Source organism: Clarias gariepinus, chromosome 4 (genome assembly GCF_024256425.1).
Source record: "Clarias gariepinus isolate MV-2021 ecotype Netherlands chromosome 4, CGAR_prim_01v2, whole genome shotgun sequence".
Taxonomy (NCBI): domain Eukaryota; kingdom Metazoa; phylum Chordata; class Actinopteri; order Siluriformes; family Clariidae; genus Clarias; species Clarias gariepinus.
The window spans coordinates 9,247,287-9,357,128 of NC_071103.1; the positions used below are offsets into that span (position 1 = coordinate 9,247,287).

General features: G+C 38.0%; 6 protein-coding genes across 6 annotated transcripts; 2 read left to right on the plus strand and 4 right to left on the minus strand.

Moving 5' to 3' along the window:
- Positions 1-2,062: 2,062 nt before the first annotated feature.
- Positions 2,063-10,750, minus strand: gtpbp10 (GTP-binding protein 10 (putative)). The gene is made up of 10 exons (XM_053494765.1): positions 10,581-10,750; positions 9,388-9,581; positions 8,993-9,084; positions 8,566-8,710; positions 7,262-7,335; positions 6,503-6,555; positions 3,928-4,035; positions 3,739-3,816; positions 3,459-3,582; positions 2,063-2,606 (listed from the first exon to the last, which is right to left on the minus strand). The coding sequence occupies exons 1-10, from the start codon at positions 10,611-10,613 to the stop codon at positions 2,350-2,352; spliced, it is 1,158 nt and encodes a 385-aa protein (XP_053350740.1). The 5' UTR covers positions 10,614-10,750; the 3' UTR covers positions 2,063-2,349.
- A 7,409-nt stretch (positions 10,751-18,159) lies between these two features.
- On the plus strand, positions 18,160-30,647 carry osgin2 (oxidative stress induced growth inhibitor family member 2). The gene is made up of 7 exons (XM_053495032.1): positions 18,160-18,263; positions 22,707-22,781; positions 23,730-23,816; positions 23,912-24,048; positions 24,315-24,506; positions 27,972-28,066; positions 28,272-30,647. The coding sequence occupies exons 3-7, from the start codon at positions 23,750-23,752 to the stop codon at positions 29,539-29,541; spliced, it is 1,761 nt and encodes a 586-aa protein (XP_053351007.1). The 5' UTR covers positions 18,160-18,263; positions 22,707-22,781; positions 23,730-23,749; the 3' UTR covers positions 29,542-30,647.
- Positions 30,648-33,088: 2,441 nt separating this feature from the next.
- nbn (nibrin) lies at positions 33,089-53,624 on the minus strand. Its single transcript, XM_053493544.1, has 16 exons — positions 53,478-53,624; positions 52,703-52,821; positions 51,340-51,467; positions 50,610-50,769; positions 50,181-50,284; positions 48,838-48,955; positions 46,273-46,463; positions 43,435-43,532; positions 42,536-42,674; positions 39,888-40,184; positions 38,470-39,163; positions 37,470-37,535; positions 37,182-37,343; positions 36,980-37,093; positions 36,354-36,403; positions 33,089-33,741 (listed from the first exon to the last, which is right to left on the minus strand). The coding sequence occupies exons 1-16, from the start codon at positions 53,509-53,511 to the stop codon at positions 33,711-33,713; spliced, it is 2,505 nt and encodes an 834-aa protein (XP_053349519.1). The 5' UTR covers positions 53,512-53,624; the 3' UTR covers positions 33,089-33,710.
- Positions 53,625-58,391: 4,767 nt separating this feature from the next.
- fam189b (family with sequence similarity 189 member B) lies at positions 58,392-78,429 on the minus strand. Its single transcript, XM_053494811.1, has 15 exons — positions 78,375-78,429; positions 77,636-78,278; positions 74,277-74,333; positions 74,082-74,189; positions 73,880-73,996; positions 72,441-72,548; positions 72,161-72,321; positions 69,123-69,222; positions 68,949-69,009; positions 68,203-68,443; positions 66,993-67,291; positions 65,134-65,202; positions 64,134-64,303; positions 61,144-61,278; positions 58,392-60,242 (listed from the first exon to the last, which is right to left on the minus strand). The coding sequence occupies exons 2-15, from the start codon at positions 77,867-77,869 to the stop codon at positions 59,985-59,987; spliced, it is 2,118 nt and encodes a 705-aa protein (XP_053350786.1). The 5' UTR covers positions 77,870-78,278; positions 78,375-78,429; the 3' UTR covers positions 58,392-59,984.
- A 4,168-nt stretch (positions 78,430-82,597) lies between these two features.
- On the minus strand, positions 82,598-95,945 carry rab13 (RAB13, member RAS oncogene family). The gene is made up of 8 exons (XM_053493974.1): positions 95,386-95,945; positions 90,690-90,750; positions 87,862-87,922; positions 86,530-86,607; positions 86,144-86,233; positions 86,005-86,070; positions 84,536-84,586; positions 82,598-83,875 (listed from the first exon to the last, which is right to left on the minus strand). The coding sequence occupies exons 1-8, from the start codon at positions 95,507-95,509 to the stop codon at positions 83,801-83,803; spliced, it is 606 nt and encodes a 201-aa protein (XP_053349949.1). The 5' UTR covers positions 95,510-95,945; the 3' UTR covers positions 82,598-83,800.
- A 1,494-nt stretch (positions 95,946-97,439) lies between these two features.
- rps27.2 (ribosomal protein S27, isoform 2) lies at positions 97,440-102,204 on the plus strand. Its single transcript, XM_053493975.1, has 4 exons — positions 97,440-97,526; positions 98,088-98,196; positions 98,307-98,417; positions 101,950-102,204. The coding sequence occupies exons 1-4, from the start codon at positions 97,521-97,523 to the stop codon at positions 101,976-101,978; spliced, it is 255 nt and encodes an 84-aa protein (XP_053349950.1). The 5' UTR covers positions 97,440-97,520; the 3' UTR covers positions 101,979-102,204.
- Positions 102,205-109,842: the final 7,638 nt, after the last annotated feature.

The window sequence follows — 109,842 nt, forward strand, 5'->3', positions numbered from 1 at the left end:
TAAATAAAGAAAACTAGTGTTTAAAGACCAACTGCAGACAAAATTGTGAAATTTGACCACAAGCTGTTGTCTGCTGTTGTCTGGTTGAATAATCAATCAATCAATCAATCTATCTATCTATCTATCTATCTACACTCTCCAACTCTATTTCTCTATTTCTAATAAATTTATATATGACCAATATTAACTATGTTTAGTTATTAATAATAAGAATTTGTTTTTATTTCACTTAATCATATAGTGTACCGTACGTAATAAAATCATCCTGATCAGCACTAATGCACCACAGGAAGAAAAATATCAACATATCCTATTATTTGCAAACATACTGTACAGAAATGTGTTAACCCTTTCAGCCAGGACATCTATTAACTACAATTGCATTTATATAGGTGAGAAAAGTGTTCTCCTTCTATTTAGCACTAAATAACTCCTTTCATCCAATCCCAGTCCAAGCGCTGTTGGAGACTGTGATTCACTGATTGACATGCCCTGACTGATCAACAACTGATGAGTTTTCTTGTTTCTTGGACAGTGCTAGACATCAGCATTGAGTAAGAAATGAATACTGGATATCTACAAGTGCATCTCGAAAAATAAGAATATAGTTTTTCTGAAATACAAGGTGGTATCAAAAGGTTTCAAGACTAGTTTTGTAACACATCAACAAATGGCAGCACAAGGCTGCATGCACAGTCACAGAGAGCATGACGTTCATAAGACGTTTAAAAGACATTGTCCTGTTTACATCACAGCTGGTGCCATTCTGACCACTATTCTTTTATTTCATCATGGACAAGAAGTTAGAACAAAGAGCGAACATGAAATTCTGCATGAAACTGGGCAAATCTGCCACAGAGGAGTTTACAAGATCCGACAAGTTTATGACGATGCTGCTATGAAGTCGTTCAAGGTGTTTTGCATGGCATCTGCGCTTTAAGACCGAAAGAACATCACTAGAAGACGATGAGGGATCAGGAAGACCTTCGACAAGCTCAACCTCCGAAAATGACGTTAGCAACTTGTGAATGATTATCAATCTACAACAACGCTGCTATTTTCGGTGTGTCATACACAAGTTCCTAATAATAAGGGGAAATAAGTGGTTAAATTACACAAAATTAAATAAAAGTAATAGTAAAAATATTTTTTTTTATATGTATTTATTGTCCTCAACAAATTCTTTAATAAAACAGACCATGTGTTTTATGACTACACTCGGATTTCCTACAAACAAAATTTTGCTATAGTGCTAAATTTATTTATGGACAAGAAGAGTAAAAAACAACTTTCTTTTGTGCTTTTGATCTTTCAAGCTGATCCAGGAAGACAGAAAGAGTGATGATGATTGGTTGTTGGCACTTGTCACAACCGGATGTGAGACTTAAATGCCCAACCCTGGAGGTGTAAGGTGACAGTGCTACCCATCATTGTACCACCAGCAAGCAGTATGTTCACATTTAAAAACATTCAGTATATTTAACTGCCAATAGCTGAGCTTCCTTGCCTTGCTGTACAGTAAACAGTAAAATTATTTTTATTTTATTAGTTAATGTTTTATTTTAAAACATTAGAATTTAGCAAGAGTCAGCACAATGGAGTGTAGTGGTTAGCACTGTCGCCTTGCACCTTCAGGGTCCGGGTTGGATTTCTCAGCCAGGCTCGATTCCGTCTCTGTGTGCATGGAGTTTGCATGTTCTCCCCGTGCTTGGTAAGTTTCCTGCTAGTACTCCGGTTTCCTCCCACGGTCCAAAGATGCAGATTAGGCTAATTGGCATTCCCAAATTGCCCATAGTGTGTAAATGAGTGTATGTGTGTGCCTTGCGATGGATTGGCACCCCTGTCTTGGGTGTACCCTGCCTCATTCCTTAAACGGTATAGACTATGAGTGAGTGAGTGAGAGAGTTTAGCAATATGACCAAGATTTGGGAGAACTTTTACTGTTGTTCAACTGTTTTTATTAAATTCATAGCTGTGTTTGAAGACTGAAAGGTATCTTTCGTACAGTAACAAGACAACCACAATGTCTGCACCATGAAAAATAAGTTAAAGAAGTCCAACATAGGAGATGCACAGTTTTATTTACAATATATTTATATCTAGACACAACTGTAAAAAAATATTAAACACATACATTTTCCCCTTCTTCTTTCCAACCATCCTGCGAAGACATCGGCTGTGGGATGAAAATGTCCAGTGGTGGAGATTTAATAGGACTCAAAAATGGTTCAAAAGTCCAGAGCAGCACTGCTGAACAAACTTGGGGAATTATAGTTCTTGTGAATTGGTGACCACTTGGTTGTAATACTAACCATATGAACAGTTCCAGTTTAATGCCTCCTCATATGATCAGTTCCAGTTCAGTGGCTCCGAGCCAGGCTGCCCCCACGTGGGCTTAGGAACAACGGGAATCTCTCGTCTCAGCTCCTGAAGCTTCTCTATACGGTTTCTCTCTGATTCGATGTCTTCTTGCTCTTCCAGCGACTTACGGATGACTGATTTAAGTTGAGGGAGGCCGAGGCCAGTCAGAGCTGAAACGGGAACAGTGTGTTTAAAGTGGAGGAAGGTCTTCGGTATCATGTCTTCAGGAAGGAGGTGTGTCAGCTCTATATAATTAACAAGAGAACAGTAGGTTATGAAAAATGCACTATTTTACAATATTACACAATTATACCACCGTACAAATCTATGAAAAGTCATTTTTTCAGTGGTACAGTATGTAGCTAAAATTAAGCACTATCACAGAAAAGTGAGTGCTGATGAACTAATATCTCACTGCACTCTCGTATCCACGATGGCATCACAGTCGTACTGATATTCAGCACAGCCTCAAGTGTTATATTGCATTTAAACCACAGTTTTACAACAAATTATGATTTGTTTGTTTATTTAACCAGTTAATTTTCTCCACCAGCACATGGAGGACAGTTGTGTAAATCTTGTAATTTTGTGTAAAGTTACCCTTTCTATTTCTATCCTGTTTTAGAATATCACCCAACTTCCAGGATTTCTGGATTGAATCCCAAATAGGGTTAAATGGGAAGCTAGTGTGCCATATTGGGTATACAATTCCTTATACACCACACAAGTAGTACCCCGGATCATTGGTTAGGGAGGGATATGGGATTCAGCCTTGTGATAGAAGCTAGGTAGTGTTGAAGCTCATGTTAGCCATAAACAGAACCACACAGACGGTTCAGAGACAATATCAACAACTTGAGAGCTTAAGTTTAAGTGTTGTTTAGTATGACATACTGTTATCAGAAGTGCTTTCATGACTGGTTTTGGATGTGGGTTTTGGCAGGCAGCTGCTCTCCACTCTTTTCAGTACAGTTATAATCTTGTATAGTTCAATCATGCAAACCATTTAATTTTTAAACATCCTCAATACCATAGGAGAACTAGTCCTGTTTCTACAATTCTGAATTACTTCGGTGAAGCTGTAACAGCATCCTCACCTTCCTGATTCTCGAGCTGGGTCTCGAGCTCTCTGAACTTCTCCTCGGCCTCAGGCAGGTCCATTTTATTAACCACCAGGATGGCTGGCTTGGACAGCAACTCCTCCCTATACAACTCCAGTTCCTGATCAAAACCCAGGCTGAGATTAAAGCATGAAACTGACATGATCATATGTGATCTTGATTAGATATAAATCAATCCATGTTATTTTATAAATAACATGTTATTCTCTGTTGAACGTCACATTATCATTATTACTGTATTTTCACTAGGATGTACCTTGGTAAGCAGCTGCACAGCTTCAAATGCAGATCTAAATGGTGTGTTACTGGCCAGCTGAAACCCACATACATCCACCTGAGACATCAGAGACAAAAGATTTATATAAAGTATATGGGCTTTAAACCAACAATAAAGTCACTGAAATGAAGAAGACTTTTTTGAATAGGGTTATATATTGCAACGTACCACAAACATGAGCTGTTTCGTTCTTTCCACATGTTTTAGGAACTTGTGGCCCATGCCTCGGTTCATGTGAGCACCCTCAATCAAGCCGGGCAAATCTGCCACTGACACCTGTAAGAAAACAATAACAACGGCTGATCATACAAGGGCACAAATACAACATGAAATCCGGACGTTTTTTAAATTTAAATAAAATGAAAACTAAAAGACTTTCAAATCACATGAGCCAATATTTTCTAAACAATAGAACATAGAGAACATAAATGTTTAACCGGAGATTTTTTACACAAAATTAGCTCATTTCAAATATGATGCTTGCTACAGGTCTCAAAACAATTGGAACGGGGCATTTTTACCATGGTGTTTGAAACAGTCTGAGGACATCTGGGCATTGAGGTTATGAGTTTCTGGAGTTTTGGTGTTGGAATTTGGTCCTATTTTTCCTGAAACAGGTTTGTAGCTGCTGAAGAGTCCGTGGTCGTCTTTAACATATTTTCCGTTTAATGCCAAATGTTCTCTATAGATGAAAGACGAGCCAATTCAGCACCCGGACTCTTCTACTACGAAGCCATGCTGTTGTAATAGCTGCAGTATGTGGTTTTGCATTGTCCTGCCGAAATACACAAGGCCTTTTCTGAAATATACATCGTCTGAAACCTTCATATTCAGGAAATGACATTCATAGTGCCTTCCAAAACATGCAAGCTGCCCATACCGTATGCACTTATGCACCTCAATACATTTACATTTAGGCATTTGGCAGACACTTTTTAATTCCATTATACATCTGAGCAGTTGAGGGTTAAGGAGGGCTCAAGGGCCCAACAGTGGCAACCACCAAGGTTGTGGGGTTTGAACCTGGGATCTTCCGAACCGTAGTCCAATGCCTTAACCACTGACCTACCCCTGGCCCAGTACCATCAGAGATGCTGGCTTTTAAACTGAATGCAGATAACACGCTGGAAGGTCTCTTTCCTCTTTAGCATAGAGGACACGGCGTCCACAATTTCTAACAGGAATTTGAACAAGAATCAAATTTTGACTCGTCTGACCAAAGAACACTTTGGAGGACACTTGCAGGACACAACGGTGCTTCTGGACCATGTTTACATATGGTTTCCTTTTTGCCTGACAGAGCAGGGATTTAGTTGGCATCTGCAAATGGCACGGCGGATTGTGTTTACTGACAGTGGTTTCTGGAAGTATTCCTGGGCCCATTTAATAATGTAAATGACACAATCATGCCGATGACAGTGTCGTCTGAGGGCCTTGTCCCTTACGTACAGAGATTACTCCAGTTTCTCTGAATCTTTTGATGTTATGCACTATAGATATTAAGATTTGCAAAGCCATTGCAGTTTGATGTTGAGAAACATTATTTTAATTTTTATTAAAGAATTCACAATCCACAATCTTTTTATGCATTCTTTCACAGATTAATGAGCCTTTGCTTATTTTTACTTTTGAGAGACTCTCCAAGACATTCCTTTTATAGCTAATCATGTTATAGACCTAATGTCTAATGTCAATTAACTTGGCTGAATCTTTTAAAAATTTCTTGCTTTTTCAGCCCTTTAGCCTGTAACCCTGTCCCAACTTTTTTGAGACCTGTAGAAGGCATCAAATTTAAAATGAGCCTATTTATTAGATAAAAAGTGTAAAATTTCTCAGTTTATGTTATGTTCTCCATGTTCTATTGTGAAAGAAATATTGGGTTTTAGAGAAGACATTTAGAGAAGACCTAGAGCATGCTATGGTGATGAGATCTTTGGCCGCATTAAACATTTGAACGGTGGAAATGGTCTGTGCAAATGGTCTGTGAATGACAATCATGGCCGAGGTGGCTCGGCGCTCACTGCACTAATTTCTGAATGTTCAGCAAGTGGAACACCATATCCTTAAAAAAAAGCCCAAAAAAACAATAAATGACGTTGTCAACTTGCGTAAGAGATGCATCTGCCTGTGGAAATTGTACACAGACACCATTTGCACATTACAGGATCTCGGCTGGGAGTTACTGCCACATCCCCATACAGACCTTACTTCAAGCCATTTCCACACATTTTTGCCATTAAAAAAGTTCCTGGGAGGCCAGTGTTTCAGAAATAAATTAGATCAAGCTTCTGGTGTACTGAGAAAAGTTTCTACCTTGATGGTATTCAAGCACTAGTAAAATGCTGGAATAAGTGCATTAGTGTATCAGGGGATTATATAGAGAAATAAATTAAGTTTTTACTCTAAAAACTATGTTTTGGTATTCTGCACAATTAAAAGTTCCGTTTGACTTGAACACCCTTCACATTATGGTTGCATAATGCATGTACAAGGGGCTTAATATACAGTATAGGGAGAGGCATAGAGGACCATGTGGCGCCCCACACTATACTGTACATACTGTATGCTAGCAAAATGCTAACGGTGCCAAGTAAGATCTAAACCAATTATTACATTTTAGTTAATCAATCATAATAGTTAATCAAATTGGTATTAATGATTCCCCCAGCATCTTTGGGGTAGACATACAGTAAATAAATATTTAGCAGTTTTTTTAAGTTTATGTACCCAAGAAGCTGTTTACCTGCTTATGATCTTCATACATCACCTTCCCTATCTCAGGTCTCAGGGTTGTGACTGTAAGAAAATATACAAGTGAAAGTGTTAGAATGCTAATAAAATAAAATAAAATAACAGATTAAACTATGTAATAACAATAACTTCTATAATAATGCACATTACAATGTTTAGTACATAAAGAGTGGAAGTTTATCTGCAGTGAAATAAAAGCTAATGTCGGTGCTTTACACTCAGACGTCAAGAAGGATAACTAAGCGTTTACAGGATGTCCAAAAATTTGCCATCAACTATTTGAAACACCACGGTATATTTTTTTTCTTGAACTTTGTTTAACACATAAAAAAACATATGCTCAAATTATTCCCATTGATTCCTGAGTTCTTGGACAACCTACAGAACAGAAGTTACTTTAAAATTAACTTAATTTTAAAGCAAAAAACCTTATTTACTGGTCATGACTTGGTGATTACTCAGTTATGACATTAATGATCAGCTTAACTAAAGGGCTAATGATAGATATCAGTTTTATTTAAATTCAATCAAATTAAACTACTATTCCACCATGTACACATGCTTCCCTTCACACATAGATCAATGAAAGAGCCACATAAACCTTAATTAGACTAACTAAAATTCATCAACCATCAATTTGCATCAAATTACAATCAATTAGTTCAGTTATCGAATATATTAAAAGCATATCACTTGACACGCAAAAAACAGAAATAAATTAATATTAGTTTATTTGGTTATTAGTACTCACATGGGTAGCTGGCAATCTGAGGTGTGGCGTGTGACAGGGCTGTCAGTAAAGAGGATTTACCTGCATTAGGAAACCTTTAAAAATAAATAAATAAATAAATCAAAAAATTATAATAGGTTTAGCACAAAGTGAAGTTTTAAGCAGATTGACGAACACGAACGTATGTTGTATATAAACAATATACAGTAAATATATAAAATACGCCAGTCAAAAGTTTAGATGCACCTTCTAATTCCATGGTCTTTCCTGATTTTTATTTCTTCTACTTCTTCTAAATAATGTATCTGTTAAGTAGAGCTCTTTAAAGCCTTTATAAGGGCTCTGATCTGAGGTGCTGGCTGTTAATTGGTGATTTCTGAGACAGGTAGCTCTAGATGAACTTCTCCTCTGCAGCAGAGGTAAGTCTTGGTCTTGCTTTCCTGGGAAGGTCTTCATGAGAGCTTGACAATACTGTTCTTGCAAGAACCTTGCTGACCTTAGCTGACCTTATCACCTTGTCTTAACAAAAACAACTTATTGTTCTTCTTGTTGTTACTTAATTACCTATTGCCAATGGGTTATTTCATTGTTTAAAAGAAAAAATATCAGTAATCCAAAATGTGGAAAATAAATCCAAACTTGTGTCTAAACTTTTGAATGGTACTGTATGAAATGGGGGTTTTGCATTGCATACTTAATGTCTCAAATATATTACTGTATGATAAGTATTACAGTCTAAAATAAAAACTGTATTTGTACAGTATATTTTGGGACCTGATTCTCTAAAGATAAACAATCTCACAACTTGGCTGACACAACTAAATTAACTGTCGTAGCCATTACTTTATATTTCCACTTCTGAGTTCTTGGGTTGTACAATCCCTCGTTCAAAACACCAAGTAGTGCCCTTGATCAGAGGTTAGAGAGGGATTTTCAATTCAGTCTTGTGTGAGAAGCAAGTTAGCTTTGTAGCTCACATTAGCCTTGAACAGACCAACAAGGATGACACAGTGGCAATTTAAAAGGACTTAGAAGCAATTACTAAAGCAGAAAAAGTTTTTTCTAAGATGACAACTTTATCAGATGTGTTTTCTTGCTGAAAGTGCTTCTGTGACTGGTTCTGAATGTGGGTTTTGGCAGGAAGATGCTCTCTCCTTAGACTGTACTGACCTACTTTTACCCAGGCTGGTGACCGACAGTTAACGTAATTAATGGTTGTTAGAACATCTATGATGCTTAAGGAATGCCTCCCATCCAATCAGGCTACTTGGTTGGAACTAACTGTTGTATATTGTGATGTATATGTGGCATGCACTTTCTCTCACCCTACAAGACCCAGGTCTGCAATGAGCCGAAGATCCAGACGGATGTGCCTAGTCTGTCCTTTATTGGGTAAAAATCCAGACTGAAGAGATCCACCAAGACCACCTCTGGCCACTAGAACCTTTTCTCCTTCATGGTTCAATTCTCCTATAAAACAAGCAGGCCCAAATGATTAATCACCTTAAATTTACAAGCGGGGGATGACTAAACCCTTTTCTTAGAAAAGGCTGGTTTTAGAGTACCCCTGCTCAACAAACCCATTCTGCACTCCATGAACAGCTTTTAGTAATATGCACTACTATTACAAATAATACTAATAATACTTGCCAAAACCCAACTACAAACATGGCCCAGGATGCCCTCTCCGCCCAACTATAAATATAGCCCGGGATTATTCCCCTGCCCCCCCATACACTTGTGCAATGTTACCTAAAACCCTTCCATCATCTGTAGTCACGCAGATTCCAACAGGAGCAGAGATGTCCACATCTTCCCCTTTTCCTCCTTTCAGCGCACGGATACTGGAAAAAAACAGGACACAAATGCACAACTTGTATATCATCACCAACACTTTGTTTATTTAACTGAGATAACCAAAACTAAATAATATCATTTAACAATAAAATTTAAGTTATACCACAAATTAAATGTTGTAATTGATTTAATCAAGACAAATCAGGCATACATACTGTACACACAAAAAAAAACTTTTTGTTTACCTTCGTGCTTACTGAAAAATCACCAACATTATGTAAACTATTACACAGTAACTCGTACACCAGTGATGATAACGTAATATGGGTCATGCGCCTTGACATACACACCTGCTGTTGTTGCCCACACCAGCAACGAAGCGTTTATGTGGAAACCTGTCTTTAATACGTTTCAGAGTGAAGTCTTTTTTAGCCACCACCCACACGTCTCCTCCGTTTCCACCTTGTCCTCCCATTCGGGGTAAGCCCATGCCACCACTACCACCTCTTACATACAGCCGCAGGTTATCCACAAAGTTTCCGTACTGTAATCAGAGTGAGAAATAAACAAGGTGATGGGGTTTACTGTAGCGTCTGTTTAAATCAATGCTTAAAAATTAATGTTTTCGTTCCCGGCACTGCGGATTCTAGCAGGGCTTGGGGACTTATTGGCTTCGATACAATTACAAATAAAAGAATCTGATAGAACCGGTAAACCATGAACAATACAGACCAATGCAAGTCATTTCAGGATGTCATCACGATTCAAAAGAAACTCATTCAAATATATTCTTTGGTAAACGTTTGTGCTGCAACACAATTTCTTTGAAAATTGAGTGGCAGACGATTTCTATTTAGAATCAAAACATCCTAAATATCCATATTACAACAGTTACTAGATACTATGATCCATGAATATTATGACCCACATAGAAAAACAATTAGAAGCAAAAAGCTTTGTGTGGACCTGACTATAACATTCATATTTGCTTTTTGAAAATGCCAATTCATATTTAGTGCCCTTACACTGTTATAATTTCATATTTAGTGCCCTTACACTCTGTTATAATTTCATATTTAGTGCCCTTACACCATTTTAATTTCATATTTAGTGCCCTTACACTGTTATAATTTCATATTTAGTGCCCTCACTGTTGTTTCTATAAACCAGGAAGGATAGTGCTAAACTCTCAACTTTGTAAAGTGAATGGAGTCACAAATGGAGATCACTTGGTGCACAAACACACTTGGTGAACTTAAAAAAATAAAAATAAAAAACAAAAAAAAGAAGCCAACAATAAAAACCATAGCTATGTTTAATAGTGAAAGTAAGAGCATTTCCATACACACAAAATGATGAGAACTCAGAGAATTGGTTATATGTGTTATATGCAATATGTTTTGACATTATTACTGATATTAATATACATCATATATTTTACAAACAAAAAGCTATAGAACTTCAAAGTTTCCTCTCGCCTTCAAGATAGATAGATAGATGTTTTGTTTTCAAATGAACAGATAATTGTACAATATTTACTAACCTTTCTACAACACACTCTGCTGATCCAAACCATTTTGAAGAAACTTCTCGATTATTCTTTATAGCAAATTATCAATACCTCTAATAGTTATGGCAAACTCGCAAGCAATCACACACACGGTTTATTTTCTACGTTATGAACGCTCGACCTACAGCCATGTGTGTGACGAAGGAGACGCGTTCTACAAACCGGAAGTACAAATCTCCTGCTTTCTTCTGATTGGTTGCTGAGCTCTTCTCATTGGCTGAAATTTGCGTCTATTACATCTGGCTCATCCTCTTGCGCCGTGTTGCCAAGCACGCTGTTTTCCCGCGAAATGAGTCAAGTCAAGTCGCCTTTTATTGTCATATTTCAGCCATAAACAGTTCAGTACACAGTAAAACAAAACAACGTTCCCCCAGGACCAAGTTGTACATATTACAACATAAAAGAACAAAACTAGCTTAGAACTATACAAAAGACATATACGTAAATTGCGTTTGTGCAAATGTGCAAACAGCAACACAAGGCAATACACCGGTGACTGTAGCGCTCACCAGAGCTGAATTGAGGTAGTGCACATAAAGTGCCCATGAGATAGTAAATGCACTAAACATTTCGTGTTATAATAGCAGCAAAGAAAAAGTTCGTTTGCAACTTATTCTGTTTTTTTTTCTGGACCAGAGGTAGCTCATCAGTTAAGGCATTGGCTTACTTATCAGAAGGTGGTGGGTTCAAACCCCAGCACCACCAAATTTCCACTGTTGGGCCCGTGAACAAGGCCCTTAACCCTCAATTTTGCAGAAGTAAAAAAATTAAATGTAAGTTACTCTGGGTAAGGGTGTCTGCCAAATGCTTAAATGTAAATAGCAGCAGCAAATATTGTGCAAGGCAAAATATTAAAATTGCTAGATATTGTTCATCTGAACAATAAGTATAAGAGTATAAGAGTCGAAAGTAATTGCAACTACCTATTAGAGAAACTTAAGTAACATACAAATCTTACACCGATTAATTCAGATTATTGTTCATAATTTATTTAATGACTTGACAGTGGTTAGCACTGTCGCCTTGCACCTCCAGGGTCCGGGGTTGATTTCTGCATGTGCTTGGTTGGTTTCCTAGATTAGGCTAATTGGCGTTCCCAAATTGCCCGGCGTGTGTGAATGAGTGTGTGTATGTGCCCTGCAATGGATTGGCGTCCTGTACCCCCTTCGTGCCCAACATCTCCTGATAGGCTTCAGGCCCCCACGACCCTGTATACAGGATAAAGCGGTATAGTTGATAAGTGAGAGTAAGTCATATGTTGACTTTTCAAGGCAGAAATGAAATCCTGCCCCAGGTTTTCAAAATTCACCTTAGAAATGCACAGGGAGTCCCAAAAGTCTCCATACATAATAATAATAATAATAATAATAATAATAATAAAAAAAAAAGTTTGGAAGACACAGCTAAGTGACACCCATGCATCATGGTGCATATGGGCATTTTCGATGGACCAAAAGCTTTTCTGCTCTGTTTAACCTGCACCCCTCATTCATTATCTCTTGAGTAGATTACACGGAGGGGACAGAAGTGCACGCGACGCAGTCCAGTGACGCTCGAATCGTTTGCACGTGCGCCCTTAGCATCTTTCAGAAGTGCGGAGACTCGTTCACAAAGCACGTTTATTCTCGCTTCTGTTGTGTTCCTGCGTAAAAACTGGAGATCACAATAAGATTAATGAAAAGATCGATTTAAAGCAATTTACTGGGCAGGAGACCTGTTCACTGCGACGCTTTGATCTTAAGGATCTACCGGAGTAAAAAGGTAGGCTACTCTCATTTATTCTCTCACTGCTTTGGTTGTTTAAAGTTCTAGATTCCGAACATTATCGTTTTAATGTTTTTAATTTTATATATATATATATATATATATATATATATATATATATATATATATATAATGTTGTAACAAAAACCAAAGAGATATATAATCTCCGAGCAGAACAGTCAAACATCAAACAAGTTTTGATGTTTTGTTTGTTTTAAATTAAGTCTTTTTTTTTTTTTTTTTTAACTAAAGCTATGAAGACTTTGACACTGGACCGACTCGCGGGATTCAGCCTCAGGTGTGTGTGCGCGCTCGCACTCGCCGCAGTCTCCTGTTACGTGGTCTCGGCTCCGAGGGCGATGCTGAGCGCCGAGTCGCTGGTCGGAGTCGGGAGCGCGGTGCCGCCGGACGGCCTGGCCGAAATCAACACCGAGTGCTGGGACGCGGCGTCGCTCGCGCTGATCGAGGCGCAGAAGATGCGCGCGCTCGACGGCGTGGCGGCGCTCTGGAACTTTATGACGCGCCTGAACGCGTCCCCGCAGCCGCGGCACCACGAGCTGTTCATGAAGCTCGCGCAGGCCTTCTGGGAGCGCTACGTGGAATGCGTGCTGTCGCGCGCGCACGGCTTGGGCAGGAGAAGGGCAGGTGTTTTAAGAGGAGACCGTCAGCTTTTATTCTAATCCCCATGTTTGTGTTCCATGTCCCTAAAACTGTTTGGTTTGTTTTTTGTTTGTTTGTTGGTTTTTGGATTTTTTTACTCAACAATCCTGGCTGCTAACATAAAACTGTGGATCGTGTGGATTTATGAATTAATTTATTTTGAAATGAATAAATCTATTATTTACACTACTTGTGTAACATTGTTTAAAATTTGTATTCCTCTCAAAGAGCATGCACTAAACTTTCTTTCATTTCAAAGCACATTATTGAGGCATTTCCATTTTCACTCTGCTTCCATGGTGAAATGTGATTAGGATGAAAGTAATCATGAATAATATTAATATTAAACTGCCAGACCTTAGCACTGATGGAACAAATTACACACGTCCACATACATGAGTATTTAAGCTGCATTAGTCAGCTTTACAGACCTGCAGGCAAGTGAGAGATCCTGCTGGGACTCAGCATATCCAAAAACAATAACAGCAATCACATGCCAATCAACAAATCAATGTCCAGGAAATACATATTTATCAAAAACCATAATCAGTCCAATCACGACAAAACACAGCAGCAAACCTGGACTCTCTCATCTTGATACAGAGTAAATGTCAAGTAAATAGTCTGCAGTGCATTAATCAGGCAAATGAACTCCTGTTTGATTATTATGTTGGGATTTTGGTGGTTACAATTCCATCACCGCTGTAGTATTAACAGTCTCAGACCTAGGTAAACCTCTTTTCATATAGTACTGATCTCAATAAGACTACTGTGGACTTTAGAACAATTTTATCTATAATCTCAAGAATTGTTACAAAGAAATTGAACAAATACACTGTATTTATAATTAAACATGTAAATTATAATAAATTGATTAATCAATTCATAAAACTATGTCTAATTTAGTTTGTACGAGGTGCAGTAATCAAATTTCGAAGAACTAAAATAGAAATAATAATAATAATAATAATTCAGTTCATTCATTTGTTCTTTTCATATGTAAGGTCACAGGGAGCCTGGAAACCCCAGGGGACACAATTGATAGGGTGTCAATTTATATGTATGATTTGTAAAATAACTGTTTCAAATGCACATATTTATTAGGTGAAGTACAACAACAAAAACAACAACAACAACAACAACAACAATAATAATAATAAAGCTGTAGGATTAACTTGAAGGCTGCACCTCATCATTTTGAACACAAGATGGCGCAATTGTGATGCCTGTTCGCTTTTGCGTTGTGCAGTAAACCTCATTTTCAGTACATTTGGATTTATAAAAATAAATTATAAACTGTATTCTGTATGTTAAATAATTTACACGACAAGAACAAATAGACCAAGAAACCAGAAATAAACTTTTAACAATATAAGCTGTTAATTTATAAATGTAAAAAATAATAATAATAATAAATAATAATAATAATAATAAATTATTTGATTAGATAACCTGGTCATTATATATATTCAGCTGACTTAATTTTATTGCCATATAATGATACTGATCCTGAACCTGATCTTTTTACCCTGACATGCCATTGAGTGGCAGTGAAGTAAATCTGGACTCATCCGACCAAATATTTCCATAAAAAATAATGGAAACTCAAAATATTCGTTCCACAGCCCCAAAAAATAAATACATAAAAATAATTCATACAAAATATAAGTAAAAATTAAAAAATTAACCTGCACTTTACCTTTAAAAAAAGTAAAAATAAATCCCGACCGATAAGTGTTTTCGTTTATGTGAGCAGTGTGTGTGTGTAAAGTTTTCTCATTTTACACAGTAAACACTTCTCCTCTCTTATTTAAATTTCATGCAAACACACACAAATAAATGGAAAGACTGTTTTGTCTGAAAAATTAGTAAGAACCATCGCTAATGACACTCGTGTGAGCGCATACTAATGGAATCACTGCTGTAAAGTACAACAAACAAACAAATGAACTTGCACTTTACCTTTAAAAAGAATCACGACAGAGCAGTGTTTCTGTGTAGAGCTGTGTGTGTGTGTGTGTGTGTGTGTCTGAAGCCGAGAGGGGGTGGTGTAAAAGCGAGAGTGTGTGTGTGAAGGGGCACGGTGTCTGATTAAGCGCGCACACACATAACGACAGAGAGGGAGAAAATGGATCTTTAACCTCTAACCTTTAAGAATTTCTTTTGCTTTACACGTGCATACACGTGTGTTATAAGAACATTTTACAAACAAAATAAAAGATGTTTTACACGCACACATGTGGTCACAGTGTTATAGTACACAATACATGCGTGCAAGGATGTTAATTATACCAGTGAGAGACACGCGCTAAGACCCAGCAGGGGGGACGATTACCCACAATTCCGCAGTGCAAGATAGAGAAAAAACGTTGGCACAGTTATGATCACGTGACACTCGGTGTCAAAACAAGAAGCGCATGTGTGATACATGATATTCGTCACTCGTAAACCAAGACTTGCTTGTTTTTAGGTTAAAATGTATTAAAAATCTCTGCTCGTCTTGCGGAACACTCGCAAACCGCAATACTCGCAATCCCGAGGTTCCACTGTATTACTAATAGTAATGTTATTAGCATATTAATGCAGTAATTTTCCAGTCAAATTATTGTAAATATTTGCTTATTTTTAAAAAAAACAGTTACAGTTTTGTAGTTTTGTAGAGTTTTTGTACAATTTTGTAGTTTTGTGGATAATTTACAACATTATAATTATAAATAAATAAATGGTATATATAGTTAGGAAACTTACTATTGTAAAAGATTAAAACACTACAGGGTGTGCTGTTAATAATAAAAATAATAGATAATAAAAATAATAATAATAATAATAATAATAATAATAAAAATCAATGTGGTAAAAGTAACTTTTTTTTATGTTGGGCTGCATCACAGCTGTTATTGATTATTTTCCTATAACAGCACACCTCAAAGATTTATCAGAAGTAAGATGAATTTGGATAGTTTAATAGGGTACTTGTAAAATTAAAAATGCAAAGAAATTAAATGGTTGTTATTTTCTCTACTGCTGTCCTTTAAAGCAAGAGTCATCTTAGAGAAAGAGAACTTTTCAGGTGTGACTGCATTTCTTTACAATAACAATAATGTTGTCATGTAATGTGTGTGTGTGTGTGTGTGTGTGTGTGTGTGTGTGTGTGTAAAATTTCTTAATACTCTTTTTGCACATTTTCTTTGTGGCAAAAAGGGCAAAATATGCTGGGCGTTCAAGTCAAATGTAGACTTGATGCAATTTCTCCTGAATGGAGGTGTAAACCTGATTGACATTCACTGAGCACTTCAACGCACAGTACAATGCCATGTAAAGTATCCACGAAACAAAATAAAGTTGCAGTAAAGCTGCTAAAACAACCTTCTCAACCTTTTCATGTTTACGACTTTACGAATTTCATGTTTACGAATTTTAACAGACAACAGACTCTCTTAATTTGGGAAATGGCCAAGTTTGACATCCCTAAGTGGGCCTAGCGCTTGTTTGGAGGTTCTAGCAGTAGTGCTGAAGTAGTGATTGTGAAAGGTGACAGCCACCCAACCACCCAAATCAGTTGAATCAAACTTAACAATCACTGTGGTAGATAATGAGAGAGATATTGGTTGATTTTCCTTATACACTGCTTGATGTAAATGTCTTAAATGGCAGGACAACTGGACCCGTTTATGTCCTGGGCTGTCTTCACCTCCTGCTGCAGTGCTTTTCTGTCTGAAGCAGAGCATCTGATTTTGCTATAAATGTAACACCTTGAACCACAAAAGTGAAAAGTTGTTTATAACTCTAAAGCTCTAACAGCTTTACAACTGAATTGAACAAAAAGGTAAATTGTTCCTGAACATTACATATTTCTGGTGTGTCTTCTGCCATAATTGTTATTTCCAAAGCGGTACAGCATATAATTCGCTCCTACCACAAGGAATGCTGTGCTGCTTGCAAATTTGTGAAATTACTTTGTAAAAATAAATAAGCAAATGAATATATCATTAGGTAACAATGCTGCATGTGTATCCAGACCATGATCGTATATGTAAAGAGTGAAACTATTACACCTGCTGTTATTTGAATATGGAACCAAATTACGTCTACACAGTCTGCTCTCATGCAGCTGTTGTCCAGTGCATTTGTTCTTCACGGTTGTGTCATGTTGGTGGTTTCATATGGAGCCCCTCTTGTAAAATTCAGGGTAAAAAAATATTCTGTGGCTGCGATCCACAGAGGTAATCCATAGAACTAGAGTTCTAAGCTTGATTCACTTGTCATTTTTTATTCTCTAGGACTATCATGTATAAATTAAATAAGGCAGATGAACTTTTGGCATAAATTGCCGCAAGAAGAATCCATGCAAATGTATGCAGTGTGTAAAAAAAGATGTGATCTTTATCTTTGAAACTGCTGTCCTATGTGAACTTTGATAATATAAAAATATTTAGTGCCACTATATGTCTCTGCTTTGCATAAAATGATTCTTCCCTCTATTTGGAGGGGGAGGGGGCGTGTTACCTATACAAATTGTTTCAATATTCTAATCATTCTGTAAACAGTTAGCCAGTAAAATCATACACGTTTTATTATGATTGTAGACAAAATACATCTTTAAGTTGAACACAACAGTTTTGCTCCATTTCCTGGCATTGCTTTCGTAATCTGGCCCCCACTCTTATAATCCTGTGGTAGTTAATAATTAATCATGCTAGGTGGTAATAAAGCACTAAACACGTCCACGTGGGTATTCTTGACATAATAGTGTTTCCCACTAAACGCACGCATAAGCTCACTTATTGCGGGAAACAGTGTAGGTGTAATCAAGAACATTAACTGGAGAACTGCTAAGTTTGTGGCTGGCTGCGTCTCAAACCGCATCCTACAGTACGTGCACGGTTTACGCCACCTACCATCGATCCTTCATCATTGCCTTTTTTCCACATATTTGAGTGCACTTTTTTCGCTTTGGGACGCTGCCTCCATGTACACGCGCACATCATCATCTCTCTCTCTCTCTCTCGTGCAGCGCTCTATGTGATGCTGAGCGTGCGTGCGCGTGAAGACGACGCGTGAGATTCTCGAACCGGTCATCTCTGAGCCGAGCTGCTCCGCATCTCGTGACAAACCCGGGAATCGCGTGTGATTAATGGTGCTCTCGCGCGCACTGCTCGTGTCCTCCCACCGGCGTCGCGCGCTATTCACGCTCGCGACTCCTCGCGCACAAGAGCATCGGACGCCTCGGAGGTAAGCAAGAAATCATCAAAGCCTGAGAGACTGCATCGGGTTCCCTGGTGGGCGAAATCACATAACCGCGGACGTGTCCTAAATTGAATGCAAGGTGCCTGACGTGACGTAAGTAGCTCGGCACAGCATAGGTGGATAGATAGGAGCTGCTGTATTCTTCAATATCTGCCCCATATTCATTTATTCCCCAGGGTTCCTGATGCCTTACATGCTGACTTACTTAGTGCTACGAAGTTGCTACTGCAAGTTTAATCTGGCCGAAAAGTGAGAGAAGAAAGACATTTCAGCAAGACAGTTTTAAATAAAAAAACATAAACCGCAATAAAAAATCTTCCAATGATAAATGATATGATTAAGAATGCAGTGTATTATGATGACCAACATTTCACTTGTTTGGATTTTGATGGCTGCAAGTACTACTCGATTTAGTACTTGCAGCCTTCAAAAGAGTTTGTAGGAATAATTATAAGGTTAAAGCTGAAAAAAAAAAAAAAAAGCTTTAATGTAGTCAGTGAAATGATTATTTTAGGTTGAAGCTCACATACATATACTGCCTGTATTTCTGTATGGCAGAACTCTCTGCCTAACTTATTAATACAAAGAAATAAAATTAAGTAAGGTTGTGTATCTTACGCCTTCTTTACGCCAAGTAAAACAATCAAAATAGTGAATCGGATAAAGATTAGGTTTTGTTTTAAAACGACTCTAGCGTGTTAAAATTCACTTATACCACTCAGCGCTGTTGTTACAGCTGTGAAAATATTAAGTAATTCCAGTAAATCTATTAGTGTAAGTGTTTTTTTTTTTTTTTTTATTGAGAAAGTAGCTTATTAGTAGCTTATTTTAAGGTAGATGATTAAACCCACACATACTGTAATTGTTTGTAAGATTGCTTTTACTCACCACTTTGATTTCATTATGGTGCAGGTTAAACTTTAGGCAGATATCTAAGTACAGCAAAAGTTAAATTCTGTCTAGACAGTTTTGCGTGATGCTGTGACCATATAACAACAGACTGGTTTTGGGTCCTTCAATGTTCAGACAAAACCTTTCTTTTATATATATATATATATATATATATATACTTCACATGGGCAGTCCAAAAATTTTAATTTAAAAGAAAAATATCAGCAGCAATGTTATTGTCCATGTTTGAAAGAAGAGATGTGCATGTATGAGCACTAGTGCTAATGTGCAGTGCTATGAGTAATGTAGTGTGCTTCAACACAGGTGTGACGAAAACAAAGGCAAGTCCGATTAGTTATACGATCTTCATTTTAAATTTTTTTTTATATTAAGCTAGTTTAATTCTTATGCAACTATAGTTTAACGAATTATCTAAATGAGACTGCATCTAAGCAAAATTACTACAATAAAGAAAAAATTAAAAAGTAATTAAAAAATTGCATAAGAGCTTTACATAGTTGTAATCATACTCAGTTAAATATTTTGTACAGTACGATGGATTATCTATTATTAGTCTGATTATTTAAATTTTTTTAATTTTCAGTTATTGAAATATACTATAGATGTACTTCATGCATTTCAGTTAACAGGTTGCAGTACATCTATTGCTATTGGCAGCTTGTTCTGTAGTATAAAAACACAGTGCTAATCTGCCTCTGTGAGATGCCACTGTGAATGTGGTCAAGAGTGTGGGGCAGTGGGCTGGAAATACCAGTTCCCAAACTAGCCAATGCTCTCATGCCCCAAGCACCCACACCCACACAGACGACGTGACAATTATGCACAGAATCCCATGCCTGATCAAAGAAACATAGGCTGGCCATAAAGGTCAACATGCTCAGCACATTTTTTAAGTAGCAAGAACATAAACACAGGCAGGTGAGGTTAGAGCATGACCATGGGGGATTTCTGGCCACCGAAGTGAGAGAGTGAGTGTGCTCAGATCATAGGGCTGTCTGGCTCTGTGTAAACTGTGTAAGATTAGCAAATGGCATGAAATGGCAAAACACAGATGCTTTACTCGTGTTTTAGTACAGTATTTAACCAAGGAGCAGCAGTGTTCCCTGGTCATATAATGCCAATGCCAGTAACTGTGTATTAACAACAACAAAAAAAGGCACTCTTTTTTTTCAAGTGCAGATGAGCTTCATGCATAATTTTAATTAATTATTTATTATTTTGTTTAAACATAACCCTGAAAGAAATGCAAGAAATCAGCATATCCTGTAGGTATTATTGACATGCTGTAAGTCCTTGTGTCCAGGCTGTGTATGTGTGTGAAAGCACCGAAACTGTCCCAAATGTTCACTTGTATTCAATGCACTGAATACAAGTGAACAAAGTGCATCAAAGGGGCTGTTGTACGTGAGGCCAGAGCCAGGTTGAGCCATTTGTTTTACTGTACTTCATTATTTTTCATGCTTATTCAAAAGTAACCCTCAGGATATCTCATCTTGACAATCTTGCTTTATTTTTAGACATCATTTATCGAGACAATTGCATCTAATCATGAGTCAGTATTCATGGCATTAATATTTTTCCTGAGAATTTACAGAGAATGTTGTGTACGTAATAGGAGCTGATCCTTTAGGTTATCTTATTCATTCGGGTGCTTCATTCCTCCATTTTTTAACAACGCTTTGATCGTCTAAAACCATAACAGACACCTGCATTTTAGGATCGAGATATTTTCTGGGTTAAAGTGTTAATTTTGTACTAGACATCCACAGAAGGCCTGCTCAGGATTGTGTCTTTTCTATGTTTTTAAAAAAAACAAACAAGAGAGATAACTGCTTATAAATAACTTTGCATGCATATCATTATTCTAGTATTATGTCTGTTTATAACAGTTATCACAGTCTAAATGTGGTAGGTGTTCTCAGTCCCACCTGACAAAAAAACACTCATATAACAGCACCAAACCCTGGAGACTTAGGGCACAAGGCGGGGTACACCCTGGACAGGGTGCCAATCCATTGCAGGGCATGCACACGTATACACACTTGCTCATTCACACACTACGAGCAATTTGGTAATGCCATTTAGCCTACACTGCATGTCTTTGGACTTTTTGATTGGAAATGGAATACCCAGAGGAAACCAACCAAGTACATGGAGAACAGTGCACAGAGACCCGGGGCGGGAATTGAACCTGGACCTTGGAGGTGCAAGGGGACAGTGCTACCCATGCCACCATCAATGGTTTAATATTATTAAATTTATGGGGGTTGTTCAAGTCAAACCAGGATCTGAAATCTCTCATGAATGAGCATTGACATTTGTGATGGACATCTACAGACCAGTCTAGACATCACAGTTTTGGGCCTTGTCAAAGTCGCACAAACACTTACTCTTGCGCATTACTTCTACTTCCAAAACAACTTCAGAGACAAAATGTTGACTTGCTGTCTCATATATCCCACCAAATTCCAGTTGACATTGTAATAATATATTAATACTGTAGCTACAATGAATTGGGTAAAATTGTGATGGGCCTGGGGCAATTCCATCACTGCATCTCTTGTGGGATGTTCCTGATCTGCAGGGGTCAGGACATACCGAAAGTAATCCAAGGAAGGAAAACCAATGTACTGGCAACAGGGTCATGAGTGGCCAACTGGCCCGTGTAGTCTGATGCAATAGAAGAGCTACTATAGGTCAAATTTTCAGGTCAAAGGTTTCAGAACATAGCGCATCACTGTTATGTGGCAAAATGGGGACCTACTCAATACAGTACTAGGCAGGTAATCATAATGTTATGGCTGATGGGTGTACATTACACTATTACAGTAGTATACTTACTTTCCCTTCTGGTGTGGATACCTTCAATGAAATGGTGCAATTCCAGCATGATGGTGGTTTGCTCATAACAATATTTAACATAGGTACTTATGATTTAATTTGTTATATGAAATATAAAACTAATATATCAGCCCTGGAGAGCACTGGCTACATGGATGCTTCCACTCTATGTGTATTGGATTTTTCATCCTTCTCATAGCATTCCCTGAGGAGGAAAAATCATATTCATTTAAAGATGGGGTTTAAATATTAGGGTTATGACTGCCTTTAATTATTACCAGGTTCTGTACCTAATTGGGCTGCACAGTGGCAAAGTGGCCTCGCACTTCCACACTTTAGGGGTTGATTCCCACCTCGGGTCTGTTTGCAAGTTCTTCACCTGCTTGCTGGGATTCCTCAGGGTACTCCAGTTTCCTTCCAAAGACATGCAGTGTATGCTAATTGGCATTTCCAAATTGTCTGTGGTGTGTGATGGCACCAGGTTCAATTTGTGCCTCGAGTCACCTGGGATTGGCTCCAGACAGGGTGAGTGAGAGTGTACCTGGTCAGGTGTGCATGAGTGTGCATCAACCAAATCTAACTTTAAAAGTCATATGAGTTCAAAGCCAAAATGAAAATTTTTCCTCTATTTATTTGTATAAATAAATTTTTTTATTTAATTTGATTGTTTTGCAGTTAAAGGAATCCTGAAACTTAGAATTTCTACTTCCAGTATACCTGTGAAGGATAACAGGGAATCATCATTTTGAGGTAAGCTGCAGCCAATGCAATAAAGGCACCAAAACACCCAGTGCGAAAGGCACAGGGCCCAGTAGTCAAATATAATTGACACCAATCAGCCGTACCATTACAATGCAAAACATTACGCCCAGTATTGTGTAGCATCATGGCTGCTCTGGCCCTCGGAGCATGACTACACAAGACCTCTGGGTGTGTCCTGTGGTGTCTGGCTCAAGGACGTTGGCAGCGTATCCTTTGGGTGCTGTGGGTTGCGGGGTGTGGTCCTTCCTGGATCAGACTTGTGTCTATGGCTACGTTTACACTGCAGGTCTCGATGCCTGATTCTGATTTGTTGCCTATATCTGATTTTTCTGACCGTCTGTTTACACGTTCTTTCAACTATGACTCATATCCGATACACGTGTTTACACTTGCCATGCCATCTGAAACATCGCGCAAACTTAAAGGGAGGTTCTTGCGCTACACACTAGCTAAGATAGACGGAGGTGAAGTATGCTTGACACACTGCGATATATGCAAAGTACGCAAAACGTCACCATGGTTTTAAAACGGCGGAGGAGAAAAAACGGCGTAATTACAGCCTGCGCATATGCTTCATTTACCAAATACTGATTTCTTAATTTTATTTAGCCCTAATAAGCATTAAAAAGGGGGGGATTGGGTCACATTTACCCGACAGTGTAAACGTAGCCTATAACACATTCTATGGGTGACCGATTGGATTGGGGTCTGGGAAGTTGGGTCGGCGAGTTTGGGCTCCTTACCTGCTGGGCCATGTGCATGGCAGGCTGTGGTGCATGGGGTGTTCTGGTGCATTTCTATCATGGCTAGCATTAGTGATTTGTGCTGCATTGCGATCGGACCAAACCAACTGTGTGTGTGTGTGTGTGTATATATATACTGCAAAACATAATGACTAGATATGAGATTTATGTAACTGATGTTGTATTCACACAGTGCCAGCTCAGGCTGTAGCAATGCCTCTTCTGGATGAAAGCACTCTACCTAGAGACTGCCCTCCAACTGTACCAGTCATCATCGTTGGTGAGTAAAAAAAAAAAACATTATAAATAAACAGATTACAGTAGACTCTGCATAAACCGCTTTGAAGACGCTAACATTATGTTACATCCCCCCAGGAAACGGTCCATCAGGTATCTGTTTATCATATCTGCTGAGCGGGTATGTGCCTTACTTAGATCCAGCAGCTGAGCACCCGAATCCCATACTGCACCACAAACTACAGAAGGCTAAGCATCAGCCTGTTACAGAGCAGGTAAGCCAGATATTGGTATAGAAATATTAAAATATGCTTCACTGGGTGCGGTAAGTTTTATAGAACAAGCATACTATATAATATGCAAATCAAAGCAACAATGCTCTTATTTTATAAAATAATGTAAGCCATGCAATTTGCTAAACTGATTTTACAAATATCATCATTTTTATAATACTAATTTGCTTATAACAGTATGATTTTTTAATAGAATTTTATGCTTTTTGTTTCGACGCTTATCAATACATGACTGTGACTGTGTGTAGGATCTAGAATACCTGTGTGAGGGGTTGGAGGGTCGTTCAGGCAATCCAGTAGCTGTGCTCTTCGATACACTACTTCACCCAAATGCTGACTTGGGCTTCGAGATTCCTTCAGTTCTGCAGTGGAAGCTGGAGAAGCAGCATCACATTCCCCATCTGGTGCTAGGCAAGGGCACACCAGGGGGAGCCTGGCATGTGAGTGACTTTTCTCTGCTGACCAAACACATTGGCACACAAACACATTTTAATAGGCTCAGCCTTTGTCACAGTTGTAAATGAGAAACCTGTTCTTAATCTGTCTCGCCTGGTTAAATAAAGGTAAAAAAAAAAAAAAAAAATTGGCTGCCCTAGTGATTTAATAAGAATTAGTAATAAGGAATTAAAGAGTTCCAACAGCTTTAGTTTAGAGCTTTATAGGTCAATATACTGTATGTGTCAATATATATTGACATAGGGCAATGGTGGCTCAAACGATTAAGGCTGTGGGTTACTGATCCCAGTAAGGTTGGGGGTTCAAGCCCCAGCACCAGCACAAGTTGGCACTGTTGAGTCCTTGAGCAAGACCTTTAACCCCATCTGCTCCAGGGGTGCTGTAAGCAGGCTGACCCTAGCTTTCTAACTGGGATATGCGAAAAAATTATTTTGCTGTAAAGTACATGTGACAAATAATTAAATATATATATAATTTAATTGTCAATGTTATATGTTTCATATGTCAATGTAACAGTTTATTTATTAGAAATGATGGAAAATATGCACGCATCACAGCTTTCGTGTGTCAGTTCATTTATCGACCAGAATTTTGTGAAATTTATTTTTAATTGACATATATTTGTGTTTAAGATGGTAAAATGTCACTGTTCCTTTATAAACTCTACAGGTAGCGCACTCTAAACTATTTACACATTAGCAGGCAGCACAGCATCCCGTGTGATAGGAGAAAATTTTTTGCTAGATTTGTTTCGAATTGTAAAAAAAAAAAAAAAAAAAAATCAAAAGAAAAATTTACAAAATCGTGATACTTACAGAATCGCAATGCAAATCGAATCCGCACCAAGGTATCGTGATAATGTTGTATCAGTTGGTCCCTAGTACTTTATGTACCCATATTCTTTACGATAAAAGTATTTGTTGTAGCTAAAATACACTGTTGGACAATGAAAATACATTTAATTGCTAAGATACTGTACATTTTTACATAATAGAATTATAATACTTGAATTGGGAATAATTTTAAATGTACTACAACTGAAGTTACAGCTAACGTGTGCAGATACAGGGAATTAATTTGTTATTCATTTGTTATTCATTTGTTTACATTAGAACAATTGCTTAAATACAATACATTTTTGTCACAGCAGTAATTATTGCCTGAATATATGTCTTAGACTTCCATTTTCAATTGATTCAGTTCAAACATAATTATGACAGCGCTTGCACGCACCATTAGCAGCATTTAATAAAATAAAACATTGCTAGCTTTTAATGGCCTTACCAGTGACAGCAAATATAAAATTAAGACATAGTTTGTGCCTGGCCAGATGTTGATCTAGCCCTGACAGCTGGATTTCCTGCATGTGATGATGGAAAAGTGATGGTGATTGTGTGTACTCTTTAGTGTGATGCTCGTTCTGTTGGTGGAGTGTGTTCAAAAAGGAGTGGCTGGATAACCTTACCGAGCGATTTCGTATATAAACTAAGGTCATGTTGTCAATAGTTAATTGTCGCTTATACAGTAGTATCACTTTCACATTGATGTGCTAGTTACAGTATAAAAACAATACAATGAGCTGACATTCTGTCATCTGCCCCTGTACATACATTACTTCTGTCGAAAGTGTAAAACACTGTTAGTGTCGTGTATGTCCTGACAGCTTGTTTGTCTTGAATTTTAAAAGAATTTAAAGGTGACCAGTGTGTGACTTTAAAAATACCTGGAGGTAATTTAACCTCCACAGGGCGTCCCATTAGGACTCTTAAATAAGCTGTTATAAATGAGAGCGCTTACAAAAAGTTGTTACAGCCACAACGCAGACACAATCTTGACTTCCATTTCCTGACCCCTTTTGTACATTTGTGTGTGGTTTCCTTGATGCATTCACACACAGCATTAAGAAGTACAGAGCTGATTAAGCAGTACGGAGTAGTTGACGTTCTAATAGTGGTGGAAGATCTTACAGAGTGAGCAGAATCTCTTTCACAAGCTTTTTCATGAATGGTGTCATCAGTAGAAGTGGACTGCGTCACAGCAAGTTAGCCTCAAATCTAGAAAAAAATTGCAACAACAACAACAACAACAACAACAAAACAACATTCCAGCTGAGGATCTGTTCGCCTAAAAAAAAATTAAAATTAATATAAGTGTTATTTACTTTAAATATAGGACTATTTAATCCTATCTCTTAGCTCATCTTAAAAATGCATAATCTGTAACCACCATGGTGGCTCAGTGGTTAAGGCACTGGGTTATTGATTAGACCATTAACGCACTATAGATTTCGAGTGCTGACAAAAGAATGTAAACCTACTGAATATAACCCTTAATAAACCATTACATTGTTGAACTGCATTTATATGCTGATACGTTTTCTTTGTAAGCTTTCTAAATCATGAATATTATCTACAAATATTTGATTCATATATTAGGTATTATCAATATATTTTATGTTTTACACAATTGTATGTAATTACACAAATGTTCATGTAAATACACACATTTACATGCATGTTGCTTAAAAAAAAAAAAAAAAAAAAAAAGGCTTTGAAGAAAAGTACACCACAAAGTACACCACCCATCCAAACTTGGGACTGAACAAGATCTGCCAGATCAGGGCACTAGGGAGGATAAACCCTGGGAGGGGTGCCAATCCATTACAGGGCACAAGCACGCACACCCTCATACACTATTGGAAATTTAGGAATGCTCGTTGGCCCACCCTGCATGTATTCTATCTGTGAACTGGAGAAAATACGCCAAGCACAGGGAGAATATGCGAACTCCACGCACACAAATCCACAGGCTATGGTGCCAATCAATACACCACCATGTCACAGACATATTTCAATTGTCAAAAAAATAAATATAGCATCATCACAAAGCAGTTTGCAGAAATATTCTAAACCAGCATTGACCCTGAATACAGGATAGAAGATGAGTGAGTGAGCATCTGACACATAACTGCTCATAACTTCCCTTCGACTTAAAATTTTGATTGAATTTATGGCGCAAGGTTAAGTTTTCATAGTATATCAAATGCAGTCCAAGGCCAGTAGTCCTCAGTAGTCACATGCATTTTTATATATGTATTTTAAACAGACCACATAGGTCACATCCTCATCAAGGAGTGTTTGTTCTTGGTCTATTTATCATGATAATCATTCAAAGTAACATTCACTCACTCTCTATGTACAGTATGTTGAAAGAACTTAAATGTAAAGGTGAACACTGTTTTCACTGTTTTTGTTCTGATCAACAGCAGAAAGCATTTAATGCATACTTCTGGCCATGCAAGGCCAATACACAATGCCTGAAAACCTTGGAAAACATTATCCCATCATGAACAACATCATGATATAGGCTGTAGTATCTGATAATGAGAGCACTCAGTGAGATGTTGAGCCCTTTCCTTTTTAAATTTGTTGTCTTTGTGTGTCTCCTAGGCAATGGAAGGATCTATTCTCACCATTAGTCTGGGCGTCTGGATGGAGCTGCCAGGGGTCAACTACAGGGACATTACCCCTGAAAAACGGAGGCAGTAATAAAATACTTTAAATAAAGTTTATATGTATTAAAGAAAAGACAACATATTGCTTTAAGAGTCTTTAAAAACCATGATGTGCAATTACATTTAAAATATCCCACATGTCTTCTCAGCATTTTCAAATGTAGTCTTGTGGATTATGTTACTAAAAATCTGATTATTGATCAGATTAATAATCATTACTTGTTTTTTCCCATAGGAGTGTGACCCAAGACCGGGCTACTCCAGATGAGCTCTCTTCCTACTATAAGAATTATGTAAAAATCATGGGCCTCCAGAAGAACTTCGTGGACAACACCTACGTAACCTCTATTCAAAAGCTCCACCGTGGTCATGGCTTTAGCATTGAGAAAGGACATGAGATTGAAAAGGGCACCAAAAACGGTCCGAGGAACAGAATCGAAAACCGGTTTGACCACTGCAGCAAAAACGCAACTGAAAACACTAACAACGGAAGCGAAAATGGTCCCAAAAATGGTACAGAGAATGGAAAAGGTAAAAACGAAGAGGAGGAGAGCAGGAAAAAGAGGGACATGGAGGGCATTAGAGACAACAGGATTCCTCAGGGGTTTTCACAGGGACTATGGGAGGTCAGGGGTTACCAGCAGCTTCAGGATGACACCCATATTCCGTTTACTCTGTTCGCTGAGAATGTTGTCTTGGCAACCGGGGCATCTGACTTGCCAGCTCGCTTAGGTGTAGAAGGAGAAGATTTTCCTTATGTATTCCACAGCGTGCATGACCTTGGCAGAGCTGTCAACCAACATGAGAGCCTGGGCCCTGCTTCTGACCCGGTCCTGGTGGTTGGAGCAGGCCTGACTGCAGCTGATGCTGTGCTGTGTGCCTACAGCAACGGCATACCTGTGCTGCACGCCTTCCGTAAGCAAACCGATGATCCCAGCCTAATCTTCAAACAGCTCCCGAAAACGCTATACCCTGAGTATCACAGGGTCTATCACATGATGTGTTCCCAAACCTACCAGACATGCCCCATTGCCAACCATGGTGCCAAAGCTGCAGTTCACAATGCATCCACGGAACTGTACCCAGACTACACCAGCTTTCCTGAGCACTGTGTGCATTCTTTTCAGCCGGACATGCACTGCATCTTAAGGGGATCGAACGGCGTTCTGAGAGCCTTCAAAGTCTCAATGGTGCTGGTTTTAATTGGAACATATCCGAGCCTGTCGTTCTTGAAAGGGCATGGTCAGTACCTGGGTTTGGACCCCAGTAGGCCCATCTCCTGTAAGCTCAACCCTGTGGACGTAAACCCTTACACATTTGAATGCAGTGCTGAGCCAGGCCTTTTTGCCATGGGTCCCCTGGTTGGGGACAATTTTGTGCGTTTCCTGAAAGGAGGCGCCCTGGGCATTACAAGCTGCCTGATTAAGAGACTGAACCAGATAAAGAAGAAAGGGAAAATGATCACTGATCAGGGTGATAGTAGAGGAGGATTGGGATTTGTCTGAAGTATTTGACGAAATTTGTATAAAAAAAAGTGGCAAATTATTTTTACAATTAACTTAGTGAGTACATATTTTTTTAATTACCCAGCTTTCATAACATTTTTAAAGTAAGTAAAATATGCATATGACTATAGGCTAGTGGAGAATATAAAAACCCTGTTGGATTGCTGTCCAACAAAATGGGTTAAACAGGTATTTATCATCATGTGTGAAATAATGTGCCAAAAGTTCTCATTTTTAGGTTACTCAGGCTGAAGTTGCAGGTTGCCATGATGTTGCACATACTACTGTATAAATTGTGTTTTCTTTACTTCTTATTATATGCTTTAGAATACCCATCATAGGTAAAGATCCCAAGATGCCTTTTAGTCCCAAGCAACCAAGCAGACAGTCAGATGTGAAGCTCATGGGACAAAGAAAGTCTTAAACAAGAGTGAATACTAGGTGATCATGCAACTTAGTTACAGTATTTATGCACACATTCTTTGTAATTGCTATACCCTGGTTAGTGTTGCTGTGCTTTAATTAACTAGAAACAGTAATAATTAAGTTCACGATTCTACAAAATTTCTATCGGAGCGACCATAAGCGGAGTTACTGGCAGGAAGTGGGTAAAATATGGTCCTGCACACACTTAAATATTAACTATCTGGTTCCACATATGTAAAATACGCCCCTCACATATGAAGAGTGGTTAGGTAATAAGTTCTTGATACAGTACACTGCCCAGCCAAAAAAGGGCACACCCTAATACTTTGCTAGACCACTTTTAGCTTTGATTACAGCATGCATTTATGATGACATTGTTTTGACAACCTTATTTAACATTACAATATAAATTTTTGCCCAAGATCTTGTTCTGGTGATAAGAAAATGGGATCACTCCGTAAAGTCTCCTCCAACACGTTCAAGGACTTTCAATGGGGTTAAGGTCAGGACAGTGAAAATGATTCCTCATGCGCCCAGAACCACTCCTTCACTATTTGAGTCTAAGAATATGCCTGTACCATCAGGGAGAGAAAAAACTATAGATGTGATAACCTGGTCTTTCAGTACATTCAGGTCATTGGCTGACTTTATTTTATTGCCACATAATGTTGCTGAGCCGAGACCAGACCGACTGAAGCAGCCCCAGATCATAATGCTGCCTCCAGAGGTTTAGCCACTGGAAAAATTATCTTAGTTGAGTTTTTCCCATAGAAAATATCCAAACTGACTTATGGTTAATTGTTAAATGGTTAGGCCAGACACTTTCAGTTAGAAATAATTTTTTTGTGTATCCGTTTTGTTACTTAAACAAAGCTGTGAACTGTTAAGTAATTAATTATACTTGATCCTACACATTTTTTATTCTACTTTATTAGTTCCATACTTTACATCAGGCACTATTTACTCATTTGATTTTGGTCTCTTGGTGACTGCTATTTGCCTGGAACGAAAGCCTACAGTCACACCTGTCCTTTCAGATAAGATTGAACAGCGCTGTTCTTTCTGTACTTGAGTAAATTTTATTAAGTATCCCTACTTTAATTATAGTAAATGTTTCCATTTTAGGGGACTTTTTCCTTCTAGTCCATTACATTGTACTTTCTATTCCACTAAATGATGCAACATCTGTCGTTACCTCTGAGTGGGGAAAAAACACCAATCAGGGAAGAGCACACACATTATATTGGCTGATTTGCTTTGACCTGTTGGTTGCACCAATTAGTTCTATCTACCTTGCGGATGTTACGAAAGTTATCATTACAATATCAGTGTAACAGCCTACAACTCAGAGCTCCTCTAAAAGTGCCTGAAAAAAGTCCTGGCTCCAACTAACCATGGCCTTATTTGAAAGATTTAAAAAGTTAAGGAACAGAAGAAAGGTGGATCCGTTTTTTCACGCTTTCTTTAACTGCCTCTAAAATTCTTAGTTAAATCTGTGGAAATGCATATATGTATACTGTAGGTCCTAGGGGTCGATTTTTATAATTATTACTAAATCTTTTAATGGATGTGTTTAAAATTAATCCATCATTACCTTGATAAAGTGCTTCCCCAGACACTTATCGAACCTAGCTAAATAAATAACTATCTAAATAACTGGTAACTCTAAAGCAGCAAAGCGTTACCATTGCAACCCAATACAACAGCAACGCAAGCTGGAGCTATTAATCACTTGAAGTTTTTTTTCATTTCCATTAGCTATCTAAGTGCTTCACCTTAGTGTACAAAGCTTATCAGCTGAACACTCTCATATCGTGTAGCGGTAAACATTCAATGTCAACACTTGGGTACTCGTGTAAATAAAATCTCTCTGGACTAGTTTAGCACGCAGCTGATGATCCTGAAACAGTTCTGTCTACAGTATGGAGTGGAGTTGTATTTTAACCCACTGAAATGACTATTATTTTTGCAAAAATTATGAATCATCAAAGTATCTCAGGAAATCTGCTGTATTACCCACACACACATTGCCTACAAAAACATTGACTTCTATTCACCAAAAAGAGGGAAACAGGCATCTGGAATATCTGGCTAAAAATCTTCGGGATTGTTTCCCTTATGCTAGAGAAAGAAAGGCCATGTGCAAAGATTTTCAGTTTGAAAGAAATCTTAGAAATCTTAAAATACAGACTCAGATCTGATCTGATAAACATCGCATTTGTATTTTCGGACAACTTAAATAATATGATCGGTCACGCTAAGTGAGAAAATAAAATCATTTCAGTTGTCTCACTTCAGGCTGGTAATATAAAAACTTTTAATAGACTTATATTAGGAGATCTGTGGCCAGAATGACACAAGAGTCTTCTCGATGATCAAATTAAGCAAGAGCCTAATCATGAATATAATAACATCAGAGCATTAAATGACAGTACTTTTACTTTTGATATTTAAGTACATTTAAAGGCAAGACCTTTGCACTTTTACTCAAGTAATATTTTATTTTACTCATCTTCGATACTGCTTTATCCTGTATTCAGGATTGTGGGGACCTGGAGCCTATCTAAGAAGCCCTAGGGCACGAGCCAGGGTACACCCTGGACAGGGTACCAATTCATCGCAGACACTCACACACTCATTCGCACACTATGGGCAATTTGGGAACACCAATTAGTCTAACCTGCAGGTCTTTGGACTGTGGGAGGAAACCGGAGTACAAGGAGGAAACCCACCAAGCACGGGGAGAACATGCAAAGTTCATGCACACAGAGACGGAATCAAGTCTGGCCGGGAATCGAACCCAAACCCTGGAGGTGCAAGGCGACAGTGCTAACCATTTCAACACCATGCCCCCACTATTTTATTTTAATGGATCTGTATTTTTACTCAAGTACAGAATTTGTGTACTTCGTCCATCACTGCTTCCTACAAGTAATGACTACAGTACGTTATTCTTCCTACTATGCGTGTCCTTACAACAGGTAAGGTATACAGCATGGTAGCCTAAAAAAGCATGTAGGTTCAGTTGATTTGCCAAAATAAAAAGAAAGAAATTAACTGTTTCATCACCATCAGAATTTGTGTGAATGCTCAAAATTGTACAATTGAAACAAAAAGTTTTGATACATGTTTTGTAAACATCATTTTATTAGGGACAAATAAAATTTTTCTGAAACTTTGATGTGTGTTTTGGCTTTATGTTAATACAGAACTGTAATAATTATAAGCTTCAACTTGATCATTTAAAAACAGAGAGAACATTAGTTATGTTAATGTGTTGTTTATTCGCTGCATTTCGTGAAACCTTCATGTTAGCTTTTCTTTACCGACATGCTTCACGAAAATTTAAATATAAATCAATGATACAAATACAAAACATTCATTAATTTGGGCAGCCATTCAACAGCATGCATTTCACGTGCTGTGTTTGTAGTGTCTTAAAATTATCACTTTTCTCATCCAGAAACACTATTTTATCAATAGTACATAACAATCATTGGTCGTAGGACATGCCTGATTTTTTAATAGCTGTGGGGAAAAAGCTGTCTGTAAGTGAAACGTGAAGGCTTACGAAAAAATAACCGAACGATACACACCATGCCTTTCATGATGGTTTTAAAAGTGAGTGCAAAACGGCAAAATTTGACAAATTTATTAAAAATTTAAATTTTAAACTCTTGGAAAAAACACTTAAACTGTGCTGCTTTAACATTCAAATCAGCAAACCTGGAAATTAACAATCTTCATCTTCTTTTAACAGTCTTTGGATTGTACCTACAAAAAAAAACAGAGGAAAAAAAAAAGACTTTCCTTTAATACCAAGCTTTCTGATGAACCTGTTGCTAAAATATAACATTAATTATTTAATTAATCCTAGGAAGATACAGTGCTGTGCAAAAGTCTTGAGCCACCCCTTAGTTCTTTATATTTTGCTTCCAAAGAGCATTTTAATATATTTTTGAAGAATAGTTCTCCTTTTGGCTCTAATTTGTGCCAAATTTTTGGCTCCAGTTTCAGAGGAATGCTTTTTGTTTCTTAAGCCATACTGCAACCTATGAATCATTTAAGCATAAAAACATCTAACCCAAGGCATAAACCAGTGAAAAACAGGTGCAGATGATGACAGATGATCAGGATGGTGATTAGTATACTGGTGATGCTGAATGCTGAGTGGTTGGAACAGACGAGACGGGCAATGAGGTTATAGTAAAACATTTGCTCCTATTTCTTTAACTTAATCTATATCGTTTAAAAGTTATTAGGCAGTGGCTCAGGATTTTTGCACAGTACTGTACATCTGGCTTTCATATACAGTATAAAGCAAAGAGACACAAGGTGAGATCAGAAAGAAAAAGGGAGCAGCAGTACAAAGGAAGATACAGGAGCCACATTGATCTTACTTTTGTCTCATGTGATGTGCCTCCTCTATGCTCAATTGGCCAAGCATCATGACTCAGAGTTCAAACAGTTAAAGGTGGCTGAAGGAAAGCCTGGTGTGTGTGTGTGTGTGTATGTGTGTGTGCAGGAGAAATGGCACCATTTTTAACGCAAGACTTACACCAGAGCTGCATTCCGGTCTCTAGGCAACAACCACCAGCCTTTAACAAACTCTTTGCCTTCCCTTGGCTAAATCTCTCTCTCTCTCTCTCTCTCTTTCAGGTTAATATTATAAACAGAACAATAATCCTACCCTGTCAAACTTGTTATACACATAATTTTTGCTGACTATTTCTTATTTTAACTGACCAGTATTCCTTTTATTGCAAATATTAATATTCTTTTTTTCAAGAAATATGCAAAATAAAAAGCTTTGGTTTATGCCTATTGAAAAGCTTTGGTTTATGCTTATAGGCATAAACCAAAGCTTTTTATTTTGCATATTTCTTGCAAAAAATAAATATGCAAAAAAATCTTACTTAAAAAGAAACATATATTTCCAACTTATTAACTAATTTACTATTAATTACTTTATTGCTATGCTATATATATATATATATATATATATATATATATATATATATATATATATATAAAGAGAGAGAGAGAGAGAGAGAGAGAGAGCGAGAGAGAGAGACTTTGATTTTATTAAAAGTTGTCCCTTATACAGTCTTTTATTCGTGTTACATCTAACCATGCTTTCTTTTCTCATTTCAATTGTTTTTCTTTAAACTCATTTCCAGAATAACTAAACCTATAATAATTATAAAGTATAAAAATGTTCTATAACGGCCTTCGGGATGAGTACTTTAGACTTTTGATTTCTCGGGTAACAGGTTAAGCTGTGTTTGTCTTTTTATCTGAAAGAGAGTGGGAACGGGAGGGACAGGGACAACCACGAGAGGCTGGTTGTACTGTAGGGCGGCACAATTAAATCCCAAAAACATTGGAATAACGATATGAATGTGCGATTATTTCATCTCAAAAACTGAAATTTATTATAGGTAATAGCTCATAATCTGGAATTTTTTTATAGAGGTTGTCAATAATTGAAGTATTATTTCAATTTTAAAATCCACTGCATTTAATAGGTAAATATCATAGTATATATATATATATATATATATATATATATAAAACAATAACAACTGGGCTGAGAATCAACTGTTTTTAGCTGGAACACTTTTAATTGGACAAAAATACAAAATAAAATGACAAACTTTACTTCACACTAATGTTGTAGAGACCGGTTTTCTTTAAAAGCAGCACTACGAGTGATTTATACCTAGAAGGTAGTTGGCGTGTATAAGAAAATGTGTTATGTAAAGTTACTGCAATCAAAGCTGGTGTGTATGAGCGTTTAATCATAACGGGCCAGAACTAATCACACAGTTGAACTCTCCCTTTTCACTGTTTTGTTGTTTCACGTCCTATGGCAACTTACTGTCTGGGCCGGGCTTTGCTGTCACAAAAGCAGGCTTTGGTCTTCAGCATGCCATGACAGTTTAGCGCTGCTGGGTAAATCCACTTTGATTTGGCAGGGTCAAAGGGCAGCGTGGGAGGTAAAGTTGTTGTTGTTGAATTACGCTCGTGCTGGTATGCATGACTGCCTGTGTATGTGTGTGTTATGTAATGGTTTGGTTTGAAAACAAGATAATCCTGTATCTCCCCTGCTGTCGTTAGGGCGTGGCCAGACTCTGCTTGTGAATGGATGGAAGCCTTGTGTAAGCAATAAGTCCTGTAATTAATCAGTGGGTGTTTCATAATGCTTGATTTATGAGCTGCGTGTCTTTTAAGTTAAGCCTGCACAGAAAAGAGCCAATGATAAATCCTTCTTTTCTCGTTAGGTTATTTCGATGACCACACAATGCAAGAAGCATAAAAGCCTAATATAAAATAAAGCAATTCCTTTTTGTGCCCTTAATCACCATAGAGAGTCCATGTCATACCTGAACAGATCATCACCCAGAGTCTCTTCTCGTTCTTGATGTTTCTCTTGCTGGAAAAAAAAGTGATATGTATCTCAGTATTCTTTCTCTCTCTTTTTTTTTAACAGCACTATTGATACATGTACATTACTGTGCACAAGGCTTGAGCCACCCCACCTCATTTCCTCACATTAAATTAAACTGAATGCCTTGGATTGAATCAAAGAAATGAGAACACATATTTTACTGTGACAGACTGCAAAGTGGTAAAGATAAAATAAAAAAAATGGTTGTTTATGTAACAACCACATCAGCAACCTCATTTGCCCTCTCGTCTGTTCCAACCTCTCAGCATTCAGCAACTCCTGATCATCAGGATTTCATCTGCATCTGGTGCATGACTTTAGTTAGATGCTTTTTAATGCAGAAATGATCCATAGGTCACTGTGTGGCTTCATAAACAAACATTTTCTAAAACTGGTCAGGTACAGAGAGACGTCTGGAGAATTATTCCTCTTGGCTTTTTGGAAATAAAATATAAAGAGATGGCTAAAGGGGTGGCTCAAGAATTTTGCATAGCTGGATATTTTTTCACCTTTTATTTGCTCTTCATTAAGCTAGACAGATTTCTTTCCTTTCTCTCTTACCTCAGCTGCATCCTTAAGCCACTCCTCGAGTTCTGAGTTCTTGCTTCGGTTATGAGCCACCAAGTCAGAGCCGCCGATGATTTTGGGGAGCCCCAGGATCCCAGGAACAGGGACCTAAAACAAACAATATAGTGAGTAATCCTGGAATCCACAAATGTACATGTTTGTCATTATAACAATTATTAATTGTTGTATGACTGACCTTACGGAAATGTTTAAAATTCTTTCCATTGCGATCGCGGCTCTGTAGTGGCTCGGTCCTCGTCCTGCTAGGGGCGCTCATAGTCAGGGACATGAACTGGACTTGCAAAAGCTTCCTAGGAAGGTCAGGATCTTTTTCAGGACCAGAGCCTGAGCTTGAGCCCTATGAACCCACAGCAGCATTTAGTGCGTGATTCATTAAAATAATCCTTTTGTCATTTTCTTTGGTTCAGTAAAAAAATTTTTGTATTTCTTTAAAAAAAAAAAAAAAAAAAAAAAAAAAACCTACCATGGATTCTTCCTTTATCGCAGCCTCCTCATTGTGTTTGATGGAACCATCTTTGACTTTAGTTTCCTACAAATTAAATGACAGAAAAAAACAAGTGCATATCAATGAATTTTGTGGCAAGCGACAGTGTGAAAATACAAAAAGCAAGTCCTACTGTACTTAATAATTACTGGCCTCTGGTGGTTGTTATTATTGCATTAACCACTCATCAACCACCTTCTTGCCTCCTTCTTTCTTGACTTCAGTTCAAAGTTCACACGGATAAAGTCGAAAGGCTTCTTAGATCTCCTGCACCTTCCCCTTAAGTGAATTTTTTTCTCTTGCGTGGCTTGAACACTAGTTTATGTAAAACACTGACTTAACAAAGGAATCAAATCTCATACAATGGCGGCCAAAAATATTATACATCTATTATACAACATCTATTATAGTTCTTACTGTGCAGTAACAGGTTATGTAAGTTATAAGTAAGTTGTACTAATTATTTCTAGCCTATCTGGTGTTAATTAACTAAAAAAACAACGGAGCCCATCAACTTCTGGAGCCATGGCTGGGTCATCTCCAAACCTAAACCTGATAGAAAACTGTAACAATGGTGAAGAAGGCAGTGGCAGATTGCTGGATTTATCGAGTAACACAAGATAACATTTTTGACTCTATGCTCAGCCGGATCCAGCAGGTTTTTTAAGAGCTAAATACTTCATGCTAAATATTGATTGCTGTACAGCATTTTCAATTAATAAAATACCAAATTGTTCTTATTATCCTAATCGTCATTATTATAAAAAAAGTTGAGAATGTCATTAAACCATCAAAATTCATTTTTGTCTTAACACTTTTGGCCAGTAAATGCTACAGCTAAGCAGCAAACGTGAAACTTTCTGGAAAAAAAAAAAGCTGGCATAAAGAACAACTCTAAAACACTGATTTAAGGTACTTCTGCTTAGCCCAGGTAATAAAACTGAGAAGAGACATTAAGGTAGACATAAGGTTCCCTCACCAAAAGAAAAGAAACTTGCTCTTCTTTGACATCTAAAGTTTCACAGTCATCAATTCTGTGTGATGAACTGTGCTGTTCCCGTTCCAGACCCTGAGAAGTACTGGCTGTGAGCCGTGGCTTTCTCTCCGAGCCCCGTCTGGTTGATTCCTGCCTGTCTTTTTCTGAGTTCCAGCTTGAGCTCCAGCTTGTGCTTCGGTGTTCCTCTGCTCTCTTCTGCTTGCTGAATATACCACTGCAATCCCCCCCTGCACTGGCTGTGCTTCTTTCCCCTTGCTCCAAACACTGCTTCTTATTAGCTGTGGGCTGCAGAGGTTCGTCCATGTCCACAGACATGATGGACTCGAGCTCTTCCAGAGAAACGTCCAAATCAGCAGGCGCTGCAGGGTCCTGTTCGGGCTCTTTCCTCTTCTTGGAGCTGAAATTCAAATCTAAATCTAAATCCAGTCCCCGATTTTGTTTGCCGCTACCTGATCTGGAATCTGTGGCAAGACCTGAACCCAAACCGAGACTGCCACTAACACTGCAGCGTGAGGTCGTGTTCTGCTGGTTCTGGCCTGTTTGTGAACCTAATCTGGTGGAAGAGGATTTTAGAGACGGAGCCACATTAGAGTTCTTGGCCTCCTTGCTTCCCTCATCCTCTAGTCTGGAGAGTTTGACTTCAGGTAGTTCGGAGTCTGTACTGCCCTCACGCAGCCTGCAGAAGGACATTATATATATAATAGTCTTAAATGAAACAATTAAAAAGGCATTTTGTAAATGTGTATTGGTGCTCATTTTATTTTTTTTATATGTTAAGTTACACATAAAATAATGAAATGTGTCAATGAAGCTACTTCTGAAGTTTATGTGACATGGAAGTGACCAAACTTGCTTCCCTAAAAATTTGAAGTTGTTAACTGCAGCCGTTTTGGAGGGATAATTTTTTATGTGTCCCAAAAATGGTCCTTTTTTAGCGGTATAAAAAATTTCAAAAATAGCTTCAAACAATAATTTTTTCATTTTAAATTCAAATTGTTCATATTTCTTTATGAGTATTAATATTAAAATTTGTGTAAACTTCTAGAAGCATATGACCTGTAAAAATATTGCTTAAATTAAAGCAATTTGGCAAAAAGCAAAACAATCTGTAGTGTCCGTAACATCTTAACAATTTTGCACGTTAGAATAATACACATTTTCAGGTTTGTCTTTTCATGTGAAATCCAAATTGGCCAAGCATCATTGGAAGATTTAAATGCAAAAAAACGTTACGAACACTACATAAAAGGACATGAAACTGTATTTAGCAAATGTGTTTCTTTTTAAATAAATATAAAGATCAGAAACATTAGGTGTTATGAAAAATGGTGTCATATGATCATATCTAAAAATTCTGATAATATGTTAAGCGGATGAGAGCTATGATATTAGAGCCTTGCCTCTTTTTGTTGGTAGGCTTGAAGTAGGAAGTGAGCGACACTTGTTTCTGTGGGGATTTTTTAAAAGTGGCACTGCTTAAAGGACTGGTAAATTTAGCACATCTATCACTCTTCTGGCCCTCCGAATTAGACCTCTTTTCTTCTTGGACTTCGCTGAATGATGACGACACAGGCTCAGAGCAGGCAGCTGGTGGCTCTGGGACCCTTGGTGGCTTCTTGGATGATGTTGGACACGTTGGATTTGTAGACCGTTTTTCTGGGGTCTCACCCACAGCTGTTGTCCCGCATATGTCCTTCCTACAGAAGTAAAAAGTTGACTACTTGAGAATTGCTTTTTAGATATCTTATAGAGTCACAGTTTCACTCAGATGTCTTAAAAAAGAAAAAAAAAGCGTACCTACTCAACCAAACACTGGAACCCAAACAGATTCTGTTTTTATTAATTCGACATAATGCTGTTCACCTGCTGCCGAGCTTTTTCTATTGTTCTGCAGTTCTTTGGAATTATGATTCAACATCCTTTTGCAGGCAATGCTTTAAAAAGGTTGTCCCTCAAGAGCTGGTGCTGGTTATCATTTCAATCAAAGCGATACCACATCTGATCATCTGATTAAAGCCAAGATTAATAGTTTAAACAGGAGAACTCAGGTGTGGTTCCTGCTTAACTGTAAGAAAAACCTGCACCCATAGCAGCTGTTTGAGGATTAGATTAGCCACCCCTGACCTACAGAGCTGTACTCGCAATAACTACAATAGTGATTATATTTACTATTAAAAACTCCTCTTTGTGCTTTAATAAAACTTTTATTCAAATTAACTTAACTTTTCTAAGATCCTTTACATTGTCATAATATGTATTATGACAAATGCTTCTTGACTGTTTAGACCTGTATATTTGTCACATACCAGTGCTGTTTTGTTTAAAGCACTTTGCAAATAAAACCCAATTGGCATAAAAAAAAGAAAAAAAAAAGAAGAAAACAAACAGTGATTCATCTTTGTTTTGTAGATGCTTCATTTACAGTATATAACAGGTCTATTATTAATGTGGTGTAAGGCGCTGAAAGGATTGGTGTTTTGGCTCAGACTACACATTCCAAATGTTATTTTTCCTTTGGGCAAAACTGCTTGAGACTGACTACCTTAAAGGGATGTTTTGTTAACATGTTTTGTGACATGTTTTTTGACAAGTCTGTCTTAAATCAGAACTAAGATACACATGAGTACATAGTGGTACCTTGACATACAACTTTAATTAATTCCAGAGGTGAGTTCTTAAGGAAATATTCATATTGTGAAATGCATTTCCCAAAGGAAATAATGTATCCGTTATCCATATCCATAATCCGTTCCAGCTAAAAAAAAAAAAAAAAAAAAAAAAAAAAAAAAAATATATATATATATATATATATATATATATAAACATTTAGAATGACATGTAAATGAAGTAAAATAGGAAATACGTTGACATTAAACCGCACTTAACCTTAATTTATGACTCCTCTTGGCCCCAGCTGCTTTAAAAACTAAAAGTGGCTCACTTTTCTTCTTGCTACTGTTCCTGCCACTTCCACAAAATAAAATAAAAAAAAATCAAACAAAAAAAAAAAAAACCACGAAAATCCGTAAACTCACACTGGCTTTTTAATGCAACATTGGCGTTCAGTTTGAAAGCTCGAACTTAAAATGTTTCGCATGCTGAGCTAAATTTTTTTTTTGCAAAACTTCAGTTCTTAAGGTGAAAATTCTTAAGACGGGGGTGTTCATATGCTGAGGTACTACTGTACATTACAAAAGTTCTTCATTGTTATCAGTGGTTGAATTGTAAAAAAAAATTAAGGGGAATGGAGTCATCAAGTGTTTATTTTTTTAGGGGTATGTGTGTATGCATATCATATGTTCAGTTCTCTTTTTTTTTTTTATGTCAAAAGCTGTGCTTGAACTGTTCTCTTGGCCATTGCAAAATGCGAACAACATGAAAAATTATGCAAACTTGTGATAGCGTTACAATATTGAATTCTGATTGGCCATTATAATCGCTGTGATTATAGTTCGTAGATGATCATATGTAGAATTTTAATATTTAATATATATGACAAATTCTACATAATACACATCATTATTAATCTAAAGGGAATGGTAAGGGGGATGCTGGTTTTACAGAGGGGATGTTTTTTGTCATTTTTTTCAACAGGGGGGATACCATCCCCCCCGCATCCCAACTCAAATTGAGCGCTGGTTGATGTACATTATCCTGTAAAAGTATATGTACAATGCAACTTCCCCAACCATCGTTCCGTGTAAAAATGCATTCCAAAGTTGCATCTGCAGTCATACTGAGCTAAATCTTAGTTTCTTAGTTCCAGTTAGTCATACAGCTACCAACTTTAGAAGACACCAAGTTGATTGAGCTTAATGGGACTACAGAACAATGGTCATGGAATTTGGTCCCGATTAGTTCCATTGTACTTATATTGTAATGAGTGACAAACTTTACAGTCTGTGTGCCGAGCAGGTAAATGTAAAATGGCCAAGACCTATTGCAATGTACCACAATTTTCATTTACGACAGAATTGAAACAACCCACACTATTCTCTTATATGAAACGTTTAGACATTATCGAGAGCGTTAAGTGAAATGTCCAAACCTGCTGAAACTCTGAGATGGCTCTGTATTAACAACATAGGCAGTGATGTTTAAAGAGCCTCCATGAAGTACAGTCTCATCCACTGCTGCATTTTGGGAAAGTGTTGCTTCAGGGATCGCTGGCCTCATTTTAACAGATTCTAAAATACAAAAAAAGCAAATTAGAATTAAATGATCTTACAGTGCAATGAAAGAGTATTCGCCCCCTCCTGATTTTTTTTTTTATTTTGCATATTTTCACAATTAAGGAATTTAGATCATCAAACAAAATGCAATTAAATCAAACAAAAAAAAACAATAATAGTAATAATATACAGTAAATAATAAAATAGTAAATACAAAATGCATTTTTAATGTAAAAGAAAAAAAAATAGCTTAAGCGCACTTGGTTTATCCAGCAAGTCCACCCCAAATGGGTCAGGCCCAGTCAGAGTCAGGACCTAAATATGATTGAGATGCTATATGATTAAGAGAAGTGGGCCAAAATTCATCTGACTCAGTGCCAGTTATTACAAACGCTTGACTGCAATTGCGTGGCACAACCGGTTATGATGTTTTAGGGCAATTCCTTTTTTTTCCCCATAGGGCCAGGCAGGTTTGGACAGGTTTGGACAGGTTTGTTTCTCTTAATACATGAAATCATCATTTAAAAAATGGATTTTGTATTTACTTGGGTTATCTTTGTGGAATATTAACATTTGGTTGATGATCTAAATCGTTTAAGTGTGACAAATATGCCATTAAAAAAAAATTTAAAAGGAAGAGGGCAAATACTTTTTCACGGCACTGTACTGTATGTTGGTTCATCATGGACATTTGTCTGTATTAGTATAGCACCATAATGTCTCCATGCATTAATATTCTTCTTGTGTGTGTGTGTGTGTGTGTGTGTGTACTCACCGGAATCTAAAGACGAGCAGGGATTGCAGTGTGTCTGATTATTGACATAAATGGTAGCCAATCCGATCTCTGACTCAGCGATGAAACGTAGACCATTTCTGTGCCAGCAAGAGAGATGGAAAGGAAGGGAACAGTTTCGCTGAATTAGGCAGGATTGCAGTATTGCTCTACACAAATTAAACATTAACCCAAGACAGAAACACAAAACTGATCCGAAGATATAACGCGTGTTAAACATGGCAAATCTGACCTAGCACATAGAAGATATTTTCCTAAATTCCTTAATATTATTTTGTCAACAGTAGTAGCAATCATTACTGTTACAATTAGACCTTCAGTACTGTAGTCTGTTGAGACTAGCTCAGGTCACACAGATCAATCAGTATTCATCGAGCACCATATTGCTTATTATTATATCTTCAAATATAATTCGATTCGGGAAATAACCAATACAGTTGGGATGAGTTGTTTTGGGCAGCATCCTCCCAAATGTACGGCTGCCATTCAGGAGACAGTAAAAGGACAGGTCTCTTGTACTGTTACATGTTTTGAACAGACTTACAGTTAATGTCACTAAGAGCATGAATACATTTACAACAATAGGAAAGCAAGTTGTGTTTCATAATAATGCTTACTATAATATTCACACAGAGATGCCTTAAGATTTGCCCTCGGCATGCAAAGTATTTTCGGCATTCTGGAAGTCGATCAAAACATGTTTGCGTGCGAGATTTAGTGCAGACATAAGACATAGCACTATGGGTCCCAAGAATGTTATCAAGGATGTCAGGAAGAAGAAAAGGGAGCCACTTAAAGTATCATTTTTAAAGTGAAGTTTGATGTGTATTTATCTCATATTTTACTTTATTTACGTCTTTTATAAATGTTTTGATTGTTTTTTCATATAAAAAATATGATTATAGTGTTGGAAATTGATGATATTTTTGTGTGGCTGGAACGGATTATCTGCATTTACATTATTTCCTTGAAGTAAATGCATTTCGTCATACAAAATTTCGCCTTAAGAACGAATTAAATTTGTAAACTTGTATAAATTTGTATACAACACCACTGTATTGTATAATGCTGTTTATTGTAATAATAATATTTTTTTTTTACGTCAGGTCATATTCAGTTAAAGATCAGGTCAGGTAAATAAAAATTTTCAGCTACATTTATAACATCTGGCAGATTCCCTTTATCCAAAGCGAATTACAGAAGTGTGGTGAAGTCTTAATCAAAAACATACTGTATCCTCACATTATTTCACTAGTATTACTAAGGCAAGGGGGAAGTGGCCAAGCATCAGCTCTGGAAGAAGAGGAGGCGAACTGATTCTCACTGCCAAGCGACTTTTGGGTGGTTCCTCGTGCTTTAAGTGACCACTGCAACCAGAGAGGATGTGATATGGTTGGTGGAGGAACACACGCACATACAGTATGTGAACTTGAAATCTACGAGGCAGTGCAAATAAACACCCAGGGTGCTGCTATCAAATGTTTATGTAAAAAAAAAAAAGAAAAAAAGGTTAAAAAAACTGGGGGAATGCTGGGACCATTTCTTCTTTTCTTTTGCACAATACATATTAGGGGTGTAACGATATGACCAGGTCACGATACAATATGTATCCCGATACTGAGTTCATGATACGATATGTATCACGATATTTTAAACAGAATTTAAAAATGACAATTCAAATAACATTTATTTTAAAAACATTAACAAATTTCAATAACTTTGTTTGTTGTACATACAATACACATTTAAAGGTTTAATTAAAAATCCTTCTGTATTCAAAATAACAACTGAATATGTCTTTCTGTCACAATTTTTTTTTTTATTTAACATAAACTTAAAATTAAAGATACCTCAGACAGAACTTTTTAAAGCAGTAAGATTTTTTTTTAATAAATTAAAAGGTATTCTGTTGAACATTAACACTAATGTTTGTTTAGATTACTTATATGGCTTTCAAGGGCACAATGAGTGCTTAAAAGAGAAGCCGTTCTCAAGCTTTTCTTTTGCTTTTCCGTGAGCACAGCTGTGGTGAAAGAAAGCCACGCCTTTTCTTACGAGACCAAGCAATCGGCTGACACGAGGCACATTTAAACCTGCTTGCGACGCAAAATTCAATGTGTGCGCGAAACTCTTAATAGGCGGCAACAACCCGGCTTCTCTCACTGCCACCTCCATGTTGCATGCGTTGTTAGTAACAACTGCAGTGCTATGAGGAGCCCTATCAAGCTTCCCCTTCTTGTACAGCCGCTTTTAAAACCTCGGCTATGTTAAACCCAGAGTGCAACTCAAAAAGCCGGCGAGTCTGAAGCACGAAACTTTTCATTTCCCACGCGTAATAACATACGCTGTGATTATAGCTCTGACAAGCCCGCGAAGTCCACCCGTCTGTTGTAATTGCCACATTCTCTGCTTTTTTCAGGAATTTCTTTTATTAAAAAATTACCGTTGTCCGATCACGTGGCCGGAAAAAAAAATGCTGCCAGACGATGAACTTATTAAAAGACAGGGCATCTTTAATTTCACTTTCAGTCGAACTCATGTTTCCCTACTAATGTTCAAGTGATTTCTGCTACTGCGATGAAAGCACACATGACACTGTTGCAGAGTAGGTCACGTTAGAAGCTCAACCAATAGGATTAAACTGCCGTCATATCGTAAATGTATCGCCAACACTCTACGATACATATCGTAACATTTTTGTATTGCGAAATATCGTACTGCGATATATTGTTACACCCCTAATACATATACCAACACAACTGCATGAATAACAACTTTAATCCTTTTCCAAAAAACAAAGCACTTGTTACCCCAAGTTACCTTTGTAGAATCAAGCTGATTGACTCTGCAAACTTCTTGGTAGTTGGAGGTATGAGAGGTTGAGACGATCCAGTTGTCACATCAACAACACAAGTTTTCTTGGATTCTAGGAGTGACACAGGCAGAGCTCCCTCTTCCAAGAGTTGGCTCTTTCCACCTCCGAAACTGATGGCCTGGCTTAAGCGTTTCATCTGGGAAATCCAAGAAGAATTCGAAAAATCAGAACAACCTTTATTGCCGAGTAGGTTTGCATGCACAAGCTATCAGAGATTCCAGAGACGATAAAAAAATAGTGTTCCCTTGTATTACGAGTAACGCGGTTTGCAAGTGTTCTGCAAGACGAGCAAAGATTTTTAATCAAATTTGACTTGAAAAATGAGCATTGTCTTGGTTTACAAGTGCCGAGTATCATGTATCACGCATGCGCTTCTTGTTTTGATGCCGAGCATCACGTGATCATAACTGAGCCAACGGTTTGTCTCTCTCTAGCACTGCTAGATTGTGGGTAATCGTCTACCCTGCTGGGTCTTAGTGCTCGTCTCTTATTGGTATAATTGACATCTGTGCATGTGTATACTGTTTATTTTACCACTATGGCCATGTGTGTGTGTGAAACATATTTTATTTGTGTTTGTAAGCGTGTGTGTACAGTGCACGTGTATTGTTTATTATAACTCACGTGTGTGCGCGCATATAAAGCAAAAGCAATTCTCATTAGAGGGTAAAGATCCATTTTTTCTCTCCCTTTCTGTATCAGCCTGTCATGTGTGTGTGTGCGCGCGCGCGTAATTTGACACCGTGACACTCTTTCACTCACACAAACACACACACACACACACACACACTGCACAATATATTGCACATGATGTATATAAAAAAGTCTTGTGCCTGACTGTCCTGGTCTTCAGTGCTCTGTAGTGCCGACCAGAGGGCAAAGTTTCAAAGAAAATTGTAGCTTGGGTGTGAGGGGTCCAAAGTGATATTCTGAGCTCTTTTCTTTACTTTGGACCCTTCAAAACAAGGGTGTGCATTTACAGGAAAATAATGAATGATAGAAAAGTGTGATGTAACCAGTTACAGTCACCATTAAAGTTAGAGCCATGCTGCTAAAAAATTTATAAATCACCACCTTGTGGCTAAACAGAGTCAAGGATTCTGTGCAACAGTATGTTAGATAATCATGTATCTCACAACTATTTCCTAAGATAAGATAAGATCACACCAACCTACTTCCTGTAGTAGGAATTATTTGTTTAATCTTTTTGTGCAATCATTGACCTTGCCTAATAACTGTCTCTTTTTAAAAACTTTGACATGCACATGCTTTTGTGAATGTTCTCCTTCCGTAACAGGCAGGACCAACATGGCAATAACCTTTGGCATTACCTTCAGGTCTGCACATTATTCTGAACGTCAAATAAATCCCCATTAAAAAGACTAAATGCGGCCACTGATTCCTTAAGGGCATGACCACAGACTCCACATTGATTAGAAAAGAGTAAATTGGCTGCTGAGTTGATGACAGTCAAAGCGAAGACAATTCAGAACTGCGAATGTGAACATCCATTCTGTGATGAGTGCAAAGTGTTATTACTATTAAGCTCTTAAGTGTGTGAAAAGGAAAGTGGTTAAGGGTGTTTCCTCAGAACAGATTTCATTGCATCATCAAATAATGAGCATCATTCCTGCTCCCTACCCTGTGCTCAGTGAATTAATTACAGTGCTTTCAAGTGCCGACTCACCGAAGAATGGAAAACACCAGATGCTGACAAAATTGACACAAATGGACGTGTTTAAAAGGTTAAGAAGGTTTATGAGTCACAAAATCCATGTTGATTTGGAAAAAAATCTTAAAAAATCCTAAAATTAAGATCATCACTAAAACTGGGTTAAGAACTGTCTTATGTCTATTATTAAAACCTGAAGGGATAGACCTGAAAAAAAAAAAAATTCAAATAGAGATCACTTAAACGCTTGGTAATCATGTATCTCACAACTATAAATAATTGGCAGTAGAAATCAGAGCTACTGTAGGTTTAGAAGTCAAAGTAAGAACATTTCCATGAGTACTCACAGGACTGGGACTAAACACCTTTGTGGCCATAATAAATACGTGTTAATGAGACTAATCAAAAAACATGAGTTTAGTTTGTTAGGGAGAATAAAGATTGGACTTTGGAGAAATGGAAAAAGGTCATGTGATCTGGTAAGTCCATATTCCAGAGCGACCAGTGAGCTGGGTAAGAAGAGAAGCGCATAGAGCGATGTATCCATCATGCCCAGGTCCCTCTTGAAGAGGTGTTATGATCTGGGATTGCTTCAGTTCTAGTTTTTACTTCATCTAAGGCATAATTTTTTCTAAGACTGGAACTGTAAGGACTGAAATTGTGAGTGCTTCTGGGAACATGAGGAATCATTTTCACACATAAATTAGCCAGCACATTGTACACCATAATCAAAGCTAAAGGTGATCTAACAAAATAGTTTTTGGTGCAAAAAAAAAATTATTTTACATTAACTGGGCTAAGATGGTAAAAAGAAACAAGATGCAAATGAATATCTTGCCTGTTTGGAGTTGAGGAAGACAAAGGTTTTGCCTGCAAACAGAGTCTTTCTCTCCTGACGGGGTCCCAGGTCCACCTTCTCTTTACTGAGACTCGGCTCATCGATCTCCGGCCTAAAGCTTAACACACATCCACATGTCAGGAATTAATAAGAGAATTGTTTTTAAGAGAATTAATGATTGTTTTAGTGGGACAAAGTAAGACTATTGTAAGAAGAAAAGTAACAAAGAAAGTAAGAAAAAAGTAAGAAGTTATTGTAATTTCTCCAGTAAATTACAGAATAAATTAATCGGTTTTTATTCATCTTTGCATGGACAAAAGAGGAAAAGCAATGCTCTGAAAAGCAATGCAGAAATAAATATTCCTTAACATGACCACTAGCATGTAAATGTTCTGAATAGCTTGTACTTCTGGCCTATCTGACATTTTCAAACATTTCACCTACATGAATACAGAACTGCATTTACAATTACAGCAATAAACAATACATATTTTAATACAGAACGTGTCTAAAAAGTCAAATATCAGTTGAAGCTAAATTAAATATACATTATTCATTATTTATTTACACTTGCGTGTACGAATGAGTTTTGTTTTTTTGAGGTTAGTGTGTAAAGAAAGATAATCATCTGGTCTACGCATACTTCCCCATTAAAGCCTGATTCGGATTCAGTTTCTGTACAGGTAAAAAATGGCATATCACAATATCTTTGTTGCTGATTCAATTTGTATTGCAATTACGTTATTATCACGATTTTATAAATATCCCAATTTTTTTTTCTTTTATATTTTGCCCCAATTCTAAACAATCTGAGAAAATAATTTTCTTCTACCATACAGGATGCTATGCTGCCTGCACATTTATGACAGTTTTAGAGCACAAAACCTGTAGGATTACAAAGGAACTGTGACATTTTTCCACTGTAAGGGGAAACATATATACCATAAAAATGTATTTTAAAAAATCATTTTGGACTCAGTGTGGCCTCAATTGTTCGTATTTTTTTAAACCATTTGTACTCTGAGAAAGCTTTGCCTCGCAAGCAGAAAAAAAGCAAGCGAACATCTAAATATATCAGTAAGCAGAGAATGTATTCAGTCTTCGTTTTGGATTAATTTGTTAAGTAGGAACTAACCAGGGTTTAAAACACAGACACAAAATCGAGTTGCAAAAAAAAGAGTCGGCAGTAAACCTGTAAAATAAAATAATGCAGCCAAGAAATACTCTAGAAAAACTAGAGTATTAGTTTTAATCAGGTTAAAACCCTGGTTCTACCCCAACAGTTTTCTTACTTTTAATGTTCTACTCATGTAGCCTAGACTTTAAAAAGGGGAAATCACTACCTCTGTGCTTTAGGAAGGTTTTCCCTCTGCCGAACAGCTCTGGAAAGCTCAGTGAAGAACTGGGGTTTCACTATGGGCCGACAGCACAGCAGCGCACAGATCGTCTGCGCACACGCACACACACACACACACACACACACACACACACACACACACAGCAACACTTTCACTTCTACACCATACACGTTATTTTTGTAGTTTTCACCATTAAAACATATAACAACAATAAACAATAAACCCCAAGTTAAAAGTTACACAGCATTTAAAAGGCTTTTGAGACAGGACTTTATCTTACATTTGTACGGGAGATGAAGTCAGATTAATTTACCACTTTTCCAGTCAACATACAGTAAGTAAATAAGCACCTGTGATTCCAACCCCACTCACCCTCTTCTATTTTAAGGCGTAACATGATGTGACCTTTCTAACCTTAATGGTGATTTTAACAGTAGGCATGACCAGGTGAGTGCACTCCTGAGACCAGGTGTTGACCAGACGCCCCCCAAGAGCCTGGACCTCCTTGGAGAGAGCTGCTTTCCCTTCATTATCAACACAAGATGAACAAACAACCACGGAATCCAGTTCCAGCCTGAGAGAAATAAAATTAAGTTGATATATAAGAACAGGAAACGGAAAATATACTATAATAATAAACTCTGAGACAAACAATATTCAGATTAAGTTTAATACAGCGGTGAGTCAAAAATGATCTGCTCTCCGGTTAGCCTGTCTTATCGTATTTCTAATGCCTCCCTAGTCACTGCTGTCCAGGTGTGAACAGGTCAAATCAGTTCATTTGTAACTGCTACTTGTGATTTGCACGAACGATGAGCAGCATGCAGTGATTAGTTTGATTAGTTTGATATACTGATTGGACTTGATTAGGAAAGCCACACACCTGTCTATATAGGACCTTACAGCTCACAATGCATGTCAGAGCAAATGAGAATTATGAGGTCAAAGGAACTGCCTAAACAGCTCAGACAGAGAATTGTGGCAAGGCACAGATCTGGCCAAGGTTACAAAAAAAATTCTGCTGCACTTAAAAAGAGAAAAATTCTAATAGAAAAATTTCAGGGGATCTAAATACTTTTTGTACCCACTGTACATTCACACGCTCCATCAAAAACAACAGCACAACTGTCTAAGAAATACACACCTAAACTTGCTCTGAAAGACCCCGAATGTCAGTTTGTCCCCAGCGTAGACTGTTTTGGTGGCGCCAGTCTCCAGCCGCTTGTCGTTGACAGAAGTGCCGTACTTGGAACTGTCCTTCAGTGTCACAGCCTACAACAATATAAAACAAAATCCAGTCAACTGCTGAACATGGGCATTATGGCTCAGTTTTTCTTGAACACTGGTACAATTATATAAAAAAATAATTATAATTTCACAACATCAAGAGAAGAAAATAACCCTCGGACGAAAAAGTAGATCTTCAAACTAAAGTGTTATAGGATAAGCAGATACCAATTCATATAAGAAATTTTGTTTTATTATAATAGTCATTTATATATAAATAAAAACAATCCATATTAATATGTAAATGTTCATAAATATACTTTTTATAACTTTTTTTAAATGCTGTTTTAACAAAGAAATAACGATACGATATCAAGTACTAACTTGCCTCACGCATGCAGCTCCCACAATATTAACAGCACCTTAATACCACAGCACCTTGCTGTTGATTATTTTCTCATGTCTTGCCTTATTGTGTTTTATTCCTTGCGTTTGTTACGCAAACGTGCACATACAGCTTCCAGTTGCAAATTCGACATGATGCTTTGATATGACTCATTTGTGTAAATGACGTAACCCTTTAACATTCTGCTGAGATTTTTTATAAAGCACATTTCAAGTCACTATATCATACTTAAAAATGTTGAACATAGCCTGATCGAGACATCTCCAGCAATCGGTTGAGTCTTTAAACAGTATGCCTTTAAATAGCTTTGTAGCAGATGATGAGAAATAAAGTGGGACCTATAAAAAAAACATTTCAGCTCCTGCACCACCAGACAAAAGTTTGCATTTTATTTTATTTATTTTATCTGATTTTTTTATTTAGTTTGGTAATCATTAATTTAGATTTATACTTTTAACATAATGTGACGTCTCAACTGTTTGAATGAGGCGTATATTTATCGAGGTTTGTTTGAAAAAAAACAAAAACGCATGGACTTATTACCTTTATTGCCAAAAGAAAATAACAAATCTTTTTTTTATTTTGTCTTAGTGATGATGCCAAAAGGTTTAAGGGAACTTAAAATACCCAAAGAGGTCACACATTTGTTTTAAGGAACTGAATTGAAATGACAAGATTATTATCTAGACAAAGTCGGAAAATGGGAAATTGCTAAATAAATGCAAATCTAGAAAAGGGCAGAAACTGATGATGATAATGATTATATTGTCAAATCTCTGGCATGTATATGCCAGATGTTAAAGATGCTCTATGACCTGGCTTTATACTGGTTATTTCACACAGTGTGAAAATGAAGCGGTGTGTGATTTATCACCTGCTCAGTGACGGTGATGTGGGCATGCACGCGGCTGATCGACTGGTCATTGGACAGTAGGACGTCACAGTTCTTACGTCCCACTACGTACTCCTTACCGGCAAGCAAAGAGATTGGACCTAGAAAGCATGACAAGATTTTTTTTTAGCAATTACATCATTATATATATTACTCATCTATTATCTGTACTTCTTATCATGTAAAGGGTGACTTGATATCTGGAAACTACCCCAGGAGAGTTTGGGCACAGGGTTGGGTACACCCTAAAGAGGGTGACGATCTATTGCACACACACATATTCAATCATTCACACACTATGGGCAATTTGGGTTCCTCAATCAACCTAATCGGTATGTCTTTGGACTGTGGGAGGAAACTGGAGTACCCGGAGGAAACCCACTAAGCACGGGAACAACATGGGACTCGAACCCTCGGCTCTGTTTAAGTGTTACTTTAGTTAGAGCTAGTTCATTAACAGCTCCAGTACTGACATCCCATCAATGCCACCATGCATTAAAGCTGACCAGCCAATAATATTTGATCTTATTGACACCAGGATGAATCCAAGTAAATACACAGAGATGCCATGCAGCTTCCTTTGCATTACACCTGGCTACATGTTCAACTTGTGCATGTATGGAGAGGATGTGTATAAATACATACAGAAATAATATGACATGCTTGATTATAGACACTGATTAAACAGAGTTTATAACTGAGACTGATTAAACTGTAGCTCTCTGCAGTTGAGTGAAAGCTCGGCTAAGCTCGCTACCTGTCCCCGATTCTGCAGGGATTAATCTCCACATCGCGCCTCCTGTCTCAGACTCAATGTTTGAACATAATCTTCAACTCAACACGCGTTAGTCTTCTTTAGGAAGCTGCAAAAACACTCCTCGAGGAACTCAGCAGTAGAGGCGCGGCAAACGTACAACTTCCTGTGAGCGAGTAAAAGCTCGGTTTCAAAATAAAAGTCACCGTTTTTAATTATGACCACTGATGTATCCTTCTACACTATACTACACACAAAGGTTTTAATTAGTTAATAATTTTTTTTACAAAGTCTCCTGCTTCAGTGTTTTTTAGATCTTTTTGTCAGATAAAAGAAGTATTTCAATATTTAATTACAAGTATTTCACAAGTGTCAAAGGCTTTTTAAAAAATTGATAATAACTTCAGTTTTATTTCAAGACCTTTGCAATTCACCCTGGCAATGCCGTCAATCAACTTATGAGCCACATCCTGATTGATGGCAACCCATTCCTGCATCATCAATGCTTAAATTAAGGTCTGGGGAGTTTCCTGTCCCTTTGATGTTTTTTGATTCACTTTTGTCCATCATTCTGGAAAAGGCATCGTTTGTCACCACACTGTTCTTGGATGGTTGGGAGAACTTGCTCTCGGAGGATGGTTTCTACCATTTTTTATTCATGGCTGTGAGTGAGCCAACTACCCTTGACTAAGAAGCGACCTCACACATGAATGGTCTCAGGATGCTTTACTGTTGGCATGACACAGGACTGATGTAGTGCTAATAGATAGATGTAAAGTTTTAAAGTTGCGTAGTAGAAGAAGTGAGTTGCCCGGTCTGTCCGCTGTGCTTCTGTAAGCTTTTCTGGCACCAGGAGAGACTCAGTCAAACACACATACACGTTGTCTGTCAGAAAGGTCTCTGTTTATTAACAGCAAAAGATAGAGTTTTTTATATGTTTGACCAAACCCTTGTGCCATTGACATATGTTACTACAAAGAACATAAACCATTGTAAATGTCCTGGTGAGATCCTGCAAAACAAAAGAGAAGAAGACAGAGAGGTGTCCGTCCAGAGATGAATCACAAGGTGTCAAGGGGGAGAGAGAGAAGGAGACAGAGGTGGAGAGAGAGAGAGAGAGAGAGAGAGAGAGACATAAAGAGAGAATGAGTGAACGTGGGAACGGTTGCACCTTCAAGAACAGATACAATGTAACAGCATTTACGCACAAGCCATCCGTCTCCTCAGTACAAAGGGACTGGACTGATCAAACACACACACACACAAATTACTCAGACAATCTAAATAACATCAGGACTTAACTGATAAACACACACATGCACAAACACTCTGATCTACTACCATCTCACAATTTGTTCATACCAACCTACCTGATCTGCTCTTCTTGCACTACATTGCACAATATTTATCTTCTTGCTAGATAAATACTTTGCACAAAGTATTTTTAAATCATGTCAAATTTACTGAGTGTTAAATGTTACTACAAAAGTACTGAAACGTGTTACGTTGTGTTTTTCACTCCGTAGCTCTTCGTTTGCACATTTGCACGTGCACTTTGTTGTCTGTTGTCTATTGTTGTCTCTTTTTTGTATAGAAGTAGTATTAGGTTAACCTAAAAATAAAAAAAACAATTTAAATCTGTCATATCTGAGCTAGTCAGCTAATTAGGTCTCTTAATTAGCTAGCTGGTTCTGGTAGAGTTGTGTTATGTTGTTGCATGTATGTAGCACCTTGGTCCTGGAAAAACGTTGTTTCGTTTCACTGTGTACTAAACTGTATATAGTTGGAATGACAATAAAAGCATCAAAAGATCAATACATCAAAAGAACTAGTTATTAGCATGTAACTCATATAGAGACCTGTAGATGGACATACAATAAGAAATACATTAGCATTACCATTTAAACAATAGATAGGGTTCCAGCAGACACGAGCTGTTTAAAATATATCATCTAGATATGAACTATAGGAAGTGTTACTACAAAAAGGATTTAGAAAGCACAATGAGGGGGTTGTTTTATGGGCATATGAGTTCACCTCACATTATAAAACTTTTAGGACCCTAGTTTCAGTTGAGGCTCGAAGCAGCTCGATAGCATGAAACTGCCACCACCATGCTTTAATGTAGGTCATGTGTTCTTGTGTTGTTTTTGCACTGAAATAATGTCCTTTAGAATTTTGCCCAAAATGTTCTACCTATGTTTTATTGATTTCATTAACTGTAACATATAATTTATGTTGATATCAGTTGTACCTCTCTCACAATACATGCCTTTCAAACTTAAGATTCTGTTCATGCTTTCAAAGCTCTTTGTAGACCACTGCTTAATATCAATCTGTCAATGTATTCAAGGTCCTGAATGTAAGTTCGGTACGAGCAAACTATGAATTAAACTCCCAGTATGAGTTAACGACAGTTTTTATGATTAAAGAAGCATCTCTAAGGTGTAAACCTGCAGTAACAAGGTAAGATAATCAACTGAAGCTTGGATTTGAACAGATACAGTACTTAGCTTTGACATGAAGCATGGACTAATACATGGAAAACATGGTAATATACCATGGTACAGCTCTTTCGCGTACCTTTCTGGAACCATCCACTGCGGTAAAAGGTGAGTCACAACTGCAGAAGCAGAGCTTGAGGATGACTCGGGTATTGTCACGATCAGGTGTACTCTTATCCTGCACTGAGCTTTTGGTGGGCTTAGCATTTTTCTTACATTGTACAATGTTCAAGGTAATCCAGGAGTAAGACAGACTGCCTGTATTTCTCTATGATCATCAGCTACATTAATGCAACTAATTTTCCAAGTGTTTCACTAATGCTTGGCTACCATCAAGGTAAAAAGTTCTGAAAGCTTTACTTCTGAAACACTGGCCTCCCAGGAACTCCTATAGTGGCCCAAACATGTGGAAATGGATTGGAGTGAGGTCAGGACTATATGGAGGATGCGGCAAGTTATCAGTTGATTTTCAAGGATCAGGTTACTGAATGTTCATGGGAAAGAGTGCAGTAAGTGCAGTGAGGTGAGAGCCACCTCAACCGAGATTGTCATTCACAGACGTATAGCATCCTTAAAAACTTTGGATAAAACTTTAATTGCATAGAGTAGCTAAGTGTTTCATAGCCATACTGTGATAGAGGTCTTCTGTAAATCATTTTTCACCTTAATCAAAAGAAATTTCATTACAAGTCCCAGTGTGACTTGAACACCCTGAGCATTTTTCCATTATTTGCATTATAATGTACCATAAAATTTTATTAACTGACATTATGAAAATCTGCTAGCGAATGTACAAAGCCCAGTTGACTGCATCTGTGCTTCTGGCCATTGTCAAAAAATTATTTCATTAATTAAAAAAAACGAAACTAATTAAAACCCTTTAATTTAAAATTAACACAATCCATCTGTGACCAACATTCAATTGATGCCCCCCAAAAAAAAAAATATTTTTTTTTTTGTATGTTCTAATTTGCAGAACAAACCATTTTGACCAGCAGGTACACATTATTTGGCAGACATGTCAACTTACTAAAAACATTGTCTATTCTCTCCATATTAACTGAAAGAGTTTAATAATAATAGTACAGTTCATGAACACATCCGGATTTCCATGAAGCCTGAACAGTTTGCATATCTCAAGTCGAATCAATGCTGTTATCAGTGTATAACACAGAGCAACTAATAGTCAAAATATCACTAGAAGAAACAGTCTAGCTTTTGTATTACTCAGTTATATACTAGGTCTTTGCTAGCCTGGGTACAAGCTGTGACCTAAGATTCTTTCTCTTTATAATCAGAAAGACTTAACACAATACCTTACAGGTCTTGGAATTTCTGAATACATTTCATAAAGAGACCAGAGAACATCAAATTCCAACCCTCCACTTTTTAAAGGTCACATTTAGGGGTGTGTGGTTTAAATAATGACCAATCTGTAAGGATACTACATATAGGAATGATTTTTGCATGCAAAATATTTTTTGGTTAAAGAAGATCCCAATATTACCAATAATTTTGCAGTACAAAGGTCAAGAGATTCAGTACAGTACAATGCTTGCTGTAAAGTGAAACAGGAAAAGTAAGCTTTTTCCTGAATATTCTCAATAGAAATACTTTAAAGCAAGATTGAAAACCATTACTTCTCACAAGCATGATTCTGTTGACTATGCATTTATTCAATATGTTTTTATACATAACTTGCATCAAAGGTTTATTAGGATTACTTGCTTCAGCTATTTAAATCACCATATTCCCTGTTTCGTGTCCTCATACAGTCAGTGTAAAGGCTTTATTACAATAGCCATGAATTGAATTTCTCTCTTTACATCACAGTAGAGTGCAAAGCAGGAGGTAGAGCTTTCCAATCTCCATTATAAGTTGTTTCCGGTGCTTTAGAGAGAATGAAATTTATTTACATCAGTAAACAAAATGTCTACAGCAATCAAGTCCTTAAAATAGTTTTTTTTTTTAATGCATCCCCAAATGAAAAGACCCTACCACTGGCATTTTACATTTTCACTGATGATTGACACTTATGATTAGGCTATTCTAAGAAGAAGAAAAAAAGTTATATTCTAATACTGGTTGATTACATTCTTATTGACTTTTGCTTGTCAAGTCCATTTGAAACAATTCTTATCACTATCTTATACAATAGGACGTGTATTACTTTACTGGATTTTGCAAACTTGTTGACCCCTTGAAGGGGTGAAGGATGAAATCAACAATGACATTAACTTCAAGAGAAAGCATTGTGATCTAACTAATCTAAATGACAACCTGCTATGAAGGTAACTTTATTAAAAGAATAATAATAATAATAATGTATTTTAAAAATCTACTTTGCCACAGTCCACTTTTAATGTAATATCTATCTAGCTGACATATTTATACTATGTAATTAATCAGCACACTTGCATTGAGGCAAGCTTATATGATCATAAGTCATGAGAAAGTCAGAGGAAAACAAAGTGATGAAAACAGTCTTGTAATAGAAGAATAATTCGCAGTGTATTTACTTCTTCAAATTCATCATAAGGACAAGTTCAACTTTTAAAGGTATATTTTATTTCGCGATAAGTGCTCTTATTCCTTATTCTAGTTTATGTTGTAGCTGAGTGTTTATTGCCAGAGCTTCATTGTGTATTAACTTTAGCAGCATTCCTTAATCATGCTGACACATAGTTCACAATTTTTTTGTGCCAACAAAAACAAGGAAAATTCTTACATGCACAAAATAAATGAATAAAAATCTTTGAGTAGGTTTTGCACAATATTAGGAGTCCAATTCAAACAAAGAAAAGATGCAAATAACCAATACTACTATAACACCATGTTACTTAGTAAAAAAATAAAATAAAATAAAATAAAAAGCATGCACTTATGCAAATAAAGCCAGTGCATTTTATTTGGCTTTTGTTCATGAATGGAATGATATATACTGTAGAAGTGATGAGGGTTTGTATGTGTGTATGCGGATGGAGATAATTTTTCTCACTGACTGACAAAAATAGTTTTCAAAGCTCTACATTGCGACATTATCTAGATCAGTGTTTTCCAAAGTGTGGGCCGGTAGTGGGCTGCAAGACACCATTTTCTTTAAATAAATAATTAAATTAAATAAATAGAAGGTTTTTAATAATCATAAAACATTAAAGATGAAATATTTACATTCGTGGAAAGTAATCAGAACCGATGACACAAAGCCACATGATTTAAAGTATTTAAATGTTATTCTTCATTTATATCATATTCATATTCTCGCATGCTGTGATTAAAGGTTTGATTGGGCTGCAGAGGATTTTCAGTTTTTAGATTTACTCGAGGCATTTTTAAGTTTTGGAATATCTGATCTAGATAAATGGTTTAAAATATTCTAAACTAAATTCCAAACCAAAAAAGGTATATACTGTAAGTAAGACATTGCTTCGTATAATGTGATGTCGAAATCCTTCAGCTAGATCCACACAGGTCCAGAACAGGCTACAAAACCCGGAGGAACGGTTCAGTGCCTTCGCTGAAACCGAACAGAGGTGTGCATATATAAAAGTGTGGATTTTTTTTTTTTTTCTGATGGAAGCTTTTGTGTGTAGTGACTGGAAGCACTGTGGGAGAGATGTCACTTCCTCACAATCTTCTTTGACAGTTGTATAGAGTCACAGTGAGGGAGAATCATGAGTTTGAAAAGATGGACAGACAGAGAGGAAGAGTCGGAGGCTGAGAAAGGCAGAACACCACTGTGTTGTTGAGGCACTGGCAGTCATGGGTGTGGAATCCATATTTTATAAAGGGATCGACCAGCATGTTTTTTTAGAGGGTTCTCAAAAAGGATTTATCCAGTTTTTCCCCGGGTTTCTTAAAATTTGTGCGAAAACATCACAGATTTTTTAATTAACCATGGTCAAGAATATCCATCCTTAATATCACCTCAATTACCGCTGATCTCCCTCAGCCAACCACCTCTCCTCTCCACTGTATTCCTGCTTTAAACAAGCCCTGGCTTCACTCAGAGCTGGGTGTCGAATCGCAGCACTCCGGATGAGGCATGCGCAGGATGGTGAAGCCGGTGCAGTGACACGGCTGACATGGAGCTCAGGTCGCCACAGCTGCGCAGGTGGATGCCTTCTGTCCTCGCAGGGTCAGGACTGCTGTGACGAATGACAGGGTAGCCCTCGCTGTGAGAATGGTAGTGCCCACGGCGATAGTGGTGCGAACGCTGCTGGTATTGCTGCCCTCTGCTGGCACCCCAAGAGGCACGCAAGACCTACACACATTTTTCATATTATTCATTTGATTTGGCACAAATGTTTAAGTCTCCCGATTTTAACGCTTTATATATTCTCATAACAATGCTTTGATAATGAACAGAAAACAGGACAAAATTACAATTACAGAAACAGAAACATATATGATACAGAAATGCATTGGTATATATATATATATATATATATATATAGTGACAGAACAGGTAAACAGGTACACTATTATACAGGTATTGTTTATTTCATGGGTACTTACGTTACACTATATGGCCAATAGTATGTGAACAATGAACCATATAGGTGCCATATAGACATAGGTGCTTGTTGAACATCCCATTGTAAAGTTGGCCCTGTTGTGCATTTTAACAGCCTTCACACTTCAGGGTCTAGACATGGTCAGACAGGGTCAGGTACTAACATGGGCTGATCAGGCCTGGTGCACAATCAGTTCCAGTGCATTCCAAATGTGTTTCATGGGATTGATCCCACGTGTGTGAATAGTGTGTCATCTTATTACCAGTAACCTGAGCTGAGTTGCAGATAATGATAAACTTACCACTGTTTTATTACACTGATTAGCCATAACATCACAATGCAAATCATTTAGCCCAGTATTGTATAGGTTCCTCTTGCGCCATCAGGGCAGCTCTGGGCCCTAGGGTAGTGTCTCTACAAGACCTTTAAGGATGTGCTGAGTTGTCTGGAACATTGGCAGCGGATCATCTGGGTTTTCTGTGGGATCGGAGCAGACAGGCTAACCTTTGTTCTCTACAGCCATGAATGGCCCTTGGGTGCCCCGATCCTGTAACCAGTTTACTGGTATACAGTTGATAACCATGCTATTGCTATATGGTGTTGATGTTATGGCTGATTGGTATAACCTGTCCATTGAAATGTGCCCACCTGATCGATCGGGAGGCTTCCGTCCTTTCCCACTTTGCTTTTGGGTCTCTGACCACAGCTCCCAGTGTGCTCTGAGGCAGGAGCTAGATTTCTTTTAGACCTCTGTAGTAGGCGCTGCACCAGCACTCTTGTCACCTGCAGGGGAAGAAGATGTATTTCAGTAAGCCGAGATATGAGACATGTTTCTGCGCTTTTTGGCTGACTCTAGTTTATCAGCAGATGTTCACAGGGAAGGGTTTTAGGTTCTCTTCTTTATGCAGATGCAAAACCTTTTTGTTTTTTTTCCCCTACTCTTTAAGTGATGTTATGTTCAACTGTGTTGTTCAGGAATATGAAAAGAAAACAGAAATACAGTGGAACAACTTGACCTTGTATAACACTTATTTATTTTCTTTGGTTTATTAGAACATTATTACTTTTATATCACTTTTTTATGAAGTGTGTTATTTGCTTGTGTTAGGTGATTTCTCTACCCATCCCGAGGCATCTGGAGACTGGGTCAGCTCTAATAACCAAGGGCCAACCCTGCAAGGATCTTGAAGCATCCAGAAAAGGACCATCTCCAGCTGGATTCTGCTTCAAGATGGTTTGGATTCACACATGTTGCTCCTGAGCTCCCAGTGATCCAGACCCCCCTCTGTCCTCTGCACCTGCTGACTCGTCCCTGTGCTGAACTGGACTCCATGATAACTTGGACAACTTCTGTTATACTGAACTTCCAGCAGTCTAACACACATGATGTCGCTATATAATTCCTCTTATGAGTTATTACCCAAATGAGCATGGGTTCCCTCAAGGTTTCTTCCTATTGCCATCTCAGGGAGTTTTTCCTTGCCACCGTCTCTCCGGCACCCTTAGCTTGCTCATCAGGGACAATCTCATTATTATCTAAACACATTTTTTCTCACTCATACACACTTCCATATATATTTTTTTTCATTTTGTGAAGCTGCTTCGAGACAATGACCTATATATATATATATTAAAAGCACTATATAAATACAATTTAACTGGATTGAATGTGTGCAGCACTTTTTTTTATCACACTCCAACTGGCTGTTATGCTCTAAATCATATTTAAAAAATATCTGAAATATGGCATGACTAGCACTGTGCAAAAGAGATGCACATCACCATCCATTGACTTAAGGGCATAACCGTCAGGGAAACCGAGGGACATCCTTTATATCCCCTAGGGTTCAAGCTCATGAAACAGCCCTTTAGCATGTACTATCCTGTGCATTATTACACCCTGTCAGAGGGGAGCAGTATTCAAAGTAAGATTTAACCCAAAAATTAATTTATTCATTACAGCCTTTAAACGAATCTAGAGGTGAGCTGAGAAAAGTTTGTCAAAAATGGAAACTGCCTTTGCAGTAATAGGCAACTAATTGTGTACAGTATGTTACATTTACAATTTAATCAGGTCATGTATAGTATCCTATACAGTTTGCACATGTTATTTTTCCTTGGATAAGCAAAATTATAATTGAAAGTCATCTTTTCTCCCTCAATGATCAGCATTCACTCCTCTTAATTCATTCCTGAGTATGAGGACGTAGTCACAGGACACAGCAGGGAAGAACGTGCTGGAGTTAACAGTGTTAGAAGGTATATCTATCCTCAGCCTGAAGGAAATGAAAACCATATCCTCATTAACCTTTGGGATGTTTTACTGTTAATGCTTCTTACTTTTTCAGGTTTAAGTAATGATACATTTTACGGTTTTTCAGTATGACACTGTTTTATTACTGCAGCACCTGCAGCAAAGTTGAGATATTGATGTAAGTTCTGTTGTTTACTCCATAGTTTAGAAGCCAAGTTTTGCTGCCTTGTCAAAAAGTGCTACTATAGTGTGAATGGATAACAAGAGTGTATTGATTCGTGCTACCCTATGCTAAATAATCAGCATTTTTGCTTTACTATGGACAAAATCACAAGTCGGCTACTTTCTCTAATGACTGGTTCGACTGGTAAAAACATATAGTCGTGCAGTGTGTACAATGAACATAATAAATTAAATACCATTCTAAAATCTAAAGAGAATCAACAAGAAAGATAAATGCTCTTTTGTTTCATTTACTATACAGCTAAACTATAGGAAAGGATGAATATTATATAGAACCAACACAATGTTGATTTGAGTACAGTAGAACCTTGGATTATGAGCATAATTCATTCCAGACGTGGGCTCATGGTCCAAAACACTCGTAAATCAAATTTTTTCATAAGAAATTTTCCCATAAGAAATAATAGAAACTCAAATTATTCGTTCCACAACCCAAAAAAATAAATACATAAAAATAATAAATACAAAATATAAAGTAAAAATAAAACAAATTACGCAGGCCCTGTGTATGTGTGTATGTATGTGTGTGAAGTAAGAGAAGGAATCAGCCTTCCCCTTCTCATCTTACACAGTAAACCTTCCTCCTCTCTTATGTGAATTTTATACAAACACACACACACACACACAAACACACACATTAATGGAAAGACTGTTTTGTCAGAAAAATTAGCAAGAAACATCGCTAATGACACTCGCGTGAGCGCATACTAATGGAATCACTGCTGTAAAGTAAAACAAACAAATGAACCTGCACTTTACCTTTGAAAAGAATCGCAACAGAGCAGTGTTTTTGTGTAGAGCAGAGAGTGTGTGTGTGTGCCGAGAGGGGTTGGGGACGTTAGTGTAAAGGCGAAAGTGTGTGTGTAAAGGGGCACGGTATCAAATTACGCACACACATAACGACAGAGAGGGAGAAAATGAATCTTTAACCTCTCTAACAAGACTTTCTTTTGCTTTACACGTGCACACACACGTGTTATAAGAAACAGTACACACGCGTTGTCCACACAGGCTTACAAACACAAAATAAAATATTTTTTACGCGCACACACGTGGTCATAGTGTTGTAATAAACAGTACACATGTGCATGGATGTTAATTGTACCAGTAAAAGACGCTTTTTATACTGTGAAAAACTGACCTTAAGGTCTCCCAAAGATCGTGTGCAGCCTTTGTGGACACGCAGAGAGCTGGCCAGCGGCTGTTTGGAGGGTAGCTGCTCTGTGGCACACTTCAGGCTTCCCTTACTGGGCAGCGTACCAGAAGACACCAGAAGAGATCGCCGCAGCAGCAGACAAGCTGATGATCGCCCTGTAGCCCAACAGATATTTAGGAAAAAAGTAAAAATGTTAGGTTGTGCCAGGTTAAATTATGAATGCTGTAGTTTCTATATTATAAATCATATATTTATAGACATACAGTATATGGTGCAATATTGCATTAACCTAAGAACATTTGCATTAGTTGAAGATATTAGGTTAGAAGTTGCCTTTATGTTCTCTGGTCATTTGGTAGTTTTTTTCATAGTACAGGAGCAAAGTGAAATTATACTGTACACTTAAAAAATGCTCCAGCCATTCATCCATCTAAGAACCTCTGTAGTCCAACTAGGGACCGTGGAAGCCAAAGGTGATGATTGTATTTATTCTCTCATTTTTTCAACCATGGTAGGACCTCTGGTCAACATTCACACATATTCACACATTAGAGGCAATGCTAAGTAAACTAATCGGCATGTCTTTGGACGGTGGGAGGAAACCAGAGTATCCAGAGTACTTACCAAGCACAGAGAGAACATGCAAACTCCATGCACACAGGCCCGAGGTGTGAATTGAACCCGGACCCAGGAGGTGCAAGGCCACATTGCTAACCACTACCCGACCATACTGCCTCAAAAATGCTCACACCAATGCAGGCACCACATAGTCAAGTTGGAACCTTCAAGCAGCAGCCTCTATGTGATTCTGATTATCCTACAGCACAGCGCTAGGAGAGATTTATCGTCATCTAGAACTATTTAACATATCACACCAGTGTGGAGAGTTACGCGTTCCTCAGCCTAGCAATAACATTTAGCAATATCATGACAAGAGTAGCTTTCTCCTCTAAGCAAACATAGGTCAGTCTGCGTGAACACTTACCTGTGTCTGATGAGGTATGAGAGCCACCCTCACCCACTCCTTTGCTGCCTACTGAGCCAGTAAATTCACCTGTTAAAGACACACCACTGAGAATGTCAATATAGAATAAATCATGAGTCTGCTGTACATTGTGCTATAAATAAAACATTTACTATGAAATATTATGTGTCAATTCATTGATATGATCGCACTGTACTACAAAGGTCGGTGTAACCTGCCACACCTACCACTCATCAGTTTCATCACGTCTGACTATACTCATCTTTAACCGATTGAGTGTATTGCATTGCATTGTATTGATTGTATATGGGGAGTCTGTCATTTGGGCAAATGATGAAACTATACAGGCTTTGAGATTTTTTTTTTTCATTGTTTCTTAAATTCTGAACCTTAAGCACTTGGTTTGGAGATTGTATGTTTTTTTTTTTTTTAATGCATTCTTATCCTATTATACCAAGACATTGTAGATAAGAATGGTCGACTCTACAGTGTACTATCCTCACCTGACCATCATATACACCCATATATGCTTTTTAAAGATCCTTTACTGTTACATTAACCTCCACCCTTCCGTGAAGGCTTTCCATTAGATTTTAGAGCATGGCTGTGGAGATTTGTGTCCTGTCAGTCAAGAGCTTTAGTGAGTTTAGAGTCTAGTGTCTGATGTCTGATGAGCAGGCCTGGGATGCAATTGCCTTTCCAGTTTATACTGTCGACGTTGATCAGTAGGGTTGATGTCAGGACTCAGACAACTCAAGGTCTAACAAGGTCTAAACTGAGGTCAAGCTGGATCAGGTTGAAAACTTTATACTACAGCATACAAAGGAGGGCACTGGTGGCTCAGTGGTAGGTGATTCGCCGGCAATGTGGAGGGCCCGGGTTCGATTTCCAGCCAGTGCCCAAACCCCCAGCCACTGGATGCAGTGCCGGTCCCAAGCCCGGATAAAATGGGAGGGTTGCGTCAGGAAGGGCATCCGGCGTAAAACCAGTGCCAAGTTGTAGTGCGGACTGGGTATTACGCTGTGGCGACCCCTTGCCGGGAGAAGCAACATATACAAAAGTTGTTGTAGTTGTTGTTGAAAAACCAACAACACCAACAACAAAACCAACAACAACTACAGCATACAAATACTCGGATGGTCTAAAAGCATGTGCTTTTAACGTTTGGGGAAGAACTATATATGGTTCGGATGGTTAAGTGTCCACAAACTTTTGGTTATTTTGTGTATTGTGACTGTCATATTTTCCTATCATAATATCCAGATGCAGCAGTACTGTATACTATGATACTATTCCTAATGTACAACTGTGTGTGAGTGGGTTAAGGGTAGTGCTGAGTGATTTGACCTCCAATCAATATCATGATAAACGGAACATTTTAACTCGTTTATGATTAATGAACTATTTTTTTGGCGTTATATTTCACTGACAAGGTTTCTAAATAATAAGGTCTATTAATATGCTCAACTATTAAAGCCGGTTGCTTTTATGTCCCAGACTGGATGGGGAGGAGTCATGTGACTACACACAATATAGTTTGTTTTAAGGGCACAGTACAGGTTTGAAACCAAATTTGAAACAAAAAATGTCATGGGTAATATTACATCGATTAGAGGATTCTAAAAGTCGGTTTCTAGTAAAAAAAATTTCGATTAATGACCCAGCCCTAGTTTAAGGTCTGTTTTTGGTTGCCTAGACTCGGATGATGAGTTGTATTTCCCACTTTTTTTCCCAGTTGTGCTACATTTGTTCCTGAGCTGTTTTATGACACATAAAGCTAAAATAAAACACCCCATACGCACACTAGTAAACTGTTGTCTGTTTAGACACCCAGGATAAATAGCCCAGCATTCACACACCTGTATCAGTAGAGGAGCTCAGTCCCGGGTCACTGTGTGACCTCAGCAAAGGAGGAAGGCCTTCGCTGTCCCTACCATCCCGGCCACATCGCCGATGAGCGCAAGGGACTGGGAGAGTGACGCCTGAGGAGGGCCAAGCTCGCGGATTGGTTGAATCAGAGGAAGAGCCCCGTCGAGATGAAGTACACGGGCAGACCAGGATTTCTGGGACTGAGCAGCGTGTGGAGGCAGCACCACCTAGCATCTCTAACTGAGAACAACTGTAGGCCAGCAGAGCCTGACGTCGCATTACAGGAGACCTGGAGATGGGACAGAATAAGTATCAAATCTCATTTTAAATTTTAACCATGGACAAAGCTTGCTACAAAGTGGCTTTACAGAAATCGGTATGATTTCGATGATTCTCAATGAGCAACTGATTCAAGGTAAAAACTTACTGAGAAAAAAAAAGCATTTCAGATTTCCAGAAGTGATTAAAATTGTAAAATGAATTATTATACAGCATGTTTGTTCCAAAAGCAGCTCAATTCATGAGTTAAATAATTATTCTGAATTCCATCTCAAAAGATTCTATAGCAATGCAAAAGCTTTAAAATGTGATCCAATCAAGTAACAAATCCAAAGAAAGCTAGAACTGATGGCACATGGTGGTAGCAGTGACCTAAGGAGGAACAGTTTTAATTATGCATAGGCCATAAGAAATATACAGATAATCATGCCGCATTTTTTAAACGTTACGCTTCGCTGGACTGAATACATTCAGTTGATTAATGTATCTTAACCAGTAGTGAAGTTACAGCATATTAAAATAATTCCAGTCCAGTTCCACTGAAAGACATCCTTCTTACTTCTACATTCCACTAAATCCACTATGGACAAATGTCTCTGTCTCATCATCTGAGACACCTAATAATCACCTATAAACACAAGCCTTATCATCATCATCGCTTAAATCAATTGACTGATCTCTCTTTTCATTAACACACGTTGGGAAATAGTTACTGATTAATTCAATCAGGTCTCGTCTGTTGGCAAAATTTTTCGTTATTAATATACTGTAATTTCTTTAAGGTGAATATTTTAATTTAGCTGAATTTATCTAACTGGTCCTAACACGATATTTGCAGTATTTACAGAATACTGATCTCCTTAATACATGCCTGTGGAAAAAAAAAAGTATAAGAAAATATTATCACCTATACATTCATACCTAAAGGTGGACGTGTTGTAGGTGCTGGGAGAGGAGCAGGAGTTGGACCTCTCGCCTCTAAAACAGCAGCGAGCCGCAGGTGAGATGTTATAATCGATGCCCTCCCCTCCCTCGCTGACCCCTCGTGGCCGTGTCCGGACTGCAAATGCCACCTCCAGCACACACGAGTCCTCTGATGGAGAACTGTCATCTGGAATGTCTACAATCTCAGACATCAGCAGAGAGCCACTGTCACCGGACACTGGCGGAAAGACGGACAGAAAAAGAGTAAACGCATTGCCGCATCTCAGTATGGTACAGCAACTGCACTGCTCAGGACTGTAAAGCCCTGGCGCAAAACGCCCAACGGATCATTGGTACCCAGCTTGAACTGAATAGCTGATCATGGAGTGTTAACTAATATACCACTGCACTGTCCCTTTCTGCCAGCATTGCACTGCTTCGTCCACTTTGCATCTTTGCACCATCAATACCTTAGCTTTATAATTGCACTATTGTATATTCCACCCATATTTATTCTGTATATACTGAATTTCATTCAGAATACATATATGTACATACAGTATGTGTACTGTACCTTTTTGTTATGGTACATTGATATTTATCGTAAATAGGCCACTTATGAACTTCTTGCTCTGTACATGTCCTTTGCACAATGACAATTAAGTTGAATCTAATCTAATCTAATCTAAAAGTGAGAAAAAGAGAGTACACATCAGCTGTTCATACAAGTACAAGTGAAGTACCTTCACCACTGAAAGCCACAGAGGTTCCTCTCTCAGCAGAATGCTCGCCAGCGTGGGTGGGCTAGAGACAGACATTATCAGTCTTAATCTCATGCAACTGTTTAAAGAGAGAATATGGTTCACACCATCAAATACACACAAGATTGAGCGAGATAATCCCATGCGTGCATCTACCTGGCTGGGGTCCCTTTGCCCCATGACTGCTTCATACGGAGGAGGACAATCCGTAGGGTAGAGAGGCACAGGACTCTCCATTGAGCCATTATATGTGATGCTGCGGACACACAGGAACATGCGTATTTTGACTAATAGCTTAAACTGAACAAATTCAATTCAATTAGATGTTATGTAACAATAGACTGAAATCCGGATATGAGCAAGCAACATTTGACTTGGACAAAGATGAACTCCCTTAGACAACAAGAGGAAGAAAGCTTGAGAGGAACCAGATTGAAACGGGAACCCATCATCATCATCATCATCATCTGATCATCTGGGTGACACCGGATAGTGTGATTATGAATCATTCTGCACAAAGTCTTGCGGTACTAAGTGTGTTAAAAGATACTTGAGCATTATTATAGATTTTACTTACATTTTCTGGAGACTTGAGTTTAAACTGTTCAATGAAAATTCACAGCCATGTGAAGGAAATTTCTCTCTCTCTCTCTCTCTCTATCTATCTCTTTCCGCTTTCCTTGATCTAACACTTCCTGGTTTGTCCCTGGACGAACATCTGTACACCTTCCACTCTTTGTTCTTCAGGGTTTTACCAGGACAGTTAAAATGGTTTATGTTCTTTGTACTAACAGATGTACACGACACCGGGCATTTGGCCAAACATGTAAACACTCTGTCTTTTGCTGTTAACAAAAAGAGATCTTTCTGATAGACGTGTCTGCGTGTTTGACCGTGTCTCTCCTAGGATCAGAAGCAGTAAGACCAACAGAGAAGAGACCAAGCAACCAATTTATTCATCTACGAAATGTTAAAACTTTACTCAAGCATATCTAGATCTTTTAAAACACCTTACACAAGTACATCGTTCAGATCGCTAATCTGAATATAATCTGAATATAATCTCAATATAATCTGAAAGTGTTCTGCCAAAGGACAAAACAGAACCAGTAAAAGAAAACATAAGAGAAAGAAAAAAAAGGGAAAACAAGACTAAGGGATTGATTGTTCAAGTAGATCCCACAAGGGGACCCATGTCCACCAGAATATTTCAGATTTGTTCAGTAAGTCATGTGTAAGTTTTTCCAGAGAGAGAATATTAGCCACAAACACATCTTCAAAGTTGGTACCAGAGCTGCGTACCAGCATCAGCATAAGTATATATTTCTTTGCCAGACAAGTGATGAAATTTAATAAACAACAAAAATTAAAAGCAAAATCGAGTAATGTTTTACAATTTAACAGGTATATATTTGAGGACAAATACATTTTCTAGCCAGTATTTTCTGAACCAAATCAAGTACCTTATACATACCAAAAAAAGAATTTTCTTACAGTCCTAGAATAGACGCATCAAATTTAACACACAGCTAAGATATATTTGTACATTTTATGGAGGCGTACTGGAGTGAGATATGTTCTGTATAGGAATTTAAAGTTGTGCTCATACAGAGTAGTTCATGATTTATGAAAAACCTCCTCACATATAGAGAGCCATTTATCAGCAGCTCTCCCAAACCTTCCTTAGAGGATTTAAAGGTGAAGAGGTTTCTGATAAAAGGCAGCCGTACAGATAGGAAACATGATCCTTCAGCGTCCTGGGAGGAGACGATTCTCCATATCAGACCCAGTGATATGTTTTCAGTGATCAGTTCCCAGTGGATTTTCCCCCTCTCATTTCAGATTGAATAAAATGACGTAGCTGTTTTAGGAAAAAAATCTGTTTTAGGAAGTTGGTAGTCTATTCTAAGTGCTTTAAAAAAAATTGATAACATTATCTATAAATAAACTGGCTAAATTAGAAGTACTGTTTTTAGCCAATACTGGGTAATGAAACAGGGAGGTCAATGTCCAATGTGATTGGGGAATGATTCATTTTCTAAAACAGCAGCTCTTTTCTTAGTGATCTGGCTTTATTGCATATTTAACCATTTTATTAACAAATTAACAACCCTCAAGAAAAAAAAACTCAATTTTTTTTCAACTCAAAAATTTTTTCTCATACCTTAAACTCTCCCTGTTCACTCCTCCTACACATCACGGCCCGTATTCACAAAGCTTCTTAAGTCCAAAAATTGCTCCTAGTGAAAATTCTTAGAATTATGATTATTTTTTAGAATTTTCTCTTAAATTTAGGACTAAATCTTAGGAAAGCTAAAAATGATCTTAGCCCTAAAAACAGCTCCTAAGATAAAAATGGTTAAGAGTAGAGAGGAGGACTTAGGAGAGGACAAAATGGCAGAAAGAAAAAATATTTTTCAAACATAAAAGTAAACACTGCTTTTTTTTGTCCAATTTGGTTTTCTTGTTGTTTTACTCCCTTCCATCTCTCTTGTATTGTTGGCTACATACCATCCGAAAGTGCAATCCTAAATAAACTGTCCTACAATCATGTAAATTAGTAATAGCTGAGCCATCAATCTGAAATGGATTACAATTAATAAAATCAGTATGGTAAATAAATGTAAGAACTGAAATATAGTAACTACTGCGTGGAAGTTCGTTGCATCAAAAGTAGACACCACATTTTCAACATTTGGCTGTTTAATTAACTTTATGATATTTAGCCTATAACAAAAACTTTGCATAAAGTATTCAGAGATTCAGAGATCAATCTGAATGACTAAAAAAGATCAAAAGGCTAATTTTGCATAATAGACGTCATTTATTACTAACACGCTGGTCTGTATGTGTTGTTGTTTTATAGTAATCATTAATTCTCAGAAAGATGCATGACAGATGCTTCACATAATTTAAACCTTATAATAAACATATTGATAATTGATTTCTATTTAACAAAACGTATTCATGATAGTGTGAAGATTTCTGCAGGAGATGCTTATTTTAACATTTACGGGAAAAGCCTCAGGTTTCAGTGCTTTGTAACAGTCCGTGTGTTTTTCTCCCAAAAAAAAAACTTTCTCAGTAATATAAAATTTTATAAAAATAAAATCAGCCAAGAGAAAGGTAGAGGAAATTCATGTATTGCCACATGGACCCAAATGTTTAAGATAATTCTTAATTAATTTCCTCACCTCTGAGCATCAGTCTCAGAGCTGCAGGTGTATTCAGGGGGGTAGTAGGGAGGCGGAGGGATGGGTGGGACAAACTCTTCAAAGTCCATCATATTGGTGAGAAAGGCATCCTGGGGAGTGGTGCATTCTGGGTTAACAGAGCGCGTTCGGTGAGGAGCCAGCTACAGAGACACAGAGGAAGCGAGGACACAGTAAACGTCTCGAGTGTTGTGTACAATATGTAGAATAGTTATGTGCATTTAAGTGCAATATGTTTGACTAAACGCTGCTTCATACTCACCAGATGAAGCAAGTCAAGTGAAAAAATATGGATGCTACAGGTGACTGTTGACAAAGTGCAAATGATGGTAGAGAGTATGCTAAGCCCACAGGCACTAAACAGCAGGTCCTATACACACACACATACATATACAAAACATAGGTATCAAGATGAATCAATGATAAGGACATTTCATCCAGAGGAATATCATTTTTCATATTGTCCATATGGTCTAGTGGAACAGAGTCATTTAACAAATATTAAATGTTAATCACTCACAGCTCCATACATTTTTTATTCTGATGAAATACTTAATATCTCTTTTGAATGAGTATTTCATTTAATTCCATATGCTGATCTAATCATGGCCAGGCATGCTTACCGCCCCACTTAGATCCCTAATTCTTCCCCCTAATGGTCAAAATGGGAACTGCACACAAATATAGGGCCCACTGGGCCAGGAATTATGCTGCCCCATGCTTGAGAAAGAGCAGCAAGCAGGATGAATAACAACAGTTCTGCCATTATTTTATTACGCATTTCAAATTAAAATTACTACATTAAAAGTACTGCACGCACCAATATTTAGTTTTATAACAAATATTCAGAAATTAATTATAATGATATGCAAGCAAAGCCAAAGTGTATGTGCGGACAGCATGCTTATTGCATATATAACCATTTTTATTGCAAGATACACTGACTGGCAAAAAAAAAAAGTCACCATATGGATTCAAATAATCATATATTAATAATTATAAGTCTTTAATTGGACAGTTGCTGCAGTGATTAATAAGGTTCTCTTAAACAATCATGTCAGTCCATGTGGTCAGAAAAAAAAATGCTACTGTGTTTCAGAGAGGTCAACATATGGGCTTGCAGAAAACAACTAAGGAGATTGCTGAAATGACTGGAATTGGGTAAAGAACTGTCCAACACATTAATAAAACCTTGCAGGATAGAGCTGAAATGTGAATCAATGTGTTCTAAAAACAAATAATGAATGACCTTGATATTAAATTACTCAAACAACTGGTAAAGTTGCATCATAAAACATCAAAGGTACAAATTATGACTATGTTTAATAGTAAAAATACAAACATTTCGATGTAGGCAATAAAATAAGAATGTTTAAGATTGGGACTAAATGCCGGTGTGGCCATAAGAAAACCAGTTGCTATTGAGACTAACCAGAAAAAAGGCTTCAATCTGTTGGAAAGCATAATGATTGTACGTTGAAGCATTGGAAAAAGGTCATGTGATCTGATTGCTTATTGCCTTTGGCTGATGTAATATAATCAACCAATACATTTTAAGCATTTCTACTCCCTGAGTGCGTAATGGTAGATAGTTACTGTGTGACTGAAAGAAATCTATTAAGAAACATAAACCATCATGCACTCACTTACACTAACCTTAACTGCTCCTAGCTAACACATGTACAAAGTAAATAAAAATACCTTGAGCTGGTGCCGTACTGAATGGCAGTCAGCATGCAGGTACAGCACTAAAGTCTCATCCTCCATCAGAGAGCAGGACTGTTTTGGGTCACAACACACACACAGACCATGCTCCACCTGTGATCCACATACAATAAGACAAATAGGTGAAGATGCCAGGGAAGAAAATGAGAAAAATGAAAAAACAAGCAAATGAGATTACCTGGCAGGTGAGGTACGATTTCACCATCTGTGCATTCTGACAGGAGAGCATGGAGCCAGCCAGGCTGAGAATCACACACACGGCAGACAGCAGCATGAACAGTGACACCTGCACAAAACACATTTGTTTCTCATTCCCTCTTTAAACACGACAAAAAGCACAAAGGTTTTCCTGATGCATGAAAGTCAAACATACCACCAGGGTGAAGGGTCTCCTCCAAGATATCACTCCTACTATTCCAGAAGCCACGACCTGCAACAATGTGCCGATAATTGTGACATTGTGTCATTTTAAAAGTGTTTTTCAGAAACACTGTGTCAAGAGAAACAGGAAATTGTTGTAGTTCCTCCCTGTCAAATGCGGGGCCAGAAAATAGTATTTCCCCCACCTAATTTCCTTTATTTTCACATATTTGTAACAGTGAATGGTTTCAAATCCTTATGACATACTGTACGTACAACATAGTCTTTATAGAAATATTAAATTTTTATTCCTTATTTATTGAAGAAAAAAATGAATGCAACACCTATTTGCATATCGTCCATACAAAAAAGGAATTGTCCTCCCAATCTTATCAACTGGTTTTGTCCCCATCAGCAACAACTGCAATCAAATGCATACAATAACAAGAGATCCGTCTTTGATGACATTGTGGAAAATTTTTGCCCTCTCGCTCTCTCTAATCTTTTTTTGCAGAATTGCTTTCATTCAACTACAATGGTGTGCTTTCAAGCAGGTCCTGCCAAGGCATCTCAGGTCAGCAGTTTCACAAGGCAATTCCAAAACCCTCATTTTGTTTTTTCTTCTGAGCTATTCAGAAGTTGAATGTTTTTTGTTTTTTGGGGGGATCCCTGTCTTGCTGATGGCTGGAGATTCTTTTTAAGAATTTTCTAGTCTTAGTCTTTAGGTGTGTTCACACTTGTATTTTGGTTCTATACATTCATTTTAGTGCTTGGTGTTCACACTGCGCTTTTTAACACCGGACCAAAACACACCACAAAAGGCCTGTATATTATACAGAGAAGCCCAAAAAATTGATACACCCTTTAACATGAAAAATATACGCCTCGCCTTTGACAGTCACACGATGGTGCATCTTTAGAGGAAACATAAACATAATACTACACATTACTGCCATAATCCAATTTAGGTTTTAAAAAAGTGTGTACACATTTTTTGGGCCCCTGATACTGTGGTATTTTTACCAGCTAAAAACACATGAATAATTTATAAAATGGAATTTTATATACTGAAAATGACACAAGCAGGGCTACAAATGGTATAAAATAAAAATGGTTGCCGTTGCATCTGCCTGCCTGGTACGAGAGCACAGGACCACGCATGACAGTACAGCAGGACATAATGCCACAGAAGGATCTCGCTCATTATTGAATAATAATGAGAAAGACCCTGCTGTGAAATTATGTGCGCTCCTGCACTTTTGTGCACTGTCCATAGTGGAAGTCCTTGGATGCTCCTTAAATTCAACATTTAATTTCCGTGTTAAATTTATTAATAAGGTTAGGTAATATATTTATTATTTTTCCTTTTTTAATCTCAGCATGTTTCTAACCTCGTCCACATGTAGCTAGGTTTTCCTCTCACACGCTGCTGTGCTGTGCAAATGCTGCCTCTTCTACTTAGGAGTCAGAGAACAAGCGTGGACCAGTGAAGGTTCTTAGATACAGTTATCATTATCAGGTAATGCTAGCAAAGCAGACCTGGTTCGTTTACATAGCTTTGGACCTTTTTTTTTTTTCGAGAAGTCTTAACAAGAACACTCCAGAGAGATCAATCGGCTGCCAGGTCTGGTGCTCATTCCTATGGAATGTATCTGATTTACAGTTCTCCTTTGAAGTTTTTCCAGATTTTCCCTTTTTGTGGTATGAAATTCACTTCTATTCTTGAGTGTTGCCACACTTTTTACAGTTTAAGCATTAAAGCATATTCACACCATTAGACTACCAATATAATGATGTTCTTACTGTGGAATGCTGTGTCAGCTTAACGCCAGTTGTAACAACACCCATGTCTTCTAAAAAGTTACACTCATCAGTTCACAGAACATTTTCCAAAAAGGCTTGAGGGTAATCAAGTTTTTTTGGCAAATGTGAGGCAAGACTTCTGTGTGTCTGTTCGTGTATTTTGGTAACTCTTTTATGAATACCATTTATACTCAGTCTCTTTATAATGGTAGAAGCATGACTGCTGACCTTATCAAAAGCAAGCAATGCCCACAGCTCTTTAGATGTACATTTGTGTTCTTTTGTGACTTCCTGGATAATTCAGTCATTAATGCGTTCTTGGAAATATGTTAAGTAGGCCATCTACTTCTAGGAAAATTGATCACTTTTTAAATGTTTCTTCATTTGCAGATAAAAGCTCTTGCTGTTGTTTGTATGAGTCCCAGAGCCTTAGAAATGCCTGTGTAAAGCTTTTTAAGCTGATATAGCCTATTTAAAAAACTTTCTCCTATCTTCAGGAATTTCATTTCTTTGTGGCATAGTGTGCTGCTTGTTGTGACCTGTTAGCCTACTTCACATTGCTGAAAAGTTTCTAGTTAAGTTATGATTAGTTTTAACTGGGCTGGTGGTAATCAAGCATGAGTGTGTCTAGTCTTAGCGTTTGATTTGAGTACCTCAGGGGGACTTTAACTTTTTCAAAAAAGGGGCGAGGTGTTGTTGGATAAATGTCCCTTCAATAAATAAAACAACTGTCATTTCAGTGTGGTTACTCTGGATTTCCTTGGCGTTTCTATCTTTTTTTTTTTAAGATTTGAAACCATTAAGTAAGACAAATATGCCCAATAGCAAGGAAGCAAAGATTTTTTCATTCCACTGTATAACAGTTCATGCACTGCCATGTTGTATATAGTTTCTACATCAGTACACAGACAAAATTAAGTAAAACTCTCTATACTGTACAGTAACTCTCATCTATACTGGGCCTTATATCATCACCTTGTAAAATTCTCTAGCATTACATAAACGACTATTATTATTAAAAAACAACCAAAAAAAACATAAAAAATAAAAACTATTAAAAAGTATTAACAATTTGTAAATAAACCTTTAATAACTTTCTTGAATTAAGCTACAATACATTGGTAGGTTGATTGTCTGAATTGGCCCTAGGTTTTCAAGAGAGAGAGAGAGAGAGAGAGAGAGAGTGTGTGTGTGTGTGTGTGTGTGTGTGGTGCCCTGCGTTCTATCCAGGGTCTCACTGTAAATAAAGCACTTAAGATGATCTGTATATGTTTATGGCATATTATTAGTTTGTTAATAAATTGGCATAATTATTTGGATGTGTGTGATAGAAATACTACTACAACAACTAATACTAGTAATACTAATAATGTGATGATTTTTACAGTTTTACAAGTGTCTTATCTCACTTTTTTTTTAATGTATTAATCATTATAACAAGCTTCAGCAGGAGAAAGAGAGATGTATAGATAGATACAGAGGCAGAAAGAGAGAGAGAGAAGGAGATGGCGAGAGAGAGAGAGAGAGATGAAGAGAGAGGGACAGCGTGAGTGAGAGAGAGAGACTTACGAAGAAACCAGCCCAGAAAGGACAGGACTGTCGCACGCGGGCAGACGCGCTGAATGCCAGGCTCGTGAAGCTGAACGCGAGCACCATGGCGCCGAGCGCGAGGTGACACAGGCCCAGGTAGAGCAGCACGCGCGCGCTCGCCCTCGCCCTGCCGGAAGTGCTTCGGCGGCTCCCCGAGAAGGCGCGCGAGCCCGAGAGCGATGCCGCGCTGCTCGAGTCGGACGGTGACGGCATTGTATCGGCGAATTTTCCAAAATTTCCAAGAGGCGCGCGCTCAGCCCTGGGACCAAACCAAGCGGATCATAAACGCGTCACATTTGTTTGTAATATCGTTTAGCGCACTTGCGTTTTGCACATGCAACCAAATATGATGTATCGGTTTTTTTTTTTCCTATTAAAGTTAAGTTGGTCTCAATCTGCCTCTCTGCTCATCTCGCGCCGCTCCCGCAGCCCTCCGCATCCGTGTGCCATTGCGGTAACGGAGGATTCTGCAGGCCGTGGGGGAGCTGGAGGTGGAGATGGAGGGGGTATAGGCCCTTCCGGATGGAGAGTGCGATAAGTGCTGAGGTCTCTCTCCTCCCTGTCTGGAGAGGATTAACATCCGTCCCGTTGAAGTCTCGCGCTCTTCTCGGTATCAGGACGCCTAGTTAAGTTAAACCAAGGAAGATGTAACCGGATTTACGCTTAATGCTTGCTCGAACACCTTATTATTATTTATTATACGAAATCTTTCCTTTACCGTGTTTTCTCGATCTGTGAATATTTTTATTCCCGCCTTTATACGCAGACCCCCCATGTCCCTGTCCGGATCCCGGACGTGGGCATCGGCTGCGCGCTACGTCATCACCGCCATGCGGACTCATCCGTGTGCGCGCTTGGGTTATAATCACGCACCACTCCGTTCTTCCTCACATTAACCCTGACACAGTCTGCCCAGACAGCACCTCGGCACGTAAAAAAAAAAAAACTTTTTTATTTATTTTTATCTCTCTTCATTGCCCCCACCCCGCCCTCGGATGGGCGCGTCATAGCGCACGCGAGAACTCGTGCGATTTGCTCGATGCGGCACTCGCTTCACTCAGGTGCTGATGCTGCACGAGAGCGGTTGCTTAGCGACGCGCCTCCGCTCGATAGCCAGTAGAGACATAGTAAATGCATCCGCTGGGCATGCGCATCCGTGATGCACTGCGCGTGCAGTACAAGCCAAAGGGAGCGATAAGCCAGCCAACTAAACTGAGCACGAGCTCTGTGGTGCATTTACAGTAGTGTGTAATGCACGCACATGCGCTATACAAATAAAAGTGAATTGAATTGATGTAATAATGCATTGGGGGGCAGAGACCACCAAAGATATAAAACGTAATAAAGAAAATAATTAAGCCTAATGAGTTATTTCTAGCAAACAAACATAGGCTTTTTAGAATTTTAGAAATATACACTAAGCATCAACTTTAATAAGAACTCATTTAAAAAGTCTCATCACCTATTGTCTGTACCGCTTTATTCTGTATACGGGGGACCTGGAGCCTATCCCAAAATTCTTACAACTACACCACCATGCTGACAAGAACATAAGTACACCTGCTTATGTATAGTTGACTAATCAGTTAGTCATATGGCAGTATAGAACAAGAGCTTCCATTAATGCTTGCATCAAACATTAGAATGGGGAAAATGTAATGGGCTGGTTTGAGTATTTTAGAAACAAGTGATCTTATGGCGATTTCACACACAACAGCCTAGAGTTTACACAGAATGGGGACAAAAACAAGCAAACAAAACAAACAACTAAATTCTGTAAGTGATGGGTCAGCAGGCAGAAAGATGATGTGGTTGAGACAGATCAGAGAGTGACCAGACAGGTCATTGCTGACTGGAAGTCGAGAATAACCTGTTTTTATTTTATTTTTTAAAATAAAGTCTATTTTTATGCAGAAAATCTTAAAATCAGACTGCACACCAACTAGAATCTGAGGTTGTCATGCGCACGGGTTCAACCAAACCGAATAACTGAAAAACAAAAATGTCTAGTTAAATAGCTGCATAAATGAATGGGTGTACAGATGTTCCTTTAACATATTATTAAATTAGAAAAGTTGATTTCTTTTAATAATTCAATTCAAAAAGTAAAAATTACTTTCACACAGTGTGCGACTGCTGCTATAAAGTTGGAAGCACACACTTGTATAGAATGTTTTACCTGTTCCAGTATGACAGTGTTCCCGTGCTTATAGCAAGTACTATGAAGGCATGAGCTGCATTCTATTCCACAGTGTAGTTTTATCATTAGTGTATATTAATGTCATCCTCAATAACATATATAATAAATATATAAATCCCTTTTCAAGCTCCTTTTTTTGAGCTAAAGCGAGGCACAGTGACTGGTGGGGAAATGTTCATGTTCACTTCCGGTGGAGTGAAGCCCCACTTGTTCCCTTTACCTTTCACAGTTCCCTTTGAACTGAGCAGTTTCACTCCCTGGGGTTTGGAAGCACACTTTACAAGGCTCAACACCCTGTGCAGCATACTTCAAGCTGATCGGAACGCACCCATGCTTTGCCAAGGCTGGAGTGGAAGATCCCACAAATCCAAAATTAATGCATTTCCAGAAGATTGGTGGTAACTACAGTGGTGTGAAAAACTATTTGCCCCCTTCCTGATTTCTTATTCTTTTGCATGTTTGTCACACAAAATGTTTCTGATCATCGAACACATTTAACTATTAGTCAAAGATAACATAATTTAACACAAAATGCAGTTTTTAAATGATGGTTTTTATTATTTAGGGAGAAAAAAAATCCAAACCTACATGGCCCTGTGTGAAAAAGTGATTGCCCTCCTTGTTAAAAAAATAACTTAACTGTGGTTTATCACACGAGTTCAATTTCTGTTGTCACCCCCAGGCCTGATTACTGCCACACCTGTTTCAATCAAGTCATGCCACAACATCTCAATAGGATTCAGGTCAGGACTTTGACTAGGCCACTCCAAAGTCTTCATTTTGTTTTTCTTTAACCATTCATATAGGAGCTACCTGACACAGAGAAGTAGACCAAAAGCACCTCAAAAGCTAGACATCATGCCAAGATCCAAAGAAATTGAGATCTATCAGTCTGGTAAAGGTTATAAAGCCATTTCTAAAGCTTTGGGACTCCAGCGAACCACAGTGAGAGCCATTATCCACAAATGACAAAAACATGGAACAGTGGTGAACCTTCCCAGGAGTGGCCGGCCGACCAAAATTACCCCAAGAGCGCAGAGACAACTCATCCGAGAGGCCACAAAAGACCCCAGGACAACATCTAAAGAACTGCAGGCCTCACTTGCCTCAATTAAGGTCAGTGTTCACGACTCCACCATAAGAAAGAGACTGGGCAAAAACGGCCTGCATGGCAGATTTCCAAGGCGCAAACCACTTTTAAGCAAAAAGAACATTAAGGCTCGTCTCAATTTGGTAAAAAACATCTCAATAATTGCCAAGACTTTTGGGAAAATACCTTGTGGACCGATGAGACAAAAGTTAAACTTTTTGGAGGGTGCCTGTCCCGTTACATCTGGCGTAAAAGTAACACAGCATTTCAGAAAAAGAACATCATACCAACAGTAAAATATGGAGGTGGTAGTGTGATGGTCTGGGGTTGTTTTGCTGCTTCAGGACCAGGAAGGCTTGCTGTGATAGATGGAACCACGAATTCTACTGTCTACCAAAAAATCCTGAAGGAGAATGTCCAGCCATCTGTTTGTCAACTCAAGCTGAAGCGATCTTGGGTGCTGCAGCAGGACAATGACCCAAAACACACCAGCAAATCCACCTCTGAATGGTTAAAGAAAAACAAAATGAAGACTTTGGAGTGGCCTAGTCAAAGTCCTGACCTGAATCCTATTGAGATGTTGTGGCATGACCTTAAAAGGGCAGTTCATGCTAGAAAACCCTCAAATAAAGCTAAATTACAACAATTTTGCAAAGATGAGTGGGCCAAAATTCCTCCAGAGAGCTGTAAAAGACTCGTTGCAAGTTATCGCAAACGCTTGATTGCAGTCATTGCTGCTAAGGGTGGCCCAACCAGTTATTAGGTTCAGGGGGCAATTACTTTTTTACACAGGGCCATGTAGGTTTGGATTTTTTTTCTCCCTAAATAATAAAAACCATCATTTAAAAACTGCATTTTGTGTTTACTTGTGTTATCTTTGACTAATAGTTAAATGTGTTTTATAATCAGAAACATTTTGTGTGACAAACATGCAAAATAATATGAAATCAGGAAGGGGGCAAATAGTTTTTCACACCACTGTATATAACACCTAATAGGGACTAAATCAGGAATGGGATGTTTAAAAAGCACTTGTATGGTTGCACTTGGTGATGGTTTGGCATCAATAAACTTTTGGTTTGCATATTGTGCATATATACTAACCTAGCCACTGAGACACCCAAACATCTCGCTTATTTTACAACTCTTTGGAACTGTACTGAAGTAATGATTACCATGCTTTCAAAATATACTTCCTGATGATGCTCGAGAGCTCTTTCCAACATATTTTAAAATATCCTATAGGTGTTCTGCTTGGGTTAAGACCTGGTGATTGTAAAGGCCAAAGCATATGATTTACATTATTCTCACACTTATCAAACCATCCAATGATCTTGTACTGGGAATGGGGACATTGTCATTAGGGTAGAAGGAGTGTTAGGTCAGAAGAACTTGGTAGTGTTTATGTGGATTTTCAGTAATGCTTTCCTCTAAGGTAAGAAGTGGATCCAAACCATCCCATGATGATTATTATACGTAGTGTTATATTGTAACTGGCTGATATGTTTGCTTAGGTCTGCATCAACCACCAGGGGCCAGGAGTTTATAAAGCTATAGCAGTCGGGCCACTTCAAACCTACGTGACACCAATGAACCTTGACAAGTGCACCATGTTTGCTTGCACTTTACTGAATGATCAAGTAATCATGTATAACAAGCAGAAACTTTATTGTCAGCTTTTATATAAAGTGATTGGTACAGAACACAAAGTGGATCAATTTAACACATGATATAATTTCCTCAGAGAAGCACATATTGTATGAAAGTGTTATTCTTTGAGAATGTAGAAAGATTCTCTCAGACTCAAAGTTGCAGACTTTCCTTTTTTACAGTTTATTCAAAGCAGCTTAAAATATATCCAAGAAAAAAAATGTGTGTGAAGAAAGTGGGTGGGATTGGGGTAGGGACACTATACTACACAGTACTGCACTCCTTTATATATATATATATTAAAAAAAGAAAACGCTTTCATTAACATCATTTTCTTTCACAACACTGGTGCAACCTCAGAACCTCAAAACTTCCTTAGAACCTCAAAACTTGCTCAGAACTTTCTCTTCAGTTCATTATATCCTTTCTGTACCCATCATCTCAACACTGTTCTTCTAATGCTCCCTTTTCAACTTGCCCTTCATGTGCCCGCTTTAATACCTGTCCAATGATGTGATGCAACTATTTTTTAATGCAGCAAATAAAAAAAAAACAAGAAAAACAACAACAACAAAAAAAACCCACAACAATTTAAGCTGTCTATAAACGGAAGTAATAAAATACATATTTAAAAGGGAAACAAGCTGTAAAAACTGCCAAGAAACTTTAAACGTACTACTCTTGCTGCCAAGGGCAAATGCTTTCCAGTCCAAAACAATCCACTGTGGGTTTAACTCTCCACCCCTTGTGCTGCTGGACGGAGGTCAGCAAGTAAGGACTAACAATAAACTGTGGGCCAAGTATATACTTTCTACACTATTTATTCCTCACCACCTCCAATTCATCATCTTGGACTGGTGTAAATTCTATTGCAAAGCGAAGCACCAAAAGCTCAGTTGACAGTATAACTGCCAATAGCATTTTAACTATGCATTCAACTTCGCATTCTTACTTACACTCCAACAAGAGTTGAGAGTGTGTACCATGGCATAATTCAAACCCAGCTATAATGTAGAATGACATGTTGTGATGGAATACATCTCTAAAAAAAAAACATCTTTATGTATGGTTCATCATTTTACATTTTTGGTCGTGTCATTTTGCATAATGTTCTACATGTAATAATCCCTGTGTGTAAGTATAATACTGCTGCATTTTAGGAGTGTGCTGAATCTGGACTCTCAGATGATGATGATAATGGTGTTTACAAAAGAAGACATTTGGATGACTTTTTCCCCGGAGTGGTGCTGGTGAGTTTGACCTCACGGCCTGATAAGCCCTGTATAAATATAAAAATAACAACAAAATTAAATAAAAAAAAACCTTTGGTAAACGGGTTCCTGAATTTAATGTACAGTAATTAAAGTCATGATTCAAATCTATATTGGGGCTGAAATGATATGAATGATTACTCTAAAACACAATGTGAAAGTTGACACTATTAATATGTTAAATTTATTAATAATGCATAGCACATATTTTCTGTCAGTTTCATTTAGCACATTATTGTATGTTTTAAGATACACCACATGCACCAGTTTCACTTTTGTTTGAACGACATTCTCTCTCTCTTGGTTAGTGCCAAGATAAAATCATTGTGTGTGACCTGGGTTTATTAACGGTTATGAGTTGATCCTTCGGCCATATACTGTAAAATCCCAAAATATACAAACATGCCTCAATTAAAAATAAATTACTACGTGAATCACATTCATAAGATAGAAATGTACAATTTAAAAATTTTAAATAATTTAAAATAAAAAAAACAGCAGGAATTCGTCTACATGTACTTTATTCTGATTATCAGCAACAAGTATGTCCTGAATAAAATGCATAAAACTACTGATATTGCGTCAGGTAATAGCTCCTTAAAAGCATACACATGCTGAAACACAACACTCGAGTAAATATACTAACAGGTTTTAGAATTTACACTCACCTGCTTTGTGCTATATTTCGTCAAAATATCTCGAGCCAGAGCAGTGAAGGACTACGGAGAGAAGCATTGGGGATGAGAATGCATGACCTTCCATGTTTACAATAAAGTTTTCATTCATGTTTTATTTACGGTTAGTTTGGCAACATTGAGTTGTGAAATCACAAGTGTTACTTTCATGATAAATAACGTGGGGTGTTCAAGTCAACCAGGGACTTGTGATGATATTTCTCAGGAATGAAGGTGTAGAGGCGATAGAAATTTACAGAAGGCTTCAAGCAAAGTACAGTGGAACCTCGGATTACGAGCATAATTCGTTCCGGAAGCGAGCTCATATTTCAAACTTGTAAATCAAAGCACATTTCCCCTTAAGAAATAATGGAAATTAAAATAATTCGTTCCACAGCCCAAAAAAATAAATACATAAAATTTTAACACAAAATATAAAGTAAAAATAAAACAAATTAACCTGCATGTTACCTTAAAAAAAAGTAAAAATAAATCTCGACAGATAAGTGTTTCCATTTATGCGCACAGGCGCTGTCTGTGTTTTTCTCTCTCCTGCGCTGCTGAGTGTTGTGTTGTGCGCGTGTGTAATTTGACACCATGCCGGTTGTGTGTAAGTAAAGCACCCCCTCTTGTTTTTCACACACACACACACACACACACACACACACACACACACACACACACACACACACACACACACACACATTAAAGGCGCGCGCGAGAGAGAGAAAGAGAGAGAGAGAAAGAGAACCGGCACAGTGTCAAATTACACGCGCGCACACACATTACACACACACTCTGCAATGCAAGAGAAAGAGAAACACACACACACACGGATGTTGATTATACCAATAAGAGACGAGCACTAAGACCCAGCAGGGAAGATGATTACCCGCAGCACAAGAGAGAGAAAAAACGTTGGCTTAGTTGTGATCACGTGACGCTCGGCATCAAATCGAGAAGCGCATGCATGATACTTGATACTCGGTGCTCGTAAACCAAGACAATGCTCGTTTCCCCAAGTCAAAATGTATTAGAAATCTTTGCTCGTCTTGCGGAGCACTCGTAAACCGAGTTACTCGTAATCCGAGGTTTCACTGTATGGTGATGAGAATCTTAGCCGCAGGAAATCATTTGAATGGTAAAATGTTTCAAACAATGTGGTTACTGCCACATCCCTGTTGGAATGTTAGTGAGTTCCTGGGAGGCCAGTGTTCAGTCTGATCATGGCTCCGGTATACTAAAAACCTTTTACCTTGATGGTATCCAAGCACTAGTGAAAAGCTAGAATAAGTGCATTAGTGTAGCAGGGGATTATATACTGTAGTAAGGGAGTTCTTAGTCCTGTTTTGACTTGAACACCCCTAGTATTATTAAAGACGATATTCCCGTCCGACTTTAACAGATACAATCATCAGTTGTCTGCTAACTCGGTTTGTAAAACACAGTATGTACTGTCTTACCTCCTCAACGTTGATACTTGACTTTGCACTCGTCTCAAAGAACCGGATCCCATCATCCTTTGCGAGCTTTCATTAAAAATGACAGTTAGAAAAAGGATCTGAAATTAGGCTTGAAACTACTCATCACACACGCACTTACCTTCGCACCCATCTCCTTAGACACCTTCCTCTTGGCTTCGATGTCACACTTGTTTCCCAGCAGCATTCGACTTACTCCTGCTGATGCATTCTGGGAAAAACAGAAATCAAAGAGGCGTGCTCAGATTCTGGATCTTGCAAATTAGCTACTGTGTGTTCACAAGAAAAGTGTGTGGGTTTTCCTGGCATACTAACAAAAATGCAAACCACTCCCATGACTATAATGCTGTTAGACTGGAATGGGAGTCACACCACTTATTAAGGCTGCGACTATAGATTACAAATATTAAGTTCAGGTAAATAAAAGTGGTTGCAAATGTATTTCTCTAAAATATATAGTAATTATTGAAACACAATACTTCAAAACATAAAATCCTTTCATCTTACCTCTTTGATACTCTTCATCCAGTTTTGAATGTTCTCGAAGGATTTCTCATCAGTAATATCATACACAAGGATGATACCCTAACGTTTAAAAGAATACATTACAGAGAATAAGTTTATTGTGTAGAGTATAATTCTAATACAACTTTATATCATTGGCCATAAAATTAAAAAGAAGCAAAAATGTAATATCTATCAATTTCTAAAAAATGCATTTTATTATGAACTCTCTTCAATGGCATGGTTAGAATATGGGGGAAAAGTCAAACACAGACACACAAACATATGCAAAAGATAGGGAGCTGTATTAGTGACTCATTTTCTTCTTAGCTGTTCAATTCTGTAATGTTACTTGCTTCCTCTAAATACAAGATTTCACAAACACGGTAAAAAGATAGTTGTGAAAGAACTGGAGGGGTCAACTGCACACTTCACATGTGTTAATCTTTACAATATGTGCTTAACCTCAGAAGAAGCATTTTCCTTAGAACACTGGGTTTGACGAAACGCATGTTAAACGACATAAAATGGGTTTCTGATTTTCTCTCTTGTTTTAGTCAGGGCTAGTTCTCATGCTTCAGTCCACTCTCGCCAGTCACCTAAAAGGGCAAGAAGACCTCATCATTTTCTTGATTTGATCATTTCAAACTGTTGCCTATGCGATGTCAGGGGGTGGTGTCATACACTCAGAGGAAAGTGCCATCTGTCCTCTTTTGCATACATGATCACACAGGAGCTCATGATTGGCTAGTGTTGCTTTACCTAATATGGAAGTGTAAAAGAATAAGAGAGTATGCTGTCACTCCCTCATGGGGCATTGATAATCTTGCAATCTTGTGGATTCCTGGGCCATGAATGGCTGTGGCCTTGTCTGGATTCACACTTACAACCTCCACATGATAGACTGACTGTTTTTAGTTAGTTAATCAGAGAGGTATTGAAAAACTTATGGCAAAATTTGGCATAAAATATATTATTTTAAATTACCACATTTAATGATTTTAATTCGTTAAAAAAAACAGGATGCGTACTCCTGCTAGAATATTGATATGAAATTATTTTTTATTTTGAAATGCATGTTTTCAAATAAATATTATCTCAACAGATATATCCTGATTAAACTAGATTTGCAAGCTAAACCTGAAATATAAGTTAGTTTAGGATGGCCATCCAAATGATACATGCAACACTCAAAGTATAGTAGAGTGACCGCTCTGAAGTTAAGGCTCTGGGCTAATGATTGAGCGCTTGAGTGACCTTTTACTTAGATTCAGCTCCTCTAGGCTAAGATACAATATGTGAAAAAACACTATGTGAATAATGCATGCGTGGTACCATAGCTCCTCTGTAATAAGCTGTAGTGATGGTCTTAAATCTCTCCTGCCCCGCTGTGTCCCTGGGAAAAAAAAAACAAACAAAAAAAACACCACCACATGTTTAGGTATGGAAACTGGACTTTGTGCTATCAGCTGAAGATACAGCTAATCCTCACGTTCAGAAAGTATCTGCCGCAGCACACTGATCACAATTAAATCACGGTCCAATGTGCAACATACACTGCCAGTACATTTTCATTTAATCACCTTTATCTTTAAATAACAGTACACAGTGTGGTGGCCAGTTCATGTGTAAGAATGATTCCTCAAGCTCCCATAAACATTTGCTCACAGGTTGAGTCATGGAGTATTGATTTTCCATCAGGGACAAAAAAACTTCACTGATATGATAATCTGGTCATTCAGTACATTCAGGTCATCAGCTAACTTTATTTTATTGTCACATGACATTACTGAGCCTTCAACTGAAGCAACCCCAGATCATAACGATGCCTCTAGAGGCTTTTACAGTGGGCACTATGCATGATTTTGCCTTTTTTATCCTGATACACCCATGACTCTAGAATGGGGTTAATTTGGAATCATCAGACCACATCACCTTTTTTCCATTGCTCCGAAGTCTATTCTTCATACTCCCTAGCAAACTGAAGCATTTCTACTGATTAGTCTCACTAACCAATGGTTTTCTTATTGCCACATAGCTGTTTAGGCCCTGTTTAGCTATTTAACCCAGTTCCAGTTAATTAAAATCTCCTTAATTGTTTCCTTTGCTTTGTGCAGCCCAATATTTTGACCTTTATTTTGACTTAGATTAGACTTAATAGAGGATCAATTTCCTACTGAATGTCAGCAAGACAAAGGAGTTGATGGTAGACTTGAGTACAAAGCAGGAGAGGAACTACCAGACCTCGGATCTTCAACAAGAGCTTAGTGGAGAGAGTGGACTGCTTCCGGTCCCTAGGTGTTCACATCATGTAGACCTGTCGTTATCCTGTCACATAAACTTTGTGATGAAAAAGGGCCAACAGCATATCTAACCACTGCCCTCCAAAGTGCTCAGGAACTTTTACTCCTGCACCTTGGAGGGCATCCTGACAGGACACATCACAACCCGGTTTGAGAACAGCACCACGCAGGACAGACAAGTGCTGCGATCAGCTGAGTGCATCATCGGCACTGAGCTCCCTTAATTTACAGCAAGCGGTGCTGGACAGAGTCCAGGTAGATCGTGAAGGACCTCAGTCACGCCAACAACGGACTGTTACTGTTGTGGTCAGGAAAGCTTCCGCAGGGCCCTCAACCAGAACAACACACAACAAACTAAACAATCTGATCTGCCTTCTTTGTCCATTCACACAATAAATGCTCTCCCTACATTGCGGCTACCATATCAAAGTCAGGATGTAGCACATTACTCATCAAGTTGCACATTGCTACAGTTCCTGTACACTTTTTTCTCCTTGTGTTTGCACATTGCTCATTTTCTACATAAATAAGGACTAACTGAACTTGGCTGTAATATAACTAATACTCCTGTATTTACTTATACACTTAGCACCTCTATTTTACTTCTATTCTATAGCAACCTAGCAACCCGTCCCTGTGTGCATGGAGTTTGCATGTTCTCCCCATGCTTGGTGGGTTTCCTCCCACAGTCCAAAAACATGCAGATTTTACTAATTGCCATTCCCAAGTTACCCGTAGCGTGTGTGTGTACCCTACGAAGGATTGGCACCTTATATACAGGATAAAAGTGGTATAGACGATGAGTTAGAGTGAGTGAGTGAGTGAGTGCAATTAATTTATTGCAGAGAAATGCTTCATACTTTACGTCACAGGCACGTTATAAACATTTCACTGCCCATCATACTGTGTATGTCTGTATATATGACAAATACAATTTTAATTTAAGTTAATATTCAATTCAATTCAATTTTATTTGTATAGCGCTTTTAACAATTGCCATTGTCCCAAAGCAGCAGTGTCTTTTTAATAAAGAGCAAACAGACAGTATTTGAACTACACAACACTGGAAATAAAAAAGCACAATGCTAAGTAAATGACTGCATACTCTCTAGCCATTTGTGCTTTTCAGCAGTGATCTTAAGCAGACTTTCAGTTAAATACCAAAAGTAAAAGAATGGATCTTTAGACGTGTTAACAAATAGTAGGAAAATCCCGAAAGCAAACTTTTCCTCAGGCACAGATGCTGGGAAAGCATGATCGCTTTCATTTTAAAAATAGACTGTGAAATGGTTTGTGAAGGACTGTTTAAAAATCTTAAATCTTAAAGTAAATATTGTAATCAACATGAAACCAGTGAAACGAAACCAATTGGTTGAAACGATCCCTGTTTAATGTCATTCAGGAGTCTCCTGACCATACTGAACGAGCTGCAGGTGAGCCGGAGATGTCTGACAAACACCAACATGCAAATAAATAAAAGTGATAGAAACATTTCCAGATCTAGGACTGAAGAAAATGATTGCAACTTGGCAATACTACCAAGACAACAGAAGCAGCACTTTTTTTCGCCCCTCACAGCAGTTTATTTGTCTGTCAAACTTTACGATTGAATTAAAGCCAGGACTTCAAAACACCCTAACTCCAAATGCATGCTGCTTTCTGGGGAAAAAAAAGTCTGAGTTATTTTCAGATGGTATTTGTGAATTTTCATGTTTCCTTCGCTTCACAAAAACATTGATCTCGGTGTTGCTTTGTTAAATAAACCAATTTCTGCTGCACGCTGCTGCTTAAAGCCAAGGCAGCGTTCATGTTCAAAGATGAAACCAGAGCTCAGTGAGCAGAGGAAAGAAAACATCTTACCAGACTTGCAACTTGACTTTCTTCCCTTCAACCTCGATGGTCTTCACTTTAAAGTCGATACCTGTTAGGAGTGAGCAAGAGACAGAAAAAGGTTAACAGAAAGAAAGAGGATGTGCTGCAAATCCCCAAACAATCCCAAACAGCAAATACGGGCATTTTGACAGTAAAGGAGAGAAAAAGAGAGAGAGAGAGAGAGAGAGAGAGAGAAAGAAAGAGAGAGATGAGTCACAGATAAGGAGATCTTTACCGGGAGAACTTTTGATGTTCTGATAACTACAACTCTCGTAACTTGGTCATTTGTGTCGTGGCAGTTTTCCAAGAAACTTCCTGTGGGACAGGAGAGAAAACCTCCAAAGAGGAGAGGGAAAGGAAGGAAATGGCAAGGAAGGAAAGGGTGGTTTTTGATGTTGGTATAAAAACGATGACAGACAAACACAGGAACCTGATTTGACATTAAACTTGACATTAAAATATTTCTTTACTCCAAATGAGATCATTCTGACTTGAGATTCAAGCTTCAGTGTTTACATGGACGCTGATCTGATAAGATGTGTGCTTACATCTTCAAAGCATTTATTCAAAATATTATTTTTCTGACACGCGCAAATGGTCTGTCCACTGTGATATTTGGCAGAAACACAAAAATCAAAAGTAGTAGTTTTCAGGTTAGGTCTTGTCTAATAAATCCCATCTTCTGTATTATAATTTGTTACAAGAATTAATTCTCATTTATGGTTGTTTAGATGTAAAAGCCAATTAGTGAACCCCTTCCTCAGGCAAAGACCCAGTAGATGGAGGCAAAGGTGGGAAAGAGAAGTTCTCACAGATTTAACTACATATCGAGAAAGAAAGCGCTCCAGTGAACCCCCCCCCCATAGGGCAAACATGTGCAGAAAGAAAATATTTATTCTAAAAAGACAGAAAGAACCAGATCAAGTGTTTGCATTAATAACATAACCTGTTCAATTGATTATCGAGGGTCATCAGTTCAAGTAAAGCCACTTATTAACGCTTTATGTGGGCAAAAGTATGGGAACAGATAATCCCATTTAAATTAAAGTAAATAACACTTAAACACTTAGTGTAACCATATCAAGTCAGCGATCCAGTGAAATCACTTAACCTTTGTTATCACTTTTTTGGACCTGTGTCGACTGCTGTTTTTTTTCTCATTCTCCTAAACACTCAACTGATTGCATCCTCAATTCGGTTAAGGTCTGGTTATTGCCTTGCCCAGTCTAAAGGCACTTACACTTTTCCCCTCTTTGACGAAATCCTTTGTTCGCTGCATGATGAAGTTCCACTTAAGTAGATGCATTTCTCTGTGTCTAAAATGTTTCTTTAGACTTCTGAATTCATTCTGTTTCTACCATCAGGAGTTACATCATCAATAATGATTAGTGAGCTCATTGCAGAAGGAGCCACGCAAGCCCGAACTGTGACACTCAGCCTCCCCCATACTTGACCAATGAGCTTAACCGTTGTAGATCACAAGCAGATCCTTTTTTCTTCTCACTTGGGCTTTTCCTTTACTTTGGTTGGGGGTTCATGTTGGTTGCCAGCATTTTGTTGCATCTCTAGGCATTTCACCAATTTGACCGTCTTATTCTTTCTGCTGATGAGCATTTGACGTCTTGTGGTGTTTCTGCTCTCATAGTCTTCTTCAAACAATGGATTGTGTAATTTGTGAGATGTAGTTCTCTCCTTTACAGATTAGTATTTTTCTGATTAACTGCTGCTGTTTTCATTGGCTGACCTGTTCAATGTCTGGCTGTTATTACACCAGGGTTTTGTAAATTAAAATTCCAAATTGTTGCATTGCCTAACATTTCCTGTATTCCTTGGCTCTCTGGTCTTCCTCATATATATTTTTTTGAGACAATATGACGTGTTCACAGGTAAAACCCAGGGCGTAATCCAAAATTAAAGACATCCAAAAGTATTCGTTGTTTAAACAATCCCTCTAACAGGGCACACCGGAGAAACAGGAATCGTCTCATTGTATCTATGACTCCATTTTTTGATCTCAGAATTAAATCTCCTTAGTGTACAGCGGAAACAAAGGAATTGGCATTGCAATACTTTCAAAAAGGACTGTACAATGGAAGGATGCTTTTCCTTTTTTCATTTAATCTTTTGTTCAGATACATCTAGGTTCGTCTTAAATATTTTCTGTGACTTGCTGCAAAGAGATGAAGTGAATAGGCTGCTGAGTTGTACTGACATGTCGGCTTTGTAGGGTAGAGGAAAGAAAATAATCAAGAATTCTCAGTGTGTACAGTTAGGACCCTGAGATGTCTCGATGACCAATTAAAGCACTTAAGAGTGTTAACACCACACACGTCTTTATCGTTAAAGCACCTTTACAGAGTCTCTTGTGAGAATGACCTCAAGACCCCTAAAACTGCGGCACAGATTGCCAGTAACGTGGCATTGGTTAATGAACGATTAAAAAATAAAACAACTAACTGCTTATACAGAAGTTCTGCAGTGTGTGTCAATGGAGGAGGCTTCTGACAACGAACTGAACATTTGAATTTTCAGATATGTCAAGTAGAACCAAAAGTTAGCATTAGTTTTAAAATGCAGAAAACTTTACTGCTTCTGAAAAATGAAAATGAGGTCGGAAAAATGTTGCACTCACTAAATGCTTATATTCTTATTATTCTTAGTCACAGAAACAAATGAAAACAACCATTTTAATATTTTTTTGCTCAGTCGTGTTTGTATAAAAGATTAAATTGAAATCAATGTCCCTTTTGTCCAACATCACCACCTGAACTCATAAATGCTCTACAGGATGAATAGGCACAAATTCCCACAGAAACACTGCAAAAGCTTGTGAGCAACCATCCAAGAAGAGTGGAAGCGGTTATAGCTGGCAAAGAGTGACCGAATCCATAATGAATATTATATTTGAATACAATGCCATTGCAGGTTTGGCTATATTGTGTGTGTCTGGTGGCATGGTGGCTTAGTGGTTAGCACTATCACCTTGCACTTCCAGGGTTCGAATTCGTTTTCCACCTAGTGGTCTGTGTGCATGGAGTTTCCATGTTCTTCCCGAGCTTGATGGGTTTCCTTCGGGTACTTCGGTTTTCTTCCCACAGTCCAAAAACAATTAATTATTGGCGTTCCCAAATTGCCCATAGTATGTGAATGTGCATGTAAAAGTTGACCTGGAAGATCCTAAAACGATTGTAAAAATGGCAATAAAAACAACGGTCACCACTGCCCTCCATGTTCTCTAGTTGGACTACAGAGGTTACTAGATGGAGATATAGAACACAGTAATGCAGAAGCATAAAGACGCTCTGGGTTTTAAAGGCATTTAAGAAAAAAAAACTGTTTATTCTCAACTTTAAACTACTGTTCACTACACTAGTGCATAAAATATGAAATAAAAAAAACTCCATCTGTTCGTGTCTGTGCACATGAGAGAGAGAAAGAAAAAGAGAGAGAGGAATTACAGAGAGCTCAGTGAGCATGTGGTAAGTTTAACAGAGGAATGTGGAAGCAGAAGAGTAACAGCCAAAACACAGTACTAGTGCTGATATTTTTTTCTTTTATGTTATACATATAATACCGAAAACACGTGCGCCAAAGAATATACTTCCTAAGTTTATGTAACATGGGAGTAACCAATTTTGCTTTTCTACAAATTTTAAATTGCTAATTTTTTGTCATTTGAGAAAGATGATTTTATATGTGCCCCCCCCAAAAAAAGGCCATTTCTGTTCAGTGTTACACTGTTTCACTTCAAACAATAATCATTTAAAATGCAAACAATTCATATTTCTTTATCAGTAACGATACTAGAATGGGTCTAAGCTTCTAGAATAGGTTTTTGGTAAAAGCTTAAAAAGCAAAAAAAAATTGGTAGTGTCCGTAACCCTGTCAAATTCATGTTGCAAAATCTTAACACTCATTCATTGCCTATACCACTTTAATTCTGTATACAGGCTCATGGGGGGGCGGAAATTATCTCAGGAGACTTAGGCCATAGGGCACTTGGCCAATTAGCCTAATCTGCAGGTCTTTGGACTGTGGGAGAAAACCGGAGTACCTGGAGGACACCTTCCATGCACGGGGAGAACATGCAAACTCCATGCACACGGGTGGGATTCGAACCCAGACCCTGAAGGTGAAGGATGACAGTGTTAACCACTATGCCACTTAATATCTTAACAATATAGCATTTTACATTAATACATTTTTCAGGTTATTTTAATGTGTGGTCTAAACTGGCCAGGTTTCATTTAAATGACAGTTAAGATTGTTGAAAGATTTGAATTTAAAAAAAATCAAATCTTATCTAATGAAATACTTGTTTTTTTTTTTTTCAAATTTTATCTGATAAAAATATAAATGTGTATGCATGTTTACAAAAAACTAAAACAAAAAAAACAAAGCATGAATCAGCAGATAAGAAGCATTACGTGTTATATGATCCTATTTGAAAACTCACTTTTTAATCACCAATACCATGTTTTGGCTGTAAACTGAACGCGAGTTTAGAAGATGATGTGTGAAGCGCTCCGCCTCGCAGCCCTGACAGTAAGGAATGATCCCGTGAGGTGACAAGACTAGTGCTGACATGACCAACCGACAAACCGGATCACCAACAGCCTTAACCGACATCTCTAATCTCACCCACTTCAACCATCTCCTCGCTTTAATTCACTTTTACACTCACCGATAGTAGATATGTAGGTCGAGTTAAAGTTATCCTCGGCAAATCTGATGATCAGGCATGTTTTTCCCACCCCGCTGTCACCAATCAGCAGCAGTTTGAAGAGGAAGTCGTATTTCTTTGCCATAGTTCTTTGTCCGGAGTATTTATTAGTAAAAGTTTTTTTTTTTTAATTTTTTTTATTTCCCCCGACTTTTCTCACTTGATTTAAACCAGAGACTTGAGATTTAAAGCCAGGTCCTTGTCCTTCAGAGAAAAAACAACAACAGCAACAACAAACAAACAAAACTACAATGTCACCGGTAAATTCCGTTTTTCTTCGCTGCTCCTGTTCGTCGAGATAAAAATCTGCCTTAAATGAAACAGAAATCCACAACCTCGTTGCCCGTTGCACTTTTTGTTTAGTTTTTTTCAAGATTCCTCGGCATTTCGCCAGTTTTTCTTCTTCTTCAGCTGAAGGCCATGTCCATCCATCCACGTACAGCGGCAGCGGTTTCTCCCGAAACTTTTTTCCTTTACCGAGTTCCCGGAGGCTTACGTAGAGAGGGAGAGGCACGCGCTTTATTACAGAGTCCACTGTGAAAGAATGCAACACCAGGGGTCGCCATTTCCTCGTGTTTGTAATCGCATGACGCATGCGCAGCAAGATGTCTTGGCTGGCTTGAAAACAAGCTGCCGTTTTTTTTGTTGTTGTAGTTTTTCGAAAGCAGGATGAATATAATAACCCACCTAACTAAACTGCTGCCATCTTTAATTTTGGGTGAACAAGCAAACGAACCAGAAAATTCATACTCATTTCAATATTTTCCTATTGATTCTGTAGGACTTCTTTGCAACAATGACCATAGTTAAAGGCGTTATAAAAAATTCTATATATTTACAGTATATGCATGCGCTAAAAAGTGTCAATTTGAACTAATTACTCATTCATTGTCTATACTGCATTATCCTGTATACAGGGGGGCCTGGAGCCTATCCCGGGCACAAGGCAGGGGTACACTCTGAAAGGCTTGCCAATCCATCGCAGGGCACACACATAGATACACACACTCATTCAAACACTATTAGGTTATGCCAGTTAACCTAATCTGCATGTCTTTGGACTGTGGAAGGAAACCAGAGTACCCAGAGGAAATCCACCAAGCACAGGGAGAACATCCAAACTCCATGCACACAGACCCGAGGTGGGAATCGAACATGGACCCTGGAGGTGCAAAGTGTTGTAAGGAAGTTAATGAACCCTTCTTCTTTACAACAGTGCTAGCGTAATGTTATCAGCACTTTAATAAGTAAACACTAGCATGAGTTGACAGGAAAATAGTTTGTAGAAATAGTTCAAAAGTTAAAGCTAAAAATAAGCTGATATACATTAATGTAATCAGTGATATTTTTTTTTATTTCAGCTTGATGTCCAATTCAACCTGAATAAATAATTTTGTATTTTTTTCTGACATTGTCATAAAGGAGTTTTACACAATCAAAAGAATTATGAAAGTTTGTATGAAATGTTAATGTGTATGAATCGAAATGATACGATTGTCCACATACATGGCTGCCTGCATCAAAGACAAACCCCTTAATTTTTGTAATTTCACAGTAATATATGGTATTGGTTTCCACTGAAGTGTTTGCTAAATACTAAAAAGTTGCTTATTTTAAAGTAGATTATTTAATCCGGCACATAGCTTTATAACGTCGCTTTTACTCAACATTTATTATTTCACTTATGGGGCAAAGCTTCAAGCTGATATCTAAGAACTGCAAACGTTTAAGTAAAATCTGTCCAGCCAGGACATAATCTGCCTGGACAGACATACAGACAGAACATTTTCTCAGACTGGTTTCAGGTCCTCCAATGAATGAAAAGTAAATATATTATTTAAAGAGCGAATTCTGGGCACTGAAACATACGAAACCTTTGTGTAATTTATGCAGATTTAAGTAATAAATTTAGTGTAGCGAAATGGGTAAAATTACTCACAACGTAAACTGAAATCAAAACCTTTTTTTCCGAGAGACTTTTAATTTGAAAATGGCTGCCAGAACACTTCCGGTCCCTGCGCTACAGCCCCGTCGATATGAGTTGCGTGTTTTCCGCCTAACCCCCCCTTTTCACCGCGGCCTGTCGCGCCAACAACATGCCTGTAAGTGCGGAATTTCACAGAGTGTTCTTTTAAAGTCTAAAAAGAACTGTTACGTATAAGATATATTCAGCTGGGTCCATAAACTGAGTTATTTATTTATTTTTACCTCTGATATTAAATTAAAACGCTGCCTTAGATGTGTGAGGGAACGAGTTTTAGTTAGAGATGAACAGTCTCTGAAAGGAACAACATGGCCGCGTACACTAGAGCTAAGCGCGTGGCAAGAACAGTAGTTCACCAGAACGCGCGTGTCTGTTTGGTCTGTGCACGCGCGCTACGTTAAGACGACGGCGTTGTTATTTGCTGTTGGAATGTTCGCGAAAAAAAAAAAAACCCGTTGTCACCGTGTATGGTTTTGTGTTAGCGGTATTTGATGAGGCTGCTAACTCCGCTGCTAACTAACCAGTTTGTAGTTGCGCTTTATTTATTGGTCCGTTTTAATAAAACATATTGAGGTGACGGAGCACAGACACTTTTAAGCACTAGTCGGGAATGAATCTTACATCTTTGTTTAAATCTGCACCAATAAATACGCATTTTCTGTACTTTCCACCTCCATAGCTGGCGAAAGACTTGCTCCACCCGACTGCCGAGGAGGAGAGGAGGCGGCACAAGAAGAAGCGGCTGGTCCAGAGCCCAAACTCTTACTTCATGGACGTCAAATGTCCAGGTAATGTTATTTATCATTATAAAGTTATCTTTGACTCAGGAGTCTTTTGACGGTCACCCATGGACGCTGGGTTGGTTGTGTTGAATTTCATTCGTCCAATGTATTCGCAGGTTGCTATAAGATCACCACGGTGTTCAGCCATGCTCAGACAGTGGTGTTGTGCGTTGGATGCTCTACAGTGCTTTGCCAACCCACCGGAGGAAAAGCACGCCTGACAGAAGGTACAGCACTTAAATACAACAAAATGTTAATTTTAGCTTTATCTATATAGAAAACCAACTACTCAATCTATTCCTGTTTGTTGGGTTGGACTGCGTGTGTGATCAAAAATGTGATGTTCATCCATGCAGTAGTCTTTTGTTGACTTCCAGCTGTGGAGCGCTTGATGCTTAAAGTACGTCCTACGCCATACCGAGTGCCATAGCCTGACCTGCATCTCTCAGTGAATTAGTCTCAAACTCACCTATTATCACGTGCTTATACACGTCTCATAAAACAGCGGGCACAAAAATGTCAAATTGTGTGCTATAAGCTGCACGCTCCTCTGTGCTCGCAGCCACCTAACCCACACACTCGCACTCAAGTTTATACATTTATTTACACAGGTAGAATATTGTATATAATTGTAAATATTGGTGTCTGGTGCACTACAGGTTATTTTTTTTGTACAATACACGTGAGCCATTTCCACAATTTGTTTGCATTTATGAATGTTTGTAGAATTATGGTCTGTTCGTATCTGTGGAAATTCGTACTTGAAAGTGCCCCTATTATGCGTTTTTAAATATGATCTTCATGCAGTGTTATGTAGCTGTATGTGAACATAAACAATCTGCAAAGTTGAGACACCGACAGTGCACGATAAATAAAGTTTTTGTCTATTTAAAAAGTCGGCTCATATTCGCCTAAACGAGTCGTTAGCAATTTGAATCTTTTTGTTACGAATCCACGTCACTAAGTAACATATTTGCATAATGTCCGTCCACGTTCTACGTCGGGAACAACTTGCCCGCCCACAAACAGTACAATTTCCACGTGGATTAACGTTACATCATGTCAAAATGCTGTATCCTGCGCTGTTAAAGTAAATTTGTTTTATATGCCCTATTCGAAGGAAGAATCTACAAAGAATTCGCTTGGCATTCTGACAGTTCAGACATGTGCACCTTAACAAATATTACAATGACGATGCTATCACATCTTACAATTAACGATATCACACTTTTGTTAACATATGACACTTACCACTAAGGCTACGTTACGTTTACACTGTCAGGTAAATGTGACCTAATTCCGATTTTTTGCTCATATGTGACGAATATTTGATATGTTCCATGTCCGTGTAAACAGGGAAAAAAACGCATGCGTTCCGATATTTAAAAATCGGCTTCAGGCCTCCTTCATATGTGGAAATAAATCTGATATACATCAGATGTGCTAATATGATTGTCGTGTAAACGGACAGATCGGATTTTCTAAAGCATTGTGTTCTGTACGTCATTAGAACTGCGATTTGCGGTTTGATGACGTAATGTTATTCTTCGGTGGAAGCGCGTGTGGAATTATAACATCGCAGGGGACATGGAAAGGGAAAAGCACCCAGCAGTGTAAACGCAGCCTAAGAAACGTCCTGCTTCAGTCGTGCTTGCGAAACAGTTTCTTGTCGATGTGCCACTTCAACTGTTTCATCGTCAGACTCTGGCTCGAATTGATAGGGTAAAATCGAGGCCATCTTTTCTATGTCTTGACAGGTCTCCGGAGCGGTCAATCAGTTATGGTAATATGCCTTTCGCTTTCCGACACGCTATTGCGGTAGACCAATCATAAAGAACCGCGCCATCTGGCCAATCACAGCAGTGAGGGCTCACGGAAAGGAGGGGTTTAGATGGACTGATTCTTCGAACTGCTTTAAGCGAGTCGTTTACGAATCATTTAGAAACGGGGTAAAATTAAATCTATTTTGGAGAAAACTAAAGTGTTTTTTGACCTTGCATACTTATAAACCTGTTTTAAGAGACTCATAAAGCAATATTAGCAACCTTTAAAATGGCATAATAGGGGCACTTGAATGCTTGTAAGTTGGCGACTAATTATACTAATCTTAAAGCAGTAAAAACAGTCAGACTTTATTTTATATATTTCTATCATGAAGTTAAGTAGAGCGAATGTGAAAAAAAAAGAAATTAAAAACAGCTTGTCATGTTACCAGGAAATTTTAATTTGACTGACAAAGCTTGGCCACTGGAGACTACTTCCAAAAAGTATCTGCTGTACAACTCTCTTCGTAGCTAGAGAAACCATAATAGCACTGCTGGATTATGATCATTATTATTCCTCGATTATTTTGGTCAGTATTCAGATTGATTAACACAATCATTGATTTCAAGAACTTCATGCATTTATGAAACTTTTACAAGGATTCTCTTCAGTTCAATTTGTAATTTAGCTTTTAAACAAATAAATGTTAATGAAAATTACCGCAACTTGGCCGTTGTGATTTTAGGTTTTAATGTGGTGTGAAAGCGCACTGCTGTTAAGCCAGTGGATAACTAGACTTATAACTCAATGAGAATATAGTCATAAAAAAGGAATGTGGTAGAATCATTTCTAAAGATGCATCAATTAAAAAAAAAATACTAATTGTGTGTGCAAACACATTTTTGTAGAATTCAATAATGCATATACAGTGAAACGTGGGCTTTTAAATACCTTTTATATTTTTTTCACAGCACAATGTTATAGGACTTCCTGTTTTTTATACAGGTACAATGCACATGATAAAATTTATCAGGAGGGATGCAGAATATCATTGGCTTCCTTTAAGACACAAGCTTTATTTACTGCTTCCCATGCAGAGCTATGGGCCAGGAATAAAGAGCAGATGCTCATGTGACTGATGCGAGAGTGCACTCCTCCTCTCCCAAGAGCATGCCTAATCTGATCCCTAGCACCCTGGCTACAGATAGCTGTGGAGGGATTTTAAACTCATGATTTATTCATAACTGCATATATAGAATTTTATTTATATATATATATATATATATATATATATATATATATATATATATATATATATATATATATATATATATATATATATATATATATATATTCATTTTTTTGTGCTGCTTGGGAGTATGTGTGTAAATGGCACAGAATCGGGTATTTCTGAGGCTAATTACTAGTCATGGCCGATCAAACTTAAACCTTGCCAATTTGGTAATCTTGTTTCAGAATTGTTGGAAGGCAAAATTGTAATTAAAATTTGCACTTTAAATAAATTGCGCAGCTGTTAAAATAAACCTACAATCTCTACTCCCAGATACAGTTACAGACTTTTGTTAATGCTTCAAAACCTACAAAATGCTGCTGCTTGAGACGCATCAGACAAACAGATATTTTAAATCTAAAAGTAAAGTGCAATGTCCAAAAATTTAAAGGCCAACCTATGATTCACAGCTGTTTTGCTTTCGGTGTTGGGAGTCCTCTATTGTAATCTTATGGAAAATTACCTTTCTCTTTTCCATGTTCTACTATAATTAAGAAATCCAAACTCTTCAAGAATCTGTGAATATCCATTTTTGACGCCCATCCAGTTTTTTTTGTTGCTCCAGTGATTTGCCGGCTGCATGGTGGAACTCCACTGTATTTTTGTATATACACACTCCAATTTTCTTCCTTGTCTACCCCCCCCCCCCCTTTTTTTTTAAATTGTTTAAACAGTTTTCTTAATATACATGTCTCTGTCTGCAGGATGCTCTTTCAGAAGAAAACAGCATTAGTCTCTTATTGACCTGCTTGCAAAGGATATGGGAGACTGATGAAGAGAAACAGGATTGGCCAAAGGTTTCACAGCACCCAGGAGGAAGTCAAGATAAAGGCCATTTTAGAAAAGCCACATCTGAGCTCAAATCTGGCTGCATGTTGGATTAAGGTCTTGTTCAAACTCATGACTGCCAACCCTTTTTTTTCTCACTTCAAATCCTTTAAATAAAGTGTTTTTTGTTATGTTGGTTGTTCTGTGATTTTAAACATGCAAAAAGATTACACAAAACTGAAGATTTTCAAATCTGATTTAACATGTTTTTAGGGAAAGAACTCAATGTGAAATACAGGGCTGTTAGACAGGAGAGGTAAAATTTTGCAAATGAAGTATATTATCAGAAAACATGATTTTGTGACTGTTCATGTCCTCAGTTCAATTACTTTTTCGTATAGCACTTTACACAGCAACTTTACTAAATGCTGACCGCTGCATTTAGGAATACCATGCCAGTAATATTGGGTTGGACTACCTTTTGCATTCTGAACTGCATTAATTCTTTATTGCATTTTTCTAAATTTCCCTTATTATTCAGCAAGGTGCTGGGAATGTTCTTTATAGTTTTCCTTATTGATTGAGGATAAAATTGGGGTAAAACATTTAGGCTTACAGTTCCTGATGTTAACTGATGACTATCTGGAAAAGCCTCGTCAAATTCTTATTGTACTTGAGTTATGAGACTTAAAGCAGACTGGTCAGTGGAACCATTGCATTTATTCTGTAGATGAACCAGGCAGGTAAAACAGATGCTCTCTTGCAAAGAGAATGCAAAGGTTTGAACACTGGTTAAAAAAAATTATTGTGAAATATACCTCCAACAAAGTTATTTCGGTTAATGGTGCGTATTTTTTTTCAAGTAGAGGAAAACATGGAATCAGCGTTGAGGAAAAATATGTGCAAGTACTTTTTGTACAATTTGCATTTCTAGAACAAATACTGGCACAAGAGACTTTTCAACTGAAAGAGAAATTATAAACCTTCTAGAAGGAAATCCAACACAATGATGCACAACTTTGGTGGTTCCCTGTAATGTTTGGCTAGAATTTGCTGCCAGTATGAACAAAATACAATCCAATATACAGTGGAACTTTGTATAATGACCGTAATACCTTCCGGAAGCAGGCTTGTATTTCAAAATGCTTGTAAACCAAAGTGTATTTTCCCATAAGAAATAATAGAAACTCAAATAATTTGTTCCACAGCCCAAAAAAAAAAATACATAATACAAAATATAAAGTATAAATGAAACAAATTAACCTGCACTTTACCTATAAAATAAGAAATCCCGACAAATAAGTGAGTTTATGCGCTCAGCTCGGAAAAATGAATAAGGAACATTACTAATGACACTCATGTGTGCGCATACTAACGGACTCACTGCTGTAAAGTAAAAATGTCCATTAGAGAGAGAAAGAGAGACAGTGTGTGTGTGAGGGGCGAGGGGAGGAGGTGTGTTTGTGTGTGTGAGGGAGACAAGGGGCACGGTGTCCAATGACCCGTGCAGACAAAGTGCAGGCTCAAAGAAAATTAATCTTTAACCTCTGTAATGAGACTTTCTTTTGCTTTATGCACACATGTTATAATAAACAGTACACGCACGCATACAAACACAAAATAAAAGATGATTTACATGTACATACTGTGTGTGGTCACTGTTAAAGTAGTACACGCGTGCACGGATGTTGATTATGCCAGTAAGAGACGAGCACTAAGACCCAGCAGGGGGGACGATTACCCACAATTTCACAGTGCAAGAGAGAGGAAAATTGACTCAGTTGTGATCATGTAAGGCTCACCGTCAAAACAAGAAGGGCAAAACCGCGTTACTTGCAATCCAAGAATTTTTTGTACTTAAAACATGAGCTGACTAAAATGAGATATACATAAATAAAAGCCAATAAACATCCCTAAAGAGAAGAAAGGGGTACAAGGGGCTAAAGCCAGGTAGTCATGGAGTGGGGATGAAGGTGAAATTTAGTGAAGCTTTGTAAATTGTTGTTGGGGTTACATGTCACATGTAACCCCAATATGTAACATGCACAGTTGTACATCAAAGTGCTTTCTTAATTTTTCTGATACCTTTGATAAAAATGTAGAGAGAGTCATTTTTCTTGATGCTAGTGCATCTACTACAAGCAAATAGTGTTAAAGCTTTTCTTTCGGAAAGGAATTTTAATTATGTTACATGGCCAACAAACTGTCCAATCTCGATCCAAAAGAAAATTTACGGTGGAAATTTCAAAAATTGGTCCATGGCAAGGCTCCATCCTGAAAAGCTGATCTTTCAACCGCTATTTTAATATTGGAACCAGCTCGATTCTTAAGGAATTCAGGCTGAAGAGGTACTTATCATGATTTTTTTTTTCATTTGTTTGTTAATCAACATTATGGTGCAATGGTGGTTAAGTGGTTCACACGATCGCCTTGCACCTCTAGGGTTTCAGAGAATCTCTAGGGAATTCAGGCCAAAGAGAAGCTACAAGGTACTAATTTTGTGTGTGTGATATTTTTAGTTGATGAAAGATTTGTAATCAATTTTTTTTTTTAATTATGTTGCAAAGGTAGATTAGTGGTTTGCACTATCGCATTTCACCTCCAGGGTTTGGGGTTCAAATCCCATCTGTGTTGCATGTTCTCCCTGTGCTTGGTGGGTTTCCTCCCACAGTGACATCCAGATTGGCATTTACTTATTGCCTGTAGTGTATCTGTGCCTAAAACTAGTAAACTTGCCTTGTTCCCCCAAGGGTTATAGACAGTGAATTGTTGTTTGAAGTAAGTTTTATGACGTTTGAATTTTCATATTGATCAAAATTCTCATATCATTTAATTTTTTATTTGCTATAAAGTGTGAACATCCTCTAAGTGTTATGATTCCACCATTTTATAACATTATTGAACATGCATTAGGGCTTTATTTAGGGTTCCCAACTGTTTGATAATATCCCTGACTTCTGTCTATACTCATCAGTCAGGTTATGATCCATTGATAGAATCTAAAAAGCCTGAAAATTTCAATGCTTTTAAGATGATATATGTTTCAAACAAACAAAAAAAACCGTCTCTTTATTTCTTTATATAAACCCCTGCTACACTAATGCACTTAAGTTTTCTTAGTAGGTCGGAGCCTTGATTTGACTACCTGCTTCATGTCTAAAACACTGGCCTCCCAGGAACTCCTTTAATGGCCCAAACATGTGGAAATGGCATGTGAAGCAAGGTCAGGACTGTATGGGGGACATGGCCAAGCTGAGTTCCTGTAACGTACAAGCCTTGTTGGTGGATGATTGTGTGTACAGTTTTCCATGTCGATTTTTAATGTCCACACGTTGCAAAGGTCCTGTCTGACTTAAACAACCATTGTATTATTTCTCATTGTGTTTAAAGGCCAAAATCGTACATATCATGTTGCCGGTTGAGGATTTGGTAGTGTTACTGTTTATTTTGCGGCAGAAGAAATAGCGGCTATTGGTCACCTTCAAGGTTATCCATGGTTAGGGGTAGTGTAACACACTATGTGTCCCCCTAAACTGTCATCAAATCATATGATTAACTTAAGCCTTATAGGAAGTCCACATGCCATAACACATTGAGGGTCTGATTGCAGTACAGAGTGCACTGGCCGTGTATCTGCCCCAAAATTTAAACTAATGTTTAAATTAGTTCTGGTTAATCTAATACAACACTTCCTCAATCCTACATGTTTATAAATACACTGCCTGTTCAAACACGGAGGTGTGGTGGTTAGCACTGTCACCTTGCACCTCCAGGGTTTTGGGTTCATTTCCCGGCCAGTAGGCCTGTCACGATAACAAATTTTGCTGGACGATAAATTGTCCAAGAAATTATCGTGATAAACGATAGTATTGTTGATCTGAGACCATTTTCATCTACAATAATGATAATGGCATAATAATGCACATACGCCTTTAAAAATTCAAAAACGTTTATTTTTAGACTATTTAACACTGAAAATGGAAAACATTTTAAATATCCACAATAACAATTAACAAAACAACCAAAAACAATAAAAGCAATGGACTCTCAGTCTCTGTTAACAAAAAATGCACTTGAATAAATACCAAAAACAATAAATAAAATGGATGTGAACAAAATTGCACTTCAAAAAATATTAAACAATAGGCTCAACATGCATTCCATAACAGGCAAAACTGCCTGTTAGAACCTTTGTAAACAAACAAACAAAAAGCCTCAAGCCATATGCAAAAAACTTTAAAAAAATAATTTCTCCAGCAACAAAAGTGAATTGCAGTCTATGTACACCAATGATGAGAGAGAGAGATAGTGATTTTATGGCAGATTCCATGCAAGAAATACCAGAATGTTGACTTTGTGTGGCTTAAGGCAGGATCTCTAAGGAGTAGCAATGTTGCCAGCTGTGCTAAACATTCTCTCAGAGCTGGTGCTTGTAGTACAAATGCACATCTATTTTTGGGCCAACTTGGCCATCAAAGGATATCTTCTTTGATTGTCATGAATTGCCGTTTGTGACACGTATGTTCTCCCAGGCAATTCATACTGGCTGTCAAATGTTTGCAGCATTCGTCGAAATGCCGGCTTTTTGACGGTACTAAAGGGCAGCATCTCTTTAGCAATCAAGCGAACTACACTGTCGGTGAGTGCACACCATTTTGCACTGTCCTGTTTGTACTTTGTTTGTCGACTAAATGCCCCAGTTATGGTGCACTGTCGGGAAGACGAAGATGGCCCGTCTGTTGTAGCTTTTTTTTTTCCCATCTGGGAAAACTGCAACGGATGATTGTGTTTTAGGTGCATGTGCATGTTTGTTGTGTTACCAGTTTTAGTCGATACTGTTTTACAACAAATACGACATACCGGCTCGCTCAGGTTAAGTGGTTTACCACGGTCATTCGGTTTGAATCCGAAGTGCTCCCACACGGCAGCTGTTATATTTGGCTTTGAAACCAATTCCATGTCACAACTTGCTTCTCGTCTTTTTGCTCTTCTCTGCAGTCGCCCAAGCACTCCCGCCTTCCCACACAAAGTCCATGTAACTGACAAGCGCCGCCTCCCCACACAAAAGACAATGCAACTGACAAGAGGGTTCGCTTCTCCTACGCTAAGGAAACGAGAGTTGTCATTCAGTCGCGAATAACAAACAAGTATGCAAATAAAATTACCGCGGCCGGAAAAATGATCAAGGTCTTTTTTTTAATCGTGCGATTAATCGATTTATCGACTATCGCGACAGGCCTACCGGCCAGGCTCGATTCCCGTGTCTATGTGCATGGAGTTTGCAAGTTCTCCCCGTGCTTGATGGGTTTCCTCCAGGTACTCCGGTTTCCTCCCACAGTCCAAAGACATGTAGGTTAGGCTAATTGGCGTTCCCAAATTACCTGTAGTGTGTGAATGGGCGTGTGTGTATGTGTGTGTGTCCTGCGATAGATTGGCATCCTGTCCAGGGTGTACCGTGCCGGTAAGTCTCCTGGAATAGGCTCCAGGTCTCCGTGACCCTAAATAAAGCGGTATAAAAGATGAGTAAGAGTGCCTGTTCAAGCACCACCTATATTTAAATAATAGTTAAGCTTGTTCTATTGGATAATTACTGCAGTAATTAATTAATTAAGTTATTTAACCCTAACTGATGCAGTGAGTAGCTTCTCATTTCTTAAACAACCATATCAGAAGACATTTCCTGTGCTTGTGGCAAAGATGTTACTCTGTTTTAGAAGGCTCAAATTAGTGTCCTGCATCAAGCAAAGAAAACAACTAAAGAGATTACTGAAACTACTATAATTGGGTTAAGAACTTAAAAACGCATTACTAAAACATGGAAGGATAGTGCTGAACCATCATCTACGAGGGAGAAATCTATCCTGAATGAGGGTGATGGGGGTCACTTTGGGAAACACTTTGTGAAATTAAATCCTCAAAATGGTTTCTTAGGTGATAAACTTCAACAAGAGCATCAGGATGGATCAAGATGATGTGGAGAGCAGAAGGGGTCAGGATCATTGGTATCTCAGGAGTAGCATGTGTAACTCCATACTGAGATATCTCTCACAAATGGTGCATCTAATGTGGTTCATAGCTTGAGCATTTATATTTATATGGATTGCTGGTTTTCTGTGGACTTTTAAATGGCACCAATACATTTGGGAGCAAATCATACATTAACTGTGCATGTGTAGACGCTTGCCTAACATGAAGCAGGCAGATAAAACGGATAAGGCGCATAAAGAAAATTTGGAAAATAGCTGAATGAAATGAGATCTACATACAGAAAAGCCAAATGAAAAGTTCTAAGAAAAAAAAAAACAAGGGTACCATGAGCGTAGATTGTGAATGAAAGTCAAATTTAGTGAAGGAGAAGATGCTGGGACTTGCACTAGTTCTTATGAAATGTATGAAGATGACTGCATGAAAAATTTATGATGTGGGTTTACATGTCTACCATTAACTCAGCAGTCAGTGGACAGTTGTACATTATAGTTCTCTCTTTAAGCCATTGTTCTTAACGATGATGCATGTTGCTACAAGCAAAAAGTGTTAAAGCTTTTCTTTCGGGAAAGGAATTTCAATTCAGTTACATGGCCAACAAACTGTCCGATCTCTATCCAAAAGAAAATTTACAGTGAAAATTTAAAAAATTGGTCAATGGCAAGGCTCCATCCTGCAAAGCCGATCTGTCAACCACTATTCAAAAACATTGGAACCAGCTCAATTGGAATTCTGTTTTTCATTAGTGAAGCCTTAAAAAATTCAGGCCGAAGAGGAGATCCAAGGTACTAATCGTGATTTTTTTTTTTTTATTTGTTTCTTAATCAACGTTATAGTGCAACGGTGGCTTAGTGGTTTGCACTATTGCCTTGCACCTCTAGGGTTTTGGGTTCAAATCTCACCTGTGGTCTTAGTGCATGGAGTTTGCATGTCCTCCTTGTGCTTGGTGGGTTTCCGACCGCAGTGCAAAGACATCCAGATTGGCATTTCCTAATTGCCTCTAATAGCTTCTCATTTCTTAAACAACCACTTCAGAAGACATATCCTGTGCTCGTGGCAAAGATATTGCTCTTTATCATTGTCCTGCATAAAGCAAAGAAAACAACTAAGGAGATTGTTGAAACTACTAAAATTGGGTTAAGAACTTGAAAAGGCATTACTAAAACCTGCAACCTCAGCTGACTTCCTGTATATAGTGAATATTTTTTTCATCAATGGATTTTTTTTCCCCTGATGGCATGGGCGTATTCCAAGATGACTATGGCAAGATTAATCGGGCTCAAATTGTAAAAGCATGGTTCAGGGAGCATGAGACATCATTTTCATGCATGGATTATGCTGGAGAAGGCTTTACACAGCGGTAAACTCTCCTTTCATTAATAAAAGATCTTGGAGAGAAATCAATTCAACTCTGGAAGGAAATAAATGTTGTGACATTGCATAAGCTTATCAAAACAATGCCACAGCCATAATCAAGGCAAAAGGCATTCCAATTATATATATATATATATATATATATATATATATATATATATATTTTTTTTTTTTTGGTTAGGCAGCACATTTTAAAATAGTAGTTTGTTTGTTTAATGCTCTTCAGGCATGATTACCTGTTAAAGGGTTCATCCTTTCCTTCTTCTTACAAATTTAGATTTTGACCTTTCAGGTCCTGTTACACTGCTCCACTTTTCCCTTTTTTGTTTTTCCAGCTCTCAGTCACTTGGCAGCTTGTGGGATTTTTCTGTTTGTTACTAAATGTGCAGGGAATGCACTTTGCACTTTAAACATAATCTGTATAGATATGCAAACATTTAGATGCAGCATTAGTAAATGATTATTAAATG

Bases quoted from the DNA above. Each gene is read 5' to 3' on its own strand.
- gtpbp10 (XM_053494765.1), bottom strand. From the start codon at position 10,613: ATGGTTTGGATCAGCAGAGTGTGTTGTAGAAAG. The intron at 3,583-3,738 runs GTACATCCTAGT...GGTTTTGATCAG, and splicing joins CTGTGCAGCTGCTTACCAAG to GAACTGGAGTTGTATAGGGA. The intron at 2,607-3,458 runs GTGAGGATGCTG...TTAATTATATAG, and splicing joins CCAGCTCGAGAATCAGGAAG to AGCTGACACACCTCCTTCCT.
- osgin2 (XM_053495032.1), top strand. From the start codon at position 23,750: ATGCCTCTTCTGGATGAAAGCACTCTACCTAGAGACTGCCCTCCAACT. The intron at 23,817-23,911 runs GTGAGTAAAAAA...ACATCCCCCCAG, and splicing joins TGTACCAGTCATCATCGTTG to GAAACGGTCCATCAGGTATC. The intron at 24,507-27,971 runs GTGAGTGACTTT...TGTGTCTCCTAG, and splicing joins CACCAGGGGGAGCCTGGCAT to GCAATGGAAGGATCTATTCT.
- nbn (XM_053493544.1), bottom strand. From the start codon at position 53,511: ATGTGGAGATTAATCCCTGCAGAATCGGGGACAG. The intron at 50,770-51,339 runs GTGTGTATTTCT...TATTTCTCTCAG, and splicing joins GTCTTTCAGAGCAAGTTTAG to GCTGGAACTGGATTCCGTGG. The intron at 48,956-50,180 runs GTAGTGATTTCC...ATGTGTGTTAAG, and splicing joins AACCTTCCTAAAGCACAGAG to CTTTAGGCCGGAGATCGATG.
- fam189b (XM_053494811.1), bottom strand. From the start codon at position 77,869: ATGCCGTCACCGTCCGACTCGAGCAGCGCGGCATCGCTCTCGGGCTCG. The intron at 73,997-74,081 runs GTAATCTCATTT...TGTGGATCACAG, and splicing joins AATCGTACCTCACCTGCCAG to GTGGAGCATGGTCTGTGTGT. The intron at 68,444-68,948 runs GTACTTCACTTG...TCTTTCCGCCAG, and splicing joins TGTGGCTTTCAGTGGTGAAG to TGTCCGGTGACAGTGGCTCT.
- rab13 (XM_053493974.1), bottom strand. From the start codon at position 95,509: ATGGCAAAGAAATACGACTTCCTCTTCAAACTGCTGCTGATTGGTGAC. The intron at 90,751-95,385 runs GTGAGTGTAAAA...CACTCCTAACAG, and splicing joins GACCTACATATCTACTATCG to GTATCGACTTTAAAGTGAAG. The intron at 86,071-86,143 runs GTAAGTGCGTGT...TTTTAATGAAAG, and splicing joins CTAAGGAGATGGGTGCGAAG to CTCGCAAAGGATGATGGGAT.
- rps27.2 (XM_053493975.1), top strand. The intron at 98,197-98,306 runs GTAATGTTATTT...ATGTATTCGCAG, and splicing joins CATGGACGTCAAATGTCCAG to GTTGCTATAAGATCACCACG. The intron at 98,418-101,949 runs GTACAGCACTTA...CTCTGTCTGCAG, and splicing joins AAAAGCACGCCTGACAGAAG to GATGCTCTTTCAGAAGAAAA.